The sequence below is a fragment of the Rhyacophila brunnea genome, unplaced genomic scaffold, assembly GCF_057557595.1.
Source record: "Rhyacophila brunnea isolate RB1 unplaced genomic scaffold, BYU_Rbru_1.0 scaffold_4, whole genome shotgun sequence".
Lineage (NCBI taxonomy): Eukaryota > Metazoa > Arthropoda > Insecta > Trichoptera > Rhyacophilidae > Rhyacophila > Rhyacophila brunnea.
The window spans coordinates 7,499,317-7,643,495 of NW_028233068.1; the positions used below are offsets into that span (position 1 = coordinate 7,499,317).

The 144,179-nt window shown below is 34.4% G+C and overlaps 2 protein-coding genes across 2 annotated transcripts; both read right to left on the reverse strand.

Annotated features, from left to right (window-relative positions):
* Positions 1-3,365: 3,365 nt before the first annotated feature.
* On the reverse strand, positions 3,366-83,123 carry LOC147066776 (tyrosine-protein kinase-like otk). The gene is made up of 25 exons (XM_085954147.1): positions 82,868-83,123; positions 50,898-51,047; positions 45,087-45,263; positions 23,932-24,058; positions 23,640-23,738; positions 22,355-22,419; positions 21,840-21,987; positions 20,766-20,902; positions 20,211-20,368; positions 19,584-19,725; positions 19,297-19,451; positions 17,872-18,124; positions 16,758-16,898; positions 16,251-16,363; positions 15,367-15,517; positions 14,990-15,230; positions 12,695-12,831; positions 12,417-12,563; positions 11,353-11,670; positions 7,883-8,109; positions 7,101-7,387; positions 5,561-5,672; positions 5,356-5,451; positions 3,967-4,092; positions 3,366-3,592 (listed from the first exon to the last, which is right to left on the reverse strand). The coding sequence occupies exons 1-25, from the start codon at positions 82,911-82,913 to the stop codon at positions 3,479-3,481; spliced, it is 3,867 nt and encodes a 1,288-aa protein (XP_085810273.1). The 5' UTR covers positions 82,914-83,123; the 3' UTR covers positions 3,366-3,478.
* A 4,521-nt stretch (positions 83,124-87,644) lies between these two features.
* Dhps (Deoxyhypusine synthase) lies at positions 87,645-88,893 on the reverse strand. Its single transcript, XM_085954373.1, has one exon. It carries the CDS (start codon positions 88,779-88,781, stop codon positions 87,660-87,662), a length of 1,122 nt encoding a protein of 373 aa, XP_085810499.1. The 5' UTR covers positions 88,782-88,893; the 3' UTR covers positions 87,645-87,659.
* Between the last annotated feature and the right edge of the window lie 55,286 nt (positions 88,894-144,179).

Genomic DNA, 144,179 nt, shown 5'->3' on the forward strand with positions numbered 1-144,179 from the left:
CAGCAAAGAACTAGGACTGTAAGAGTGGCCCTTAGGTAGGGGAGGCCTCTATTTAGTAGTGAATCGACCTCGGCAGGTGATATAGAAACTATTATTACTGCCTTCGTGCAAGCTTTGACTTTTACCACCGCCTTCCTGCAGCCGATGAGATCTTGACTCCTTCCCCCTTGATACCTAATGAGGACCATTATTGGTATCCATGCCTCTGGGCCTTTTAAGTCTAGAGATTGACCTGTAAGCTAACCTAATCATTAATCTTAGTGTTTCTTTTTTTGCCATCACTTTCGTATGTTTAGGCTTCATTCTTCCAAGATCTTCGGTTTAATACTGATTACAGGCTTACTTGGTGAAAACTGAGAATGCTTCATTGCTACATATCGCACCGTGAGTGTAAAACCAAGGCATCTGCAAAGTTTTCAATTTCAAGATTAAATGCAAAACAACTGCAAAAGTCATGAACTTGATAATGTAAAAGTGAAGTAACTGAAAGAACATGCAATATAATGGTAAGATATAAACCAAATATTATGGTTATTTTTTTAGAAACTCTATTTCTCCTAACAAAACGAAGACTTCAAACCCTAATATATCCAAAATATGTCTTTTGCAGATGCCTTGGTTTTACACTCACGGTGCGATATGGTATACATATTTAAATGCTTGCAGTAGCATAGTATTCGTTCACCGAGTTATTTATGTACAAGAATATTTATTAAAAGTTAAATGTTGCATACACTTCGCAACTACCAGCAACATATCAGTGCCACGAAGCAGTGGCTTAGAACGGACGCTATAATAAATCAACTCTTCAATAATCGAGGAACCGATAAAAAAATCACGCATTTTTATTAAATATTTAATTGATAATTATTTTCCAGGTATAAATGTAATAAATTACAAAACTCCTAAGATATTCAACATACCGCTTTACAACTAGTAATGCTTCATATGTATAATATTATATACCATTGTATGTATTTTATTTTATAATATTACGACATTATCGACTTTACATTCAAGTTTTTTCGCTATCTCAGCCGTCACAATAATGAACCATTTAAAATTAAAGGGCAGTCTGGATATATCATAACAACAATTTATTTTTTGCATAAAAAAATTTCGATACCATATTTCAATAACGAAACAACTCAAAAAACCTTGTTCCAAGATGGCGTTTGAATTTTTTACAGAAATTTTCATTGTAATTTTAAATCCTCGGATTTTGGAAAATGAAAATTTACAGTTTAATAAGGAATTAACCCAGACGTTTCAGTACCTATATAACTGATTTAATGATTAATCTCGAAAAGGGTTATTCGATTTTATGACACTTTGAAGAAATTTTTGACTCTTTTTTGCTGAATTATAAAGAGAAGACATTTTCAACATCGGATGGCATTATTAGCTCAAAACCTTGAAATTTTGAGTTGTTTCCTTATTGAAATGGGATATCGATTTGATATAATCATTTTCTGACTTGTTTATTACTTAAATTTTACGTTGTATTATTATTTACAACCAAACTGACGTTTTATTTAAAAAATTCTTATTGTATAATATAAAAGTATAAAATCATTTTGGACAGAATTAATTCAAGAAAATTAGCCTAACTTAAAGACAGCCACAGTCAAAGTTAAGGCATGCTAAAATTCTCAATGATAATATTAATAAACCATTAGATTAAAAAATATATCATACGGGTACGTTAATATTACTTAAAAGTATGGCAGTATAAAATGAATATTAGACTTATGTATTTCAATATTTTTTTGTATAAAATAGCAGTAAAAATGACTAGAAAATATATTACAAAAGTATTTAAAAAAAACTTACAAGTAAGAAAGCATAGAGTGAATTACATACATAATATAAGCATAATTATATAATATTTACTAAATTAATTATCTTTTGTATAATTGATTATGAACAAAGCTCATTCGATACAATGGACACGTGTCCAAATAATTAGGAAAATTTCATTATTTACAATGGACTCAAATATGACGTATGTAATATTCTACATACTATATTACTAACTATACGTTTAATAATACTTACACAAATATGTCTACATATTCCAGTAACATACTAAAATATAATAAATAGTAAATGAATACTATAATATAAAATTGAGTAAAATTCGTTAAAAGAATAAGTATTGCAGTTTCGATATAACCAAAATAAAAATTCGTAATTCGATTTTTTTTAGAAATTTACAATGTCAATATTGAAATTAAGGCCAACTGAAGAAATATCAGTTTAATAAAATATAAAAGGTTATATTATTTTTAATTGGGTAATATAGCATTACAAATAATTGACAAGAAATCTTCAAATAACCTTACTACAGAATAGTTAATATTTTCTATAGAGGAGACATCGCGTGTCTGGACGAAAATGACTTAATGCATTTTAATGGCGAATAAAACACAAAATAACTATATTTTTATTATTCATTACAATAATATTCAAAAGGATTGTTGAGTATTAATTGACAGTTAAAAATACTCTTCGCTGGCAATAAATAATTACTAATTTGATCATGATTATTTGGCTTTAGGGAATTTACTCGAAAGGAAAAGCGAGATAAGTCGAAAATCACTGCTTTTACAGGAGTCAATAGACAGTTGAGTTTTGGACATTTTTTTAATTGTACTTATATTTCTGCATAGAATTTACTAATTCAGATGCACTGATTAGAGTTGACCCTTTTATCATTGACGCGTAATATATGCAATATGGTTAATTTGGCATATTCAAACACATTTTAAAATTGTCAAGATTTATATCCCGTTTTCTTTCGCACACAAAAATATGTTAATGTTATGTAACTCTCCAAAGCAATATAATTATAGAACATAACTTAATAAAATTAATTATTAATAAAAAAAATAGTTATATCTTAAGCTGCTATTCACAGTCGGTAGAGTTTTTATTAAAATACTATGCTAATTTTTAATAAATGCATACCGGTACACGCCTCATTTCTTAATATACAATATTTAAATGCTAGATTATTTTTAGTCATATTAAATTCGGATCATATCTAACCAACATAGAATCACTTTCTAGTTAATAATTAAGTAGCATATTTTTAGAATATGATAATCGCTCACTGTCAGATACCTAACACGTTCTATGGATATAGATTGACGCAATCAACAATTTAGAAGAAGAAAATAATGTGGGATTCTGGCTGGATTTTAGCTTAATCTTGTTTTAAGTAAATAAGTACAAGTAAACACAGAATACAATCAGAGATCATTGCGTTGAAAAATAGAACCCAACACAGCCTTTCAATATAAATTAATGACATTTCCCGAAAGTGTTTTAAAATTCTTACATCACTAAAAACGTTGTATAGAAAATATAAAATATATATTTATAATATGCACGGTTCCACGACAATAAAAGTCTTTAAAAGATTTTCACAGGGCAACAACGGGGAGAGGGGGAGGGTTGAAGGGAGGCGATGTGGCTAATTAGAGGAGGCAGCGATGGCGGCTTTGGAGTCGGTGAGGATTTTGGCCATCTGCCGAGTCATATCTGTGAAGGACGGCCGCACCTTTGGAGACACGTCCCAACATTTCTCCTGCAAATACACAAAAAAAAGAATTGATGGATTGTGGATTAAGCCCTGCTTGACTTGTCTGCAGTTATTATGGAAAAATTGTCAAATTATCTGATCTGATATCACTCGTTATGAAGATTCCTGGCAGGTGGCACAGGTCAAAACATATTGCGCAGGACAAAAAAATATTATTAAAAATCAATCGCATTAAAATGAATTCGCACTCGTCAGGGTCGCAATAAATGAGGGTTACTTGTAATTAGAATGTGTTGAACGTCAGCATATTTAACTTTATTTAATATTTATTGTACCTACATAAGGCAGTTTTTTTTTATGGAAATAACTGACATTGCAAAGAAGCTTTAAAAAAAAAAGGATTTTTTTCTATGGCATACCAATAAATCAACGAGGTCCTGAGGCATGTCTGGGTGGGTCTTCCACTTGAGTGTGTTATTCTTCAAATGGGACAACACAGTAGAGTCACTCATCTTTATGAATGGCAATTCAGCCTTGTGAAAGATCTGAAACAATAAATTATATTTTTTTTTTTTTACCAATAAATAACAAGTGTGTAAAAAAGGTTAAATTTTTCATTTTCCCTCCTTTCACAGTAACGGATAAAGCAACAATTAATTTATACTAATTCAAAAATCATTAATGTGACACTGGTTACTCTTTAGCTTCTAGACTCTTCAAATTGAAATATAATTAAATAACAGTTGTTTATGTGATTGCACTGGCAGTTAGCCTGGTTGGTAGAGCAGCCACTCTGTAGTCATTGGTTCGATCCGGTGATAGCACAAAAAAAATTATGTAGTTTTTTTGTTCTATGGCAGGACCCAATGGGTTGAATGAATGAATGAATAACCATTTGTCGGAAACATTCTGTTAATATAACTTCCACTCTGCAGAGGTCTATTATTTAGGAGGAAACATAGTGATTTACTTTTTTTTAGATTATGTAATTGAGTCACTTAGTCGCTAAACCCGTTCTGGAGGTTTTTTTGAGTTTCGAGTAAATCATGAAAAACTTTTTTGTGCATTTACGATGATGTTGATGCTAGGTAGTGGTGACGATTGTATAATGATTTAAACGTATGCTAAAAATCATCGTTTAAATCGCGACATCTGATTGGTCGGCTATACTGCCCTTCTAAGGAAGAAGGCAGTATCTGACTCACACACTTTCGAGATAAATGACATGTGTTTTTTCTCAAACTTTAGTACTGTGAATTAATAAAAAACGGTGGTAATTTTTATTAGTAGGATGTTAAAATACATACAAAGTAATAATAAACAAGCAGTAACTGCAATGAATAGGTGCAATAACTGCCTTTTTGCTAAAAAAATGTATTATTTTAGAAGATGTCTATTTTTTTCACTAAGGATTTTAACAGTAAAAGTGATAATACTGATTTTAAAGTGAACAGAATATGTAGCTTTCAAAATTACCGAACAGATGGCATTCATAACTCAATTTCACAAACTTGCCTTCCATTTCACTGCCTTCTTCCTTGGAAGGGCAGTTTATAGAGCGGATTTAGTGAGCTGTTATTTATCCTAGAGTGGATATAGCGACTCAAGTCAATATTCATTTTGATTTTTTGACGAAACAGGGTAAAATTTAAAACTCACACCTCGATAGGCTGGTAGACCTATCGATGTAGCAGCAGATATGTATGTTCAAAAGAAGTCCCAGAATGGGTTTGGCAACTAAGCGACTCAGTTATAGTATGAACTTTTCATACAGATGATTAAACATAACAATATGTAAAAATACTAACCTCCCAGACCGTGCAGGCGTACATGTAGATATCCGACTTGGTTGAATAATCCGAATCATAAACGCACTCCTGTGGAAGCCACCTCAATGGAATCACCTAAGAAAGACATTTATCTCGAATTACAATCCGATAACGATGTGATTTGTATGTTTGTATCGGAGACAGAAATTGATAAGACTTTGACACAATCTAATCCAAATCTCACCTGATTCATATGTTTGCAGTACTCCTTGCTGTAGGTATCCTTGGTGAGTGCGGGAATGGATACTTTCACTTGGAATTTGGACGAAATGAGACAATTCCTCGTAGCCAGATCCCTGAAACACATCAAATATGTATACATATACCCGACACGTACTTTCTTTATTAATTAAAGAAACTGTGTTAACCATAGAAGTAGAAGAAGTTATTGCTAATCAGATATAGAAGTGACTATAAAGACCAAGTAAAAAGCTGAACGATAAACTCTCTTTCGTATGTCAATATTACCAACAGTCTGATGAGTGACAGGTCTTGGTTGAAATTATACAATCATTACAGCAAAATAACTTAAAACGGTCTGAATTAGAATAAAAACGTCAGATAGCGGAGGTAATACTATAAATTCAACATATAAAAATAATGTAATATGACACGTAGAATGAGTATGTGTACCTACCTATTCGACTAACTGTATACCTACCTACTGCAGCCTGCATTAATTGTAAGTTTGTAGATATATTTGGCATTGAAATGTTAAATGAGCTAGAGTGCGGAACAAGGTGTTTTAATGCCCGGGTTACATGTAAGTTGTACGTTGCAGTTCATCGTGGGACACTTATTCGTGCGCCGCAGTACGTGAAACATGAGTTCGTATAACATTTTATCAAATGACGAGTTCTTCGTTGAACATTTCACTGAGGAATACATTTGTACGTATCTTACAAAATGCGGCGATAGTTTGCAAATAGTACTGTTCCAATTAGATTAACCCTAACCTATCCTAACCTAGTAAAGACATCTCATAAAATTCGCCACATGTTGTAGCATATGTACAAATATACTCCACGGTGAAATGTTCAACGAAGAACTCATCATTTGATTAAATGTTACACAAACTCATGTTTCACGTACTGCGGTGCATGAATAAGTGTCCTGCGGTGAACTGTTTACGTACAAATTTCCGGATACGACTTAAAACACACCAATATGAATGTACATAATTAAAAAACACCCCAGATTATCCATAACATATCCATAACAATATCCATAACAAACATATCAGATTATGGCCAGTCTCAAACAAATTTAGCCACCTCCATCCTACCTAATAAATTAATGGTATGCAACTGAAGTACTTTACAAATTTAGCTAATATTAGCGACTGGCATTATTTGTGGTTTAAACCAAGGAACAGTGTAATAGGTACTTATCATAATTGGAATTCATAATTTATTAGATAATTGTGTCGCTAAATTTCAAAACCCGCTGTAACACTTTTTCATTATGTTGAGAAAATCAATAAAAACTTTTTGAACTAAAAAGGTTTTTGAATGTTTCAGTAGTGTTATAGCGAGAATTGATAGTCGCATTGATTTTTTTTCATAATTGACAGTTAATCGTAGTGGATTTTGAAAGAGTCGATTGTAGAGATTTTAATAATGAATCCATTGATATACATATATATTAATTATTTCAAAAAAGTGTTATAGCGGGTTTTGAAATTTAGTGACAAAATTCATGAACAGTTTACAAAAATTACTTACTTGTGGACCATTCGACAATCAGATATACACTCCATGGCCTTAGAGATCTGGTGCGCTAGCCCTAAGCACTGTGGCACAAGCAGCGGTGTGGTTCTCTTTCTTCTTTCTTCTAGCACAGCTTCCTGATGGGCGCCTCCGCCATTCACAATGGCCTCATCGTGCCCATTCACAGGAATCTGATCGGCCATAGAGTCCTTCGTTGGATGATCCTTGTCCTTTTTGTCTTTGGCCGCCGCCAGAATTTCTTCATCAGTCCTCGTGGCCAACAGGAATTGTTTTAGGTCACCCTACAAATTAAAAAAAAATATTCCTTATATTTATCAGTGTTTGGAAGGGGTACAAGTCCAGCAAAAACGTTGAAGTTAGATATGTTGCTATGAAAATAATAAAACTATTTTATAGACAGGATGTCATGTAAAGCAATCCAATGTTAAAAATAAAAAATGCAGTTCTCTCGTAGTCCAGTGAGTAATGTGCTGGCCTTTCATCTGGGGGCTCTGGGTTCAATACCGGTTAGGTCACAATATATTTATGTGATTTTCTCAAAGCTTGGGTGTTTGTCATTGTTTCACTTCTATTGCTAATTACATTACTGCATTGGGCCTCATGGCCTATTGTAGTGATCCATGTGTTTATTTTTAGCCTTCAACGATTCCGCATTGGTCAGGTGTCTAGTGTGGCACAGTAGACCGTTGAGCATATTTAATAGCGTTTGCGGAAGTGTTACAGTCGCAAGTCATCACCTACGTTACAAAACCGAGTTTAAATGATTAATTCCTTACCCAATCTGTATATTCGAATACGAGATAATGAGGTTCCCCATCCGAGCAGAGACCGAGGAGTCTGGCCACGCTATCATGCTTTACTCGTGAAAACAGATCCATCTGGCGCTTGAATTCGGCCAGGTGAAGCTCATCACGTGTCTGCAGCAGAGACTTTAACATCACCTGCTGCACAGAAGATTCCTTTGTCCACTTGGCCAGGATTACATCTCCAAATTCACCGCGACCTACGAATAAGAATTCCAATAAATTTACAATGAAAGAATTAAAATTAATTTAGATATTATGGTATATTTTTACTATCCACTCCGTTATGTCACAATATATTTTAGGTTTAGTGACCTTGCACACGCAAGTTTTGCACGGCCGCAGAATGAGACCATGAAATGCAGCTGCCACCTAAATTTAAAGATAATTTTATCTAACATAACTTTCCTTTGTTTTATATATACAGTCGAACTTGGTTATTACGAGGAAGATGGGACCGACTGAATTTGCTCGTTATAAGCATTACTCGTTGTATCGTTATATAAAATTTTTCGCGCCATGTTCTATTTAAGCATAGAACATAAAACATCTGAAAACCACAGTAAAAATCCCCGAAACAAGCATGGCATTCATAAACTACAAAAGAAGTTGTTTATTGTAATGAAGTACTGAGCCGCCGGTGCTGGTAGGTAGTAATACCGGGAAGAAGGACTCATATGGAAGCTGGTAGGACCCCTCTTCTAGTACTACTTCTGATTCGGGAAGTGGAGACATCGGGACGTATTTGATATTGATAAAACGCATTTTTTTGATTTATAATTCTGCGCAGGATTGCAATTTATTTAGACTAACACATTGGCAAACATTGATAATTTTACAATATAGGTTACAACGGAGATCTTAGATTAGGCACATTATTATTAAGGGTCCATTGTCGTAGAACTATTAATTTATTCGGCGCCGGCTCTGGGGCGAATTGATTTATTTGGGCACATTTTTAATAAGATACCTTGTGGTATTCAGTTTTGATTAAATTTCACGGGCACCTGTTATGTATTACAATATTTATTGATAACGGCGTAAGGCTAGGGGCACGATAATTGTGGCATGATTGATTACGTAAATTTGCTCGTGACCCGAGCCACAGGCCGACGCGGCCTTTTTTGTGTTATACCTCCATCGTAGGTAGGTTTGAACTAACTAAATTTCAAAGGGCATGTTTCAATTTGGCGGGATCTAGTCTGTTGAGGAGAGGATCAAGGGGTGCGGGTTACTCGAGAGATTTTTGAGTCTCTCCACTAGCCAACGAAACAAAAATCTAAGGGCGGTATGAGATGGCGGGACGAGGGGCATAGGGGGCTTAGCTCACTGCAAGCGCCTCTTCACAAAATCCTGTTAGGTACCTCGGTTGCCTTTTGGGTTACCCGTAGGACTCTATACTTGGGGCGTGTAAAGACCGCTTATGAAATGTTATTTGTAATATTTTTGTGTAAGTCAGGGAAGCTAAACTATTAATAATATTTCGATATCTTTTTTGGATTTGTGGTTAGAGTACTGACTTGATATGGAGTTTTGATGCGTGATTTGGGGCATACTTTGGGGGGGGGGAGGATGTATTTGATGACAGTAGGTACCTACTAACTTCACAAAGCTTGGATTTTTTACATACAATTTCAACCATATGCATGGACACTTTTTCAATGTTGTCGGTGAAAACACCAATTAGGTACTTTGACACTTAACTAGTGTCATAAATCTAATCTGATCCCGGCAGCATCGGTCTAATTAACTGCCCGGTCAGATTTTATTGCTTAGGGTCGAAAATGTTGTTTTTAAATGATGGACACATTAACAGTTTTGCTCGGTATCCTCGAGAAGTAGCTCGTTATAAAAGTGAATAGATGTATGGAGAAAATCATTACTAAAATGTCAACGAATGTTTCCTCATTACATCCGATATCTCCCTATTTCCGTGATCGTAATAACCAAATTCGACTGTATATAAATTCTTATGTAACTTTTGTTAATTTGTCATTCTAGTTTATTAGAATTAGCACCGATTATACGTCGATCACAGTTTCACTCTCTCGCAAATGAGTCTATTCGTCAGTTTGGTATTCACTCTTGGACCATGTTCGATGCCGTTAGACTGAATCTCTCCTCCAATAAACACCCATTCTCCGCTATACTGACTTATACAGGACCTTGCATCATTACATTCCCTAAGACCCCAACTTGACAGAATGTCTGGTCCCATACAATCTGTATGGATTCTTACAAAGCGAGTTCACATGCAAACAAAAAATAAACCATGTTTTTCATATTTTTGAGTCATTTAAAATAAAAACAATCATCACTAAGCCGAATAAATTAAATGTTTGAAAGTGTTACTCTCTTCAAGCATATAATCCATTTCATTGAAGAATCTAAACAGACAGAACAGTATGATATATAATATAGCCATAAACCTAACATTAAATCCATGTAAATCAATAAATTAGTATTCGTTATTATGCGTATGTTACGCCGAATGTGCGAAATTGACCATTACATGAAATGGGCAAAATTTTGGCTAATTCATGTAATAGTCAAGCCTGTTGCCTTATTCATGAATTAGGTAAATTATCTGCCGAGTACGTGAATTCGCCAGGGTATGGAATTCTTAAACTGTCAACATGACAGTAGAAAAAGTAAATTTAATACGGATGTTTTATTAGTTATAATTGGACATAATATAATATTATTATTATTAGGTTAGGTTAGGTTTTGTAATTCTGAATTATTCAACTGAATGTCCATTTTGAGGTTAGCTAACAAGTGTCAACAAACTATCACAAACATACAATCGACCATTGCATGATTGATACCCACCCAAGCACGAATCAAATCGCGAAAATACCTTTCAATAAAATTCTTCCGTTATCATATTATAGTTCTAGATTTTTTTTTTGCGCATAGTAAATGGATATGAACGTCATTGTAGTTATTGATTGGTATATTTTTGTATTATAATCAATGACATTTGACACATTTGGTTAGTTTGATTAGTTGCAAAAAACACCACCGGAGCGCGACCATCTATATTGACCATAGATAATATATGTAAATTTTTACCAATGCATGAGCATTTGACACATTTAGTTTAGTTGCAAAAAACACCACCGTAGCGCTACTATCTAATTTGTCCAATGCATGAACTAGGCAGAAAAATTACTGTTGAATTCACGCACTCGGCAGATATTTTGTCTAATTCATGAATAAGGCAACGGGCTTACATTTTTCATGATTTAGGCAAAATTTTGCCCATTTCATGTAATGGTCAATTTCGCACATCCGGCGTAACACATAAAACTAGATAAATCATAAGTTACATAATAGCTATATCATGTTCTTGGAATGGAATTCAACAACTATTATGTAGCAATAATCCTTGGGAATAATTTGGAGGTAGGTTTCAGGAGGTTGATAAATTATTGACATACCCAATGGTACAAAATCATCCAGACAAGCCCTGCTCATCTTCAGCGTGTCGGTGCTCCTGGCGGAGGCTTGCGAGTTGTCGCTTGCGGTGGCGGGATGTGATCGCAGCCCTTTACCCACGCAGCCATTGCTTCGGTTTACCGCTGCACCCCCTCTTCCTGGTGCATTGCCATTCAGACCGTGCTGTCTGTCTTTCTTGGAGTTGAGCGGAAGATTGTCCGATATGATCTCGTTATTGTCATCGTGATTTTCAATAAGTTTGTCTTCTGCATCGTCCTTATCTTTCAGTTCTAGGTCACCATTCTCTAGTTTTTCATTGTCTAAAAATAAAAGTGAATTGAAGTACCTATATAACAATGCATCATGACAGAATTGCACAGGATCGGCCACGTATATAGAATGCTGAAGGAGCTACCTACGATATCGCTGGAGGGTAAAGCATCAATTACATTGAGCTACTTTACGAGCTGTTTGTTGGCGAATTTACAATTTGCCTGTAAAGTCGCCCAGTATAATCATCGAACAAGCTAACAAGCAAATTTTAAACACTCTACCGAGAAAAGTTGAAAGTCGGTCAACTTTACACGCTACACGCCGGCGTGTGGGCCTACTGCCTCTGCGCAGTAGCAAACTCCCGGTAAAAAAACGAACTACGTTCTGTCAAAATAGTCGCTGGCTTGTGGCTTCTCAGCGAATGGAAAGTTTTGTGTGTCATCATCATAATCACAGTAGCTGAATCGCCCGCTATTAAATTCGCCAACAAACAGCTCGTAAAGTAGCTCAATGTAATTGACGCTTAAGATAAGACAAGTGAGATTATGCAACAGATTCGAGTATATTCAACCAAGACTTACTAAGGACTCTTGTGTCAATGATGAGTTTATTAGTCAGTCAACCAACCCATTGGGTCCATACGCTGAATACGGACATACATATTGACAAAATAATGTATTCTAATAAAAAAAAAATTGAATTTGATCCAGCCACGGGATTTGAACCAACAATATAGAACTTCAACAATATAGAATTTTGTAAATTACTCATCTATGAATCATAAGTTAGTTACCTTGATTTTGTTCCCGCTTTCTCCGCCTTCTGATTCTACACCACAGCATCAGCCCGATGACCAGTAGCATGTAAGCGCCGACGACACTCATTGTTATCAGTATCGCTTTTGTTATTACCCCATCTTCGTTTACTTCGCCAATTATAACTAAAACAAAAATAAACAATTATTTTTTACTTTAATGTTAATAAATTTTGTGATTTTACTATACCATAAAGACTCAAAAACCCAAATTTCTTAGAAATAACACTTCTACAACAAATATGGTTAACACTAACCACCAAGGGCGTGGACCACTAAAACGACTTCCTCTCTGCGCAGTCCGGCTGAGTTTCCAGCTGTACAGCCGTAATGATCACTGTCATCCAACCGCACCGATTTGATGAACAACGTTCCGTTCTCCAAAAGACGCAACCTGCAATAATAAAAGTAATGAAGTTTTGAGTCTCCCTATTTTGATAGTTTGTACATATACATATAAACGCCTACTAACTACATATGTTGATAAATTAAGTTTTATTTTATTGAATATAATGGCTTTCCACCAAGGATGTGGAAGAAAGCTTTCTTCACTAGACAGAGCCTAAATATAATATGAAAGTGTAGCTAAAAAATGATTCATAATACTAATGTTTAAATTAGCTGCAATTCATTTCGGATTGCAGACGCATTCGTCGCAAACTTCACTATTTTTGCTTGCATCAGATTTTTACAACGTTTTTCTTAGGTCGTATTCTTATTTGTCCGGTACAAATCTAGCAATCGATTTTTAACTAACTTCCCGACTAGCTAGACAATTGAAACTTTTAAAATATATCAGAACACGATGCCAATGCATTTTACAACGTTTTTCTTAGGTCGTATTCTTATTTGTCCGGTACAAATCTTGCAATCGATTAACTAATTTCCCGACTAGCTAGACATTTGAAACTTTTAGAATATATCAGAACACGATGCCAATGCATTTTTTTTAATACTTTTAGCCATCTTTAAGTAGAATTGAATTCATTTTTAGTTAATTCTGTTTTGTATGAAAAGTTATTTCGATACCATTATTGTTTGCTAGGGGTCCTAGCAACTAAATTATTAATAATATATACATGCGTTACTATGGAAATCAATATGGAATGACATTTCATTATTCAGTATTTCTATCAAGTACAATTTTTTTTGATCGTTTAAGCTAGTCAAGTCAAGTTTATATGATTCAACAGAAAATTTAAAAACGTTGTATATAAAAAGTTCTTTTTATCTTGTAATTATTACAATTTAATTATTATATAATCATATAATATAACAAATTATTATTATTCATGTACCCAATTCATGGTCACCAAATCCATGTAGTTTTAACTTAAAATGGCATAATATCACAACACACGGCTATAAGTGGGAAATGCAACACAGGCTTCCTGAAATAATCTGCTAGGAGACAGATAATAATTGTCAAATGGCTTATGTGAAATTGAATCCAATGAAAAAGATAAAAATTATGATTCATCAAAGTTGATGACAGACTAGTGACAAATTGAAATTACACTGTTTTCATATCTGTTCATACCCCACTTACCGTGGCTGATCACATCGACTGTTGACCAATTTCGTTCCACGCGTGCCCTACATGCGTACCTCATACAAGAACACTGCTCACTGTGTTGCTTAGTGAACACCTGACTTGCAGATGCTACCATTGGTGGGTGTGCTCACATATCGGTGACAGCAACCTGGCTATGTGTCAACACTAGGGAATCCAATCCCGAGCCAAAATTCTGATCCCGGGATTACAATTTGACAATCCCGGGATCCCGGGACTGGTCCCATGATTGGCATTTTTTTCCATTGTTGATATAAAAATTTTATATTTACACATAACATTGATAAAATCGGTCAAAAATAAATCTAGTATAATAATTTATATTATATAATAATTAATTAAGATATTTATTTGTTAATATTGTATATCTACGTTCAATCTTGGAAATACATAAGTTTAATGGAGTAAATAATATTAAATATATATATATATATATATATATATAAATAATAATGTGAATTTAATATGAGATTGCTGTTTCTGATAGTAAAGACAAAATGAATGGATTAGCGAGATTTAATATAGTAAACCAAATAATCATGACGTACTATGGCCTTTCCGCTTCATAAATCTAATTAGTCAGCCAAATATTAAACTGCCGTAAAACGTAAGGTCATGGTGGAATTACTTTGTTAAAACTGCGAAGCATTGTTTTTTTCCAATCTTTCTCATTTTTAATAATTCATGTGAAAAAAATAAAATGAATCGGCAACTTACACATGGGTATAAATCAAACTTCATTCAAACTCCGTTTATTTCTAATGTAGTTATTTTTTATTAAAAGTATTTTTTGTTATATTTTCGCTTTTATTTTATGTTCCATAAAAATTGATAAAAAAATCAATCCCGAAATCCCAGGATTAAGTTTATCAATCCCGGGATTCATAGGTATCGAAAATAGCTCGGAATCCCGGGATTGGAATCCCTAGTGAACACTAAGGATGTGGCCAACACTAAGGATATGTTATATTCAATATACCTATCATTGTCATCCTCCGTTTCCCCGTCTCCATTGTCAAAATTAGTCCCTTTCGAAGTGTCTTCCTCATCCTCATCTTCATGCTTCTCGGTTTGCATGCCCGTGTTGATAGTGTTGAGATTCCTGTCCCACTGGGTTTTGGGAGTGGGGTCACCCTCGGCTATACAGTCCATCCATACAGGGTCACCCTCCATCACTTCGAAAACTTGAGACGGTAATGGGGATACGAACCTGGGACTCACTGTGAAAATAATAACATATATGTGCTGAATTATTACAGTGGAATATCCATTCTAAGCTTATATTAGCTTAGAAGCGTAATGCTAAATAAAAAGTTGCAAAGTGCAATGATCATGAATTGGACTGTTTTAACTTACCCACAACATCCACCAAGACGGTGGCTTTGATGGTGCCTTCAGTGTTGACTGCCACGCATGTGTAATTTCCTTTGTGGCCTCTCATCACTTTGGAGAACTGCAGAGTGCCATTTACAGATTGAGAGTCTTCGGGTAACGGAGAATCGATTAACTGCAATATGAAGAAATCTATTTTAAACAGACAATCAAGAAAGTTCAAATATGCAATTACATAGTCATACAAGTCATTATTAGTAGCCGTAAATTAGGGGGATTTCGTAAATATATTGGACAAATAAATATCAATGGCGATGATTGGCTATTGGACGGAAGTTAACTATTATAACAAGGGAAAAAAAACAATACACATAAATTTGGTCTAGCATATTTGTCTTAATACGAAAACTTCAGAATAAACTGAATATTGATTATTTTAAATGTTTATTATTTTTGTTTAGTATCTTCCGAGTCTTATTACTCCACTGTGTCCGCATTAATTATCTTCATACAGAGATTAGTTATGACTACAAACCATTAATTTCATGAGTTTCTAGCGTCATTCCGTTACTTATAAATATGTATACACTATTAGTGGCGATTGCATTGTACATAATTATGTGCAGCTATTTCTGGTTTTTAAATGATTTTTTATTAGTCATAGTAAAAACTAAACAATTATTCATTACCACTGATTACTGCTCTTTAAATCATTAAATTTATGGGGTTTTTAAACTCTTTGCCTAGTTTGGTTGTGACTGGTTTCGTAAGAGTTGCCTACGATAGACCGGTCGGTCACTTGACACATAAAATAGTGTCAGGCATCGAAGAAGTTCCTAAATTTTAGTGGATCAGAAGAAAGACCAAAACAATCTCCATGTAGTTAAATTTAATTATACGTAGCTCACCTGGTACCAAGTGACTACGGGCGGCGGAGTTCCTTGTGCTCTGCAGTGAACTTTACCGGGAGTGTTCAGCTCTAGCTTCTTACTGACGGGCAACGGAGAGAATTTTAACTTTTCTGAAACGAAATGAATTCAATTCCACTTTAGAAGACATGCACCAATATTAAAATACCCTTGTGTTGTCACTTTGAATTCGAACTGAGCTTAATTACCTCAAGACATTACCCAACATGCACAGATTTGTGGATGTCTTTCATACTGAAGTAAATAAATTAATGAACAATCCTTATACTACATTTGTCTATGGTACAAGAATTTCATAATGTGTCTATCAGAGGTGTGAGAACAGATTAAGTTGTTACGTTTCGCAGCAACCGATATTTTACATTAAAATATAAGATACATAATTAGAGTCATAGTTATATTTTTTTGAACCTTGTTTTGTTTTCAATTACGAATGTATTAAAAAAATAATAAAAATGCAATTGTTATACATATTCATCGAGTTACCTCTAATGCTGAGAAGCGCAGCCTGCGATCTAACAAAACTCCCGGCGGGTGTGCTAACTTCACACCAATACTGACTCTTGTCTGATACCAAAGTCTTTTCAAACCTCAATACTCCTACAATTGGAGATATGCTCACTCGTCCTGAAACAAATAAAAGTCAAAAATATCACCGATAGAAATCAAAATACGACTGTCTTAACAAGAGATGTTAATGGAACCAAAACTGACCCAGAATCCTGAGAATTACACAAATATTTTGGACTCATTACCGGAACTCTCTTTTCCTAATTACTTACGAAAATTCTGAATGCAACCAGTAGTGGTGGGGTCCAACGGTTTTACATGTTCTTAAAAACATATACCTATTAATAACTCCTCTAAACTGAATCCAGATTGAGCATGCTCACGAGTCTTTCATTTTTGGGATTGTACAGGGGGCACATATGAATTAAATATTGCAACATGTAATACCATGTATTAAAATAACTAAAACACTTTATTCATTTAAACTGTTAAAAAGAAGAGACCAATCAAACTCAACTGAAATATGACAATTTTCTATTATCGGGACAGATGGCAATTGTTTGACTATGTGTGACCGACTGTGACTGACCATGTCCGATCCTAATAAGATCATTATGGACCTCCACAGAGTGGGGGTTTGTATCAACATATTTTGTTTTTACGAGAAATGGATGTCAGCCACTTGCTCAACCTATTACGTCCATTCTCTGACTCATACACAAATTGAAAAACAATACGTGTACTTGCCAGACCCAGAATTCATACCTGGGACCCACGATACTATAGGCTGACGCTAAAGCCGCGCCGGCCATCGTGGGTGGCAAATTACTATAAAGTAAAGGTTAGGTTATCATTGCATGGGTCCGTACTCTGGATCCTCATTAAAAAACATGTCAATTTAGCAGATGCAAAATTTGAACCCGTGACTCATGGGTTTAGAGGTGGACAAGCGCCACTATACAACTAAGAGAGATAATGAATTGAATGAATAACAAAAAAAATTGGCTTTTAAATTATTCTTTTCCTCGTATTACAGTATTGAAAATGGAAACATCGAAGAAAATATCACAAGATGGTGGAAAAAGAATACCTTGTTCTTCTTTCACAGTCTTCCCACCACTTTTCTTCCATTTGAAATCATACAAATTCCAATTGAATTCGTTCATCCACTTCTCAATGACCTGTTCCTTTTTCAAAACAGCCCCGCTCTCTGTGTGTTGCCGTTCGGTAGATGTGTCTATTTCCCCACTGCTTAGGGAAAAGTTCCCCATGTGAGATAGGTTTTGGGGGAATTCTCGCTCTCCCGAATGTTTTTTCGAATGCTGAGGTTTCCCGTTTAAAACCTACAAACAAGAAACAATAATCAATAATACAATATAGTACGTAATCATGGTCATATTAAGGGATGGGCTTTAGAAGCTACAGCTCATGGAACTCTGTTTACTGGAAATATAAATAGCATATAAATTACCTGACAATGAATAGAGCTCGAAGAATTTGTTAAATAGGTGATAAAACTAAGAATCTCTATGAAAACCACCCCTTTCTATCCTCATTTTATGATTCCATAGAATTGGGTGTAGTTAAACCCCTGGTGAAAAGCCAATATAATGCAGAGTTGGGCGGGCTACTTTTAAAAAAAATATTGGCAATCCAAAAAATATATTTAAAATTTCTCACCTTCTTCAAATCTATAATGAAGAAATACCAATAGAAGTCAAGTGTCAGAAGATTTAATCAATGTAAGCATGGATTTATGCCAGAAATAATTCTCTACTACAGATCAAACAGTATAAGTTGTCCGCTGAGTGAGGGCGCCATACACTAACTATCATTCAATACTTTTTATACTGTGTTGAGCTTAGTTCGAAATTCGAAGGCATGACGATTTATGATGGTTTATCTACACAAAAATTTTGTTGGGCAATTTGATGAATACAGGCATACGCTTGGAACAGTACAAGCTTCTGATATCTACACCCCTGTAGTAAACAACGGATTAGCTTGTTGTTCATTAATTTCCAATGTTGGAACACTACATTTTAGAGTAGAGGTTTACCCAACTCTACAACCGACGTATTATTGTCTATGTTCATTTGGATACCATAGACAATAATACTAAGCGGAAATGACAGGCAATTAACCAGTGGCAATTTCGGCCTTCAACTGTACAGTCGAAATACATGCGCAACTCCGTGTAATATCAATACAAATAAAATCGTAATGTAAACCTCACGTAACAAATAATAAAATCAATGTGACAGTCCTCTTTAATGCCGTATTCATGGTAAATGTAGTACTGCAATAAAAAACTAATAAAATTCAACGCTGTGTCTTATTTCAACCGTGTCCCGAACAAGTCACACACTCTCAATCAACGCAACCTTCTGCATAATATAATAGATGTTAAATCGTCACAATAAACAACAAGACATCTTGCATCTATAAATATTACTGGAGACTCAGGGACCCAGAGCCCTTACAGTGGGGGCTTGAATATAATATAATAACTTACTTTCAGGTAATTCTGGTTGACAATCTTGTTCCAAAATTTTTTAAGGTCAACTCGAAGACCATCCACTTTCTCCATGGTGTACTCACAGTTAAAGACAGAGAGTTGATTCTCGTCAACTGTAGTTGACACAGGATTTTGTATAATTGCTGGTACAGCTGGAATAAACCGAATACTTAATATGTATCTACATATTTCCCAAGTAAATAATAAATATATATAAAGTTAGTTATTTCAAGATAGGCATACAGTTGAAATAATGGTGAATGATATATAAATTATTAACTCACGATTTACTATCACGAACACGCTGATTTCGTGATCGCCAGCAATGTTTTCGCTCACGCATGTGAAGACTCCTTGATGCGATCGAGAGAGGGAATCGATTATCAAACATCCATCATCTACGCGCACCTGCCCATCGTCTGATATCTTAAAAAGAAAATTTTAAGTAAACGGTCAGTTTTAACTCCTTTGCAGATGACCATTCTTAGAAGTATAGAATTAAAACGAAACGTATTTTATCCAATATAACAACCCAACGGATTGCGTGGATGGTTAACAACCATTCCTCATAATAATGTCTGTAATATCAATAAGGGCGTAAAGAGAATCATTATACAAAATTATGTTGTCAAATAAACGTCCAATTCATGTCCCCTTACTGATGCATTATTATGTTAATTACAGTACAACCTGTTCTTATCGGTTACAAATCGTTTAGTTCCCTCCAAGAGACGGTAGCAACTGATCGCCACAATAGCGCTTCAGGTAAGTCTCTTAAAGGAAAACGGATCCTTATTTTTGACTGTAGCAATATCAGTTGTACTCATTCAGTAATTATCTATTCTGTATAATATGTTATTTGATCCACAAACGGCCAACACAATATGCTACATGGGATAGCGTTTACTTACCAAATGTTGGTCAGTGTTCTTCCACATGATATTAGGAATGGGGTGACTGTCATGGGGGGGCAAGCACGTCAGCCGGAATTCAGACCCCTCTCTGCCATACACCACCCTCATCTCACCGACTTGAGGCTCCAACTCTTGTATAGTCAGCGGTTTTGAATCTAGATGTAAACAATATCAAATAATTGACGGCTCTCGTGGTGCAGTACGCAAGGCGCTGGCCTTCCATCACGGAGTTCTGGGTTCGATTCCCGTGAGGTCAAAATATATTTACATAATCTAATATGTAAATTCCTCAAGCCTGCGAGTTTTATCACTATTATTGGGCTTCACGGCCTGTTGTGATTTTTAATAAAGAAACAAAAAAAAAAAAATACTTCATCCAACTTTGTCCTCGTGAAATGAAATTAAAAAGTTATGACCACTTAAAAAAAATACTAATTTCTATTTATTTTTTTAATTTAGAGATACATATTATCTAATTTAGCATCCTTTTTGCTATCTAGCCTATTTTCTTACCCGATCCGACAAATTTTAATTGTAATTATTATAACTTACATGCAACTTTGAGCCTTGCAGAATACTTCTGCAGGGGAGTTTTTTCTTCATTTCTAAATGCGGCGCATGTGTACGACCCCTCGTCTCTTCGTGTTATATTCTTGATTGAGAGTGAGCCATTCTTATGAATAATAATTCTGAAAAAATCAAAATAGTATTTGCATTCACAGAAACAGCTGAACTCAAAATTAGGTCTTCCATTTTATAGATCAAGCCCTGTTTACATGATTCACTTTTGAAGATCATCGCGGAGGAATCATCCCCAGTGACCCATGTTAACGCACATTCATCAATGAGTCACCGAAAGTGATCATCTGGAATAAAAAGTGAATGAAGTTCAACTGGTTCCACTTTTTGATCACTACGGATGATTCCAAAAATGCTGCGCAGCCGCCACCCATATGCACTGCGCCCCTGAGTACTATCATCATATTCCCCATGATATTACGTCACATTACCCAAGGCTTTATCCACCAATGCTCCTATTCCTCTTTCACTCAATGAAATTTCTGCATTCATATAACAAACATCACAAATTGTTTGAATTCCAACCTGCACCGCAATTTAACTTGACGCCATTTTGGAATGAATTGAGTATTTCACTTTTGGTGACACGTCGCGAGCCTAGTACTACAAGGTTCTAAGTGTCCGTCCTTGAGAAAACCAACCCAACATTGAAGTACTATTCTAAGCTGCCTCATTGTTACTTTTGTTTCGCCAAGGACAAACACTTAGAACCTTGTAGTTCTCCACTCGCGACGTGTAAACAAAAAATGAATGCCTGCATCAATTCACTACTGATGATCATCCGCAGTGACCCATCTAAATGAGCCTTTACTACTTAGGGAAGTACGAATTTTCTTACTGAGATCATCAAGCAAAGACTGGCAAAGTAAAACTCCGTATCTTGGGCCCTCCGACATCTTCAAAATTGTATCAACGTAACTAGATATTTTTTTTAGCATACAAGAAATTAATTTGATATGTATTCCAATAAATTATTATATTGACATTATAAACCTCTTTCCGTATTTTGATAAGAATAAATTAAGCTTTATTATATGGCGCATTTACCTTTCACCATTTTCCAAAGGCACATTCATATCATTCTTGAACCACTCCACAGAGTCAGCCATCTTGTACTGACAATCAAACATCGCAGACGACTTTGGGACAAGGAGCAAATCTTTCGGCTGGACTGTGATTTGTGGTAAAGTATTATCTGCAAAAAGTACAAAAAGAGGTAAATCAATGGGTACATAATAATATGTATGAATTCGTATACCTGAGAAGGGATCAGTTGTCCTTCGAACATGCTAATAAGAACAAGCGTCAATCAAAAATGTAACGTCCACAGGTTTGTTTTTATTTTGGATGAGAGAGTATGTTGTAATCTCGAGCCCCTTTGGATTGTAAATTAGTATACAAATAAATGTGTTTGGTCAGATTCGACTGTAAATAAAATAACTATTTTCAATTACCTATCCCTGAAATCATGTTTCATTCAATACAAGTACCATAAGGCCCCAGTGTGACAATATATTATATATATATATATATATAGGTAATTCGTATAAACAACCTCTTACCTATAATATTAATGATGAAATTTGAAGTACTTTCTTTCATATCAGCTTCCAAGTGAACACTACACCTGCAACATTCAGAGAATTTATTACAGTAAAACCTCAATATAAAAAATTAATTCTGACGAGGGGGGCTGTGCCATTATAATGTCCAACGCAGATTTTCCGAATGCATGTCAAAAAAATTACCAATTACAGTTAGTTTACATATTTTTAGTCATATTTTAAACTAAATTATATACTTAACTAAAATAATTAAAAGATAAAAAGAACTTTTTATATACCACGTTTTTAAATTTTCTGTTGAATCATATAAACTTGACAATTCTATGTATTAATAATTTAGGACAAATAAAACAATTGTCAACAAATCATTTTTTTGCTATTTTGCAACAAACAAACAAATATAGAATACTGAAATGTCATTTTGATTTCCATAGTAACGCACGTATATATTAATAATTTAGTTGCTAGGACCACCCCCTTAGCAACCAATAATAGTGGATTAGATTACGGATTTCTTCTAAAAAAACTTTTCATACAAAACAGAATTAACTGAAAATGAATTCAATTCTACTTAAAGATGGCTAAAAGTATTAAAAGAATGCATTGGCATCGTGTTCTGATATATTCTAAAAGTTTCAAATGTCTAGTTAGTCGGGAAATCAGTTAAAAATTGATTTCAAGATTTGTACTGGATAAATAACCCCCGGACAAACAATAATACAAGCTAAGAAAAACGTGGTAAAATAAACAATGTTCAATCAAAACAAATTTGAATTTTACAAAAACAAAAAAAAATCGGTCATACATTAAAATTTCTGCAGAAAATCACGCCACGTGACAGCATAATGGATTACCGAGCGTAATGCTTTGTTACCACTTGCTAATCATGAGCCGAATATTCGCGAGTCGAGAACTACATGGTTCTAAGTGTTTGTCCTTGGAGAAACAAAAGTAACAACGAGGCAGCTTAGAATACTACTTCATTGTTGGGTTTGCTTTTTCAAGGACAAACACTTAGAACCTTGTAGTATTAGGCTCGCGTATTGTTTAAGAGCGGTGGCTTCTGGATTTATATATGCAGATTATTTAACAAATCACGAGTGGAGAACTACAAGGTTCTAAGTGTATGTCCTTGGAGAAACAAAAGTAACAACAAGGCAGCTTAGAATACTACTTCATTGTTGGGTTTGTTTTTTCAAGGACGAACACTTAGAACTTTGTAGTATTAGGCTCGCGAAATGCTAAATAGATGAGTTCATATTCGGAATTAGTATAAACAAACCTGTAAACGCCATTGGCCATGGCGGAAACTTTCTTTATGTGGAGTCTATTCTTTTTGATTTCAATAATTTCCGGTGACGGCAGTATTCGTTCGGCATTTCTAAAAATAATAAACATAATAAAAAAATAATTATATACATAAGTAGGTACATAACGAGTCATTTGATGCTATTTTCAACGTTAAATGAGGAGTTCTCATTCTTCAGCAGATATACACTCTCATTCTTTTTAAGAATTCTACTAATGTATTGTACAATACATTTAAATAATATCGGATACAATCTATGTCCTACCTGAACCAGTGGAACTGAATATCTCCACTGCCAAGATCTGCTTCACAGATGAGGACAACCTCAATTCCGGAGACGACATCGCTCACATTTTCTGGCTGCTCAAGTTCCACTGAAGGATTCTCAAGCCCTGGCAAATAAAGAAAACATCTTATTATAATAATTTCAATTTATACCTGTTATGTATACACAGTAATAATATGTAGTACCTATTACTAAAGATCTTTAAAACCGGTTCTATGCCTTCAGCGAGTTTTCTCGCTCAATGAGGCTGTGATCAACAGGCGGCACATAAAAAAGTGACACCAAATTACTAGCTACAGTCGATTGATTTGCATAATTTAAAAATTGGGAGCTGACAGGGCTCTAGCCTGGGGGCCCGGCGTGGCAGGTCAACCAGTTAAGTGAAAAAAACTACAAATTTGCACCTATAGTAAAAAAAAAAAAAGTCGCCTGTGGAGCTATTTTCCTTAAGGCGATACTTCAGTGAAACGGCAAATAATTTTCAACTATAGGCGAGACGAAATTTTTGACTCGCTGGCAATCGGAGAGCGAACGTCGAGGTGTGAATACGTCAATTTGTTTCGTGATGGCGACGGGGGTATTAATTCTTAAATCGTGTAAAGATGACTAAAAACGTTAGCGATTTACTTGAAAAAGAAAACATGTCAATGAATATATTATTATTGTTACTAATAGAACAATAAACAGAACATTAAATGGACGCATGTTGGATTTATATGGCAAATTATATTTCGTTCGGCATGCGTCATTTGCAACCGCGACCCGCAATCCGCGCATCGCCTAGCCACGATCTTTTTAGACCATGCCTCAACTGAGGTATAGCCTTAATGATTATTAACATTGAAAAATACGTGGCTGTCCGATGTAATTTGGTGATGATGGCATAATTAAAGGATAATTCACACGTAGAATTTTATTTTATAATTATTTTAACTGTGTTTCAATATAGCGAAGGGTTGCATGTTACTTGGCTACCACAAAAAGAAGTCGCAATCAGTGCATCATAATATGCCAAATGTCTACAACTCAATAAATCAACTGGATTTATTTAAAAATCGCTAAAAATACACGTAATACACTTAACCCTGGGGTTCCGTGGAAACCACTTGGGGAACACTACTGTAGAAAATCACACTGGCATTAACCCTAGCGGTAGGTAGGGGGGCCCGCTTCAGGATGTGGGGGCCATGATACAACTAAGCGATTTTCGCAAAGCCTGGGTGTTTCTGTGATTGTTTCACTGCTACATCTATACTACTGTTTCTCTACTACTACACTATTGTCATTAGGCCTGTGGTAGTGGTAAAATGATGAAGAAGAAGACGAATAAATGTGTATTTTACTCCCAAAAGGAGGAAGGACGACATCACGAGGAAATAAAATAAACACTGGCTCTATTAAATGATTCTGTATGATAAATAAATACAGTACAAATACATATAATAAGTTTTAGAGCACCCAATTCTTCGCAAAGGAAAATTCTGTGAAGGCATCAGTCAGTATACCTACCGACTATTCTCATCTAAATATCGAATTAATACCAGTGTTGCCATCTTTTCAAAGTGGAATTATAGTACAGAGCTTCCAAAATTATAGTATATGGGGAAAAAATATAGTACGCGTTGTCATTTTTTATATTTTTATTGTCAATGTATAGGTTTTTTGTTTCTCAGAAAAAAATATCGGAGAATTTGAGAAACTCCGAGATCCCTTTTTATTTAGGTACCTTTTACAACCAAAAATGCTTACCGAAGAATTCAAGAAATTTCATTTTTCGAGCATTTTTTTTTCCAAGTTCACCAAATCTTCTTTTATTGCGAAATTATAGTACTTTGCAACAATTTATTTAACGGATATTTCGAAATTTTAGTACCTTTTACATATTTTTTTCCGATATTCAAAATTATAGTATATTGGGCGTATTATACCTGTTTTATATAGTACATAGTACGCGGACCAAAATTATAGTACAAATACTATAATTTTGAATATCGGAAAAAAATATGTAAAAGGTACTAAAATTTCGAAATATCCGTTAAATAAATTGTTGCAAAGTACTATAATTTCGCAATAAAAGAAGATTTGGTGAACTTGGAAAAAAAAATGCTGTTGGCAACACTGATTAATACTGATGGTTAGAAACCATTGACAATGCATCCACAAATTATAGGCCAATTAATATTATGATGTTGAATGGCAGCATGGGAATCAGGAAAATAGCCATATATTTTTTAAAAAGCACAAGGTTTTGTTTCTGGCGATTTTTTTTTTGTCCTTTCTTTTATTCGAAAAACCGATAAAACAATGGGACACGGAATCGCGCGCTCGCCAGTCTAGACATGTTTTTTTTTCTCGTTCAATAATCATCATCGAAAAATGCCGTATTTTTTTTGTCACCATCAAAAACGTTCACGTTCCATTTTTGTTTTTTGACGGCTGACATCAGCTGGCTGACGAGGCTGGCAACACTTTTCGAATGACAATGGAACAATATTGCATTGCGATCATTTTGAGACAAATCCATTTTTGTCATTGCAACACAGTACATACAGTTTGTATACAATAAATAATATGTATCAAACGCTACAATTTTAATATATTATATGATATCAGTGGCGTGGGTGGAGGTAGGCTGTTAAGATTCGACATAAATAGTGCATACTAAACTTTGTCAGTCCTACTTATTTGTTTTCATTGACCTTAGAATACAATTTGCAGATGGTGCTTGTCTGGTGATTTTTAAAATTCAATTAAACCCTGCCAACCAAACCATAATAGTTTAGGTACCTATGCTACGGGCGATCCGACAAAAATAGTGCACACAAAGTCAAAGTCACACTTATTTGATTTCGTTGAATAATTAAGAATATTAAATATTACAGATTAAAGAGGACCAAGGGTGGCGCATTCGTAAGAATGCCGAACTTTACGAGTCTTTCAAGCCGAAGATCAGAAATATTCTGAGGGCAAGAAGGCTGAGATGGGCCGGTCACGTAGTAAGGTGCGAATAAAGCAGAGCTCTCTACAGGGTCTACAAGGGAGTCCCAGTGGGTATCCGGCCTCTAGGCCGACCTCGGAAGAGATGGTCGGACGCCGTCAGCAGGGATGCAGCAAAGCTGGGTGTGACCGACTGGAAAAGAGAAGCTCTGGACAGAGACTCCTGGAGGATGGTTGTGCAGTTGGCCATGGACCTAAATGGACCTTAGCGCCAGTTTAATCATTAATCAATCAGATGGTGTTAGTTAAGTCCTGCCAATTCTAAACCATGATCGATAAAAAATCTCCTTTTATCTATAAAATATCTAAATTTATGTATGGCATAATTTTAGATATTTTATAGATAAACGAATATTTTTTGACTATTATCTACTATGACTTGGATTGGGCAGGGTTTAATTGTATTTTAAAAACTAACAGTCTGAAGTTAAGCTTAATATTATTTATAGGTTATTAAATAGTATTTGTGCAGCCCACGATGGCTGCGCGGCTTAAGCGTCAGCCTATGATGTTGTGGGTCCCAGGTTCGAATCCTGGGTTTGGCAAGTAAGTACAAATATTGTTTTTCAATTTGTGTATGGAGTCAGAGTATGGACATGTTGAGTTGGCATCTATTTCTCGTAAAAAATACCAAATCTGTTAACACAAACCTCCACTCTGTTGAGGCCCATAATGATCGTATTAGGATCGGACAAAATATTTGTGCAGACCTACCTAAACAATATATTACGAAACAATCAAAAATATATGTAGGTACTTACACGATTTGCTGCTCGGGCATTCGTATCCGGAAATTTGTACGTAAACAGTCCACCGCAAGACACTTATTCGTTGAACATTTCACCTTGGAGTATATTTGTACGTATGCTACAACATGTGGAGATGTCTTTACTAGGTTAGGTTAGGGTTAATCTAATTGGAACAGTACTATTTGCAAACTATCGCCGAATTTTGTAAGATACGTACAAATGTATTCCACGGTGAAATGTTCAACGAAGAACTCGTCATTTGATAAAATGTTATACGAACTCATGTTTCACGTACTGCGGCGCACGAATAAGTGTCCCACGATGAACTGCATACGTACAACTTACATGTAACCCGGGCATTAAAACACCTTGTTCCGCCCTTGGCCAGCACTAGCTCATTTAACATTTCAATGCCAAATATATCCACAAACTTACAAAAATGCAGGCTGCAGTAGCTACATATACAGTTAGTCGAATAGGTAGGTACACATACTCATTATACGTGTCATGTTACATTATTTTTATATGTTGAATTTATAGTATTACCTCCGCGGTCTGACGTTTTTATTCTAATTCACGAAATGAAAACCCGCGGCGACCCCAAAACGCTATAAAAATAACTCCCGTTGTATTAATAAAAGTAATATTATAATAACGAAAAGAAAACCTAGGTACGCGGGTAGGTGGGTAATAAAAAACATATAAAAAAACAAAACTCCGCATCCATAGGGGCGCAATGGCAACTATGCACGCGATACGTCGTATTTTTGTTAATGTCACATTTGAGGTTTTACAGAGTTGCAAGATTGGCGTTGTTATGAACCTAAAACCCACTGCTGGATGAAGGCCTACCTAGGTCGTCCCCCTCTTTACATTTTCTCTCTAAACTAACAATCAATTCATCGGATTTTAGGGCGGCCTTTCAACCACTTTGGGCAGTGGTCACGTGTACCAATTAGTAAATTATTTTTAAACAGTGGTTCTCAGCGGTGTTTTCTTTGACGCAAACGACGCAACCGGTTCGTTACAAAAATTAAAAAGGGCCTCTGATACTGACAGTGTGAAAAAAATACAGATTCCAGCACATCTATTTTATACACAAGACTGCTTTCAGCCGCTACGGCAGCTATCTAGGGTAGGTTTGTATCGAAGTATTATCACTTACAATTACAATAAGTTAGTTGTAATTATTACAATAAGTGCTATGTTTTAACAGCACCTCTCTTGCCTATGCTAAATTTTAGAGCGAGAGTTTTGACTGTTTAGACGGCCTTACTGTAATTGTTACAATAATGAATACGTGCTAATATTTCGATACAAACCTACCCTAGATAGCTGCCATAGCGGCCGAAAGCAGTCTTGTGTACAGAATAGATTCGCTGATTGGTTAGAAAGACCTTAGAGCCAGAATATAATTTACCCAAAAGTAATTTTAATAATTTTTATTTTACACAATATTAAAAGTGATTTTTGAAATCCAACTTTTTTATAGATTGATGCATTTAGAATCACTAGCATTAACTAAAAAAATGAGAAAATTGAAAAATATGGGTTATGACTCTAGGCAACTCAAATATCATTCAATAATGTTAAAATTAGTGACGTCCCGTGGGGGTATGCAGGTAATGCATTACTCAGAGACAGCAAATTAATACAGAAATTATGAATATTATAATATACTCACATCTTAGATACTGGATTGTGTGGTATGATTTTTTTCCGTCCTCAAAAACATTCAATGCATGTGGCCTCTACGCCACTAAATTCCGACCAAGGCTTGATATGATTTTCAAGCAAATCAAAATTACCGAGGAAATGTCAATATAAATTATAATATTAAACTAAATAATTATAAACAAGTAATTAATAAAAGGAATCCACAAGTCTAAACAACTATAATATATCCTTACCGCTTTATGGTTGCGAGCTCCAAAAATACATAAAAGAATATTTAGTGTTTCATACAATTAAGCCACTGAAAACCTAATGGAAATAAATATTTAGTTCTCCATTTCAGGAACCTTTAGCGGGGCAGGAACTGCATTTCGATGTCTGGAAGACGTAGCATGATTGATCCGCAAAAGATATCTCTCGATGATACTAACACAGCCCTCACGAACCTTTAGCGGGGCAGGAACTGCATTTCGATGTCTGGAAGACGTAGCATGATTGATCCGCAAAAGATATCTCTCGATGATACTAACACAGCCCTCACTTAACGGCATTGGATTATTGGACAATTGATTGACAAAATTAGTGTAGACGAAATTTAAACCGCCAACCTTTAAGGCTATACCTCAGTTGAGGCATTGTCTAAAAAGATCGTGGCTAGGCGATGCGCGGATTGCGGGTCGCGGGTGCAAATGACGCATGCCGAACGACATATAATTTGTCATATAAATCCAGCATGCGTCCATTTAATGTTCTGTTTATTGTTCTATTAGTAACAATAATAATATATTCATTGACATGTTTTCTTTTTACAAGTAAATGGGTAACGTTTTTAGCCTTCTTTACACGATTTAAGAATTAGTACCTCCGTCGCCATCACGAAACAAATTGACGTATTCAAACCTCGACGTTCGCTCTCCGAATGCCAGCGAGTCCAAAATTTCGTCGCGCATATGGTTGAAAATTATTTGCCGTTTCACCTTAAGATGAGATATCCTAAGCTTGCCGGCAACACCGAGTTAAGTCCCGTTTACTTGAGGCTTTCTAGCGATTATAAATGCAGAAATTAGGTATATAATTTGATTTATTATGGCGTATTGAAAATCTGTACTATTAAAAATCTATCAACATAATAGAGATAGGACAATTTCAATATTAAATTTATATTTTTCTTGAAAGGTCATAGTTATATTGTTATTGAGTGTTGTTCTCTTTTGTCACTGTTCTGTTTTGTCATGGAACCGATGCGAATGGAAAATGACGAGACTTTTTCCGACGAGATTTAAGCCGCCAACATTTAATAGACGATGGCACCACAATATGAAGAAAAGGCATTCAAGTAATTATGTTCCAACTGCTGGTATGTCGGTATGCTGTTGTCGACAGACGAAAGCAGTGTCAACAAAACATGAAAACATTTTATTAACCTCGTTCACCCGCCAGACAAAGTTGGCTTCTCGTGATGTGATATCCCGGCGGGGCTTCCTGTAAACTTGATTATAGTAAATATGTAAACAAAATTAGTGTAGCCGTAAAAAATGGGCCGATGATTGAGTAAATAAAGAAGTTAGTTAAAACTTAAAACAAACCGACGGCTACATACAAACTGACAGTGTCAGTGATAAGAAACAATTGGCCCGGTGCAAGTTTTTGAATGATCTACAAATCGACTGTGTTTAGGAAAAAGGGCGTAACCCTCGATTTTTCGAAAAGTGCTTTTATTAGATATTAACAATGTATACAACTAAATACACGTTCTGTAAAAAGGAAGAAAGCCGCAAATGTCGATTTATTATATAAATTCAGGTTTTAATTGAGCTTTAATTAAGTTTTAATTAAAGAAAAAAAGCATTTACGCTGAATTTTAATGATTTTTCTGTAATAACTTCTTTAATTATTAGTAGATCGAAAAAATATTACACCAAATCAGCAATCATCATGCACCCAATGTCTGTGCCATAGATGTATTAAAAGTGCCCATTTTTTTTTTTATTAATATTGAACCAAAATCACTCAAAAAACGTTTTTTGACTCTCCTATAAAAAAAAATCTGTGTGGGTTACGCCCTTTTACCTAAACATGGTCGAAATAATACAATATTTGTGTGAAAGCTTTGAAACGTATTGCCAACACGCACACTGAAATCGGTTACCTACTTTGAATAATTTACAAATTAATAGAGACTAATTTTATTTGATTTAGAATGAATAAAATAAACTTAAAAAAAATGAATCACCCTATAAACTTCATCATTTATGTGAGTCAATGAAAATCAAAAGTGGACATATCCACTATCCATCCGCAATATGTAATGTGAAAGATGTAAAAAATGAAGATTGACCTTTTCAACGAAATGTTTGCTATTTGCGAAACCGAGTGAGATTCTTACCCATTCGCCCAACCCATTGGCCTCTGACACTGGATGAAACACACGTTGAATAAAGAACGATCGAACCCGGCTTCGTAGACTGCCGCTCTACTAAGTCGGCCACCGTGACTGCAGACGAAATTATATTATATTTCTTTCATGGTGTTAACTGTCACTTCGTGGTGGAAATGCATTGAATTATTAATTTAAATAAAACACAATTTTATTGATTTTAATTAAATAGGTAGGTACCTAAATGTGATTGTAATTTGTAATAATATATATATATATTTTAAATTATTAATAACCATGTCCCTGCTTTTTCGTACAAGGCGGTTGTTAGTAATTTTGAACAATCACAAAAACCTAGGCTTTGAGAAAATCACATAAGTAAATATTGTGTCCTCGCCGGGTCGAACCCAGAGATCCCGGATGGAAGGTCAGCGCCTTACACACTGCACCACGAGAACCGCCCGATTGTAATAATACTATCTGATAAGCTAGTTCCTAAATGTATTTTTATTTGAGAATGCTTTTTGTATCTTTTTAAATTAATGACCGACAACAAGATCTCGTCGATAACTGGAAGTCGCTGTAGTCGACTAAACAGAAGGGGCCTGTTAGTTCACAGTAAGTTTTAACACGTGGACAAGAAGTTCTTCTTCGACAGTATATTCTTTACTAGTTTACAATGTACTTCTGACGTGGCCGAAACCGGTCCAGTTAATATTAAATAAAATTGGAATTACTACTATAAAAATGGGTTTTATTAGAATTATTAACGAATTTATATATTATATAAAACGCACCTACTACCTATAGCATAATATAACATTCGATAGTTTTAGGTAGTTACGTATGTGTCTTAGTGGATTAAAACCCATTCGGTCAGAGATTCTTTCTAGAATTTATCTAATAATTATACTTAAGAGGCTTTTCCATGATATTTTCGATGAAGAATGTAAAATCCTTAAATTTCGTCTAGGTAGATATATATTTAGTATCAGTAAGCGACACGGATTCTTGGAGTTGTCGCGTGGTATTCATATGTTCAGAGACTTAGGAAAAAGATATATTCCAGTAGTAGGTACTTTATAAAAATAACTAAATTAATAACAATGTGACATACAATCAATGCGATGTAGACTTAATTTCGCTGACTACTTACAGATAACTATTTACTTAGTTTGCCCATATACCTAATACCGCACAGATCTTAAAATAATGAGCAAAAACTCATCTGCCATTGTATAAAAAAAGTCTACAGTTTAGTCAAGTGTAAGACAAAACAAACTCAAACGGTTTTTAAGCAGCTCGCTGTTAAAATATTAATTAATTCTCGACTGTAGGCAGAGCTCGAGGATCATCGATTTCCAATCCATGAATAATGCATTCGGCGGAAAATCAAAGGACAACCACGAATATATTTCGTATTCCTGTTTACATTAAAATTCAAGCCCAGCGCCTTCCGAAATGTATGTCGAACTGTTATCTACCGACCGTCATCTGTGTATACTGTACAGTGTATAGGATACTAATATCGAATCGTGGGTCTTGGCCTCCACCAGGACACGTCTCCAGTCCGTTCTCTATCTGCTGTAGCATTTATATATGCCCCAGTGATAAACAAGTGTAATCTGACATACGGCGTTATATACAAGGCAACCAATCCATACACAATGGTCAGTGGCGCGTTTCTGTAACGCAAATGACGCAGTCGATTCATCATAAGGTTTAAAAGGGGGAGACTGAATCTAAAATTCCAGCTAATGTATTTCAATGTGCGGCTCGTTCACGGCAAGACTGGAATCTCTCAGTTTTAAAACGTTAGCATCGCTACTAAGCTGCAGAAACGCGACATCCTAGTCTCTCAGTCTCTCGGTTTCCAGTCCCCCATAAACAGTGTGCCAATATCAGTAGATTCGATGAAAAATCATATTTTTTTTTACAAAAATTGGTAGTAGGTACTGAACTGAACAAGCAATACAAGTCAAGACGTCAAAAGTTAAAGATGGGCGAACCGATTTTTAATTTAAAATTTGTGACAGAAGTTCAGAAATACAACTGCCTGTATAATTACAGGCTGCCAGAATATTCCCGTTTATATTTTGTATATATATATTATACTATGTTATATTTTTTGACAGTTTGAAATCTCAAACTAGATTATACTAGAGATTATTATTTCAAGTGGGTTTCAGTAGCACCGTGTGCGAAGCATTAGTCATTGGCCAGTTTATGAGTTCCATCAGCAACCAGTTCGTCGGATTTTAATTTCTCCATGAGCGAAAGGCCTAATACGTACAATTTACTTGTAACTGAATTATATTATAGTTATAAATTTTCGAGATGTTTACTAGATAATTTAATTGGGTAGGTAGGTATGTTATTCTTTTAGATTACTGTGACAATTAAATTGTACAAAAACAAACAAAATGGGGAGAAAACATTCCCGCCGAACAAGTTAACAAGCCGGAATTCCGGGAAAAAAATATAAATCAAAGGAGAATAAACAAATTCCACGAAACAAAAATAGCTCGATCACCTTCCGATTACTCAGAAGCATTTCCCCAGATAAACAAATTCATTATGGCAAACCCCTCCCGGTGAAAATACACTTAAAGCGGGTAGCCAGAGGTGATGGGGGGAGGAAGTTAACTATAACACCACCCGCCCCCTCGAAAAGTAAAGTTGTCTCGACGCGGGCGCTGTGCACTCTCTGTACACTCTCGCGGGAAAGGAGTTTGTCGGGTCGTAAAATTTTACGACGCCGACGGTTGCCATGGCGACGCCGCCGCGACGGCGCACCCTCCCCTCGCCCGCAGGATCGCGACGCGCCCTCTGAGGTGCGATACCTCCTAAGTCAATCCGCAGTCGGATGGAGCAATAGAAAATATTCCTCTAGTCCTAATTCGGTGCTGCGTCATATGGAGGACGGAATAATTCCGATCCCTCCTCCGTAGATTCATCACTTTCAACTCCTGAATCCTCTGTTTCGGCAGAGTTTAAGTACACGGGTACAGAGGACACTTCATGTCATTAAAGATAAATGACGGCAGAGCAAGTCAAGATTCTTTTTATTTTCTAAAACTCTTTTTTTAACCACTAAGGTGCATGGTTGCTACATCAGTCCCGTGCAGCATCGCTTCGGGACAAGGAGGTGTGGCACTAAAATCTATCATTCTGACACGTTTATAGCGTCATGGAAGGCGGCCGTGCACAAACCGCGGCTGCATATACATGGTGAGTGGAGATGGGGGGGAAAGTCCTAATGCGGCCCTGCTTCATACAAGGATTAATAACATTCCAGAAGTAAACACAAAGAGTGTGAATTTATGTAAATTACTCTGTTTACTCCTGAGCATAGAATACGAACATTAACTTACATTAACAAACTTTTTACGGGGAATGGTTGTTAATCCTTCGCCCAATCGAACAAAATATATAAATTATTTTATACTACACACGACACACGCTTTCTGATACGGCCGCTCTACCAACCAGGCCACGGTGGTGAACTATAAGATTGATTTAATATATATATAGGACAGACGGTCATATACAGACCGTGGCACTGAATTGGGTATTACGATGGTAGTGCTAGTTATTGATTATCTTCGAATGCAATGCGGTAACCTGTTCGCGAAAAATAAAGATTTTCGATTGCATATTTCGTTCAAATTATTACAATTTATGGTAGGTACTGTTCGGTTATCACGAATACAGCGAAAAACACATTTTGAAAATACCCGATATACCCGGTGGAGCAATCGCCATTTAAAATTTGGAAAAAAACATATATGTGTGCCGGCCCTTGGTTGATTCATCTCACCGTCGCTGCCAGGTCTTCCACGCCGCGTCAAGCGTCATGAGACGTATTGTCCGCTTCAACAGGTTGAAAAAACTTCGAAAAGGTCTGAGAGATCGAGAAAGAGATCCCTTCATATGGACGGACCATATAAAGAATGCCATGGGTTCTCCACTGACACATGTCCTGCGTATCGCTGAATGCTGAGAAGCATGGCGCCACGCCTCGGAGAAGACAGTCAAGACAGCCAAATCATCCGGGTTATGATTTCCCGACGAAGATACAATAATTATTATGAATAGTATTAATTATTACAAGACGAGAATGAGAAGAGAACAAGTTCATTCGCCAAAAGAATCGCAAAAGTATTTTTGAATTGTCGATTTGTACATACGAGGTATTTCAACATGGACAACGGATACAGTGAGAACAGTGACTTGTTGGCACTTTCCATAGAAGATTTTGTGATTCATCCCTCAGTAGTTTGAGTTGAAACTAGCTGTATATTTTTAAATGGTGTACATACAAACCTGTAGTAATTATAACGGAACGACTGTAATATCTTAATCGTTTTGGTCGAGAGAGAATTCTCGAAATCAAGAGTATTAAATTTGTTTTCTTAAGACGGTACTTCAGTGAAATGGCAAATAATTTTCAACTATAGGTGCGACGAAATTTTGGACTAGCTGGCAATCGGAGAGCGAAAGTCAAGCTGTGAACACGTCAATTTGTTTTGTGATAGCGACGGGGGAATTAATTCTTAAATCGTGTAAAGATGACTAAAAAACGTTACCCATTTACTTGAAAAAGAAAACATGTCAATGAATGTATTATTATTATTAGTAATAAAACAACATTAAATAGACGCATGTTGACTTTTTATGACAAATTATGTTTTGTTCTGCACGCGTAATTTGCACAATCTTCGCGTTGCGTAGTCACGATCGTTTTAGACCGTGCACCAGCTAAAGTATAGCCTTAAGGATTTAAAATTACCTATTTTTGCCGATTTTAAAAAAAAAAAATTTAGATCTTCCGGACAATTTTTAAACGACAAATTTCTCCTTGACAAAAAATTCTTACCTACAGATTTACCAAAGAAAAAATTCAATAGCGAATTTCACAAATTCCGTTCAGTCTCAGTAGACAGAAAATTCGGATACACTATAAATATACAACATGATAAAATGTCTGGAGTGATAATGTCGAATTGGATTTAAATACCTTGGGAATTCTAATCTGGAGGGAAGCGTCTTTGGACAGACCTGAATGGAGGCAGATGCCAGAGGAGACCAAGACCCACATTAAATTTGGATAACTATCAAAGATAAGTTCCTATACACACGAATATTACAATAAACTGAACATATTCAGTTTATATAATAGGTTATAGGTTATATATAACAATAAACACTTAAAGATAAGGAGTGATCAATGTTTTATTTTTATAATATACCTACCTGCATTGATGTGTGCATTGTTATTATTTTAGATTGTAAGAATCGTTAACCTCCGTCCAACATGCATTCTTCGCCAAATGATAGGCCCGTTTCAGACGGGACACCGGTGTCGCGCTCGATATAATATAGGAGGCATTTGTATTATGTTTATGAACGCCCTAGAGCTAATGAGTCAACGCATAATTTCGCGTTATAAATTAGAACATAAAACTGGCTGCGGTAATAAAAACAAGTGTATCGGCGGCTTGAAAATGTAGCGGCCGACGGAAAAGTGTACAGGACACGCGTTGACTCATTAGCTTTGGGGGGTTCATAAACATAATACAAAGGCCCCTTTATTCGAATACAAAGGCCTCCTATATTATGTCGAGTGCGAAACCGGTGTCCCGTCTGAAACGGGCCATAGTGATAACTACATGCATTTATGGGAGGTTGTCATAGTAGCTAGATACCTAACACGTTACGATTCCAGGTTTAATTTCTGGCAGAAAAAAATTAAACGCGATTGCCCCATGGGCTGGAGGTATTGTCAATTTTTGATAATTTAGTCAACCAAGTTCAAAATATGTAACATACGTAGGTAGGTACCTATGTTTATACTCGTATGATTTGAATTAATATTCATACAGCTGTGAAGCTAATTACTCGAGAGCATCCGAAACAATAATAATTGGAATCGAACCTTGTATCTTCAGTTTCCAAGTTTCTTATTGAGGAAACTTTACCCTTCACCGATATAACTTAAGAGGTGGATACGGAGTGTCTTGCTTCAGCGGTTCCCGAATATACCAGACGCGGTAATAAATTTAAAGTACATATACATTGAAATTCTCACACTTTCCGATATTATTATCTACTCTTAATACATAAATACTATACTATCGATATTACTAACTACACTACTGTTTCACTACACTACTATCGTTGGGCCGCATGGCCTGTTGTAGTGCTAAAAAAGGAGAGAAGAAGAAATAATATTGTAGGAATCGAGTTTTAATAAATCTGACATTGCTAAACCAAAAGGGCATCAGTGACATTTAGCCGACCATTAACATGAGAACAATCTGAAAAAAAGAATTTTAATTTGTTTCATTAATTTTACTTATCTTTCACTAATTTACATCACAAGAAGTATTTGTAACTTCGTCATGGAAAACATAGATTGCAATATCTTCCAAATTATGAGGCAATTACAAACTCCAATAGAATGTGTTAAAATGGTTATCATTCATTTCCGACCATGTCCGATCCTGATAGGATCATATGGGCCTCCACCAATAACATTAATATGGACGAAGCATCTGGGGAAAAAAAATGACACTCACTTTTTTGCCGGGTCTGCCGAATGGCATAATCTGTTCTAACGCCCTTACAAGTGTGATATTGCTATAAATTCTCGATGCTTTTTGTCGGATCTGCCGAATGGTTCGAAATGAACATTGAAACTAGAAACACTGCTCTAACGCCATTACAATAAAGGTGATATTGCTATAAATTCCCGATGCGTGATATCGCATAATGGAAATTGCGTGACGTCTACCTATACATGTGCGAATGTAGTATGCGCGAATTTACTTGCTAGCTACTGTATTGAGTGCGTTGTCCATTAATAATGTCATTGGCCTCCACAGAGTAGAGGTTTGTATTAACAGATTTTGTTTTTTACGAGAAATGGATGTCAGCCACTTGCTCAACCTATTAGGTCCATACCCTGACTCACACACAAATTTAAAAAAGAATATGTGTACTTGCCAGACCCAGGATTCGAACCTGGGACCCACGGCGTGATAGTCCAACGCTTAAACCACGCGGCCAAATTAGCGTTTTCTTGCCAGATCGATGTAGTATCTTTCAAAATTCGCATTTGGCGTATGGCGTTAAATCTAGCATTTTTAGACACCTGCAAAGGGAATGGGACGATTTGACACCGCAAACTGGCCTCCGCCGATTGGCCTCCGGTAATTGGCCGCCGGTACAATCGGACGCCGGCCCAATTCGACGCCGACCCAATTGGCCTCCGGGAGGATTGGACGCCGCACAGTTGAATTAAATGCGCAAAGGAATAGACGTACGTTACGATTTGCTGGAGTAAGTAAGCAAGTCAGTTTAATATGCTTCTATCTTCTCAGTAGTTGTACCTTATACATTTCGCGCTTGACACATTTTTAATATAGATTGAGAATAATTATTATGCCTTATGATGTTTATTAAAAGAAAATAAGTCTTCCCTCGCTAAAACTTAAAGATGTGCATAATCAATTAATTTATTGTCTATACACGGGTACTTATTTATATTTACACCAAATATTAAAAATAATGTTAGATGTTAGAATGAAAATTACATTATATTTCAGCGTTTTATCGACTTAATATTATAATAAAGCTTAAACATGTATATTATTATGCATAAATGCGTATTTTAAGATAGTATGAAATTAAAAACAAAATATTAAGTAAGTTATCTGCTAAGTATAAATGTTTCAGTAGTTTGATTGATAAACTACTTAGGTACTGGGTGCTGGACGAAATCCCGAAGGCCGAAATCCCGAATGCTGAAATCCCGAATGGCCGAAATCCCAAAAAATAAAAAAATACAAACATCAATAATTGCGCAATTTTTGCAAGACAGACAAAAACCCATTTTTTGTGGAAATATAAAAAAAAATGTAAAATACACACATCAATAATTGCGCAGTCGTGTGCGCAATTTTTGTAAGAGAGACAAATCCCATTTTTGCGGAAAATGGGTTTTCCGATTGCGCAATTTTTTTTCAGGAGAGACCATTTTATAGAACGAATGGATTTTGTGTCTCTTGCAAAAATTGCGCAATTACTGATGTTTGTATTTTACATTTTTTTTATATTTCCACAAAAAATGGGTTTTTGTGTCTCTTGCAAAAATTGCGCAATTATTGATGTTTGTATTATTTTTATTTTTCGGGATTTCGGCCTTCGGGATTCCGGCCATTCGGGATTTCAGCGTTCGGGATTTCGGTATTCGGGATTTCGGCTTTCGGGATTTCGGCTTTCGGGATTTCAGCCATTCGGGATTTCGGCCTTCAGGATTTCGTCCAGCACCCAGTACCTAAGTAGTTTATCAATCAAAGTACTGAAACATTTATACTTAGCAGATAACTTACTTAATATTTTGTTTTTAATTTCATACTATCTTAAAATACGCATTTATGCATATTAATATACATGTTTAAGCTTTATTATAATACTAAGTCGATAAAACGCTGAAATATAATGTAATTTTCATTCTAACATCTAACATTATTTTTAATATTTGTTGTGAATATAAATAAGTACCCGTGTATAGACAATAAATTAATTGATTATGCACATCTTTAAGTTTTAGCGAGGGAAGACTTATTTTCTTTTAATAAACATCATAAGGCATAATAATTATTCTCAATCTATATTAAAAATGTGTCAAGCGCGAAATGTATAAGGTACAACTACTGAGAAGATAGAAGCATATTAAACTGACTTGCTTACTTACTCCAACAAATCGTAACGTACGTCTATTCCTTTGCGCATTTAATTCAACTGTGCGGCGTCCAATCCTCCCGGAGGCCAATTGGGTCGGCGTCGAATTGGGTCGGCGTCCAATTGGGCCGGCGTCCGATTGTACCGGCGGCCAATTACCGGAGGCCAATCGGCGGAGGCCAGTTCGCGGTGCCAAATCGTCCTAGACCCACCTGCAAACACTTTTCATAATAAAGCTAGAATATTATACCAGATTCGTTTCAAAATCAACATTCTGGTTTTGTACCTTAGCGATAGAACGAGGAAAGTGTCGTGAACTTGTGCTTGCTCTATGTCCCAATGCTGGGTCGTGACAGGGTGGAAGAAGATAATATTATAAATAAAATCAGTGTTACCTACATACAAAACCATGATTAAATTGCTTTCCTGCGTTCATTTTTAATTTTATGATTATTTTATTAGATATACATAACATGAACAATAGAAAAAATCATACATATTTGAAAAAAATACGAAACTAGACGGGTTTGAACCCGTATAACCATTGATGTCGCGCCAATCTGTGCATTAACCAATTATGCTACGAGCCTCCTATATAATTATGACAATTTAAACTAGTAGGCCATACGCGAAATGCTTATTAAATTGCGTTTTTATTGACTATCGGTTTTTGTGTATTACATCAATTATTTTTTTAGTTGTAAGATATGATTCTTTTCTTAAATCTTTATTCTTGTAAAAACAATGTTTATTATCTCACCCTATCTGCGCATCTAACAATGCTACTATCGGCGATTATCGAGGGTAGTTTATCATATTTTTGCATTGAGGTATTATAATTGTTGCAATATGTTGGCCATCTAAATTAAACTGTCTATCTTGCTCAAAAAGTTAACACAGCCGAGGGAGGTGCTGTTAAAACATAGCACTTTTGACAGTTCAGACTTATTAGACACTCAATGTAACAATTAACGGCCTCAATAAATAAATATGATAAACAACCCACGATAGCCGCCGATAATAGCAGCACGAGATTTGTTTAATTATTAATGGAAGACGAAGACATGCTGTCATTTACTAATGTCCATATAACACGTAAGGCTTCGGCCACATAGGTAGGTGCTTCGTTACAGCTGAGCTAGATGCTATGCTTGTCTACTAAAAACACTACTGCCACATTGCACGCCACGTGCTTAGGTACAAGTTCCACAGTGTGGCCATTGCGATAATATAGTGTGCGTCCACTCGCTAGGATATGCCACCTAGCATGTAGCCACCAAGCTATGCGCCTGCCTATGTGGGCTTAGCCTAAAGGCCCACCACATTGAGGTGCATGTCACGGAGCTTGTCGTCTGCTGTCACGGGCTGCCGCTACGTGAAAAAAAGTGTGTAATGTCGTTGTTCCTGATGTTTAAAATCTTATCGGACTAATGCTCCCATCCCGTAGCACATTTTGCACCTTGTCAGTTGGAAAAATCTGCCGTAATCATTAAAACAAGAATGGGCGCACTTCACGTTGGACTTCACTGCATCTGCACCTGCATGGCGTTTTGAACGCTTTTACCTGATTCCACATGCCTGCACTTTTCGAATGTCACGCCAAACTGTCAAACTGACGTTCTTTTTTGTTTTTGGCAGTTGGCACTATGTATTTTCTATGAGAATGTTGTCTATTATCTATGTTCTGTAGGCTGTGATCTATTATCTATGAATGTCATGCCGGATATATTTTAACGTACGCACACGTAGAAACTGTTAAAATTAATTGAAATTAGCATGAATAATTAATAATAATTCAAATTACTAATACATTATAAATAGTAGGCACTCTTCATCAGTGTCATTATTCAGTGAATTTACGAGATGGTGCACGTTCAAAATATTCTGCAAAATGACGAAACCATAGACATCGTGAGTTCACGTGATAGTCCGCGACACATCATCAATGTGGATGGGCCTTTAAGCCGCGTTGACACGGTCCAAGTACGATCCAAGTAGACTTGGATAGGAATAATTAGTATGAAGATGTCTCATCCAAGTGACAGCTTCATACTATTTATTCCTATCCAAGTGTACTCGTATGTGACATATTCGTACTAATTATTCCTATCCAAGCTACTTGGACCGCGTCCTACTCATCCAAGTTAACTTGGATAGGAATAAATAGTATGGAGCTGTCACTTGGATAGGAATAAATAGTATGAAGCAGTCACTTCGATGAGACATCTTCATACTAATTATTCCTATCCAAGTCTACTTGGATCGTACTTGGACCGTGTCAACGCGGCTTTAGAGACAACAATACATTTGATTACAATTATTATACTCGTATATCGAAATTGGTTGATGGAAGAATATCAACGTCATTGTGTACGACTTGGCACGAACGAAATAGATTGTTTTCATAAGGAACAAGAGTATACGTACAATGCGTGTAATGTGTCAGAATATAGGTTGAATAACTCCGAGAAAGCATGCTAAAGACGGCTAAGTGCCTAAATAATGACAGGTCGGGTTGAGAAGCGCCGGAAGACACGAGCCCGAGAAGGTGGGACGTGATCGGCATCGGAAATGAAATCCTCAAGCCTCCGCAAGAACAAAGGGACATCAATATTATTAAAATATTATTACCGGCGCTGTCAACAGACGGGACAGTTGCTTCTCCTACACGAGTGCGGCCATTTTTTTTTCGTTTATATGGAAATATTATAACTAGGTATTATGTACTATTTCTTAACATACATACCAACGGGATTTCCGACACGTAAAAGGCGTTTTCACGTACAAAGTATTATCATCAAACTTTATGAATTTTCCTTATTTTTCTTCTTGTGGAAGTTGAGTGCCAGCTATTTTTCTAAATTATCATGTGTGAAATTCTCTCGGAAGAACGATGACCAGCAAAACGACATGTGGTATCGTAGTTTGGCCTGAAATTCTCTCGGAAGAACGATGACCAGCAAAACGACGTGTGGTATCGTAGTTTGGCCTATCTTGCCCAAGTGTAGGATTTTATTCTTTGTCTTCCTCATCTGTCCACACTCTCAATTCAATTCAATTTTTTTAAACATATTGTGGACATTACACAATATAAGTTTAATTATTATAATTAAGTGCAATAGTGTGTATTGCAACCTTCAATACACCAATATTAAACGAGCGTCAATGCATACACCGAGAGCAGTTGTCAGTATTCGACGTATGACGTATTTTTGACAAGTGTTTATGTTTACCCCGTATTCTTCCACACTCGAGATCGATTGCCTGCTTCTCCACAGCCGTTAGGTATTTCAGTTCCCATTATTTCTGAGTTCCCTGGTTTTGATTACGAGGACTTTCCACTAAGTATTAACATTAAATAAACTAAATCAATTACATACCAATAGAATTGGGTATGTCCCGAGAAAATCTCAATCTCGAGATTCGGGATTTCTCGAAATGATGAAATTTTGAATTCTCGAGATTCAGGATTTCCAGAAAATAATTCTCGAAAAATCGGGAAAATTAAAAAAAAAACCTGTAAAAATCCTAAAAACAGACAAATTCAAAAAAATATGATTTTTTTTCATTTATGTAAGAAGACAAACAAAATAGAAGTAGGAAAACAAAAATAATCGAAAAATTACTTATTAAAATAGAATTTTAAAAAAACACAGACCGTCAATCGCTGCGTCTGACAATCGCGTACGCTTTTGAGACACGAAATTCCCTGATGTTGCAAAAATTGCGCTCATTTTGAGTCGACGTTGGCTTAATTGTGTTAAATACGAGTACCCCGTTCAGTCCTTGAACGTTTTGTGTTTTCTGTCCACTTTTTTCATATATTAAATCGATTTTTTTTTCAAATAATATTTGATAATAAAGAAATCCCGAATCCGGGATTTTTCGAAATGTTAAAAATTTCAATTCTCGAGATTCTGGATGGAAAATCTCGAAAATTTCTCGAGAAATCCCGAAACCCAACATACCAACAGATAATAATTATTATTAGATCTCTCTATTAATAGATTGTAAGGGTTCAAGAGTCACAGAATAATGTCAAGTGATGACGGTTGACACGATAGAAAAAGGTGATCAAACGTACTGACGTACGTGGAAAAAGGAGGTATTTATCCAGTATTCCTTTGTGATAGTGAAAATTGAGTAATATCGCGCGGAAAAATCACACATTATTAAGAGCGCACATAAGTGAAACGGAAAATAATTTTCAACTGTATGTGGAACGAAATTTCGGCCGCGTTCCGATTCGGAGAGCGTTAGTCGAGGTGTCCGCACGTCGATTGCGTCATGATTGTCATGGCGTCGGATGAAAATATTCTTAAATCGTGTAAAGATGACTAAAAAACTTTACGTATGTACTTAAAAAAGAAAACATGCCAATGAATATACTATTATTATTACGAATATATTAATAAACATAACATAAAAAGGACGCATGTTGAATTTTTATGACAAATTCTATTTCGTTCGCCTCGCGTTATTTGCACAATCCGCGCATCGCCTAGTCACGATCTTTTTAGACCATGCCTCAGCTGAGGTATAGCCTTAAGTAAATATCTAGAAAAATTAATACTATGTATATCACTCACATGCGATGTTCAACGCTAGCGGTCGACTCCTGAAGACATCTGGGGACGATAGAGATGTGGCCTCACACACAATGTCTCCGGAGTCCTTCGCTCGGTCTACCCTCGTGATGACCAGCTCTGACGTGGTGAACGACGCCGAGGAGTAGTGACGCCGTGTCGTATTGCTCATGCGTACTCCTGTTATAAAAGTAAGTATTAGATTCCTATCACATTTAAGAAATCTTGTGCTATAATAAAATCAATAAGATACAGTAGAAAAAGATTGTATCTATTATTATTTAAGCATTTATTGAATGGTAAATAATATACTAAACGATGGGTAGTAAACCTTTTTGTGCTTAAAAACTATTGGCGTCAGGCGTGTCAAGGACCCGATGCAATGAGAGTCGAGTTGTATTTTTAGCTTACCTTCAAAATAGTTTTTATCCACCATGAATCCAAGTCAAAGGCTTTTTTTGAGCTCATCATTCTAAAAATATTCTGTCTAAATTGCCACGTTTACCAGGTGCTATTTATACAATTCTTTCCATGGAAACAGAATTTCCCCGTATGTCCCAAATATATAAACGTAGATTCTCCAAAAGTATATAGGTAGTCAATCGCAAACTCTAATAAAAAAAAATACCAAATATATTTTACTTGATAATGTTTAGTCATCATTATGTTACGTTAAATGTTTTTTCACCATGCCCGATCCTAAGAAGATTATAATTATGGGTCTTTTTTGGGGAACAGATTTTTGTTGTTGTAAATGCATGTTAGACACTTGCTCAACCTTTTAGGTCCAAACACCAGTGGCGAAGACTCCATACTAGGCGATTATTTAAAGCGTACCCTCTTTAGAATAATAGTTTTTATTTTCATGTTAACGTATTTATATAATCACAAATAATAATATATTCAATATGCCTCAAAGACATGTATCGTACAATTGTCATAATTTTATGATCTTTTCCCATATTTCAATAAGCACCATCTATGGCATCTCTTGAAAGTTTAAAAAAATAAAACACGTCGCGTTTCGCTTCACATATTGTATAGGATTATTTTTGCGTGAGTCGACGGGTTTTTCAATATGAAGTTTTTTTCTCATAATTTCAAAATGTCTGGCGTCCCGCATACAAATCTACAGGCTGTTTCGTTAGCGCTTACGTCGCTAGAGCACATCTATTCAAAATAATTAATAAGAAGATAATTTAAAAAATAATTTCTATGGGATTCAATCATATAAATATGTATTGATTGTTGTTAAAAATATAACATAATTTATCTCGTGATTTTTATTTAAGTATCTATTAGTTCACTCATTAGACGATTTATATATCTGATATTGTACCTACCTAAGTCTGTGTTTTAAATATAGAAGTAATCTAAAATGTCTAGTTTTACGGGTTAAATTATAAATTGTTATGGAACATAATATATACACAACAACGGATATTTTCAATGATAGGTAATATATTTTGAGCGTATGTTACGTTTATAAATGTTTAGGAAAATACATAAGTAATTCAAACCAGTTGCTTATTTTTATAAACTAATTATTACAAACCAATTAAGCTTTTGTAATTTCATCGATTTAGTACCTATTCATCAGTAATATTGGGTTATCTTCTTATTTCCCGTAAATATACCTGACAAGCATGGTTACTCATACAGCCTACCTCTTTGAAAGTCACCCTTCGCCACTGCCAAACACACATTGAAAAAAATATGAATTTGCCAGACCCGACATTCCAACCAGGGACCCATAGACATTGCCCCCACAAGGGGGATCTAACAGGGCTCTAGCCTAGGGGCCCGGGCTCAGGAGGGGCCCGGCGAGGCGAGTCCAACAGATAAGTGAGATAAACACACAAACAAATTTGCTTTAATAGTAAAAAAAGGTCGCCTGCTTTCTTCAATGTTATTATTTAAAATTATGTGGTTGTATGATATTTTTTAAATTGTGTATCGATACTCGACAACTCCATGATTCAAATGGATGTATTAAAATATGCAAAAAAACACTAAAAAATATAAACATTAATTTTACCGCGTACACCATTTGAAAAACGCTACGTAGAGCGTCACACTGTCTTTGTCCTTAGTGATAGGTAGGGGGCCCGCCAAAGATCCTAGCCTGGGGGCCCGGTTCAGGATATGGGGTCCATGCCCATAACATTATAGGTTGACGTGGTAATCGCTCGGCCATCGTAAATCATTCAACGTATAGTAGGTATTAATAAATGTATAGTAGGTGAAAATAAAAAGGGGATGGTTTCCATTCCTGGCGTCTTAAAGAATTTAAATTTATATGCACCTGTCAATTACCTACGTGGTCGAAGCCATGACCTGTTCTGGGTCAGAACTGTTCAAACGAGTCAAGCCTATCAGGCACCATTAGCGAGTAGTGCAAGACTAGTAAATGCGCTCCCTAAAGACAAACATTTTCAATGATGTACCCCTACTTGCATTTTGTTTTTGAAACTTTATTTTGTTGATTAATATTGTTTATGTTTTATTATTATGATTTTCTTCTTCTCTCTTGTGAGAGTAATATTGGTTATAATGTAAATCACATGTTGTGAACGTCCTGAATTTTGATTTTTATGTCCACAATGTTTTGTTTTCTTAATTAATGAATGCAAAAGAAAAAGAATATTGATGCCTTCGAAATGTGGTGTTTTCGCCGAATGTTTCGCGTTTCTTGGACAGGGCAGAAGACCTATCATCGAGGGACTCCAGATAAAGAAACGGTTCTAGGCAATATTATGTCTGAGAGGCATTCTGTAGTTTTTTTGGTCTATTATTCGGCGCGGATCGGGTAACCTGGAGAGACTGGTGGTTTTAGGTACCCAAATCAGAGAAAGCGAAGCAGAGGATGAGTGCCAGTGCGCTGGAGCGACCAAGTGAGAGAATCAGAGGACCGAGAGGGGTGGAGAACCTTGATCGCTCAGATGACTGAATTTCAGGGTGGCCACAATCCACACCATAAGGCAGTGGTTTCCAAACTTTATGTTACTACCATTGGCGGCTTAATCCGGAAAAACCTAGCAGGTCAATTTTGAATATATTATTTTAATTTGCCTTTTCGTTGTATACTGAAAAGACGTATTGCAAATTGACTTTTTATACATTATAGAATAAGTGCTAGAAATTGTTATAGGTCGGTACCTACTAACCCTTCAAAAAATGTCCGTTTTTCATAACGCCAACCCATCGTTAACCGAAATTGCACACAACGCGTTATAATTTTTTGTAAATCAGGTCCACTTTTCTTTCTTTGCTTTTTGAAAAATCATCAATCACACGATTATAAAAATTGTCTATTTTTCCCACATATTTTTTTTCAATACTGAGCATTGCAAGAGCGGTCAGTCTATCCTGGCCCTATTGCGTAGAAAGGTTTTTATTCTTTTGAGAGTGGAAAAACATCTTTCACTTTCAACTGTTGTCATTGGTATGACGCAAATAAATTGGAGAACTTTGATCGACTCGGAAAATGTTTCGTTGAAATTATTGCTGAGTAAAAAATGTAGAAGAGAAACTGCACTAATAGCGCCATGCAAATCATCTCGTTGATAAAACACCAATAATTCATTTTTTAACTTGATTATGTTTATTTCTTCTAACAGTTTTACCAAATTTACTTGACGTGTGGGAAAATTATTTTTAAAATCAGTGTAATTTTCTTTATTGAACAAATCGGATATAATGAGATGATCGTTGGATGCAAATCGTGCTTCCATTTCCATTATAATTGTATCACAGACTTCAATTGCTACTGCGTGCGTACTAACTGCTTCACAAAAATGTTATAAATCACCAAAAACTCCTTATATATTATTAAAATAACCAAAGGCATTCGTCAAAACCTGTCAACGAATCCGAACCGCATACACAGTTGCGTCTTGAGACCAATTATCTAGTCAGTGTTATCATTCTGTTTCATTTAATTAGGTGAAAAAATCTTTTGTCTCACACTCGGGCATTGCCGATATTACAGTAATTCACGCACCGTTACAAGCTTCGATCTCGTATTTTGTGTTATATCGATCTCTGTCTTATGTATGAGAAACGAGAGAGAAAATTTTATAAAAATATTCAATTTGGGTCAATTTTCAGACTGCCGGCGAACACAATATTTTTGTTCGGGGAATTATCGCCCAAACAAAAAAAGCCCAATAGACTGGGTTGACACAATATCGCGCGCCCTATAATTTCAAATCCACCGATTATTATTAATATTATTATATTTGACATTGCACATATTATTAATATTATTATGTCGATTGTAATGCCGGGTCCACACCGAAAACAAGTCGCGCGACAACTCGTTAAATTTTACGATAAGCATGATAATTATCGTAAAATTTAACGAGTTGTCGCGCGACTTGTTGCCGGTGTGGCCGCACTTTTAGGTATTTATTTTGGCAGGTCAATGACCGAATGACCTATAGAGGGAGCCGACAGTGGTTACTACACCTCCCTTTAAAAAAATCTAATCTGGGCGCCTCCCCCCCTTTATTTCATTAAATAATACAGACACCTTTTTAAATAGTCAACAATGTAGTAATACGAAAATGAAAAAAAAATTAACAAGGTTTTACTACTTAATATATTACATTCATTTTTAAATTCATTTGTTTTTCATGCGATGAATGTGCTTGTTTATTAGCACAATCAATTTCAATAGTAGTAAATCTAAAATCATCATCGTTCATTGACAAATGGATTCTATCATGGGCCCCACATCCTGAAGCGGACCCCAGGCCTGGATATTTGGCGGGCCCATCTACCTATCGCTGAGGTTAAGAGCAGTATGGTGCTCTAATGTAGTGTTTTCTAAATAATACACGGGAGTTCTCCTTTAAGTACCTATATCAATCATCATATAGGCATCACATCAAATTACAATACACAACCACATATGTATTTAAAATATTTAACAGCCCTGAAACAAAGCAGCGCAGCAGGCGACTTTTTTATTATTAATAAAATAATGTGAAAAGTGTATTAGCAAACTAACCAAGAACCCATTAAATAGATTTTTATTTGCTTCAATATATCTAGCGCAGAATCATTTAATAGTGGAAACAAGGCGAACTTATTTTTTTGTATTTTTGATTTCCAAAATTCCAATTTTTTATGAATGCCTCCACTTTGTCTTTTTAAATAATCAGTGAATGCATTAGTGGTCCTTTCATTGATTTATTTCAACCAAATAGACGAGTTTAACAACAAAATTATGACAGCGAGTCGCAGTCAAAGCCGCGGTAAAATTACAAAAAAAAATATCGTTCCTGAAGAAATTTGCCTCAAATTTCAACATTATGATTTGACTCTTTTATTTCATTTTTTCACGAGATAGCCAGCGCGCTTCACAATTAATAGTAAGTATACAAGTGAGGTATTATAAAATTGGTCTCCATATTTTTCAGGTTATAAGATAAGACAGGTTTGCAAATAACCTTTTATAGGATTTTTTTTTATTTAGTTTATGTTTATAACTAGCGGCCATTTTATAAACAATGCATTTTCAAACTGCACACCTGTGGCTACATTAATAGTGTTAAACTTTTCTCGCCTCCCTTTGCAAGACTCCGCGCCTCCCAGTTGGGAAATCGCTGCCATAAGGGAACGACCAAGAAGAAGATTTATAAAAAAATAGTTTGAAAAAGTGCTATAATCACGAATCGAAATTATATGACAAAGACGTTTACTTAAAATTAAAATATGTTTGCGGAATGTTCAAGCGTACACTAACTACGCCAAATTTTTATTTTTTGAATCTATTTAGGGCAAATCCCCCGTTAATGTTTTACTTACCACCGATCGTCCAGTGTATGACGGCCGCGGCATTCGTGGAGCAGGAAATGGTCAGGGGCCGACCCTGCACCGGGTGGACAGCCCCCGTGATTGCTGGATGCGACCTGAACCCGGGCGCCTCATCGCATCGAGAATGGTCAGTAAGAAGAACTGCAACAAAAACACAAAGTTACCAAACTAGTCAATAGGGAATAGGGATGCATTCAGCAAATTCCCAATTATCATTCAAACCCAACCGTGTTGGCAATATCTATCGATATCGGAATATCAAACTAGGAATCTTGGTAACTCCCAACTAAAGTCTTGAGAATTTCTTCTTAGAACAACCCCTCTACAGTTTTCAAAGGCTCTTTTTTACGCCATATTAATCTTGCGTGCTTCCAATGATCCATTAGTTTATTTTTGGATCACTGTGCGTATGCCCAACACGTATCTTTCCATACCACGTTACACTACTCTTCACTCTTGAGACTTGGACTTCAACAATTGAACTCTACTTCTTCATAGTAGTGGCGAGGGTTGGAGGTAGGCTGCCAAGATTCTACATAAATAGTGCACACTAAACTTTGTCAATCATACTTAGGTATTTGTTTTCATTGAGCTACTAAGAATACATATTATTCTTACAGATGGTGTTGCTTTTTTATATCATTAAGCCCTGACCCTGTGTAATCAAACCATAATCGATAAAAAATATTCTTCTATCTATAAAATACATAAAATCTGGGTAAATGACATAATTATAAATATTTAGTAGATAAACGAATATATTTTGATTATTAGTTTTTACTATGGGTTGGATTAGACAGGGTTAAATTGAATTTTTAAAACTAACAATCACTATAGTCCGACAACAAGAATTGGTAATAACAAGAAGTCGCTGTAGTCGCATATAGAAGACTTCTCAGTGACGTACCTGTCATGGTGGCAACGTGCGAATGGCAGGCGTGTTTAAATAATTTCAGCTCTCTTTTTAGATGCGAATCCTTTTCTTCTTCGCAATAAACCAAAAATGTACTACTAATAATAGTTCTAACATCACTCCTCATCGTTTTAGACATATTTTTATTATAAAAAGTTTCAAATTACGTAAATTGATAGATCCATACACTACATGAGCGTAAAATGAAATTATAAATTTGGGGGCGTTCCTAATTTATAAACGGATGTGCGATTAGCTCCACTGAAGGGGATTGTTAGTTTTAAATGTAGACAAGAAGTTTTTGTTCGACAATATCTGCACACTGTAGCATGTGTGCAATGAAAACAAATACGTTTGACCGACTGAGTTTAGTGTGAACTATTTGCGTCGAATCTTCACAGCCTACCTCCACCCTTCGCCACTGCTTCATAGTTTATTAAAAAAAGTGATTCACACCAAATAAACAGAATGTGGAGGTCTTAGGGGAACGTTGTTTCAAAATGACCGCGAGAAAACCCACGCAAAGGCCCTTAAGTATGTAGGAACTTATTCACGACTTTATCTTCCGATATTTCCATCAAATAAGGGCACAAAGTTATAGGCAGTAAAAAAAGAAGGAAACTCATAATAAACCGGCTGTACAAAGTATTTTTTTACAGCAAAAACATAACAAAGCATCATTTCGGGGACATTATCAGAACAGTTACTAAAGGTATAAAATATTTTACGGCTTTGGCAAAGGAAAAAAGAAAACTCTTTATCTACCGCCTGCATACAAAGTTCCGCAACACAACACGGATGTATAACATAAGATTATATATAATATGTAGGTACTATTACTTTCTACTTATTTCTATTAGGTACTAGCTGAAGTATCCAGCTTCGCACGAGGTCGCTTCATTGATCAATATACATTTTAACAAAACAATATTTATGTTCTGCAATATTAAAATATCTGTATGTCAAAATGAAAAACAAAAGAACATCAAATTAGAATCGAATACTTTATCGTACAGACCAATAAACTTATCTATAGAATGGATGGGGGAGCCACTGTCGAAAACTACCCAATCAAGACTCGCAACTGGACAGAATCTGACATTCGAATGACGTTTTCAACATGGCGTCCATATGGTAGTTAGTAGTTCCATGTTTGACCGTTCTATAGGTAAGTTTGTTGATCTGTAATCTGTCGTAGTACATAATATAATTTCAAAATACCTCAGAAAGAAAAAAATCTTTAAATACGATGACTTGAACCCGTTAGTTACCACAGGATTCGCGCCCATGTGCTTTACCAAGTAAGTTACGGGCATACTATCTAGAACTAGTAGTTGTTCCATGAAATGCTTATAAAATTGTATTAATTTTGGCTATCGGTCTTTGTGTTTTATATCAAGGTATCAATGTCAAGTGTTCAAATTACAAACCCGCATCCGAATCCAACATCTTTGATAATATTTGTTTATAAACTGTTCTGTTTATCCAACGAATAATTCGCAAGATTTGAGAATGTAACATTCTTTTTATAAATATTTATTTTCTTTATATACTATAATATATATACTTATATCTGAAGTATACTAATGATACTTACCTAGCAACATTGCAAAACACACTTTACAATAATCTTTGATAAAAGATAATGTCGTTGTATTATTTTTATAAAAGATCTTTTATGAAAGACATATGAATTTTATAAAGTATGGACCATAACAATGTAAAAGATTTTATAAGATATTCTTTCTTTATTTGCCTGAAATACCGGCCTTATATGCACTGCGATGCATGTTTAATTCACCGGTCCCATGCCGCTGCGTCTCGCGACTAAGAAGTGGGCTACAAATATCTTTTTTGATTCAGACACGTTTATAACGTGTGAATTACGGTCGTGCGCAAACCGCGGGTCCAGATACAAGGCGGATGGAGATAGGGTAACCTCCTCAAGACTGCGTTAGGAGAGGAATCCTACCTCCTACCACCGCCATCTTCAGGAGAAGGCAGTAACTTCTAACGAAATATTTTTATGACAGACGCAGGCGATCATTTCGGGGATATCAAAAAAGAACAGTAGCGCACGATAAAACACTTTACGACCGCATCACCACAGGGAGAGAGATTCCTTGCTTCAAGGTTGCCATACCACAGAATAATATATTTTCCCCCATTTGCAAAGAATCAAGCAATCCGTGTTCAGACATGGTGTGTACTTATTTTCATTATTATTAGAACCATGCATACAGCCTTTACGACTTACTTACGTAATAACTAGGGCCCGGATTTATGTGCTAGTGCATGTTTTGTTAGGGTGTATGCACAGCTATGAGAGTTTTATTGTATTGCATATAAATGCATATTTGAGAAGTTAGAGCATATTTGAGACACTGGTGCATATTTCATAAATAAATGCATTTGTTAGAGCTTTTGAATTTATAATTTTAGTTTTTTTAAATTATTTTATCGAAATATAACTGAGTTAGGAAGGTAGATAGTTTAGATGCACTTGCATTTTTAATGCCATCTCTGAGCTGTGGATTTAACTTAAAAAAATTAAGTCAATTTGGGCACTTTTATTTAAAGTTTTCCTAATCACCTCTGTGGACGTTGAGAGTTCGTTTTCTGAATATAAACAAAATACTGACCGATACCTATGCGGAAAAATTTAATGCCAGAGCATAATATTGAAAAAAATATTGTATTTTCTTTTCAGGCAAAAAACAGAAAATAGTATTTAGGAATACTTAAGTGTGTCGTTTTTGCTTTTTAAGTTATGTTTGGTTTACATTGCATTTATTATTCATTTATTTGTACTTCTGAAAAAACTATTTTGAAAATTGTAATTGATTAATTATTCGTTGTTTGTGTTTTTTTGTTCTGCTATCGTATTATGTTGAAAAAATATTAACTAGTTATTCGATTTTTTGTCAGTAATATTGGGTAAAGTGGGTATTTACAAGTTTTTCCCACAAAAAATGACAATTTTGAACAGCATATTTCTTCGGTTTTAGTGCATATTTTATTGATTTTAAGTGCATACGTGCATGCATATAATCATGTTTTTGTTGCATATAAATCCGCTCCCTAGTAATAACATACTCAATTAGTACTTGTTAATAATTAAGTAGTATTAGACAAACAAAAAAATTAAGAATGTTAGAATCTTTATCCTCACGAAGAGGTTTCTCAACAGATTTTTGTTTTACAAAAATGCATGTTAGCCACTTGCTCAACTTAATATGATGTCAATGTTCTGGGTCCAAACACACATTGAAACAAATTGACAGACCCGGGATTAGAGCTTGAGAGTTGAGGCCCACAACTTTATAAGCCGACACCATTAACTACATGAACTGTAAAAATTCTAGGAAAAAAGTTGGACCGAATGGGACTCGAACTCACTCACATCTTTCACTTTCCGGGTTAGTGCTCTCAGTGGACTCAGAAAGCAAAAAAACGTCGATTGACTGGTTTGAAATATTGCAGTGTTGTCGAGTTATTTGGCTCAGAACACTGATCGAACCAATCAGCCATCTAAATACTCGATTTATATTGTACCTACACTGTTCATACTTTTTCCGTTGTATGTCAATTAAAAAATATTTTAATAATTTAAGAAGTGTAATTTTTAAAATAATTACAACATTTCTAATCGCGAGAAGCGACGTTGTCATTTTAGTTTGGTAAGTTACTTACCGTTATGCTGATCTGTCATTCTGTTCGTCAGTCAACTATTTCATCTCAGCACAGTGATCTTAACCAGCGTATCTATTTTATCCACAATGCTGTTATCGGCTGCTATCGGCGGTTATCGAGAGTAGTTTATCATATTTATGTATTGAGAAATTATAATTGTTGCAATAAGTTAGCCGTCTAAGCTGTCAAAAGTGTCTATCTCGCTCTAAAAGTTACAGCCAAGAGATGTGCTGTTTAAACATAGCATTTATTACATAAATATGATAATCTATCCTCGATAACCGCCGATAGCAGCATTGTGTATAGAATAGCTTCGCAGTTCGTTTTAGATTCTAATCGTTTTACGTTATGCACTATTTCTTTTGAGCATTTTTTGCAACTCTGGTTTCGCCTTTCGGCATCTTCAGGTAATATGCGCAATCACCAATAGAAAATGCACACTGACACATAATACAGTGAATTGAAAATAAACTAATACATTAAAAAACGTGAAACCTAGTACTTAGGTACTAAGTAAAAAAGGAAATATATCATGTACTAAGTATTACCTAAGCATTGCTTTAGTACATGAGATAGACACTGCTAATCCATTCGTTTAACTTTAACATAACATCGACAGTCTATGCATCAAGCCCTAAGGTACCAAGTTCTCTGGTACAATCCTACAAACTTATCTAAAGAACGATCAAAAATGGAACTACAAACTACCAAATGGACGCCATTTTGAAAACGTCATTCGAATGTCAGATTCCGTCCAGTTGCGAGTCTTGATTGGGTAGTTTTCGACTGTGGCTCCCCCATCCATTCTTAAGATAAGTTTATAGATCTGTAAGGCTATGTCTAGAAACAGAGCGGCATTTTTAAATTCCTTAGTATTTACTAACCAAAGCTTAATGTAAGTACGTATGCAATATCTGCCAACTGTGGTAGCATAATATAGCGAGGTGCCTGCGATGACAGTAAAAAAATGATATCTGAATCAAATCGATAATACGAGATAGCAAAGACAGGGAGAGATGTTAATACGGAACGAAGCTCAGCGGCGGAGTGGCGTGCGGCGTTCAGTTTTAGTACCGGGGGGTTCTCGTTTTACGTCCTTTTTATGGCTTTTCCTTCGAGCAGACTAAATATTTTAGATGGGGGTCGGGGGTTGTTCAACCCTGCAGTTAAATACGCTCCGTCGACTATCTAAATAAGGTCTGCATAATGATGCGGAAATAAAATAATTAAATTCTGCGCGTAAAAGTTTTTCATTTTCTTACTTCAATCTAAAAAATAGATAATATAACACTCCAACGTCAAACACACCGCACATTAAATTATGTCCTAACCAGGTCCATTATTGATCTTTTATGGTACCACCTTTGGAAAGTGACGTTCTATATCTGATCATGATTTTCTTTTTAAAATTATCAATGGTTTTGTTGACTCGCTAAACCTACTCGAAAGGGTGGGTTTTCATTGCCCATCAAGATTTACGCGAAACCAAACTTTGTACCTACCATGTCAGTCGTAGCGACTCTAATTATGCACAAAACTCTTTTATTCGGCGCTCTTGTTTAAATCCCAATTTGTATTTCTCCACCGTTGATCCTTTTAATAATTAACATGTTTCATTTAAACGCGCTATCTCCAAAATTGTGTATCAATAGATATATTGTATAAGTATAGTTACACATATATTTTTTAAATGTTACTTTTTGTGTATAATTTAATTATTCATTATTCTTCCTCATTTTCCTCATGTAATTTCTTTATATTTATGTTATTCTTACTCTCTATCTTGTTAGTCTTAACTATATTATAATTTATGCATGGAAACTTTGCTGGTTGCAATAACTATTCATCATTTAATTTAAAAAAAAATGTAATCAATAGTACGTAACTGTTTGTTTCTTTAATAAATAAAATTAAAAAAAAAAAATAAGTAACGTGGGGCCCTATCAAAAAAAATGAAAGAAAACTGGACATCAGTTGTTAGGAATTTGTGAAAGTAGATGAATTCACATAATATATTTATAGATATAGGTAATCACGGATTACCCCTCATAACGACATCAGTGCAGCTATTCTTAATAGTTAGCACTTTAGCACGTTTCCGTTATTTTCATTGGTCCAAAATAACACGGAAGGCATTCCATACACAAGGCGGTATCTACAATAATTGGTAAATGAGTAATACGGCGAAAATTTAGGTTGGCAGACATGTCAGTCAAATTCGGGCATATTCGTACTGGCGGATACGCCCGAACCCAAGAATTTTGTATTGAAACGTCAAACATATCAACATAACCTACAATTTTAATAGTCATGCCATTGCGATTGCAACACAAATGTAATTACAGTAAAACAAATATTGTGTTACTCCTAGCTGCTAATAGCCACTCGATATTTGACAACTCGTGGGGAACTATAAACTAAGGTTGCGGCCGTGACGTTATTATATTTCCAAACAGTCGTATCTTGCTTCTCAATTTTTGTATGTATCATTGACGTACTCCATCTCGCTCTAAAAATTAACACAGCCAAGAGAGAGGCTGTGATAAATGTGGTATATTTATCACATGTAGTTTTTTTTATGTTAAGTGATATAGACTCACAGCCAAGAAGTTGTAGAAGAATAATTACGTTAGCAAACAAATCTTAGCACGGTTTACAATGTTTGTATAACAGATTAAAATTCTTCTCAATAAAAACTAAAATAAAGCTATACAAATAATTCCATTATTCCCATAATATATATATTATGTGTCGGAATGCAAGGTCTTATAACAAATTGGACATCTTTGAAAGGAAGACACTGGTAAAGATTATCGGGGCCTTATGCGAGGAAGATGGCACGTGATGAGGAATGCACACATATGAATACCTACGTCCCGAACGCGAAAGAACGACTTCATTGGTAAGGCCACGTTTCAAGAATGGAAGACACCCAACAAACAGAGGCTCCATATCATTGAATCGAACTTGCACAAATCATCCACGAAGCTGCTTCAAATGCTCAATAGACACAAAAACACCATTAGCTTATACCCATGTCAATATTCACCAATGATTCACGACGTTGATTCACGTTGTGATATTACACTTTTTTGCCTGTAATAAATTAAGATTTTTAATGTAGCTCACACTTTACACACAGTTATCAGTGTTATCACACTTAGCTCTCTTCCAAATTACTCTTTTCCGAACTATTAACATACGTAACACGTATCTAACATGGAAAACCCTCAATACACTGAGAACTGTGATAGAACCCACCAAGACAACATGGTGAAATATGGAGATATTTGATGACCAAGCCTGCAAGTGCGGTGAAATGTAAATCATCGAACACAATATTAATTATGCAAGATATGCTTACTAAAATGCAATTTTGACGAGATCCTACAAGCAGGTGCAAATTGTGTTGCCTTTACTAACTTCTGAAGCGACACCCTATATGCCTATATCAATTTATGAAGAAGAATATGAATAATATAACGTTGTGTGTATGGAAGGGTGACTGATATTATTTTGAAAGGCAATTTTCAAATCTTGCCCCGTTCAATATTGTATTGAAAAGTTTTAATGCTAAAACTTCGTACAAATTGTCGCCCATCGTGAATTTGAATTCTTCACAATCGCATTCGGAATATAGAGGTAAATCTGAACACTGAAACGTACTACGTTGTTCATGCGAGAGTTTTCACAAAATTTCCCCAATGCACTCGCTTATACAGACCACTCACGGGAAAATCCCCTTCAACGTTGTACAAAATAAACCAACCAGACATTTTATGTGCATAATTGGAAACTGTACAAATAAATACGTCCAAAATGCCGACGACCGCGACAGGTAAAATATGGGAGTGATTTCCAATATCAATTTAGTACGCTGTACGCCATTAATTCAATTCAATTATAGTATTATATATTATAGTATTTTCAGACTTCTATATCGTACATAGTACGCGGGTCAAAATTATAGTACAAATACTATAATTATAGTACGGTTGGCAACACTGGCACCACTACCTTAGCTTCGAGGATACTGGAGTGCTTATCTGTCTTCATAGTCCGGTAGAGAAATACATAGGTACATATTTAAATTTAGTACCTAACACAGTGTTTCCCAACACGCCCCACCGGTGGGCAATTTGAATGTTTTGGGGGGTAATGTGCAAATCATTAATATTTGGTACATTTTTTTGAATATAAAAAACGCATTTTCGAAAATATTTTTTTTTATATTGCAACCATGACTTTTTGACATAATTACTGTTGCCATTCCCATCATAATATTAATTAGTTGATTGCGGCGCTTTAGCGCTGTAAATCATTTATTACTGAACAAAAAAAATAAATCATTTTGATATCACAAACTGTGCCGATTTAAGATTAAAATTGACCAAATTAGTAGGTACTTCACATAAAAACTCTTTGCAGCTCACATCAAGCACAAGGATCGCACCTATTTTCCTTCGGAGTCGTACATCTAATATAATATACACAGGTACTTCATTACGAAAGGTAAATTAAATAATTACAAGATTTAACGGTACTGTTCGGTTATACCGGAGGCAGCGGAAAACGCATTTTGAAAATAGCCGATAAACTGGATTATTTGTTAGGTTAACCTGACCAAACCTAACCTAACCTAACCTAACCTAACCTAACCCAACCTAACCGAACCTAAACTAACCCAAACTAACAAATAATCCAGTTTATCGACTATTTTCAAAATGCGTTTTCCGCTGCCTCCGGTATAACCGAACAGTACCGATTTAACTTATTTACTTTCACTTATTTACTATCAGAACTTTTTATATACCACGTTTTTAAATTTTCCGTTGAATCATATAAACTTGACAATTCTGTATTAATAATTTAGGACAAATGAGGCAATTGTCAACAAATCATTTTTTTGCTATTTTGCAACAAACAAAAAAATATAGAATACTGAAATGTCATTTTGATTTCCATAGTAACGCACGTATATATTAATAATTTAGTTGCTAGGACCATCCCCTTAGCAACCAATTATAGTGGATTGGATTACGGATTTCTTCCGAAATAACTTTTCATACAATACAGAATTAACTGAAAATGAATTCAATTCTACTTAAATATGGCTAAAAGTATTAAAAAAAATGCATTGGCATCGTGTTCTGATATATTCTAAAAGTTTCAAATGTCTAGCTAGCCGGGAAGTTAGTTAAAAATCGATTGCAAGATTTGTACTGGATAAACAACCACCGGACAAACAAGAATACGAGCTAAGAACAACGTGGTAAAATAGTATTGCCCCTGTACATTTTTTATTTGAAGCAATTCATTTTTTTTTCAGAATTTGTTAGTTAACTATGAAATTTTGATAGGGGGCATTGAGATTTTTGATGCGTTGAAGTAGAGCATGGCACAAATAAGGTTGGGAAACACTGCAGTAACATATATGTATCCCTAACCTGCTTGTTTCTTTAATATATTATATATTTACACTATGCTATTATGACAAGGCTTCTCGTTAAGTTCACGCAAAATAATCTGGTAAAAGAAAAACTTTATTTAATTTGTGAAGTTAATAAGTTAGGGCGATAAATTTCTTTATTATTACGTTAGCGGATATTAGAAAAACGATGAGTAACCTTGAGTTGTGTGGCTCGAGTAACCCCCCTATTCTACGACGGCGGCAAGAAAGGAAAGTAAACTTTTCGTGGAATTTAGTTGCAAACTTACTTTTCGTAAAGTGGCGGACTGGCGGTGGCCAATTATTTCATTGCATTTCGATCGAGGAGACATTTTTCCCAATTCGTCACGCGATCGTGCCAAATTTTGGGAAAGCGATTTTCTTTCAATACAATTTCAAGGCAATTTTATATAACGGAAACATTAATAGAAAAAAGGATACCAACAAAAGTAATGTGAATTTTAAGGGGGGACGTGCGCCGCGTAGGTCAAAATGGAGATTGTATGCTGTTTTCAAAGCATGATCCTGGACATTCCTTAAACGTTGTAGATAATCTATTTATATAATTTTAAAGCCTTATTATCCTTTATATTTATTTTAAACATTTGATGACTGCATAAAGTATTTTTATTACATAAAATACTATTCTTTTAAACCTCTCGCTCTAATGTTTTAGAATATAGTCATATTTCGGTACATCCATGTGCAGTGGTGTTAATATTTTTAGGTGTTTCACGTGCGTGTTTGAACATGTACCTAACCGATTTTTTTTTTAAACGGTAGGTACATGTTCAAACCTAATTGTATTTAAATGTATTTACCTAATTGTTACAAAAATGTCAGTTGAGCCGATCATCGATTGCGGGTGGTTTTTACGAGGGATAATTGTTTAGCGTTTAGCTCCTAGTCAATTTACGGCGAAGGATCTAGATTCTAGAGTCTCTAGACTAGACCTAGATCAGTGTGCAACAACAAGATCTCGTTGATAACAAGAAGTCGCTGTAGTCGCATATAGAAGACTTCTCAGTGACGTATCTGTCATGGCGGCAACGCGTCTTTAAATAATGTATCGGTTCTCCTTTTAGATGTGACTCCTTTTTTTCTTCGCAATAAACAAAAATTTTACTAATAGTAATTCTAACAACACTCCTGATCGTTCAGACATATTTTTGTTATCAAATGCATCAAATTAGATAGATCCGTACACCACGGAAACGTAAAATGAAATGATAAATTTGGGAGCGTTTTGCTCATTTGAAAACGGAATTGCGATTAATTGCAGGAGGGGCTTGCTAGTTCACAGTTTTAACACGTGGGAAAGAAGTTCTTGTTCGACAATAAGCGAAGTGGTGACAATATAAGTCAAACTTAGAAATATATACATTCTAGTGTGCGCCATTAACCACATGGAAAAATCTTTCTGGAACACAACTTTGGCGAGCACCTAGCAAGTCCAAGAATTTCAGCGATTGGATAACAAGCAATATCTGTTAAAAAGCTTCAGGTGTGCCATATATAGATCATGTTACAAGTGGGATTCTTAAAATATGGTATACTTGGCTCATTACGTTTACTTCCATGTACTTTTGTGTGTGTGTGTTTTTTTTATTGAAATACTCTTCAAATAATTATGCTGTTATTTTGTACAAATATTGTGGAATATTGTTAAGTACCTACTTATATTACCTTGTTTTTTTACCATGCCATATTGCGAATGTCTTGAATTTATAATTTGTAAAATTCTATATAAAATGTAAATTTTTTTAAATGTATTTTGTCAAAATGTAAATTGTATTTGTCAATGTCTCATGTGTCAGTGGAATAAATCCTGGGTTATACTGCCCACCCATTAACGTCGTCTTGTGGTTGTATTGTCACTCTATAACGCGCCGGTTGGCGTCTACATTTTCTACGGGGAAGGGTCGGCAGGCGAGCGTGTGGTCGTTCGGAGGTCCGTATTTGCGGAGACGACAAGTGGTGGGGTATTCAAATGGCATGTAGACAGTAAATACTCCTAAAAGGTAAGGATTGCTTAGATCGATGGAACGGTTTAGAATTGTATAATGAACAAACACACCAACAGAATTTCGGCTCATTTATCAAACAGGGACTTAGAATTCTATAATATTTAGTTAATTGGAAATGTTATAATTAACTGATTTTCAGTGTTGTTTGTTGATCCCAATTCCATCTGATCCGAATTTTATCCAAAATACAATATATTTTTCTAATGGTTTATATTGTCTTTGTGATTCTGAAATTTGTCTGGATAATGGAGTCGAAGTAAAACTATATGAAAAATGACCTATTCTGAATACGTTGCTATGAGTCTCTAATCATTCAACAGTGACACCAAGGGCGATTTGCAGAAGTATTTGCATTATATGCTACAATGTATATTTCTATGCTAGAAAACAAAACCAATCTAACTCTGCAAATGGCTTTTGCCGAACCGACGGTGCCACTGCAGAATGATTTCAGTCTGCACAATAAAACGACATCTCCATATCTGTACCTTAGAGCTCAAGTGCGGAAGTCACATTTTTATCATTTTTTAGTTAAGTATGCAGTATGTATGTATGTATTCACGTTCTCTTAATGCTGAAAATTTATTTGGGAGTCCAATGTCACATACTTTTCAAAATATTTACTTCTAAAACGACGGTAATCCAATTATTATACTTTAGAGCTGAAAGAGCGGATGTCAAATTTAAGTCCTTTTTTCTTTAAACTGTAGCAAAAAGATAAATCGTCTATTCAATTCTAAACTATCCATTATCCACTATCAATTATAAACACCAAAACCATAAAATGTGCAGGAAAGTGAAATTTAGAAATTACGAACCTATACTTACTTAATTCGATTTAGTTCTGTAATATCGAAATATAAAAAAAAAACATTTTGTGTGTTTCAATTTATAATTAATTTTGGGAATTTTTTTCCAATTTCAAATTTATGAAAAATTCAATACATTGGCAAATAATGTCACTTAGGATACCTATTTAAGAAGTGGCATGAAAATGATTGTTTCTTAAATTCAATATGCATTTAGGTTTAATCCTATGCATTTAGGTTTAAATACAGAAATGTTGGAAACTTCATAAAGATCGATTGATGTAAAAAAACTTATTTAGAAAAATTGGTGTTTAGGATAATTTAGCATTGAATAGACGAAATTGCATAAGTGCGGAAGTCCAACAAACGGAGTTTTAATTCGAACGCGAATGAGTATTTTAACTAGATTAACTATGTTTAAACTGCTCTCCTGCAAAATATTGAATAATAATAATATGTGACTTCCAGACTTTTAGCTCTAAGGTACAGATATTATAATAATAAAAGAAAATTTAATATAGTCGGTAACAGCTGTTTTCATTTTATGAAAGGAGAGCCGAGAATATGTTTACAAGGACGTTTGTAAACACGTCACTGTTCAGTGCACCGTCTTCTTTCATCTGTCACTCGGAGTAAAGTAAAATGTGCAGGCGGCGATGCGCGAAGAGGGCGTCGAAAGGGTTGATTCGCCGACATCCGCCCGTAATCGCTACACATATTATTATAATATTAACCTGTGCGAGCCGGCAGACATTTACACCAAAATTATTCTTCCCGACTACCCACGATAAAGGTTATTAAAGTATGATTCATGTTAGAATACTTCATGACATTTTTTTTATAATTGTCATTAAAATTTCGCTTTCCCATATTAAACAAATACGTGCGTGCTTAAAACGTATTACGTAGTAGAACAACCAACTAGAATATTAAATAAATTAATACTATCAACTGAGGGTACTTAATGGAATTTTGAATATAAATTCCAATTGATTTACGTTTTGTACTATTCCATCTGAGTCATCTTTTGCGACCCGGATTACGCCAATCTTCGTCAACGTTATTTTATTGTATTAATTTGTTACGTGTCCGGAAACTTGGACGTATGCAGTTCGCCGTATCACACTTCACCGTGAAATGTTGTATCGGAAATATATGGCCGTGCATACATTAAATACCGTCCAACCTCTTTGGGTCGTATAGTACTGCATAAAATTCATGTCTAAATAAAACCCGGTTCTTGTCGCTTTGCACTTTACAGGAAGCCAGCAGCAAATGAATTTTGAAAATAGCCGATATACTAAATTATTTGTTAGGTTAGGTTAGGTTTTTTATTCTTGAATTCATGAATTTTGCCAAAATCATCTATGAAAATTGAATTAATGTTCATATTGAATCTAATAAAATTAGAGACCGTATAGTATCTATCTATACGGCCATCTCTTTCCGATAGAAAGCTCACGGCGAACTGTGCCACGGTGAAATGTTTAGCGTACAATTTACATGTAACCAATTTGTTGTACACTTAAACGAGAATTGACTACGTCAGGGTGTATTTGCCATTGGTGAGCACGCATAGTGCGTGAAGATGCCGAAAGGTGAAACCTGGGTCGCAAAAAAATACTCAAATGAAATAGTAAAAAACCTCGTAGCTTAAAAAACACATCACTTAAATCGTTTTTAATTACCTATGTGACAAAGATTTATATTTCGTATGTACAAGTTCCCACTAAATTACAGTTGTGAGTTAATTAAAATAAGCCCCGAAACCTATATGCAAGTGTATTTACCAACTCATTCGATTAGAGAAAACCATGGTTAATTTATCGGCAGAGGTATAAAAAAGGACAATAATTTTTGTAGATACTAACTAACCGCCCTTCGTCTCCAGACGAATATGGAAAGAATCGCAGGAGAAAGGGTGGAATGTTTTTGGTGGGGAGGTTGCTTCAGGATGAACACTGTTTTGGCGAACTGATTTATCGACACAGTAGAAATAACAAAAATGGCATACAATATTGTGTTTGTACAAAATGCATATTATTTAGAACACGTCGCCATGGAGGTCCGTACAGTTCAAAGTTCGCGGCGTCGCGCGTCGGAACAATCAAATTAAATGTATACATATTATTAGTATTTCTCTTAATACAACAACGCAGCGTGTAACGTAGAGGAGTATGGTCAAAAGTTTGTCCTGAAAACACTTTGAAGTGAGGTGGAATTAACTTTGTGAATCCCGAATAACGTCAACCAAATGCATGGCGAATTGGTTTTTACGGCCGCGCGCACGCGGGGGGTGTCCATATGTGTAGCGTTATAAAAAGGGGGTGTTGGTACAAATAACTTACTGGATACGAGTATTTTATTTATACATTTTTTAATGAGTAGGTATGTATTAATAATTCCTTTTTATTTATATAAACAGTTTTTATTTATTCAAAATGCTTCATTATATATATATATATATATATATATATGACTTATATTTTATTTGTAGTCCCTGCAAAAACAATATTTACTATTTCTTTTGAAACCGGTCGAACTATATTTTTAAGTTTCAAGCAGTAACGAAGAAAAAATGATATACATACTTATTATACAAATGTAGTGTCGTTGATTCGACCATAACATTATTTTCTTTTGTACCGGTGCACCTGGTGCCACTGTAAATGCTAAAGGTTATTCTATTCCAAGGATAGGGGTAGACAATCCAGTCTTAAACTCATGTCATGTCTACTTAAGTGCTTTTCCCTGTATTCTATACTTAACATATTTTAACAGGCGCTCGCGAGCTGAGTACAGAATGAGTTCACATCTGTGACTAAGTATGGAACGAATTAGTAAGTCCCTATGATAATTATTGTGGTCTCAGAAGAAGTTTAGGATCTTTACTTGCCGGCGCCAAAAGGGTTTCGAAGAAGTTGTTTCAGTCAGATGTCATCACGAAGAGTGACCTATGTACTGATTAATAATAATTAATAAAAATGACAAATAAATATGTCTAGCCAAGCATCATGCCGACAACGAGAAGTGAATTCGGCAATAATTAATAATGAATTAAATTTACTGCCAGTTGAGGTTATTTATACATATTTTTTTAAATTCAATAAAAATTCAAAATCTACTGTAAATAAAATACGAAAAACTTATACCAATTTATAAGTTCTAATGGATTTTAGTTTTTTACTATTCCATTTGAGTCATTTTTTGCGACCCGGGTTTCGCCTTTCGGCATCTTCAGGCACTGTGTACACTTTTATTGTAACCCTTGACTTAATAGGTAGGTGATAAGTTTTTACCTACTTTATTGTATTGGTTTGTTATATAAGTTAGAGTTAATAGCATTCGGTGTCAGTGTTTATTTGCCTTTTGGTGAGTGTACACAGTGCCTGAAGATGCCGAAAGGCGAAACGCGGGTCGCAAAAAACGACTCAAATGGAATAGTACAAAACTTAAACACATTAGAATTTAAATTCAAATTCCATCAAGTACCTTCGGTTGATAGTATCTATTAATATAAGTATTCATTAATCAATTTGTCGAACGGTGAATACACAGCCGCCATCAAAAGTAGAATAGCGATGTACAAAGAAGTAGGATTGAAACTGGAACTGGTTTTAAGGAGCAAAAAAATACCAAATCGAAGGACGATGTAGGGAGCAGACCCTACGCCAGGCCATACAACTTGCAATATGTATAAGTATGTCTCCGAAATATGGACGGTAATCGTGCAATTTTCTATGCGATCCTGACGACAATAAAATAAGAAAATATTGTATTTACTTCCTGAAACTAATGTGTAGTAAATAAATTGAGACATTATAAATTTGACAATTGCATATAAAATTTGTGGCTGTATTTTTGATGTGTCATGTCTGAATTCGTAAATTTACCTATCTGATTACAGCCCACATGAAATATTTATCAAATATTTGTGAAAATGGTTTTGAGGTTAGAAAGTTGTTTGTTTTTTATGGTTTTACAATACGTATTAGTAATACAAAACACTTATTAGTAAGAATATTAAAAAAAAACTATTTAAAACTTATCTATTCATATAAAAAGAATTCCTGCCAATGAGCTTTCAATCAGTCGATATACCTACGTTGTGATCATTATCAAATTATGTGAATTAGGGTATAGTTATATTGTGTTTAATTTTAATTGATAAATATTCAATTATACAGATTATACTGTATTCAAAGGTAGTCAAACTTTTTGTTCACGACGTCTTTGGTGCATCAGATTTTTTTATTAATCTGCTGTCTCTTAGCGACGCATGATCTGCCTACTTCTACGGGGCGTCACTAATTTAAACATTATCGAATGATAGTTCCAAATCTAAACCGGTATTACTTGCATAAAAAAAAACTAAATTTATAAACATATTCTTCAGATTTTGGTATAATGGAATAGTACCATGACTGGATCGGAGGCCCGCTTTTAAATTATCTGTCGAATATGTCGCTTCATTTGCATCATAAGAAAATTGCTGCTGCCCAAACCTACCCCAATATTTATTCCGAAAAAATTAATACCTACCCTAAGTTTAGTATCCTTCCCGCTCATTCGGAGTGAGTCGACCTTTAATTTAATTAGAAGAGCACATGAACTGCGTTCACTAACACCTCAGCACTTCGAAATAAACAGAAAGCTTCTTTTGATTCATAAAGCCAAGATAATATTTAGTATGCACTTACTTAAATTGCTTATTTCTTCAAACTGAGTACACTGTAGGTAACTCTCACAGACATAATTTATAATCCAAGTCCAATCTATCTCGTCTTCAGTTTTAGCATGATAATATTTTAATGTCATTACGAACCAAGCAAGCAACAGCATTACTTGTATCATTTGCAGGATAAAAAAATAACATATATTGGCTTTATTTGGAAATTTTTGAATTGGAATTTTTGATTTTGGAAATCTTTCTGAACAAATGTAAATTTCCCTTTAAAAATACAAGATTAGAATCAAAATCGAGACATGTTTTATTTATTTATAGGTATCTTATATATCCTTATATATCTTGTATCCCCCAGCTTTACAATTTATTTTCAAAATAAAGAACAAAACAATAGAAAAGGAAGGTACCATAATGACCTAACTTTTTTTTTCTAATATGTAGGTACTTCCTACTAGTATGATGTGTTTTCAGGTGTATTTTAAAATTACGCATTTTGAATAAGAATTACTTACAAGTTTTTAATTCTGGACCTTGGTAAAAGAAATGCCCAAGTACCTATGTCAAAATTTGTTCATACTGAGTGAAAAGTACTCGAAAATGTTTACTTTATTTCAAAGGGATTTTTCTCTATACTCATTTCATTGCTCGTATATCTACAGATTGTGCTGGAATTAAAATATACAATAATATATATTAATTTTTAAGTTTTTTAGCCTTTTTCAAATAATTTACTTGTTTTAAAAACAGAAAAAAACTACTTATAGTGCATATTATTAAAATTAACAATTAAGGCTAAGCCTTTACTGAGCCTTTTTTATAGAGACACCTAGCGGAAAAATACGAAGCTTGCAATTGCTTGAAATCCTTTTTATTTAAGTATATCAAATCAAGCTTCAATATTGGGACCAAACATAAATAAAATTTGATATAAATAAAAAGGATTTCAAGTTATACACATTTAAGTATATTTTTTATAAAAATCGATGTTTTTTAAAATAGATATAAAAAATATTAAAACTATGAACTAGTCAAAAATCTCTTGGGTGATGCTTAGAAAACTTAATAAACTAAATTTTAATAATAAATATGACCATAAAATATATGTAATAATAGGGTGCGGTCCGATTCAACAAATTCACATTTTATTACATTTTTTACAATTGTAAGTTTATCTTTGACTTAAAATAAAAAATATTTTTCTTTTTAATGTTTTCAGATACATATTTATTAATTAATACAGTTGAAATTGTAAATTATCAAAAAAAATCTCAAATTGCAAGCTTCGTATTTTTCCGCTAGGTGCCTCTTTAAAAACGGCTCAGTAAAGGCTTCACCTTAACAAGACGTTTCAAAGGCATTAAACAATCGCTTGTACTGGAAAACATGTCATATCGACATAGGCAAATTATTTTGTTTAATTCAATGAATAATATTATACAACATTTAAATTATATCCAAATGAACTAGGTATATAGGTACTTATTTTCAATACTATTTATGAGAACATTCCCACAGCGCGTGTACGAAAAAATGCACCCATCACGCATCACGGGAAGCCTCGTAATAAAAACGAAAGATAAAATAAAATATAAAATTATAAGCTGTGACCATGTTCGGAGCGCGCCTCATTAGGGAGGAATTTTTATTGGAGCAATCCAATCTCAAAAATGTCAATAAATTCTTTCTTACCAACTTAATTTCAAAGGCAACCAACTAACTACTTAAGTTAATTACGTATTTTAATCTTGATGCAACGGTCAGCGAATTTTTTCATTTTATATTATTTTTACCCACGCGCACGCTGCGTAGAGATTTGTAGAGTGCGCTTCTGATCGGTTACATGTAAAGTGTTCGTAAAACATTTCACCGTGGCACAGTTCACCATGAACTTTCTATCAGAAAGAGATGACCGTATACTATACGCCGCAGGGTTTCCGAACCTTTTGACGTACGCGTGTCAAAATTTCCCAAATACTATTTTTCGACTGTCTAACGTGCCGAGTAGTTTTTCATGGGGGGAAAATAGTTTGTAAAATGTCTATCAAAAAAATGGTGATGTACAAGATACCACTCAAAGAACATAGCACACCTACAGGTTTATCACTTTTTCAATTATGCCATACATTTCGGTCCACTAGTTTTGAAACCGTCTGCTAGAATTACTACTACTAGCTTCATCGAGTTTTTGTTTCTAATTTGGTGCAGTCATTTTTTTGTGGGTAGAATAAGATTGCTTGTTAATGTATTCATCAGTTTGCTTCTTTACGCACAAATTGACACCAGAATTGGTCAGATCACATGAGGCATTCTCTCACTACAGTGGTCTCAAGCATTGTAAATCGATCAAAATTAGAGGTTCGCGGTGCAGCTTCCCCCGTCGCCTGATGAGGTAAGTGCGATAATATCATATGTAGCCCATAATGCCTAAGAAACGTCCTATGTAATTATATATTTACATTAAACGTAATGCTTATTCTTGAAGAGTATTTGCCTGCTATTTTTTTATACAATGCAATCTGTCATTTATTATTATTAGATATTTTTTTCTCTTCAAACGCGTGCCATGCAAAATCAACCCACATGCCACTGGTGGCACGCGTGTCATAGGTTCGACACTACTGTTATACGGTCTCATTTTATTAGATTCAATATAAACATCTATTTAATTTTCATAGCTGATTTTGGCAAAATTCATGAATTATGAATGAAAACCTAACCTAACCTAAAAATAATCCAGTATATCGTCTATTTTCAAAATTTGCTTGCTGCTGGCCTCCTGTAAAGTGTGAACCGACAAGAACCGTGTTTTATTTAGACAAAAATTTTATGTCAGTACTATACGACCAAAGAGGTTGGACCGTCTTTAATAGACGGCCATATATTTCCGATACAACATTTCACGGTGATACGGCGAGCTGCACACGCACAAGTTTCCGGACACGCTTCCAATCTCACCTGCTGGGTAAAATTTACATGGTATTTCGATCACTGCATATTTCAAATTCTAATTGATAAACAAATGTGTTGTACAGGAAGGACAGATTCATCTGGCATTGCGACCGCGACGAAATCACTTTGGAACGGTGTTAGTGTCATTTTAAAGTAACGATACTTTGGAGGTATGATGAGGTGGTGGTAGATAGAAGGTCGATGTTGCTTGGTTGTTGAACTGAGAGTTTATTGGTTGATACAAGAATACATACAATACTATGTAATGATGACGACGTGAGATTATAATCGCGAGGTAATGATGTACTGTTGAGATCGATATGATCGAGAGATTAATTTATAAGAATGCACTGAGAGACTTGATTCGAGTGAAATAACGAATGCCATGTCGAGTGAAGAACACGTGACGATAGGAGAACGACTAGTGACGGACTCGATGAGTTGAATGTGTGTTCATAGATTGTTCTTCTTATTTATATTAATGCAGTACATATATTATTACCATAGCTGATATTGTCGTAATTCTCAATAAAAGCAAACACTACTGGTCTAATTATGATTGAGGATGAACCTACATATTAAAGTGTGTCATTAATCTAATGCAGAGAGAGAGGCGGCTCTCGTGGTGCAGTGGGTAAGGCGCTGGCTTTCCACCCGAGACTTCTGGGTTCGATTCCCGGTCATGACAAAACATTTGTGTTTTTCTCAAAGCCTGGGTGTTTGTGATTGCTCAAAATTTACTAACAACCACCTTGTACGAAAAAGCAAGGACATGGTTATTAATAATTCTAAAAAATAAAAAAATCTAATGCAGAGTAGCATGATCGCTACAATACCAACAATTGAATGATTCGCCTGCAATATCACAAGAATCTGACACTATTCTAGTACTAAGTATGTATCGGTTTTAGCGAACTGGGTGAACTGCATTTCGGTATCATCAGGCGCTACGTTTTTATACTAATTTTATAGGTGTGTATAAACAACTGACACACATCTGTGGCGAAACCGGGTTCGTTCATTTATGGAATAATACGAAACTTTCAGCAATTAAATAATAGTTTAAATTCAAATTTAAGCATGTAGGTAGTAGGTATGTACCCTCAGTAGATATTATCAATTACTGTAATAAAAATAATTAAGGTGCTCCGAACTATAGATATTTGTAATGTTTCCCTTGTCTGTGACGAGATAACTAACGGCCATACGGGGAACTAAGCTCCCTCCCGTTTTTGTGTAGGTACCTACATCCAATGACATTAATAATGTCATTGCCTACATCTCTATTCCCGATCCTCGTTTCCGTCCTTTCACACTAGAGAGCACTATGGCGTCACAGTCACAATATAAAGTCACACTGTAATATCAATAACAACCGATCCTCGTACAAGTTTGATGAGATACCTACCTACACAGACTGGAGTTTCATAATAAATAGTATGTCTGAGGTGAAACAATGAATCTTATTTATAGAGATTTTTATTTGCTAATAGGACCTTCGTGGCATACTGATTTGTGAATTAGAAGTTCCAATCTCTCGAACATATTGCTTGACTCTTCACTCCATTGTATTTATGGATCTCCGGAAACTGGCCGACCAACCCTTACGTTTACAACCATAGTTTTACAAAGGTATTGTATTTGATATAGGTACAGATATTTAATTAACGGACAAAAATATACTTACACTAAATAAATTAACAACTTTTGTAATTCAGTCATACTCATAACAATAAATGATAAGATCAGTAACGGCTAACATGTTTGTTTGACAAGTGTACATATTAATATAACGGCCGATTCCTAAAACAAACAGTTAATTCAGAAAACCAAAATATAAAAATATCGATTTAAGTAAGAGGCGAAACGAAGTTTTGTAAAGGGTTTTCGGGGGAAAATACTATTAAAATCAGAGTGTTTTCCTCTAAGGAATATAATATGTTATTTCCTCATCTCCAATCTTCAAAGGGATAGTTACTACAAAAAACATATCAGGATAGATATCGAAAGCTTTTTAAAAGTGAAATAACGTACTTACTACATTTCATATTTACGTATAGGTAAACGCATGACTAAGTACGCAGATCAGAAAAAGAGTCCATATTTTTTTTGAATGAATTCAAATACCAAGGAATACAAAATTAATGGGAACTGGCTTACTCTACCGGGTATGGTATGACAGGGTACGCATCTAGAGCGTGGATAAATATGAGATCAACTTAAACACGTGTTAAAGAATGTAATTTTCAGTAGCTATATCTGTATCATAATGATATAATACATAGGTACATGCATTAAAGTTTGAAAAAACGCATATTCAAAATTTAAGGACAATCGGCGAGCTTTGTGTGATTCCTGTTTCAAAACTTTGGTCCATGGAGACTTGCTTTCACATTTTTATCTTATTAATCTGCTCTATGCCAAACAACATTGCCCAGGTGACATAAGTCCGCCATCCGATGGGTAGTTACTTGGTACCTACGATGCGAACGGCATCTTCAGTAAGTATACCTGCAAGTTTATTTGTGTACATTTTTATGTTTACAGCTACAGAATAAGACCACATAGTTTTAACGCCAAACGTTGTGTTCCGGCTTGTATGCGAAAGATGGTTATCCCTCCAACCCCTCCCCACCCCCTTCCAACACTTACTTATATTATGTAATAATATGTATTGACTAAAAATATAATATTATACATACACGCTTCTTTTAAACGGCGTGACATCACTTCTAACCAGAGATGGAAATGGAACTGGAACCAAACCCCGGTACCTCGTTTCTGATTTTGATAACCTCGAAGCGTAAACCCTTAATGGGTTTCAGATGTCTAATAGTTTCCTAATATCTAAATATGTAATATTTTTTTACCATTACTGTTGACCATTCTATACCGATGCTAAAACCATTTATTTCAAAAAATATTAGGTAATTAGTATATGTCATACATAATACATAATTTTTACGTATTTTTTTACTAATTTGGTCGAATTGTGGTGTTTATAATTTAAAATATCTATAATATTCTATATATCTATATATATATCTATATATATATCTATATATATATCTATAACAATTGGGAGTTCCAACAGCTCTGCTAGCTTCTAAACCAGAAAAAAAATCACCTGGCATCTATCTATCACCCATGTATTCTGCACTTTCAATTTTAAATTTGATTCTCCTAATCAAATGTCTCACAATATAAATCTCATTGACACGTACATTAAAAAAAACTGTTGAAAAATCAAGAGCGATTTTATTGTCTATACGTGTTGCATATTTCAGTCAATGGCGTAGGTAACTAAATTTAAAAAATATATATATAAAAAACCCTCACTTTGACCCCTCAGAATTTATTAGTGTTACAAGCGAAAAGTCAGTAATCAGCATCGGGTTTGTTGGATGGACACTTTTATCATGAGGAATCATCAGCCACCCATTGATAAGAGCGACATGCCCTCGCGGTTAATTATTGCGCGGCGGCTTTCGGGAGTGAAACCAGTTCCGCCGCTCGCCAGCCACCGGCCGTAGGAATTCGCGTTTTTACAATATGACGTCTCCGCGAGTTTTTTGGACCGCCCGAAATGCCTGATGAAGCTTCAGAATATTTTTGATTCCGTCGAATCCTGCCTCATTTAATTGCAGGCTTGTAATGTTCGCCCGCATCGTTCTAGATTTCAAGATTACAATGCATACTGGAGATACAAAGACTTTTATAGCTGAGTACCTAGGTCGTAGATCAGCGGTCGCAAACTATCGATCGACTAAGTTTTTCGATCTTATAAAAAAAAATTACAATAATTGCAGATATTAACCGGTCATAAAAGTTATACAAATGAAATGTGCATATTATTGATGTACACACACAGGATTTTCGTCGATTACACCATAGGCCCCATATAAATTGTGGAGTCGTGTACATTCAGTTGTAATAGGTATTCTATGGTGGCATAATGGCCGAGCGACTACGCGTCGGGCTTATAATGTCGTGGGTCCCGGGTTCGTATCCTGGGTCTGGAAAAAATTCACATGATATTTTTCAACGTGTGTTTGGACCTAATAGTTCTCGTAAAACAAAAATGTGTTAACAAACCTCTTCGTGAGGCGTCCCAGATTTACATAAGATTGTAGAGCCAATAATAATAATATGATTTCATTGAGGTTTGGAATGGAAAGAATTAACCATTCCTATTTTATTCCCTTAACCACCTTACGAGAAAGCCCACGTGCCCTCGTCGTATCATTTGATTTGTACTTATCGTATCACTCACGGCCTGCCACAGGAGTGAGAGAAAGAAAATATGTAAACCCCCGCGCTTTAAACTTGGGTATAGTTTTCCTTTAACGTCGCGCAATAGTCTCTTTGCACAGTAGGAGTATATATTGACGATGAGTGAATGTGACATTGAGTAAGTACATAATAAGTTTAATTTGTAACGCATACTAACTCATCCATATTATGCCCATATAATAAAATACGGTCGGTCAAGTTGAATGACAATGAGAGAGTGTGATAGGTCACTGTTAGTTTTGATAATGGATAGTAAAGCATAGCCTACTTGACATTGGACATGCCTGGTGCATATCATTCCAGTGACAGTTTCTTGGACAGTGAAGTGTTGTTAAAAGATGCCAAGACAAAAAAGTGAAACAGTTGTGCAGTACCTAGTAGAAGTGAGACGATCACATAAACATCGGAAATGTGAAAAAAAAACACATAATATATTGTAACTTGTAACTTGTAACCTCACCGGGCATCGAGCCCGGAGACCCGAGTAAGAACCCGGTGCTTTACACACTAGATCAGGAGAGCAGCCACCACTACAAAACCATACTGACTACGGTCCTCAGTAATGAAGCGGTGATGACAATCATTCTTCGTTGAAAGTTTTCACCAGGAGAGGATCATTTTTGATCATGTTTAGATTAAATTATAAAAAATTAATCAACCATTCATTTAATAGACAATCAGCAGCGACATCTTTATCTACTTATTTATATATTGTCAGTGCTTAGATTATAGTGGTGATTTCAAAATACTAAGCAAAAAATATTTTTTTAAATTTTATTTTCGTCTGTTTGTTTGGTCCGTTACTGTTATGGAAGGCGGGATCAACTTCATATAAACATAAACACTAATTTATATTTAAACTGGCTTTATTAGAATTTGATATATTATAAAAAATAGAAAATAACTACTAATAGAGTGCAGTCGATGATTCCTTCTTTAGGACTGAGTTGATACTGATTTGAAAAGCTGGTATGATTCTATAGAAAACAAACTTTATTAATGTTGAGGTTAAGCACATTATCAGACGTTTAGTTTGATAATAAAAATGGATATTAAACATACTATAAGAAAGAAGGCTTGAATCAATGGGTGATAAAGCACACCTTATCAAATGCATTACCAGACATCTATTATGCTGCTCATTAATATTTTGATAAGAATGCAAAGATAGGCGTAAAATTGCGGGGCTATAACATAACAACTGAAAAACTATTGAATTAATATTTATGAAACTTCCATACTTAGCTTATTTACTTATAGACTTACATAGCTGGTATCATTTAAAGAAAATGTTTCATCTAGATTATCTTAGAAGGTTCCGGAGCTACTTATAAGATAAAACTTCTCTAAAATAACGCACTTATAGAAATTCATCACGAATATGTAGTGGTCAGATGGCGGCGGCGTAGTGAGGTTAGTTGCAGGTAGAGGGCGCGCTATAGACCATGGTTTCCCAAACTATGGGTCGCGACCCACCAGTGGGCCCTCGTCACTGTATACATGAATTAAAAAAAATAGGAAGTGATAAATTTGATATTTCATTCAGCTATTTATAATTCCTAAAAATTTAAATAAACTTAAGTTACGGAAAATATTGTGATAAAATAATAATAATTTGAATTGCCAATGTACTACAGATGGCAGCACAGTCCCCATTAAAAGTCCCCAGAAACCCATTTCAAGACGACTTACCAACTAGTATGTTAACTAAAGCAAGTGAACAACTCATTGATTTATCAGAAGATCCGTCACTGAAAAATAGTTTCAATCGGAAATTCTGGCTCTCAGTTGCTGATAATTATCCTTGCCTGTTCGATGAAGCTATGAAAGTCCTCCTCCTCTTTACTACCTCATATCTATGTGAGGTCGGATTTTCGGCTATGGTTAACATTAAAACTAAATACCGAAATAAATTGGATACCTATATCAAACTCACTGCGATTAAAAGTAACAAAAGTTGAAGTTGATGCTACAACTGTAATGAAGAAAAATAAGAAACAAATACATCCTTCCCATTGAAATAACTTGGTAAAAAAAACCTTGCAGGTGTAGGTATTTAAGTAATATTTTTTTTTATTTTTACGTAGTGTTTCTTATTTCAACAGTCTTTCATTCATATTGGTAACACTTATAAAAAATATTTTTTTTATGTCAATTAGAACAAATAAAACAGCATTAAGTAGTTCCACGACTCGCCACTAGGGAATCTGAGCATTACCAATATTTATGCTCTCTTTTCTCTAAGACAGCTAAGAGATTGGTGGGTCCCAAGATTGGAAATTATTGTTAGATGGGTCGGAGCCCAGTCAACTTTGGGAACCACTGCTATAGACTACTAAATTTGTTAAAGTAAGTACTTTTTTACTTTTTATTTCACGTGGACGAAATCGTGTAGTTGAACATAAAGTAATAAGTAGGTACTTAATCAGTATTTAACTACATAACATTGAGATGCATTAAGAACATGCGCAAGTACGAATAACGCAACAGTACAGCATTTTGTCTAGACAGGGGGAGTAATTTAATTATTAAAATTAACTACAATGTAAAATATTCATCATAAAAAATAATGGTTTATTTTCTTTCTACGCGAATTATTTGGTTGTCAGTGCTCTGTTCCATGATATCCAGAGTTGGAAAGAGTAACGAAGAAGGAAGACTGTTACATGCAAACAAACCCTTCAGTAAGAATAATAAATGAAATAAATGATACGATTAAAAGTATTTCAGTGCAATGAAAGAAATAAAACGAAAGCACAGCTGGAAGCATCTTCAGTCTTTCGTAAAAGTAAAAATTTCTAAATTAAACATAACGCCGAGCTGACTTCAAAGAGCATTATTTGTTTTTTAAAAGCAAATACAGAGAAAGATAAACAAAAAATATACACGCTCGATGCACCTCTTTCATGTTTTATAAACTCACACACAGGGACGCAATAAGATTACAATGAGCCCATAAGACGCTTATGGTTAAGTATGTACCAACCCGCCTATTTATTTTTGCAATTTAAGTACGCAGTTTGGTAAATATTGAAACATATCTAGCGTTACAAATTATACCGTCAAAACATTCACAACATGACAAATTAACAATGTACTAAGTAGAATAAATACAAAAATTATAAAACAAGCCACACGGAAGTAGGTACATCGAGAGTGATAAGTATTAATCTATACTTTAAGAATTCATAACCCAGCATTCATCGAAACTCACCTCACGTAGAGCTTAATATGATTTCTCGAGATTCGAGAATTTTCAAAATGCAGAATATTTGTTTTCTCGAGAAATTTATAAAATACCGTTCATAATCAAAGTCGAGAGTTTTTTTAGCTCTCTCGGCTAATATACTCGAGATATCAAATTTAAAATTTGATAATTGAAAGTCGAACCGTTTCTTATTAATTCATTATTAAAATATTGAAATAAATAATACTATAAATTCAGTTACAATAATATGTAATATTATAAAATGAATGTATTTCCTTATATTATCTAAGTACATTATAAGAATTATTTCATAAATATTTTTTCGATGAATAAATTCATCTTTTCAAGATATTCTTAGATAACGCATACATACGGTCACAGAGCAGATAATAAATAGAATTCCGATAGGCTATATTCAATACGCTACATTTTGATACGAAAATGAAACACGCATTATGCACGTGCAATAGTGTGTGTAATACACTAATATTAAATAAGCGTCAATGCATAAACCGAGAGCATTTGTCAGTATTCGATGTATGACGTATTCTTATCCTGGATTATTCCTTACTCGAGATCGGTTACCAGCTACTCCTTACCCGTTAGGTATTTCAGTTCCCATTATTTACGAGTTCCCTGGGTAGGTATTTTTCATTTCGTGATTTGAAATTAAATCTATTTGAAAGAGTTACATCGGGGATTTTTTACTTTCATCCAATCCCGAGAAATGCAGCAACTAAAAAGTAAACAAATGATTACAAAGTCCTGGAATTAAAATAAATGCCTAGGTATCTCGTATGCTGTCAATTTTTATAATATTGAAGAAAATACAAAACTTGAAGCGATACCTATTCGCTAAGTTTTGATCTATCAAACCTCAACTATTACGACTACATAAATAGGTATTTGGAAATTTTCTTCTATTGGTGTTTTTCTCTTCTATCGAAGGTTGGAGACCAACTTACAGTGCTCCCTTCCACCACTCCCTTTAACAATGTCATTGGTTCTGGGCCAGTCATTTGCATTACCGTACAGCCATAAATCAAACCTTCCAAGAACGTCGATTCGGTGTTGCATAATATGAAGACCGCGTACATCTACAGTTGCACGTAACCTTCGAAACGTATAGATATTTGGATGCGGCGATCGGCGAGCCGATATAGGAATGACCAATTCGTAGGTGTTCGTATGCGTTCTGGCGTCTTCGACTCGCAGTCCGAGAAGCGTACAACTTATCTCGTTTAACAGTAGATGTTTTTTTTTCAAAATAAAAAGTCGCATTCGACCAATCGCACGTTGCAGGTGAGGCCGGCTTATGATTTGGAATCATTGGTGTATAAGGAGTACATCGTTATCTACTTTTCATTGCGGAAAATATGGTCTAAGTATGCAGCATTTACAGGTATTACCAAACTATATTAGGTATACTTAAGTAGGTACCTACTAGGTATTACTTCTAAACCATTATTATCAACATTTATACGCACAGGATTCATCAAGTTACCTACACACTGTCTACGAGGAGTGGTTGTTATTGGTTCTCGCAAAACAATGGGTCGAGGCCCCGGGGAACAAGCACAAATCATTTTTTTTAAATCAACCTAATTAAATCCACCTGCAGGATTTGAACCTGCGACTCGCCGATCAGGAGCCAAGTGTGTTAACCACTGCATCATAGTAGGCGTATCCGCACGAATATGTCATTACTAAATTATTTAGTAGGTACCTAGGTAGTAGGTACATACAGCGGCGACAACCGATACGCCAGAAAAATTAAAAGGGGGCCTCCAAACAGATTAAACCAGTCATAAAATTATATCAAAATCTTTAAAAGATGTGTATTTCTCACAAGCTAATAATTTTATTTTTATAATAATATCGATTTCGGTTTCACAGAACAAACATTCAACAATCATTATTTTTTAACAATCTTAAAATCAGTGACATCTCGTGAGAGTAGAGAGATCACGAGACAGCAAATTAAGGCAAAAATTGCAAATATTATATAAGTACCTACATCCTTCATTATACAAAGTGTTGCTTTTTTATCGTAGGTTGGCTCAAAATCAGTCGGTCCTCTGCGGTCACTAAACGCGCTACTATCTACCTACACAAGAACTAATCAGATAATATATTTCATCATACAAGATAATATTGAAGTGAGATACTTTTCAAGAATTTATTGATGGAAAATTGGGAATTATTTGTCAGATGCTTATCCTATACTGAAAAATCTATCTATAGCACTTCCGGTGTTAATCAGCAAAATAAATATGATACACACAGTGCTCGAAATGGACCGGAGCGCACCGGAGCGCCGTTCCGGTTCGTGAAATCTATAAAGTTATAGCTCCGTCTCGTGGACAAAATAATTTGACCGTCTGAGCTAGATATGTCATATAACAAAAAATCTATCACACTTATGTTTGTAAAATACTCATAAAATTTGATAAACATGTTATTATCCTCAGAAAATTTCGAGCGCTCCGGTTCGTAAACTTTTCCATTTCGAGCGCTGGATACACATGAATAATATTGAGTATTGATGAAGCCATCCAGATAATAGATTAATAGTAAGCTCATTTTTTTTAATTGATAGGTATACAAGTAACATAATGTTATTGTTATTATCGGCATTTTAACCGACTTATACCTATTCAATATTAATAATGGGTGATTTTAATTTTTCACTACAAGACATAAATAGAGGAATTCAGTCTGAAAAATTCTGATGGTCTAGTTATTGAATAAAATAATATAAAAATCTTTATATTTCACTCGATTCTAATCGTACCATAGGTATTATATGAATAATGATGGTAAAAAAAATATAAATTACCAATAGTGGATTGCCGGTAAACGTCGAAACCATTGACAATAAAGTAGTGGATAGCGATAAGCAAAAGGAAACCAACTAACGTTTTTAGGTATTTTGAGTTATCAATGGGAACATGTTCAAAAAATCCAAATGTCAATTAAAGAGATCCAAGTTCAATTCGGTCTAGCTTCCATTTTATTTACATTATTTTCTTTTTGCTTAACGAACAAAATGTTCTAAGCCTCAAATTTTCTGTTATGAAAAAAGAACCAACTGCTAAGTATCTGTCATAGTCAGTATCAAAGTGTCAGAAAACTGAAGAGGCAAGAGGTCAAGGTTTCTTTGATGGTATGGAGTACTCTATATTTACCTTACGTTATCTTGCTTAGGTTATTAGAGATATACCTACAAATATTTATTTGCAATTTGATATTTTATGATAAATAAATAGTTAACGATTTTGCAAGTATTATGGAATAATAAAAATGAGAATCAGCAATTGGTTCCTTTGTGTAAAATAGTTTCTAGTGATTGTTTGTCGGGAAAATGTCATAAAATGAAAAGGAAACAACTGTACATATTCTTTTACTGGTAATAGAGATATAATAATAATAGTCAAAGTATTTAATAGTTTTTATTTTCACAGCATTTAGATAAAATATATAAAAACATGTACAGACTTTGAAGCTCAATATCTCCATTTAGCAATTTTGCAGTTGGTTCTCTTATGTTTATCTCAATCCAAGTAGAATAATAGATAGGTATTGAAGTTTGTTTAAGTTTTTTTGCAATAACGAAACATTGGTGATCTAATACAATCCCGTGTAACTCCAAATAATTAACCCTATCCATTATGTACTTGTACTACGTGTGTATAGAATAGTTTAATTAAAATACAATGCAAACTCGGTGCGGTGCGGCTCTGTTCAAAAATATAATAATAACCGTCCAGACGAGTTTTTATGTTTAAAAACTACTCGTCTGTTGATAATATGCATACATGAAAGGAAATATGTTTATAAATAGTCGACCCTATACTAATTAAAACAAAAGAACTCCGCCGGCAGTGCACAAAAGAGACGGCATGCATTTAAGTGCATTTTTATGCTACTTACATATAAAAAAAATCAGCAAAGATGTTGAGCTTTTCGCGATGAACATTTTCACACTAATTGACACTTTAAACGTTCTATTTGTATGAAATCACGACTGAAACATCACATAAATAATACTTGGTCACTTGCACTGTTTAGTTTTCTACATTGCTGTGGTTTTAGCAGTCAACTGTCAGATGTAGAGACCGAAAGCAAATCGAACGCGTCTGTCGACCACTGTAAACAAGTATGCCGGCAGGATTGGTCGGCTTTTGTCGTGAAGCTTCGCGACGAAAGCTTTCGGAAATGTCATAAACAAAAATGGTGTTTCTATAAGTGAAAAATAAAAATTCCCGATTTTATTACCAGATATAAAAATTTCTCTGCCAGATAATGGCCGTCATTCTATATTTTTTTGCAAACAAATTGTTTTTATTATTATCTCTGATAATATGAGAATACTACTTTTGATTAACTATACAAAACAAAACAAAAATTACAGCATTTTCTAAAATACAAAATAACACACAACTAATGAAACAAACATTATTGTAATTATATTTAGGTACCTAGATATTTATTTTCATAATATTATTGTTATGCAAAGAAGGCCTTTACATAAATAAATTATTATTAATTGCATTCAATATATGGATAATAAAATCATTTAATAATAATAATGTTGAGAACAGAGCTCGAAATGACCGGAGCGCCGTTCCGGTTCATAGAATCACCAAAATTACCACTCCGTCTCATGGAAAAAAATATTTGACCTACCTACTGAGTTAGATAAGCCATAAAACAAAAAAATCTTACACGCTTATTTTTATAAAATACACATAAAATTGGATAATTACAATGTTAATATTTTCATAAATTTATCAAGTGCTCCAGGCAAGGCCTGAACAAAAACGATGCATAAGTGCGAGTGAGAAAGTATTCGGCACCCTTATAATCTTTGCGACACGCGCTAGAGTAAGATAAAAGGTTTACAGATGTGGGAGATGGTTTGCTACGGTGTAGCCGCCAAATCTTACTTTATTGCTTAACTAAGCGTCGATAACCGTGTTGCTAAAATTGCTATTTTTGAGTTAAACATAAAGTCAGTGGTAAATATTTTTAGTTAATTAAGTAGAAAAGATTGTTCTGTGTGTTGTATTAAAATGTGGTAGCCGTACTGATAAGCAAGAAGATGGATGGAGATTTATTTGTACTTATTATTATATATTTTAATATCAAGTGACCGTGTTTCTTTAAAATAACTTAAATTATAAAATATTTTTACCTAATGGTTGCATTTTGACTGCTTAAAAATACTATATAACGTAAAAAAATAGAGTGTCTAGTGCGAGCACTAGCGAAATGGTCTATGGTCTCGAACATTTGAATACGAATGCGTTCGCTCGCCCAAAAACCAAACGCACGGCACGCAGCTTCATTTAGAAATGCAATGGGTGGCGTCTAGATGTATCTATAGTCTAAGGCTCCAGGTCATAAAATTTTCCATTTCAAGCACTGGTTACGCACTACTTGTGCACCTGCAACAAATGAACGACTCCCAAATCCCAAAAAAATGCTTTATGAATGCTCAGGAGGGAGACCTATGTGAATCTTTGCTAAAGAAGAACGCCAAGTAGTTCCTGCTGGTGAACCGAGTATCGTAGAGGCAGAAAATTGAGAGACTCTAAATCAGAGGGGGGCAAACTTTTTGGATGGAGGGCCAAATTCAAAAATTCAAAATGAGCGGCGGGCCGCAAGTATAGCATATACACTATTTATTATCACGAAAACTAAACATTACAAAAAAATTAATGAGAAGAATGAAACTGTTGTACATTTTTTTTTAATCCAGGTGTTAATTTTGTAGTTGATATTCTCAAAACTACTTCTAAATGGGCATCGGAGATATTTGATCGTAAAGAATTTTTATTGAGGTTCATGATCGAAAATGTTTGTTCACATATATAGATTGATCCAAAAATAATGAAGATTTTTCTTTCATAATCTTTAAGTTGGTCGAATTTGTCTGAATTAAGGGCATTGTAAAATTTGGAGATTTCTTCACGACGATGCAATTCTCTTAAATCAGTGTCACACTGCAGATCAATAATCTCAAGTTGTAGCTCTGTCGGTACACTATCAATATCTATTGAAAATGGATCGCGTACTATTGCTAAACTTGTTTCAATTTTTCGGAAGTCACCAAATCTTTGTGAAAAATCGTCATTCAGAGCTTTAATAAATTTACCGTATTCTTCAAATTTATATTCTGGTATATTCAGCAATTTCAACGTTGGAAAGTGGTCCACGTTGTTATTTGATATTTGTCGAAGGAATAACTTGAGTTTTAATTGTAATCCATTCAAACTTTTTACCATACCATGGGCATATATTTTTTTTCCTTGCAACGCGGAGTTAAAAGTATTTAAATCTATCACGATGTTCAACGTAGAAAATAGAGGTTACATAGTGTGAGACGAGACGCAAGGAAGACGTACCTACTGAGATAATACATTTACGAAACAACGAATTCTTCAAATTTTAATCTATTGTCAATATTTTTTAAAAAAATATATAAAAAAGTTATTCGTAATCAGAAGTACAATTAATGATGGCGGGCCGCAAAAAAATACTCGGCGGGCCACATGCGGCCCGCGGGCCGCAGTTTGCCCCCCCCTGCTCTAAATGAAAAGAGTTAAAGAAAAAGAATAAAACCATGATTCATGATTTATTTTCATACAATATTACTGTGTATGACTGTTTTGTAAAGAATAATCTATGTTTTTCTGTGAATGAATAATATGCAAATAAATTCCGAATATAAGTAGACAGAATATTTCGAGTACATTGAGCTTCGTGAATCAGCAAATTACCTATTTGGTGTATAAATTGTATATGTTACACCGAATGTGCGAAATTGACTATTACATGAAATGGGCAAAATTTTGGCTAATTCATGTAATAGTCAAGCCTGTTGCCTTATTCATGAATTAGGTAATTTTTCTGCTGAGTAAATGAATTCGCCACGGTATGGAATTCTTGAACTGTCAACATGACAGAAGAAAAAGTAAATTTAATATGGATAGTTTTATTAGTTATAATTGGACATAATATAATATTATTATTATTAGGTTAGGTTTTGTAATTCTGAATTAAATTATTCAACTGAATGTCCATTTTGAGGTTAGCTATCAAGTGTCAACAAACTATCACAAACATTCAATCGACCATTGCACAATTGATACCCAAGCACGAATCAAATCGCGAAAATACTTTTCAATAAAATTCTTCCGTTATCATATTATAGTTCTAGAATTTTTTTGCGCATAGTAAATGTATATGAACGTTATTCAAATCAATGACATTTGACACATTTGTTTAGTTGCAAAAAACACCACGGAGCGCGATCATCTATTTTGACTATAGATAATATAAATGTACATTTTGACCAATCCATGAGCATTTGATACATTTAGTTTAGTTGCAAAAAATACCACCGTAGCGCTACTATCTAATTTGTACAAGACATGAAGTAGGCAGAAAAATTACTGCCGATTTCACGCACTCTCCAGATATTTTGTCTAATTCATGAATAAGGCAACGGGCTTGCATTTTTCATGATTTAGGCAAAATTTTGCCCATTTCATGTAATATTCAATTTCGCACATTCGGCGTAACATATACATACACTTGAATTTCGATACTACTAAAAAATGATCATCTTAAAATTTATAAAATAATATATCACTTGGTATTCACAATACAGGCGGCCCTCGACTTTCGCACGTGATTGGTTCCTGAAAAGGTGTTGGAATGTTCGAAAGTAGAGGGGTGTAAAGAAAACATCAAAAAGTGTACTTTAAAATATTTATTTATCAATGGGTATAATAAAGTTAAGGCGATACTTCAGAGAAGCGGCAAATAATTTTCAACTATAGGCGCGATGAAATTTTGGACTCGCTGGCAGTCTGAGAGCGAACGTTGAGGTGTCAATACGTCATTTTGTTTCGTGATGGCGACGGGGGAATTAATTCTTAAATCGTGTAAAGGTGACTAAAAACTTTACCCATTTACTTTAAAAGGAAAACATGTCAATGAATGTAATATTATTGTTTCTAATAGAACAATAAACAGAAAATTAAATGAACGCATGTTGGATTTATATTACAAATTATATTTCCGTCGGGATGCGTCATTTGCACCCGCGACCCGCAATCCGCGCATCACCTAGCCACGATCTTTTTAGACCATGCCTCAACTGAGGTATAGCCTTAACAAGGCGTATTAGCAATAGGGTGTTTTCTTTATACTTTATACACAAGAGATAGTTGAATACCACCCTTTTACGTATTTGAGAAGGTGACGTCGAGCGGAGGAGAGAAGAGCAACCGCATGGTAGCGTACAGTTTTTGCATTATCAACAAAAATCAAAATTTTAATAAATGTATGTAATAACGAAAGAACGTTCGAAAGTCGAGGGCCGCCTGTTTATAGTAAATGTTTTGTCTTTTGCTCACATAACCTTTAATTATATGTAATAAAGATAAAGCTTACTATATTAGAGAAACACATGTTATAAAACAATGCCCACATGCACTTCATGGACTGGTTGAGAGACATCCTTCTTCTGCTTCTTAGACAAGCTGAAAGTAATACAATCTACCATACAGGTGCCAATTTATAATATGTTTAATCAGCCAACATACATTTTAAAAAAGAGGTCACCTATCATTTCAGAGACGAACACTATGTTACTCCTTGTAAGTTGCAAAGTGTAATTGTAAATGAAAATACAAGATTAAATTGAAAACTTTTATTTTATTATAACTTCAGTATTTTTTACAAAATGGTGTCTAGCAAAAGTTTCGCCTACTAATAATGGAAAAACTAAGCTGGCTTCAGCATAGATCTTCACTGGTGTAGCATCCTTCTTAATCTTTCCCCAAGAGACAGCTTCGTCAGGTCTTGCGCCTGAATCGCTCCCATCAAACTCGGATGCGGTATTGAGAAAAACAGAAAACTCCGCACCGTTCCTCATTAAATTTGCATTACATATATGATGTTTGATAACGCCACCGCCCAAGATAATCATTCCAGTATTGTTTGCCTTAACCGCCATCGTATTGATCCTCCGTAAGTCGCTTACAATATCCACGACTAGTCCGGGATTTTTGTAAGAATGGAAATACATCATGTCTCCCAGGCTTCCGTCAGTTAAAGCAGGACTGAATACAGGTATTTTATTCTTCCAAGCCCAGTAATGTATTGATTGTTCATTATTTATTCGTTCCCCTAATCTGGCAATAACTTTTGAAGGTGTCCATAGAACTCCGTGTTTATTTTGATCAACTAACATTTCATCCAATAACGGCATCACCCAGTCTTCAAACTTGCAGTAGTTGTCATTTGGCACAAGTAAATTACCTATTCTGTTTATTCCACTTTCCCGTAAAGTACTTCCATTTAAATGAAAATCCCCGATGTAAGTCGAAGCTAAACATTTGATAAAATCCTCCTCAACACCTCCCGCCGTTGTTACAATACAATCAACCATTTTATGCTGTACTAGAAATCGTATAGTCTCACGTAATCCTGACGATACCATGTTAGATGTGAATCCTAGGAATATTGTACAGTTGCTTTTACGCTTGATAAATTCATCATCTTCGTGCAAGTCTAACTTGTCATCAGTCAATGGGATCTGTCTGCAATCGATCATTTTGTTAATTTCTTGCACAGCCAGGCCGAAATTGGTAGCTTGAAACCCGGTGTTCAGGTAAGTTCCCAAGAGCTTGTGATAATCGATACCTTGATTCCAGTCGTATCCTACGACGGTGGGGGTGTTTATGGGTAGATCTTTACTTTTTTGTAGCACCGCCGAGGTTGCCACGTCTGGGACTTGGTGTTCTTGCCCATTTGATTTAATAACATTCATTTTTATTTAAGATTAATTTTCACGAGAGAGGTTAAGTTCGTTTATTGACGTGAAAATATTGAAAGCATGACAAAAACTGTCAAATGTATCAAAACGAAAACAACAGACCATAGACTATACTATCAACGGACAAACAATGTTGCCAGTAAAATATTATTTTTATAATGGTTAGGAATATATCCGTCTTTTGCGGCTGACAAAATATTTACTTGTCAAAGATATTATGACTATCCAATTCAACAAAAAATTTAATTCCTAACAAGTCGTTATACATCATTAAAAGTATAACATATTCTTGCCTATAATCATAATTAAAAATCTTAAATAATAATAGCAGAATGTTTTTCTCATTTTGTATAATATTTTAGACTAGACCACAATCCATTTTTTTAATAATTGAAAACTGCTACTTAATCATAGATGTCACTACAACAGAAAACGTTTTATTCAAATTTGACATTTATCTTTAAAATTAAATTTAAATTTAAAAGAAAATTTTGAAAATAAAAAAACAAAGGTACATAGTTAGTATTATAGTACATATAGCTTGGAAACTCCAACACATTGTTCATTTTTGTATAATGATGAATTTTAGCATGATATTTTTTAAAGATAGGTATCAAATCGATTTAAAATTTACCCAAAAGCTCCTAAATTATAAAATTGCGGAGAAATTTTTAACTGTCGATAAAATAACCGTCTAAATAGGTTGACTTTCAGTTTTAATTAAATATGTAGGTATTTTATGGTAAAACACCAAGAGTTTCTATCATTACTTACCGTCGGCTTTGATGTATTTTTCATGACGTATACCTATATTATAATATACCTATACATATACATAAGCCGCTGGATTAACAAACTGGTAAAGTTCGGCGGAAATACGTGGCAGCGAATGACACAGGACCGAGAGAGTTGGAAGAAACTTGGGGAGGCCTTCATCCAGCAGTGGATTGACCCCGGCTGATGTTGATGATGATGATACATAAGCCTAAAACTACAAAGATAGCGGCCACAAATCTCATTTTTCTGATTTGATCCACTTTGAATCGTAGATTCAGAGACCCATTTTCCTCGATCATAACAAAAAAGAGGATGATTTGATTTAATAAATTAAACGCCTCAATAATAATGGTTTGAAGATGTTATAATTTTAGCGCGCAGTGGCTCTAAATGCTTTGAAAACGAGTTAGGTATTTTAAATTAGAAAGATGTAGGTACCTAGACCTACCTGCCTACCTATTTTACAACGTTTTTATTACGTCGTATTCTTATTTGTCCGGCGGTTGTTTGTCCGGTACAAATCTTACAATCGATTTTTAATTAACTTCCCAACTAGCTAGACATTTGAAACTTTTAGAATATATCAGAACACGATGTCAATGCATTTTTTTTAATACTTTTAGCCATTTTTAAGTAGAATTGAATTCATTTTTAGTTAATTCTGTTTTGTATGAAAAGTTATTTCGGAAGAAATCCGTAATCCAATCCACTATTATTGGTTGCTAAGGGGGTGGTCCTAGCAACTAAATTATTAATATATACGTGCGTTACTATGGAAATCAATATTAGTGTCAAAATTACATTTTAGTATTATCTCTATCAAATATATATATTTTTTTATCGTTTAAGCTAGTCAAGTCAAGTTTATATGATTCAACAGAAAATTTAAAAACGTTGTATATATAAATTTATTTTTATCTTGTAATTACATATAAAATATTGAACATACATAATTAAGACACCCTGACCACACATTGATCTGAGACACATTGACCACAGTGCTAAAGGAGTAGTCGTTAAAAATATTTCGCGAACCACCCTATATGCCATAGACCCCATAGGTTAAAAGCCTCTATACAAGGGGTGGCGAATCATTTTATGATTACTTACCAATTAAAAAAAAAAATGCACCTAACGATAGGTGGTAGGTATAAAAAGGTTGTTTTTGAAGAGAGGGTGGGTCTGTTTCCCTCGCGAATCGGTTTCAATTTGTTTTTACGTGTTTTCGCCAAGCTATTTTTTTTTCTCAAAACTCAACCGCAAAAGTGAAACTACATTCGCATAAACTCAAAATACATTTTACTTCTGGCTATTCAAAAAAAAAAAATGTGACATTCTACTTGTCAGTGTCGAAGGCTTTTACATGATTACAATAAAATTCTTTCATAATATGACAACAGAATTCCTTCGCTACCACAGCCATATCATACTAAATTGTGTAAAATCTAATCCAATATAGAATAATTATTGCATTGTCAAAACTAAAATGATAACAATCATTGTGACAGAGCAGTGGCGCACCCAGGATTTAATATTGGGGGGGGGGGGGGCAAGGAGGAGAATGTAAATTAGTCCCATAGGCTCTTTTTCTTCTTCATATACTTATTTTTACATATTTTCACAATACATGGCGATATATTTGTACAGTTTCTCCTAGTTTTTAATAAATTGGAGGCATAGTGGCGGTAACCGTTGAGCGTGTCATCAGCGGCTGGAGGATTGGAAGTGACTTACAGCGACCATGCTGGACATGTGCACCTAGTATGCTAAAACATTACTCAAATAATATCGGCTGTGCTACCCGCTTGGTCTAGAGCAGTATTTCCCAAAGTGTAGTACGCGTACCCCCTGGGGTACGGGAAGAGTTTGATGGTGGTACGCGCTGCATCAGGCTATGGCTGCACCTGGTGCAACATCCATTCTAGAAAGTTTATCGCATGCGGAAGAAGAGCAATTGTTAGAATTATTAGCTTCAGACGGATTCTTGCAAAATAAATATAAGGAGTGTACTTAAACATCATTTAGGTTGCAAATGTAACATGTGTATCCAGTTTTAACAGAGAAATTCCTGAAATACATCTTGCCTTTTCCAACTTCATATCTATGTGAAGTTTTTAAAGCTTTTTCAGTATTTGTAGACATTAAGTAAAAAAAAAGGAACAGCCTTTTGGGTGTGGAACCGCATCTCAGATTAAAATTAATAACCAGGAAACCAAATTACGATGATCTGTCGTTTCAACATAAACAATTTCATCCTTGTCATTGATTATAATGAATGTTCTTTTTCGTTTATTATTATTTTGTTTATGTACTACAAAAGGAAAATGTAAATATATTTTGATTGTTATTAAAGTACTTATATGCATTTTTCTTTGACGTGGGGTACTCAGTGTAACGAAAATTATAGAAGGGGTACACAGATGTCGAAAGTTTGGGGAACACTGGTCTAAAGAGCTACAATATTTATGCCGAATTCCACCGAAAAAAATTCTTTTGATTTACACCACCACCGAATGTTTATCGTAGATTTTTGGTTTTTTAATATTGAGGTTCCAAAAAATATTAATTGAAAATGGACAAAAAAAGTATTATTGCATTTAACTTATACACAACCTACTTAACACAACACAACCTAATATCTCGTTTATCGGTCTTTTGTCTATTGCACTCGGTGTACGTACACCATGGCCCCCACATCCTGAAACGGGCCCTCAGGCTAGGGTATTTGACGGGCCCCCTATCCACCGCTTAGATTAAAGGCAGTATGAAACACTACATAAACGTTTTTCAAATTGTGTTTTAGTTCAAATTGAGGGTACTTATACAGTAGATTATTGGCGATTTTCATTAAATCTACTTTAATAATGGAGCTGTCGAGTATCGACACATAATAATCATAAAATATATTGGACAATTATATAATTTAAAATGTTTATAGTCATGAAGAATAACAGCGCCGCAGGCGACTTTTTTACTATTACAGCTAATTTATGATGTGTGTTTATCTCACTTATCTGGTCAACCCGACACGTCGGCCCCCCACAGCCCGGGCCCCCAGGCTAGAGCCCTGTCAGCCCTCCCCAGCCATGACCTACACCACTCTGGAATTCGGGTGGACACCGAGAATTTTTTGACAGTTCATTAGGGAACGGGTTTCTAAAAAAACCCGACATTAAAGTTTCGAAATTTTTGTGTTAGAAATTAAAATCTAAGAAATTTTTCTAAAATGGTGCTGGAGAATTACAAATCATTTTTTTGCCGTGTTATTTATCTAAGCCCAAGGTATAGTTTATTGGCTTTCAATTTCAATGTGTAAAATCATTCTGATGATTTTCATATTTTGGGGGGTGCCAGGGCCCCCTACCCCCCCCCCTGGGTGCGCCACTATGACAGAGAACATATATACACTCAAATAGGCACCAGCGCTCGAAATGGACAATTTTATGAACCGACGCGCTCGATAAGTTTCCGAAAATAGTGACATTTTTTTTGTTAAATAGCTACAAGTAGGTACTTTGAATGGATGAATGTAACTAAAGATCTTTAAACCTCTGACATGCGGATCTACTAAGTTTGTAATCACCAGTGACGTCAGTAGCCTATATATTAGCCTATATAGTAGACCAATAACACCGTCTCCTTTCATTTTTAATCTCAAATTGTATTCAAAGATGGTATAAATAGGTATACCTACCTACCTATTTTATAATATTTAACAAATGCAACCGAAAATTTGGAAAAAATACATGCAGAACTTTTCTACGAAATCTACTCTTCAACTCTGATGATTTTAAATACACGGGCGTCTGCGGCACTGAAAAGTTTGGAGGCCCCCTTGTGATTTAAAAAAAATAAGTTGTCGGTACTTTCTACCGAAGTCTACCACTACTTTCAAAAGTTGTAATGATCGTATTCGTTCCATAATTTGCTGCTCCTAAGCAACGCATGCCTTGTCCACACCCACGGCACATCACCGGTCATCGCTATAAGCTGACAAAATCAAATCGTCTTATAAAATGTTCGTAACACAAAATCTTATTAGATTGGTTGTAGTAATAGGAGTTTACGACATACCTAACTTTATGTATTATTAAATTTTATCATGCGTCAGACAAGATTCCCATAATATATTATTGTATTAGTACCTCAATGAATTAAATTATTATCCTAATAATTTATGAAGCGGAAGGCAATTTTTAATTTTTCCACGAGACGGAGCGAGACTGCGCTTCGGTCCACTCCGGTCAATTTCGAGCACTGGTACGTGTAGGTACACACTTAATTAATTATTGCATTATCAAAAAAGTTTGCACTGTCTATTAAGGTATTTAAAAAAAGAAAGGATGTTAAGTAAGGGGAAGCAAGTCAAACTGGTTGTTATATATTATTTTAAAATTCGTTCGACCGTTTCTAACACTCAAAATCAACACTATATTAAATTTATATTGTAAAAAAAACATTAGACTCAGCGTGGGGTCGAGGTCTCCTGTCAAAACAACTTGATAATAAGAATATTATCCAAACCGCGAAGAAAGTGATAGTAAAAATATTCTTCAAGAGCAAGCCGGGTATAATAAATAACTTCGCATACTCATTTATACGTAGTTAAATTGGCCATAAAATTGAACAATAATAATGTATTCAAAAATTCGATAACACTTACCTATGATAATAATGGCATTATGTATTGTTTTTATTAAATTGCTTGCGGCTACCGACTCATTCGCGCTACGTCCCAAGGGTTTCAGAATAGATACCTAATTAAATATAATATAATTTTAACATCTATTTAAATAACAAATAGTGTTATTTCACTGAAGTTTATCAGAATACCTAATTACTGTTATCTTAATTTTTAAATTTAGGTGAACCAATTTGGAGAAACCTAATTAAGAGTTTGATAAAAAAGTCATCAATTATTATTATTAATGTCACAATATTACTTACACAAAACATAATTATGTAAACGATGTATAATGATTACGCCCTGTGGGTCTATTCTATGCTAACTAGGGTAGGTTTGTATCAAGGTATTAGCACTTATTGTAACAATTACAATAAGTCGGTTGTAATTGTTGCAATAAGTGCTATATTTTAACCGGCTGTGATAAAATTTAGACCGAGATAGACAGTTTTGACTGTTTAGACGGCTAACTTATTGTAACAATTATAATACCTCAATACAATACTATCACTTTATCACTTTAGCGGTCGATAGTCGCATTGTGTATAGAATAGACCCGCTGGGATACCTAATAAATTTAATTACAAAATTAGATTTTTTAAAAAAAACACCATTGTAGTTTCATATTACCACATAGGGATAAAAAGCGAAGACCGTTTTTTACTCAGCATCCAAATCGAGATTGCTTAATTCTGGAGGGATGATCTAAAAAGTTTTCAGATATTATGTATTTACAAGCTAGATTTTTTTGACCATGTCCGATCCTAATAGCATCATCATTATATGGGTCTCCACAGAGTGGAGGTTTGTATTAAAAGAATTTTATTTTTACGAGAAACGGATGTTAGCCACTTGCTCAACCTATTAGGCGCATACTCTGACTTCAAACACAAATTATAGATATAAAAAGAACAATCCTAATATCTTTCCGAAATGGATCCCCCCATACCATTTTACGTGTGCGCATCCAGCATCGATTATTATTATTAATGAACGACTCTCACATTGCAAAGGAGATGGATCTCCAGGAGGAAAGATGCCATTGAAAAGGAAGTCGGTTATGGGGAAGCCAGGTGGGAACCGCGCTAATTGTCATAGCCGATTTTGACAAAATTCATGAATTACAATAATTACAAGATTGAAAACAGAACCTAACCTAACCTAAACTAACCCAATTTAACAAATAATCCAGTATATCGGCTATTTTCAAAAATGTGTTTGCCGCTGGCTTCTCCATAACCGACTTGTACCGATTTAACTTCTTCTTCGCCATATCCGCCCCTTCTTCTACGACCATGTCCGATCCTAATAGGATCATATGGGCCTCTACAGAGTAGAGGTTTGTATTAACAGATTTTGTTTTTTTACGAGAAATGGATGTTAGCCACTTGCTCAACCTATTAGGTCCATACCCTGACAGACACAAATTGAAAAACAATATGTGTACTTGCCAGACCCAGGATTCGAACCTGGGACCCACGGCGTTATAGTCCAACCCTTAAGCCGCGCGGCCACCGTGGGTCCGCCCCTTAGATGGAGCATATGGACACCACGCGGCGCCTCCAAGAATCCCTGTCACTCGCCAGTCTTCTTGCATCGTTCCAGCATACACTCTATAGATAGTATTTAGCGGCCTTACATGATGCCGGAGTCCAGTTGGCTTGAAGAACAGGCAAGCCAGGTTGAAGTTCTCTTCTGGCATCCGCAGCAAGTGGCCGAGTCAGGTCCAACGTCGCTTTTTCACTCTCAACGTGATGAGAGGCTGCTTGGTGCATTCTCTTATCTCTTCGTTACTCCTCGTGTCCAGAAACTTGTACGTATGCAGTTCATCGTATCACACTTCACCGTAAAATGTTGTATCGGAAATATGTGGTCGTATATTAAAGACCGTCGAACCTCTTTGGGTCGTATAGTACTGACATAAAATTCATGTCTAAATAAAACACGGTTATTGTCGGTTTACACTTTTCAGGAAGCCAGCACAAACAAATTTTGAAAATTGCCGATATACTGGATTATTTGTTAGGTTAGGTTTACATTCTTGAATTCATCTTCTTCTTATTATTGTGCCATCCCCTAGCGGAGGTCGGCCACCATCAAGGCAATCTTATCTTTGTCGTCTGCTACCCGGAACGGTTCAGTGGAGCTGCACTCGTACCAATCACGGAGGTTCTTAAGCCACGAAATGCGGCGCCGTCCTCTGCTACGCTTCCCATTGATCTTTCCTTGAATGACAAGTTGTGGAATGCTGTATTTTTGTCCTCTCATAATGTGGCCGAGGTACTGTAGTTTCCTGGTTTTGATAATACGTAGAACTTCTCGGTCCTTCCCCATTCGACTGAGAACTTCAATATTTGTCACCCGGTCAGTCCAAGAAATTTGAGGATGCCTCTATACAGCCACATCTCGAAAGCTTCAAGTCTCCGTGACATGTCTTGGTTTAGTGTCCTTGAATTCATAAATTTTGCCAAAATCAACTATGAAAATTGAATTAATGTTGATATTGAATCTAATAAAATTGGAGACCGTATAGTCTACGGTCATCTCTTTCCGATAAGAAAGCTCACGGCAAACTGTGCCACGGTGAAATGTTTTACATACAATTTACATGTAACCGTTACTTCTAAAGTCATCCACCGCACAGCCAGTATATATATTATATACGTCGCAAACATTTGTTCTCGAAGCTCAGTATACCTACGGTTGGATAGAGCCTGGGATTTAACTGGGGGTACAATATATGGGAAAGGACACTGACGCTTGGGATCTGTTTCTGGTATTGCATGTCGTTAAGTCTCAAGAGTGAGGAAACCAAGGCTTGATTTGGCTATAGCACCATCATATAAAAATAATGCATGCTTAATTTACAAACAACGTGTTCGCATAATTGCCGTTATTCTTGTTCGAATGCAATCTTCGACGAATGTATATCTACATAAGCGGTACAATTATATTATTATGAATAATTCTTTTCGAATAAAAGGAAATTAATGCAGTTCAATCACCTTTCAAAAATAATTAATACATTTTTAATAACGCCAATGAAATGTACGTTCATTATTATTGGTGAGAAAAATACACACGTAGGTAGAATAGGTATCTACTGGCCGTTATATCTCAAGTGAGAGTGAAAAAATAATATGTACCATAAATAAAAAGAAAAAAAAACCGGCGCACGCGAATTCATTGTGCAGGTGTGTAGAGAAAAAAATGTAAGTAATATTATAATACCTAGTACCTATTGCCAGCCGAAATTTAGAAGTGCGCGCAATTAATATTCAATAAAGTAAACATGACACATTCGTATATAGGTACTACATTGTTTTTTTGTCCCATACTTACCTGATCGATGATAAGCCTTGTGATAATATCGGGGGCTTAGGATAACAAGGGTATATCTACGATAACGCAGTTTTGAAATAAACGCAAATAAGGATTTTGCTACTATGAAATTGATTAAATAAAGTACACTTTATTCAATTATATCTTGTAAACAGGTATGTTTACGACATAATATAATATTATTATAGAGCTTAGTGTCACCAATAAATGTGTCGCTTCATTTCAAAATCAGCTAAGTCCACATTTAGGTATTTTTTACTTTTTTGTGAATTGCTGAAGAACTAGTGCTTTCTAACATTTCTGCATTATCAAAATGTGGCATTTATTAATTTTAAATATTCTATACTCGAAATAATATAAACTTTCACCCTTGTGACTGTGTATTTGAGAAAACAAAAAGCTGTTTTTCTCCTATTCATCTAGTATGGACTTGGCTGATTTTGAAATCTTGCGACACAAATATTTTTTTTCGACCATGTCAGATTCTAATAAAATCATTTATGGGCCTCCACAGAGTGGAGGTTTGTATAAAGGCTATACTTCAGCTGATGCATGGTCTAAAAAGATCGTGACTAGGTGATGCGCGGATTGTGAAAATGACGCGTGCCGAACGAAATATAATTTGTCATAAAAATCCAACATGCGTCCATTTAATGTTATGTTTATTGTTATATTACTAATAATAATAGTATATTCATTGACATGTTTTCTTTTTTAAGTACATACGTAAAGCTTTATAGTCATCTTTACACGATTTAAGAATATTTTCATCCGACGCCATGACAAAACAAATCGACGTGCAGACACCTCAACTGTCGGTCTCCGATTGGCGACTAGTGAGAAATTTCGTCTCACCTACTGTTGAAAATTATTTGCCGTTTCAGATTTTGTTTTTACGAGAAATGGATGTCAGCCACTTGCTCAACCTATTAGGTCCATACTGATACAGAAATTGAAAAACAATATGTGTACTAGTCTTATAATATTATGCCTACAATATGATGTATGCCGTATTTATTAAATTTAAGTCTTAATGTACAAGTAAACTTTGACTGGTACCGCTATCAGTTCTTCCGTGACTTCAATTATTTGTGCCGATGTAGATTTGAATCTGGAGAAGGCAACGGAATTAATTAGTAAATTTGTTATCAGCGTACTTTTGTCTAAAATCTAAATACTTTTACTCTGTGTCTTTTCCTGATTTAATAATTTAATCAAGAATTTAATTATTATTATACTTACATAAATACAATAAAAATATAACTGCTATAATAATATAATAATTTCCGCTCCTAACCAATCTTAACATATCGACTGTGTTTAGGAAAAAGGGCGTAACCCTCGATTTTTCGAAAAGTGCTTTTATTAGATATTAACAATGTATACAACTCAATACACGTTCTATAAAAAGGAAGTAAGCCGCAAATGCCGAATTATTATCTAAATTCAGGTTTTAATTGAGATTAATTAATTTTTAATTTATGGAAAAAAGCATTTACCCGCAATTTTAATGATTTTTCTGTAATAACTTCTTTAATTATTATTAGATCGAAAATATATTACACCAAATCATCAATCTTCATGCACCCAATGTCTATGGCTATTTAAAAAAAATATTAAACTGAAAACTCTCAAAAAACGTTTTTTACCTCTCCTGTAAAATTTGTTCAGTGAGGGTTTCGTCCTTTTTCCTAAACACGGTCGATATATTTTTCGAGATAGTAATTGGTAATGTAACTATTCGTCAAACCATTGACAGTCAATATATAAAGATAATAGATAAATAGATAAAATTATACTACTTAACTGACTATGGTCCACATCCAAATATCATCCATCCATATCATCCGTGGGAACAGGCATATCATACGTTGAATACGTGTATTAATTAAGGCGCTAAGTACCAAAAACAAAAAAACTAACATTTTCATAGAAAAGTGTTCTACATACTAACGCCAATAACTTAAACTATGGTCTAAGTACCTGAAGCAAGTCAAAAAAATACAGCAACATATTTAAACCTGTCGACGTTGTAAGTCCGTTGGCTTGTTTTATTTATAATGGTGCAAATAGCACTACAGTGGTCAACCTCATTCAATATAGAATGGCTGACGATGGTGTGTTGACACTTGCGAGTTCTTAATACCTAAAATTATAGAAGCTGCTGTGATTGCTTCACACTGTAAAACCACATTTTTCAAAAGGTCTGCTTCATGAAATTTTACTGCAATGACTCGGTATTTTGTAACTACAGGCAATACTACTTTTTGGTACTTAAAGCCTTAATTAATACACGTATTACTTTGTTTAAAATTGGCACACCCTAAAGGGCGGTAAATTAAAGGCTCGATGACATTGAGCTACTTTACAAGCTGCTTGTTGGCAAATTTATAATCGGCTTGTAAACTCACCCAGTGTCAACATCTAACAAGCTAACAAGCAGACTGTAAACAATCTACCGAGAAAAGTTGAAAGCCGGGCTACTGTACACGCTACTCGATGGCGTGTGGGCCAATCTGAAATCTTAGATCATTCTGTAGTCGACCACTATGTATTAAGGGCGCCAATACAAACGTAGCAAGGTCTAGCAGGGTAACTGGTGTTTTTCAATACCTAGTGAGTTTCTTTTGTTTCTTGAGCTGAAACCCTTTGTGAGTTTTGGCCTCCTACAGCATTCGCCTCTATTCCACTTCGCACTCGGCTTGGACCCCAAAGATATTCAAATACGATACAAACACCGATCCCTCCATCCTTTAGGTGGTCGAATAGGTCTTTATTTGTCTTCTAATTTCCCGAATGTCATGCGTGACTCGTTCATCAGTTTATGGACTTCGATATGTGGATTCTAGTACAGCCACTGCTCGAAATATAACAATTTACAAACTGTATATTGTGTGCTCCATTCCAAATTGTCAAGCTCCCTCTACATGTTTTGAACAATGCACTGGTTTCCCGAGCCAAACAGGGCAACTGAACTTATCAATGTTTTGTACATGATGCATTCCATGTGTCACTTGAATATTTTGGAACATAGCTCCTCGGTTTTGTTATGTAATGTAAACCAATAGGTAGACAGTTTTATGCATAAGATTTAAATATTTTTTTTGTTATGCATATATCGTTTGATGTGTAACAATATGTCGGTACATATCCAAGAAACGTATACAATATCATATTATTATTATCAAGATGGACCGTAAGGCAAATTAAAATGTCTAGCTGATTGTTCTCCAAAAGAAATAAAAAAAAAATATTACTCACAATAGAACAAGTGACAAGACAAAAAGATTTTCTGTCATAGTTTCAAATCAAAAACGTCTTTTATTCAAACAGAGTTTCTAAACCGATGCATTAAAAAATAATATAAAAACATACACGGTATAAATAAATCAACGAGATTAATAATTTTGTTACGTGTACCTATTATAAAATGTATGCACAGGTCTTCAATGCAGTTCCAATTTTAAAACATTATTCTGACGCCGACAGATTAATAAAACAAATGAATATAGCTTTTATGTCATTCGCATTTCACAAGCTTTTCAATCGCAATCGACTGGTCAATCGCACCATATTATGCTCGTAGGACAAATTTAATTTAATTTAACTGTGACAATGTAAAAAGCGTGTACATTCAATTGTAATATAAATTACCTACTTACGTGAAAGTAGTTTTCAAATTAACCATGAAGCATTCCGCATGACATCATCGTATTATTAATTGATTCGTATTTTATCACTCACGGTCTGCCGCAGGAGTTAAAGAAAGAAAAGATGTGATTCCCCGCATTTTAAATGAAAGCATAATTTACCCTTACTGTTTAGCAGTAAAATGTTTTGGCGATGAATGCAATGAGTGCCCAAATGTTGGTTTTCTTTTTGTGATGGTCAAATGGAAGTATTGTTGTTTAATTTGTTATTGTGGTAAATTATTGCCCTGTTTTGATACTTGAAGTTGGAAAAACCTGCCCTCTCCCATTTTTTTTTCATGTCCGGAAATTCTTACGTATGGATTTCGCCGTATCACAATTTAGCGTTAAATGTTGTATCGGAAATATATTGGTATTTGTAGAGTCTTCTTTGACGAGGAATGAGCTTAAGTTAATACTGAGGCTAAGAACAGGGCAATGGACAATGGACAAAAGATTTGATGTCCTCATGGGAAAAAGCGAATCGCAACTCTGCGATGAATGTCATATTTTAGAGGACATTGTACATATATCATTACAATGCCCTAAATATGAACTTCACAGAGTACAGCTGTGAATTGTGGATATCTATGAGAATGTCGACGAATTGAAGGGTGTCCTGGCGGTGGTAAGACGGAAGATCTAGGCAAAATTGTTAAGTTATTTAACAGAATAGGAGTGAGGACCTGATCGACGGATCTCCTTCTAGAAGAGAAGAGGCGATATGACAGCGAGTCACAGTCAAAGCCTCGGTAAAATCACAAAAAAATATATATATTATATTGGTTGTATACTAAAGACTATACAGCCTCTAGGTACTTACTGATATAAAATTCATGTCTCAATATAACACAGTTCTTGTCGGTTTGCAGGAAGCCAGCGGCAAACAAATTTTGAAAATAAGCGATATTATACTGGATTATTTGTTAAGTTAGGTTAGGTTTTCATTCTTGAATTCATGGATTTTGCCAAAATCGACGATGAAAATTGGCGTGGTTCCCGCCTGGCTTTCTGAGAAAATAAGTTATAAAATACTTTATAAAAACTACTGAAATACAAGGCAAAGATAGTAGAAAATAGGCATGTAATTAAATTAGAAATACAGAACAACGCATAGTTTTTAACCGTATACTATACGGTCATCTCTTTTCGAGAAGAAAGCTCACGGCGAACTGTGCTATGGTGAAAAAATGTATTATGTACAATATAATATAATGTATAATAACTGTTTTTATACTGGATAGTAGATCACATTCTACTTGAAGTTGAACAAACCTGCTATCTCCCATTTTTTCTACGTCCCTCGATTTTCTCTCCCTGGTTTATTACACTACGAAGGAGATCTCACATTTCTCAAAATATTATGCCCAATATCATCTTTTATTTTACAATACTCGAGTGCTCTTTTTATATCAGATCTTAATACATCAACATAATAAATTCCGCAAAAAACTGTCTAGTCAAAATATTTCTATAACAAAACTGTTACTTGTGCGCAATGAATCGAAATGACGACATTTCCTATTGTATTTTTTTTTTATCTCACGGAGAAATTAAAACAAGTCTGGCATGTACTTATCTGTGAGTTATTAATGAGGATTGTAATTTTTGTTTCTCTCTCTTGGGATTTTTTTTTAAAACATAGCATTGTTTTTAGAAATTTTCGTTAAAACTATCAGTCTATCACCGAGGAACATCCAAAGCTTCGGATCCCACATTTTTGTGTGATACTTACAATGTTATAAAGATGTGTTTACTTGAGGCAAGTAAAACATTTAACTATTAATTTAAATCGTTCTCAACAATGTAATCTATTCATTTGAAAATAACTTCCTGTTAATCATTAAGTTCTGGATTCTTCAAGCCTATCGAATTTCAGTATCCTAGAAGGAGACGGGTGCTGATGAGGATGATGTCGAGATTATTAGATGCGGTATGTAGTATCTATATCAGGGTTGGCGAACCTTTTTACGTAGGCGTGCCAAAATTTCCCAAACATTATTTTTCGGCTGTCTGACGTGCCAAGCAGTTTTTCATAGGGAAAAAAATGAGAAAAATGGTTTTTAAGAATCCTATTAAAAAAGCTATAAAATACAATCAAGTTCTATCTTTCACAGTGTTTCAGTGAAGGCATAGGTGGGTGTCTTTTATTTTTGCTGATTAATCCTTGTTTAAAAATTTTCAAAGAGATTGTGGGAGCATTTTAACTACGCTTATATGTCATGCTTACCCTGCCGCCTGATGACCTCAGTGCGATAATATTATGTGTGACGCATAAAACGTAAGGACGGACCTGTGCAATTATAAAGTTCGTATCATTGAACCTGAATTGAACGAATCAAATGGGACCGTTTGATTTATTTGATTTGGAACCGTTTGGTAGAATGTCCACGAAAACGTTTTTCTGACAACTAATTAGTGTTGCCAGTACTTAAAATTAATTCATAACATATCAGTCTCTAAAACAGAAACATATTTATTGAAACGTCAACTTGTTATGAAATTCTAACCTCCTATCGTGGTCTACAATAATACAAATTTAACAAATTGTGGTATTAATTCATTTTAAGTGTACAAAATATAAAGAATGCCTCATGAATAGGTAGCCATTTAGTTAATTTAAAAGATTTATAGGTATGACGAGTTTTTAAAAATTACTTTTGATTAAAGCTTTTCATAATAATTGACCACTTTTGTTCATGTCGACAGTATGATATTGTGACTTAGACGACAATCGAATATAATAAATTGATAAAATTCGTTAGGTAATATAAATATCATTCCGGGTTGATTTAACACAGTTTGCAAAATGAAAATAAATTCTTGGTCTGACATAATAATTATAGTAATGATATTAAATCGAACTCTTTGCATAGAAAATATGTGCTGGATTTTGAGATACAAGTTCGTATCATTGAACCTGAACTGAACGAATCAAATGGCACCGTTGGATTTATTTGATTTGGAACCGTTTGGTAGAATGTCCACGGAAACGCTTTTCTGACAACTAATTAGTGTTGCCAGTACTTAAATTAATTCATAATATATTAGTCTCTAAAACAGAAACATATTTGAAACGTCAACTTGTTATGAAATTCTAACCTCCTATCATGGTCTACAATAATACAAATTTAACAAACTGTCGTATTCATTCATTTTAAATATACAAAATATAAAGAATGCTTCATAAATAGGTAGCCATTTAGTTAATTTATAAGATTTATAGGTATGACGAGTTTTTAAAAATAAATTACTTTTGATTAGAGCTTTTCATAATTATTGACCACTTGTTCATGTCGACAGTATGATATTGTGACTTAGACGACAATCGAACATATTAAATTCGTTAGGTAATATAAAGATCATTCCGGGTTGATTTAACACAGTTTGTAGTTTAGAATCTCCGTTACAAAATATAAATAAAATGAAAATAAATTATTTGTCTGACATAATAATTATAGTAATGATATTAAATCGAACTTGCATAGAAAATAGTACTGGATTTTGAGATAATAACACCAAAAGCGGCGTCTTGTTCGCGTATGGTTACTTATGAATAATAGGTATTGATTATTAATCTATAATACATATAATTCAAGTGAACTCCTATGGTGTAAATATCTAAAATATTAATATGAACACCTCACGATATATAAATGCCGAATAATGCTTATCAACACTTTGACACATTGCCATTAGTCTATGGATCGTCCGAATTGGTTTGACGTTTCATGTCAAACCATTTCTGATGGTCCGAGAACGGTTTGATTTTCAATGATACACTGAACCAAACGTCAAATCTCAAACCATTTCCGGTCAACTACAATTTGTATGTATATTGTCTATGGTTTAATTTGATTTGTTTCGTTCATGTTGAAAGAATCGAACCTACAAGACCAAAAGCGGCGTCATGTTTGCGTATGGTTGGTACTTATGAATAATATGTATTGATTATTAATCTATAATTTACATAATTCAAGTGGACTCCTATGGTGTAAATGTCTAACATATTAATATAAACACCTCACGATATATAAATGCCGAATAATGCTTATCAACACTTTGACAGATTGCCATTAGTCTATGGATCGTCCGAATTGGTTTGACGTTTCATGCCAAACCATTTCTGATGGTCCGAGAACGGTTTGATTTTCAATGATACATTGAACCAAACGTCAAATTTCAAACCATTTCCGGTCAATTTTCTACTCACACAATTTGTATGTATATTATCTATGGTTTAATTTGATTTGTTTCGTTCAGGTCGAAAGAAACGAACCTTATAATATATCTACATTTAAAGTAATGCTTATTCTTGAACAGTATATTTGCCTGCTATTTTGTATACAATGCGATCTGTCATTTGTGCATGAATTTCGTAGTTTCCGTTTGCGCATTGATTGATGAATAATACTTATTAAAAACCTAATAAAATATGCATGGCCGCGTCATCATTATTTTTTAATATTATATGTACTTACATATATAATATTTATTTGTAAAAAAAATACATTAAGTATGTATTATTTTTCTCTTTAAAATAAAACATTTACGTGCCAGGCAAAATCATCTCGCATGCCACTAGTGACACACGTGCCATAGGTTCGCCATCACTGATAAATATTATACTCTGGTTGAAAAACGAACATAAATAAACAAAGCAGAAGAAACATGGAATTAACTTATTTATGATAATACAATTATCAAGTATTTGAGTTAAGTTTGATTTCAAGTTCCCAAGAATTTGTAAAATAATGTTCATACTAAGTCACCTCACGCAAGTGGAATATATCAATGTCTTAAACTATTTGGTTGTACACCAACTGACATTACCAGCAACAGGCTAATTCTGCACCTTGAGAGAATAAACAACTGATGTTCCCAATGTATAATATAGTTATCAGGGATACACCGATCAATACTAGAAAGTAATTACATATACATACAAATTACTGTGATCAGTTCTTATGCGGACCAAAATCACTAAAATGTACTTATAATAATTATCATTTGTAAGATTTTTAATGAGTAGAAAACTCGTTATACATCAGTGGCGTGCGGTCGATAGATGCTATAGATTCGAAGCTTCATGTACAGTTACATATAAGGTAAATATTGAACATACATAATTTTGACAAACACTTTCTGAGAAAATATATTATAACCAATAGAAAAAAATCTTTTTGAAAAAACTAAGCCACCCCGGCAGGGAATCGAACCCTGCATTTCCTGGGTTTGCCCCGTCCGCCGCATTTAACTCTATGCTACAAGGCGACGTACTGATTGCGACAAACTTTAACTTTTAGCCTTTTTAATACCTACTCATCAGCGTCCTTCTAAATCAAGCTACTTTGGCAATCGGTTTTTGTTTTATTAAATCAAAGTAGATACCTATTACTTCAATTACTAACCGACGTCGTGGATTTCTCCAATATTTGTTATGATGTAACTTACTTGAACTTGCTAATAATTTATAATTAACTATTTATTTTATTCAACGAATAATTCACAAGATTTAAGAATGTACCATTCTGATTATTGAACATACATAATTTAAAAAAACACTTTCTGAAAAAATATATTATAACCAATAGAAAAAATATTTTTGAAAAAAGTAAGTCACCCCCACCCCGGCTTAATTAAAATTATTGTGTTTTTCTAATTTGATCATAATGTACCAAATACTAGGTATTTATATTTTTTCAACAGTATCCCTACAAACAAAAGTTACCATACGCTTATATCACACATCTATTTAACACGTTCAAAAATTAAAGTAATGTAGTTAGTACAAGTAAGTATGTAGAAAAAGGACAGATTATTCTGGCGTTGTGACCACGGCGAAATCAACGGTGTTAGTGTAATTTTGATAGTAACAACACCAACACTTTAATGAGTCGCCTGCATTGCCAGAAGAATCTGCCACCATTCTAACTATGAATGTGGCCTGGGTATTTTACAACGTTTTTATTGCCATGTTTTTATTAGCTCGTATTCTTGTTTGTCCGGTGGTTGTTTGTCCAGTACAAATCTTGCAATCGATTTTTAACTAACTTCCCGACTAGCTAGACATTTGAAACTTTTAGAATATATATCAGAACACGATGCTAATGCATTCTTTTAATACTTTTAGCCATCTTTAAGCAGAATTGAATCCATTTTCAGTTAATTCTGTTTTGTATGGAAAGTTATTTCAGAAAAATCCGTAAAAAGTAAAAGACTATTATTGGTTGCTAAGGGGGTGGTCCTAGCAACTAAATTATTAATATATACGTGCCTTACTATAGAAATCAAAATGAAATGTCAAAATGACATTTCGGTATTCTATATTTGTTTGGTTGTTTGTTTTTTTATTTACTTCATATCAAGTACAAGTTTGAGCATATTGAGCATAATAATTCAACAGAAAATTTAAAAACGTTGTAGGTATACAAAAGGTTCTTTTTATCTTGTAATTATTTAAGTTTGCTTTTATCAAAAAAAAAGGGTTTTCTGATTTTTGTGTAGAGTAGATAGTGATAGACTCGGATAGACTTGTCAAATTAAGTGTGCTATGAGCTCTCCACGAACACAGACCCTACAATACCGAGATAGGTGGAGCTGAGTAGTGGAAAAGATTAGTCGCCTTAAAATTATTCTGACCACGATTTTCAGTCATGAAATTCGAACGGAGAACCAGAAAAATTTAATATTACTGTATTTTTATTTAATTAAAATAATATTAATAATTGGGTGGTTTAGTTGTCTTATTTTCTAATGTATTTATTGTATGTTGGTCCTCTTTTGCATAAGGCTAGACAATTTTATTATATCATCTCGTCAATAATTGTAATTGAAAAAATAAATACATTTGCAAAACGTCAAAATGGCCATTAATTATTATTCGGCGTGATCGTATCAACTAAACAGCCTCCGGGCATTGTAAATAATGTAAGTACTATTCGTTTATCTATTTGACAGATGATCTTGTTTCAACATTAAATTTGTATCATTGACAGAGCAGAATCGGTATATTGATGATTCATGATTTAGTTTTTTTAAAAATAGAACATAATGTCAATTATAATTATTGATTTGTACCTACATATTAGGGATACCAATCCCGGGATCCCGAACTATTTTCGATACCTATGAATCCCGGGATTGGTAAACATAAACCCGAAACTTTCGGGATTGATTTTTTTAATCAATTTTTATGGAAAATAAAATAAAAACGAAAATATAACAGAAAAATACTTTTAATGACATATAACTACATTATAAATAAACTGAGCTTGAATAAAGTTTGATTTATTACTTATGTGTTACCAATTCATTTTATTTATTGACATAAATTAATAAAAATAAGAAAGATTGGAAAAAAACAATGCTTCGCATTTTTAACAAAGTGATTCCACCATGACCTCATATGTTTTACGATTTTTTCATATTTGGCTATTATTGATTATTATATTAGATTTATGAAGCGTAAAGGCATAATTTACTATATAACATATAACATAAACTATATAACATAAACTATATAACATAAACCATGATTTACTTTACTATTTTTAATCTCGCTAACCCATTCATTAAGTCTTTACTATCAGAAACAGCAATCTCATACTAAACACAATATTGATTCTACGAAATTTTATAAATGAAAATCGTTTAGAGTTGTAAAGTTTTACAGACATTAAAAATTCCACATAATATGTACCTACGATTCTGGTAACATCTGTGATCTGAATTTGAGAAATAGAATAAATAAATCAAGAAACATTTAGTTAGAGGTTTCTATCAGAAAATAATATTCTGGAGACCCTCTGGTCACAGGAGGGATCACCGTATAACCATTTTCGCTGCCTAACGCAATCTTAACAACAACAGAAAAAACCTAAAAAACTAACATTTCATGCTTTGGTATTGGGCTAGATTAACTTTTACAGATTTTATCAATGTTTTTTGTGTATATAAAAATTTAATATTATCTATCAAAAAAATGCCAATCCCGGGATCGTCAAATTGTAATCCCGAAATCCCGGGATCGAAAATTTGGCTCGGGATTGAATTCCTTAGTGGTGACTGAGGAACTGCTCTCCCATCCGACGATAGACTCGATGATCGATGTTTGGGATCCAAAAGATATTTCTTTATTTTCTATGAATTAAGTACTTCATATAATATGAGGCTTTTTAAATTTTTTTATGTCGGTACATTCATAAATCGTACTTGCATAAAAAAATATGTGCAAGTCGTCGCCTGACAACTGTAGTGGGATATCTAAAAAAACGTCTTTTTTATCTGTTTATAAAATTCATTATTTTTCATAGTCTTACCAATAAAATTTCTTTATATGAGAAATATACCACTATAACATTGAATAAAAAATCCCACTATTTTAAATGTTAAGCTGGGATAACATACATGTCTATAGCACTCTTTCACAATTTAATAAAAATATGTTACTGACGAAATATATTATGGTCATATGCCTTTGGATTTTCTTTAAATATTTCCTTTATAAAAATATAAGATGATTATCGAGTTTTAATTTTTACTAAGAATATGAAATAATGAACTTTAAACATCAATATTGCAGCAGGGTGGGGCAGGGTTGGTTACAGTTATTGAATCGTTGATGCTGTGCCACAAGGGTGTGGATTATCGCACTGTCAATCAATATTTAAGCGATATTTTTAATTTTCAGCATGATACAGCTCCATAGACAGCCTTACCTTAAAGTTATGTAAACTCAGTAATGCAAACTCGAGTGCGTAGTTGACCCCAGTCTTGGGTAATTGCTAATATTTCATACCTAAACGTAGGGTCCCGTGATACGCCCGATTAAAACCGTGTATGGTTTGGTGGCGACATTAACTTCAGTGTTTAAAATAGTTATTTTTTCTACTATATTATATCCGTGTTGGAAAGACATAATAATGAGATAAATTTGTTTATTAATTCACCTTTTTATTATACTAATTCACTCCTGAATATGTTATATTGTATATTATTATTATTGATAGAAAAAAGTACATATCAGCAGGAAGCAAATTTGCTTTGTAGTGTATTACGAAGCATATAAGCAAGCATGACTGCGAATAATTTATTGTAAGCTATTCACTTTTACCACTGGTCTAGTTGTGCGCAAGTACTTATGGAAAGAAAGGGAAATTAATAACCAATAAACAAATCCATCATCGTCAAATGTTTGGGAAGCGATTAAAACGAAGTCACGGCTAGCTTACTCATATCATATAAAATGTTATAATTTTTTTATAATATGGTCACTGAATAATGCATTCTAGCTTGCATCGAAGTAAGACTCGATCATATTTTATGCAAAATACAACAGAAAATATTTTCCAAATTAGAATTTATTGCATTTTTGACGTTTGATTTTTGTTCTTGTGTTTTCAATAATCTGTTCTGAATTCAAATTTGGATGGCCCATGCAGTTTTTATCAACATCCTGCTGTCCAATTTTAAACTCAAAAGTCCACATTTTAATCATTTCACAGGACGGAACAGACCAACAATGTTTCTGATATCTCATAAAACGTTTGTTTTGGTGTATAGTGTTGATAATAAGTTTTTTTTTAAGTTTTCGACCATGTCCGATCCTAATAAGATCACATGGGCCTCCACGTTGTGGAGGTTTGTATTAAGAGATTTTGTTTTTACGAGAAATGGATGTCAGCTACTTTCTCAACCTATTAGGTCTATACTATACTCTGACTCATACACAAATTGAAAAACAATACATGTACTTGTCAGACCCAGTAATCGAACCTGGGACACATGACGCTATAAGCCGACTCTTAAGCCGCGCGGCTGTCGGTGATATGTATGTAATTAATCACGAAGCGTACCTGAAGAAAAACAATTTTCGCAAAAATGTCAAACACTAAATTCTAGTTATCTTCGTTGTTGTCAGATGTTTTCAGTAGACAACTTCTTCTTATTTATTTGACTGCGTCCATGTCATAGTCAGAGCATGAGCATGGTAATGGAGCCTCCAACAATCCCTATTGCTCACCAGTCTTTTTGCATTTGCAGTTATGCAAACATTCCAACTCTGTGGATGATATTTAGAAACCTTACAACATGCCGGAAGCCGGTTGGTTTGATAAACAGGCAAGCCAGGTTAAAACTTTCTTGAGTAGTAAAAGTAGGTATACAATATTTTACATTACGATACTATTTTCGTTTACATTTACATAAACTACATATATTATTATTATGTGTATCTACCGTGGAATATTGGCAGAGCGTTTGCCAATGAATGTGTGTCTGTTTTAGAGTAAGGAACCGAAAATCATGCAAACTTCCTTGTTTATCCAGTGTGGGCATTCCAGATGTATAAGTGGGACTTAAAAGAGTCCCCAATTTGCGAGTGTGGTGATATTCAGACCACGGAGCACATCGTGGAGTAATTTAACATCAAAAGTTTTAGCTCTAAACCAAAACCGAAAGCTATTGCTTGGATTTATGATTAATTAATACCTTCGCGGTTCTACTGTGACCTGTTATAATATGGTTACATTTAAATTGTACGTAAAACATTTTCACCGTGAGCTTTCTTATCCTACACGGTCTCAAATTTTATTAGATTCAATATGAACATTAATTCAATTTTCATAGAGTATTTTAGCAAAACTCATGAATTTAAGATTGAGAACTTGACCTGACCTAACCTAACCTAAAAAATAATCCAGTATACCGGATATTTTCAAAATTTGTTTGCTGCTGGCTTCCTGTAAATCGTGAACCGACAAGAACCGTGTTTTATTTAGACAACAATTTTTATGTCAGTACTATAAGACGCAAAGAGGTGTCCATGGTCTTTAATATACGGCCCTATATTTCCGATACAACATTTCACGGTGAAGTGTGATACGGCGAACTGCATACGTACACGTTTTCGGACACGGTTATAAAATATCTAGTTCTGTGATTTTGTATTCTAATCTTAGACTATAGATACATATATGAAACGGAATACCATCTTCTTGCTTATCAGTACGGGAACCATCTTTTCTACTTAATTAATTAAAAATATTTACCACTGACTTTATGTTTAACACAAAAAATAGCAATTTTAGCAACACGGTTATCGACGCTTAGTTAAGCAATTAAGTAAGATTTGGCGGCGACACCATAGCAAACCATCTCCCACATCTGTAAACCTTTTATCTTACTCTAGCGCGTGTCGCAGAGATTATAAGGGTGCCGAATACTTTCTCACTCGCACTTATGCATCGTTTTTGTTCAGGCCTTGATTCTAATGTATTTTTAAACACGTTTTACTTATTTAATTTTTTACTATCGCCATATTATGATTATAAATAAATAATAATTTCTCGTAAAAATATAATTAGTTAACGTCACTCTGAGCGCTCATATTGTCTTCTTTGTAGTATAAACGGTAATTAATATTTAAATAATATACTAATAGGTTTTGTTAATAGTAAAGAATGTACATAAGTTCACGAATGTCTGGTTGAACCCTCCAGGTGTCTGTTTGCTTGCGACTGAAATGCCTGAGGGCATTTGCAAAAGAAAGTCGACTTAACTTGGCCGCAACTTGCTACAAATAAATACTTTGGTATAAAACGATTATTTTTTGGTTTACAAATGACGCGCGAAGGCTGAACTCTGAATCAACTATTAAATAACTATTTCACTTAGCTACCTTCTTCTTCGACCATGTACGATCCTAATATGATCATATGGGCCTCCACAGAGAAGAGGTTTGTATTAACAGATTTTGTTTTTGCGAGAAATGGATGTCAGCCACTTGCTCAACCTATTAGGTCCATGCTCTGACTAATACACAAATTGAAAAACAATATGTGTACTTGCCAGACCCAGGATTCGAACCTGAGACCCACGGCGTTATAGTCCAACGCTTATGCCGCGCGGCCACCGTGGGTAACTACCTGCTTTAAAAGCTTCACAACATAATATAAAATAAAATAATCATATAGGTACATAATATGTGCAACTGCAGTATTCAAATTTAAAATTTATTTATTTTTACATTACAAATTATTAATTTAAGACGTTCACAACATGATATTTAGAAACAAAGAAATATTATTAAAACAGTATTATAATAAAAAAATATATCAGTATTAAGTTATTCAACAGTAGAAAAATGTAAATACAAAATATATATCTATAATATAGTAATTAGATACAAGGAAGTACACCGAATGAACTAAGCAGACCTATTTTAGGAATTTATAAAACAAAGCCCACGTATACTCATCCTCATGTAGGTGGAATATAACAACATCCGAAGCAATTTGGTTGAACAGAGTTATTGCCCTCCCAATTGGCATCACCAAAGGCAGGTTACTTCTGCTCTTTGGGCATATTATGCATTCGTTTAATTATAATAAGACAATAACATGTATCAATTAATACAAAATTGCATTGTTAAGGTTTTACAGTTCTTTGTGGAATGCAGAAAGTCTCCACATCTAAACTCGTCTCGACTGCAACACGCCGAATATGTTTATGTGATTATGTTGGTAGGTATTCACAAAATATATGTGATTTACTGTACCTACACAGCTCGAATGTGACATTTTAGTTTTAAAAAAAACAGCTGGTGTCGCAAGCATGAGGCGTTTAATACCAAATTGTTGCACCGGGTAATTTGCAGGCGCTGCTTTTTCCTTTTTTGGCTAGCCGTGTGACGTCACTGTCCCGACATGGCCTCACCTATGTTCACGGAAGAAAGTTGCAACCAAGACCTAAACAAAAACGATCCATACGTGCGAGTGAGATAGCATTCGGCACGCTTATATCTCCGCAATATGCGTTAGAGTAAGATAGAATTTCTTCGGCTGAATTAAATATTTTTTTGTAAATGTCACCGGTAAATATTGATTTGAATGACAACATTCGTCTAAAAACTGCGAGCACATGTTGCTGAAATTTATTGTTTTTGTGATACATATAAAGTTAGTAGTCATTGTTTTTTTAGTAGAAAATATGGTTAATTTGGTAGCCCTACTGAGAAACAACGTGATGGTAGGTATAACGGTTCATAGTTAAGTTAATAATAATAAAATTAAGGTTCTACTGTGCGTTATACGTAAGAAACGCGGCTTCAATTTGCCGAACAATAGCCCTTCTCTTTATATTATTACTCTGAGGTTGAAACACTACGCCCAGTTTTGATTTATGACCATATCCCAGTCGAGACGATTTTTAATGTGCGACTGGGTTTATAGACAAATGGGAGTGATTGCCAACGTAAATACGTAGCCGGGTGAGGAAGATACTGGGTCTTTAGAATTGTGTACGGGATACTTGTATCTCAACCACATATTTGGCGAACTTAGAAGTGCTGTTATCAGTGACGTCCCGTGGGGGTAGGCAGATTGAGCGTCGCTTGGGGGCGGCAGTTACTTGAAGGGCGGCAAATCGAGGAGAATCATTTGGAATATACTTATAGAAATAGCTAAAATTATTTTGTTAATATAGTAAAAATGATAAATCTAATAATCTGTGTATTGCCAAATGGTACAAACCAAATGTGTCTGGTGATTTGGGTGTCTAACATAATTACCTACCTATTATTATATTATATTTATTCGCTTTTTATATCTAAATTTAATTTTATAGATTTTAGTAGTATTTATTTTGTTAGTAATGTATTCATACAACATATTTCTTAGATATTGGAGTCGTGAAAGGATGATAAAAAAATACTGTTTTAAAAAAAATGGGGCGGCATTAATGCGCTGGCTAGGGGCGGCATTTTGTCTAGGGACGTCACTGGTTGTTATGCAGAGGCGGGCTTAGGCATATAATAGAGGTCTGACGCATTTACCGATTTTGATGTGTTCCACGATTAAAAATAAAATAAAAACCACCAAAAAAGGATTAACATACCCACACGATTATTGGCATATGAAAATTGAAAAACCTTATTTGCGAAAAAATATTCTTGAATAAACTTAAAAGTAAATGCGGTGAGTAGCTAGTTTAGGTTAGGTTAGCGGTTAGGTGTTATACCTATTGCAGTTATACTGTTAAGCATTGGGCATTGAATTTTAAGATTATAGTATAATATTAATTAACTATTTCTTTTATTCAACGAATAATTTACAAGATTTAAGAATGCACAATTCTAATTATTGAACATACATAATTCTGAAAACACTCATGATAAAATATAACTAATAGAAAACATCTTTTTATAAAAAAGTTAGACACCCAGCAGGATCGAAACTGCGTCTCTTGGGTATCGAACCCTCTGCATTAGCACTATGGTACGACTGCCATGCTTAATTGCGACAAATTTTAACTATTAAAATTTATTTTAACTTTTAACAGGTTCGATTCTTGCCCGGGTGTATTTTCTATTTGCTATATTTTCCCATGAGTGTTTTCAAAATTATGTGTGTTTTATACAGGGAACTTATTATCTGTTCTGTGGTTTTATAGTATAATAATTTATCAATTTTATAACCGGTATTGTTTTGAGACTCCTTTTTAAATCTTCTGACGAATCGGGTGCGTTATCTGCGTCAAAGAAAATCACCCGCTGGCAGCAGAGCCATCGATATGTCAATGTTCAATGATGCGAATTCAATTTCAAATATAAATTATTACTATTAAGGGGGGACATGCTCGTCGAAGGTCAAAATTGAGTTTTTATTGTATTTTCAAACCATGATCCTGGACACTCCTTAACCGTTGTAGATAATCTATTTATATAATTTTGAAGCCTTATTATCCTTTATAGTTATTTTAATTATTCGATGACTGCATAAAGTATTTTTGTTACATAAAATAGTATTCTTTTAAACCTCTCGCTCTAATGTTTTAGAATATAGTCATATTTCGGTACATAACTGTGCAGTGGTGTTAAGATTTTTTACATTTATTAATTTTTAAACGCCTTTATAAAACCATTAGTATAATTTATTACGAAATAATTTTTGTAAAATATTCACGATAAAAAATTATATTGATAATCTCTGTGATCCCAAATTTGACAAGAAATAGGCATTTTATTATTCAAAAAATCGGCAAGATTAACACATTTGAAGATGATTCTAAAGATAATTATTATAAGCCATGTCTTTAACCATTCAAGTGTGATAAACATCTTATGAATAATGATTGCTTTATAATAATTATTGACCTAAGAATAAGGTAGTGTTTTTTTGAAATACGCCATTTCTTTTGTCATTCCCTAGTGGTTAAGCTACAACATACGGCCGTAGCCATAAATTAACAAACTATAATTAAAGTAGGGAGTAAAATTATGTTAACGCGCGTGTTTGAACATGTACCTAACCGATTTATTTTTTATTTTTTTTAAACGGTATATGTTCAAACACGCGCGTCAATATCATTTTACTCCCTACTTCAATTATAGTTTGTTAATTTATGGCTACGGCCGGATGTTGTAGCTTAACTACTGGGGAATGACAAAAGAAATGGCGTATTTCAAAAAAACACTACTTTATTCTTAGGTCAATAATTATTATAAAGCAATCATTATTCATAAGATGTTTATCACACTTGAATGGTTAAAGACATGGCTTATAATAATTATCTTTAGAATCATCTTCAAATGTGTTAATCTTGCCGATTTTTTGAATAATAAAATGCCTAATTCTTGTCAAATTTGGGATCACAGAGATTATCAATATAATTTTTTATCGTGAATATTTTACAAAAATTATCTCGCAATAAATTATACTAATGGTTTTATAAATGCGTTTAAAAATTAATAAATGTAAAAAATCTTAACACCACTGCACAGTTATGTACCGAAATATGACTATATTCTAAAACATTAGAGCGAGAGGTTTAAAAGAATACTATTTTATGTAACAAAAATACTTTATGCAGTCATCAAATGTTTAAAATAACTTTAAAGGATAATAAGGCTTCAAAATTATATAAATAGATTACCTACAACGTTTAAGGAGTGTCCAGGATCATGGTTTGAAAATACAATAAAAACTCAATTTTGACCTACGACGAGCACGTGGGCCGTTAAGAAACTATTAAAGTATGTATTTGTTTTAGATGTAGAGTTAGTAAATTACAATCTTTTCGAAATTTGTTTTCATCCCACGAGTTATTTAAATGACCAATAATTTGAGTTGGATTAATAGATAAATAAAAACTTTCGCTCAAAAGACACTATTTGAAAATATATTTAAACGAATTTATTGAAATGACACGATGTAAATTGGTTCAAGTCATCATCCGGTCAGCAATTTATTTTGGTTTAGAAATGGTAATGTTTTTAGATCATTTGTGGCACATAACGTGTTAATAATAATTATTATTTTCAACAAGTTTTCTCTGACATTGTGATACATATCTTCCTTAATAAAGCGAATTAATTACAATTAAATAAATTAATAGATAAGAGTGTTATATTATTCCATATGAAACCGGCTTTAGTATTTACGTATGAATGGTAGAGTACGGTATTTAGATATACAATACTGACAAAGATTAATATGTGCTAATATGTATGCACTAAATTAAAACTAAGCGAATACAAAAGAAACTTATAAGGTATTGAAAATAAATAAATAATATAATTTTATACTACTTTTCTGACCCATAAATAATCTTCAATAATGCCGTGAGAATAGATCAGGTCAACAACTAGGTCTATCGTGACAAGAAATGTCTATTGACTACAGGGATCGAAATAAATCGTTGCGCACCCGAGCGTAGTTCCGGATCATGAAATCTCCTGGATTAAATAATATGGCGTTTAGGTTCTTGAATAATTAAATTCACTAACTATAAATATATACCTCAAGTTTACACTTACCTGTTATTCCATTTGAGCATCTATGCTTGAAAGATAACTAACAAATTATTTTTTATATTATATACTGATAGGTATGGGTTTATGTAGGGTGTTGATTTATACTTTTACACTTATTGAAAACACTGATTCAGGGACATTACGTAAGTATATTTCGCTTGACGAGAAACAGTTAATTATTAATAAAATTTGTAATCGTAGGTTTTGGCGCGAAAAAGGTAGCGAATCGTATTTAGAGGCAACGTAAGGGCTCAACAAGGGTAGGTAGCCGACTGGCCGTACCCACTTCCTGACCCTCAGTCCGCCCAGAAACCGATAACGGTAACTTTGTGTTTCTTTGTTTAGCTGTGCGTGCATCTTGGTCTAGCTTCGACTCGTTTACAGTTACAATAACTATGATTATATTCCAAACTCTATCGATTGGAGTATTTTTGATGGGAGATTTAGGCATTATGGTATTTGGTAACAATACATACATATTATTATGTTGATATTTTTGGGAAAATTAACTAACGCTCAGGTTCGTATAATTTTACATTTCGAGCCCTAAATTTGACTACAATCCTGCATGATAAGATTTCTCGCAAAGCCAAATTATTATTATAATTTTACTAATATGTACGATCGGAGGATTCATGGAGTATTATTATGTGTCAAAAGCATGAAGTTTTCAATAAATGTTTGCTACCAGTTTTCACCTATACTATTATAAAATATAAACCCCTTCATGTAAGAGAAATCCAACATCTACAAGTAGCGCAACGTGGTGTGGAAAGGTGCACGTTGAGCATAACGCGGAAAGACCGGAAAAAATCAATGAATAACGAGGTGAACAACAGTACATGATATTGTGATCACCAATGGGTTTGTTGGACATGTCGTTTTTCGTATCCGGAAATTTTTACGTAAACAGTTCACCGCAGGACACTTATTCGTGCGCCGCAGTACGTGAAACATGAGTTCGTGTAACATTTAATCAAATCACGAGTTCTTCGTTGAACATTTCACCGTGGAGTATATTATTGCACGTATGTTACAACATGTGGTGAATTTTATGAGATGTCTTTACTAGGTTAGGTTAGGTTAGGGTTAATCTAATTGGAACAGTACTATTTGCAAACTATCGCCGCATTTTGTAAGATACGTACAAATGTATTACGCGGTGAAATGTTCAACGAAGAACTCGTCATTTGATAAAATGTTATACGAACTCATGTTTCACGTACTGCGGCGCACTAATAAGTGTCCCACGATGAACTGTATACGTACAACTTACATATAACCGTCGTTTTTAGTGCGTGACTACCGCTAGAAAAATGCAATCATGTACATCGCCATAATATAATATAAAATAAGACGTATTTAACCTTTTTGAGGTTAAGAGCCACTTTTTATCCTAATTTTCATGACGATCGACTTCTAATAAGAATTTTTAGTGTTGTTTTTTTTAATTTCTTCAAACTTAAAATACTCATTTTAAAAGGTGAAATGTCGTTAAATATCTGCAAAACAAAATAATTTTCATATTTTCGTATTGTAATAACATGAATACAAAAATCTTCATGCAGTTTTTCATTAATGTGAACATTAATATAGGTATTTAATAAAACACAATTATTTTTTTGTACAGAATCCACTTTTTATATAATATTAAATAATTGTACCGGTTTCATCCGCCTCAGAGGGATTTTCCACATTTTTCAACATGAGAAATTGGTACAATTATTATATAAAAAAGTGGATTCAGTACAAAAAGATGTGTTTTATTAAAATTATTAATACAGTGTGTCCAGAATGCCATTGACAGTTAACACAATTAAAGAAATTAATTCAAATATATTTATTAATATATTATATAATACAATTAGTGAAATATTTGACATTGTGTATACATCATTGGCAATCTTTAAATAATTCGGCTTATAATTACTTGTTGCAAAACGCTGTCATCAAGGAAGAACAAATTTCATATTAAAAATGAGAATTCTCATAAATATGTATGATAAAACTCTAAGATAGATGTCCTTTAAATATGACTATTTTTCTAGACTTTATTTGTGTCAAAGTAACGTCATTTTGTGAGAATTGTAATTCGAAATTCCCCAAATTCATTAGGAAAATCATTGCAGTGGATTGAGTTAGACTTTTGACGTTAGACTATAGATACATCTAGACGCCACCCATTGCATTGCTAAATGAAGCTGCGTGCCGTGCGTTTGGTTTGTGGGCGAGCGAACGCCATAGACCATAGACCATTTCGCTGGTGTTCGCCCAAAGTAAGTGCTCGCACTAGACGCTCAGAATTAAAATATAATTTTCTATTTTTTTACGTTATATAGTATTTTTAAGCGGTCAAAATGCAACCATTAGGGGAAAATATCCATAATTTAAGTTATTTTAAAGAAACACTGGGTCATTTGATATTAAAATATATAATAATATACAAATAAATTATTACGAACATGTATCAACTTATCTATGAAACGTAATACCATCTTCTTGCTTATCAGTATGGCTACCACATTTTAATACCATCTTTTCTACTTAATTAACTAAAAATATTTACCACTGACTTTATGTTTAACACAAAAAATAGCAATTTTAGCAACACGCGCTCGCAGGTTATCGACGCTTAGTTAAGCAACACACTAAGATTTGGCGGCGACACCATAGCAAATCATCTCACACTTCTGTAAACCTTTTATCTTACTCTAGCGCGTGTCGCAGAGATTATAAGGGTGCCGAATACTTTCTCACTGGCACTTATGCATCGTTTTTGTTCAGGCCTTGCTTTTGACACTATTTTCATTCATATTTAAAGGTAATATCAATATGAAACTGCAAATTTTATGAAGCTCATTAAAATCAGTAAAGCTCTTATTAAGTACCTAATGTAATAATTCTTCTAATATGGTGATAAAATCTTTGTAATTATAGTGAAACAAAATAAAACGTATTTCTAAAATCAGTCGTTAAAATAATATAGTTTATCATTGGAACACGTATTCTAGGTTAGAAAATTTTAAATTTATGGAAATCATTATTATCTAATCGGCGTCAATTTGGTACCACTGTTACAGGATGCAGTACATGGAGAAAATAAAATATTTTAAATAATATTTAGATTTTTTTAAAAGTTGAAATTACTTAATTATATGTGTAGCTATCATTTAATGGTATTATTTTACTATACATAATCCGATATATTTTTAAAGAATTCAGACCAGTTTGGTAGGTATGAGGTGTCTGAGGGAGTAACAACATATAATGGCCCTCGATCTTCTAAATATCTTGAAGAATATTATATTTAGCTCCATCCGACCATGTCCAATTCTAATAAGATCATATATAAGCTTCCACAGAGTGGAGGTTTGTATTAACAGATTTTGTTTTTACGAGAAATGGATGTCAGCCACTTGTTCAACCTATTAGGTCCATACTCTGACTCATACACAAATTGAAAACCAATATGTGTACTTGCCAGACCCAGGATTGGAACCTGGGACCCACGACGCGATAGGCCGACGTTTAAGCCGCGCGGCCATCGTGGGTGTTTAGCTCCAGTTTTAGAATATTTTTCTTTTATCATTTACTTATATCATAAACTTTTTACCTTTGTGATTTTGTATAAAAATGATTAAAAAAAACACAAAAACTTAGGGATATTTTACACGTTCTTAATATATAAATAAATAACAGAAGAATTCAATACCTAGAAATATTTTAAAGAATTGTTTGAATTAAATGAATAATAAATGAGTTACTTATGTCAATTTTATTAATCAGTATTTTAAGTAATCCTCAAAAATTCACCCTGTCTCCAATGGGTTATTTAACAAATTCACAATCGTATTTGGGATTGACAAAATTTTGCTTCGCGATCACCCGGTTGGGAACCCTTGTAAAATTAATAAATTATACCTACACACAATGTGCAAAAAAAAATACATAGACAATTTTAAGTTTCTTCTGTTGTCCGTGAAACGGAATTCAATGTCGATTTCTTTATACGCAATTATCGATAAAATTATATAGCCGCAGTTTGAATGATTATATCGGAATAATACGGCCTTGACCTTACCACATGTTGGTACTGGTACAGTATCGTGATGGAGTATTTATGTTTGCGTCCAAGGCCTTTGAAAATGGCTTACATAAAACAATATCAATTTTAGATTATTATAGAGCGAGTAAAACACACATTTTGCCTGGTCAGGCAGAAGCAGGGGTCCAGCATCGATGGCAAAATCGAGAACGTATTTACAGTTCGGTGTTTTTTGATGATCAATTAATAGTGGTGAACAGTAGCGTCCTTAGACAAAGCGCCGCCCTAAGGCAGACTTAGAATGCCGCCCCCTTTCATTTTCATTAATCTGAAAACCGTAAACTTCATTATGTTTATTTCTTATCAGTATAATTAAGTTTTACCACGCGTATACCAGTTTAATCGAAATATAATTTCAATATGGAGATTATGAATGGCCCCCACAAGGGGGGGGGGGGCGGCTGACAGGGCTCAGGAAGGGCCTGGCGTGACGAGTCGACCGATAAGTGAGATAAACACAATGACATTATTAATGGACGACGCACTCAATACAGTAGCTAGCAAGTAAATTCGCGCATTCGCATGTATAGGTAGACGTCACGCAATTTCCATTATGCGATATCACGCATCGGGAATTTATAGCAATATGACCTTTATTGTAATGGCGTTAGAGCAGTGTTTCTAATGTCAATGTTCATTTGAGCAAACCCGTTCGAACCGAACCATTCGGCAGACCCAACAAAAAGCATCAGGAATTTATAGCAATATCACCTTTATTGTAATGGCGTTAGAACAGATTATGCCATTCGGCAGACCCGACAATAAAGTGAGTGTCATTTTCTTTTCCAGATGATTTATCCATATTAATGTCATTGGATAAATACAGACCACACATTTGCTCTAATAGTAAAAAAAAGTTAAAGGCGCTATTTTAGTTCGATAATTATTAATAATTAAAATATTTGATTGTACGATGAAATTTTTAACTGTGTGCCGATACTTGATAACTCTATAATCCAAAGAATGTAAAAAATACAAAAAATCGCTAAAAATACACCTTAATTTTACCGCGTACACCACGGAAAACGCTACTGTAGCACGTCACACTGCCTTAACCCTCAGCGATATGTAGCGGGGCCCGCCAACCATCCTAGCCTGGGGGCCTGCTTCAGGATGTGAGAGCCATGAGGATATGTCAGATATATAGAAGGATTTGCCGTTTATTGTTCTTCGTAAATAATACCTTACTTTACCGGACCGATAATTTACCATTTATAATAATTTAAACTGTTTTATTTTATGACAAAGACAAGGATGTAGTTGTTCAACACTTTGGTAAGTGATATGGATGGGCGATGGAGGAGTTAAGAACTGAAGTCTGAGGATGATGTAGATTGCGTTTTTATTTGCGAGTTTTGTACAGTGATACAGGAATACAATGATGTTCTCGATTGGAGTGAGTATGCGAAGTGAGACGTTTGTTCGATTGTTCTAGCCTTTTTATTTAACCCATAACCGTTAAACCGACAAGTGCAACAAAAATCTGTTAAAAAATATATATACTTACACATCATCTACTGTTGATTAGAGTACTCAAACAGCTGTGTTTTAGATATTTGAGAGATCTGAGATACTAACAGGTTTGGAGGCCTCCTTGCAAAAAATTTTCTCTGGCATTCTTTTAACTAAGATGTCAGCATTTTCTAACGAAGCTATAATTACAATGTCAAACCGTCATGTTTGACTCTGTCATATTTCACACACACTTTCCCCGCAAGAAGTGTGGGAGCCAGCTCCCGGGGGACGCCTCTGCTCGCCCAAAACTCAATGTCTTGTGGTTATGTCAGCGGGGAATGGGACGACTGGACTCCGGACAATTGGACGCCGTACTGTCGTAGACACGTATACAGAACGTAGACGAGGTATTTTAATCAGTTTCTATCTACCACTTAGTAGTTTTAATTCATTTTACTCTTAACATAATGTATTCTTTATTGCGGATTGAGAATTACCATGCCTAAGGCTTTATATAAAATAAAAAACTCTTTTTTCGTTGTAACTTAAACATATTATGCACGATTAAATCATTATTTACGCCTGCATATTTATATTCTCACCAACTATTTAATCATAATAAATATAAATAATAATATTACATATATTTTTTTAAACTACCTATAAGTACCTAACGTCTATTTATTTTCGAATTCCGTGGCGTCCAGTTGTCCGGTGCCAAATCGTCCTAGACCCTGTCGGCGCGCTATTTTTGGCGGATTCGGAATTATCAAACATTGACCGATCTTGGCTTCTAAATATCGTTAATAGCTTATCATTCAGGTCATTATCGAGTATTTTAATAGATTTTGTGTGTTAGATAATTATGTATATATTTTGGTGTCATTTGAAACATTGAGGGTTTTATTAAACTGTGCGGCGTAATCAGGCCTGGGTACGGACCCTCCCCCCTTGTGTGCACGCCTGATATGAAGTCAAACTGAAATCGAATAATAATATTGTATTTCAGTAGAATTATTCTTATATTTTGTACGTACGTATTCCATAAAAATTAAAAATACGGCACCCGAATAAAAGTTTTGTGACAGCTGATATCAAAGTTACTCGGCGAAATAGTCGCTGTGATTCGTTCAAGTAAAAGCCCTTTTAGAAAGGCAGCCAAAGTTAATCTCACTCGACATTTTCGTAAAACTACAAATTCAATACTTACAATAATTTAAAATGATACGAAAGGTACAGTGTACGTACTCTTGTGCCCGGCCATATAATCTTGACAATGCAATAAATAATTCGGATCGGGACTTGCGAAGTGATTGTACTCGTTTGATTGCAGGGCTGGCCACTTTAACTTAATTGTATGTGTGTATACGACATGCAATAAATTTACCTCAGATCGGGAATTTGACCGGAATTGGCTTCGGGTTGTCTCATAAATATGAATAGCCACATATTACTCGTAAATATGATAATATTAGGTTTTATTTTGTGTCTCTGTAAGATTGTAACAAACATTTTACATAGGTACCAAATTTCAAGAAAGCCATGTTACATTTTCCGGTGGGACCGGTGATAGGTGTCATTCTTGGTTCATTCAGATTCGGCCTGTTGCCAGGAACAATCGGAGTTTATCGCTTGCAAATTTAAATATTGTTTGAATATTGCAAACTCATTACACTGAACTGTAATTTTTCTAATAAAAATCGCTCTCCGTTACTTTAATTATTAGCTCCGCCCTACACTGTAAATAATGGTGAACCGTTATTATTAAGTAGTTATTATCACTGCTGGGTGAGAGCCACGCTAAGTTAATTCTATTCCCTTCGGTCCTATGCATTATGCACTTCCACAGAACCTTTACTGTTAATCTTTCCTTTAGTGCTGTCGCTCAATGGTAGAAAGAAAACCGTGATAGATTTACACGGTCACTATAACGCAAAATACATTCAAATGTAGTGACACCCAGAAGTTGTCCGGAATCCAGTTGGCATCAATTAATTGGCCCTCATAGTCAGTATCTCCGCATTCCTACTCGAGTTAATGATTTGATTGAATAATATTTTTATATATCTGGCTTATTACAACGTTTTTCTTAGCTCGTATTCTTATTTGTCCGGTGGTTCTTGTCCTGTGGTTCTTTGTCCGGTACAACTCTTGAAATCGATTTTTAACTAACTTCCCGACTAGCTAGACATTTGAAACTTTTAGAATATATCAGAACACGAGGCCAATGCATTTTTTAATACTTTTAGCCATCTTTAAGTAGAATTGAATTCATTTTCAGTTAATTCTGTTTTGTATGAAAAGTTATTTCGACACCATTATTGGTTGCTAAGCGGATGATCCTAGCAACTAAATTATTAATATATACGTGCGTTACACAGAACAGATAATAAATAGAATTCCAATAGGCTATATTCAATACGCCGCACGGTGAAGCAGGCTTTTGACTGTGTGAGTATCCTACGAAAATGAAGCACGCATTATGCACGTGCAATAGTGTGTGTAATACACCAGCATTAAATGAGCGTAAATTCATAAACCGAGGGAAGTTTTCAGTATTCGACGTAAAGTATTCTAGACACGAGTGTAAGTTTAACCCGGATTCTTCCGTACTCGAGTCGGTTACCTGCTATCGCCTTACCCGTTGTGTATTTCAGTTCCCATTATTTATGAGTTCTCTGGTGCGTTACTGTGGCAATCAAAATGACATTTCAGTATTATTTTTATCAAGTACAATTTTTTTGATCGTTTAAGCTAGCAATTCAAGTTTATATGATTCAACAGAAAATTTAATAACGTGTTTTCAAAGTTATTTTTATCTTGTAATTATTTTTTAAATAAAATCCATCGTAATTATACTACCTATTATCGTTTAGTGTCTGTATGATAACCCTTTTCAGTATTGCAAATATTTAAGTACACTTATTTTAATATCCAAAGTCCTTTCACTTAGTAATGACTTTCGATCTTCACAGTGTATATAATATGTACTTATATTGATCTACCTCTCCGTTGTTTATGATCTGTGTAACTAATTCTTATGAATATGTTGATTACACATAAAAAAGAATTTCTTTTTCACACATTATGATAATTTTAATAGCAACCATCCATCCTATTTTGTCATTATTATATCTACCATAATATTGTAATAATATTTTTTAATGTGATAATGTGCAAAAATAGCTAGGTATATATTATTTTCATCTCATAGACAGGCTGCCATTTTTATTTACAATGAATTCAGTGTTACCAATGCAAAGAATGTTCATTTTTATAAAATGCAAATTAACAATAATGGAATGGCTTTAGAGTGTCTTAAGTTATGATCAAATTGTGCATGTCGCTTACATATCGCCTCTGTCACGCTGTCGCGGAGACAAATTTAGTATATAGTTTAAATTGTAAATTCACTAAAGAATGACACTGACGAAGAGTGCTAACTATAATGTATTATTAATTTGAATTATTATTAATTATTCATTCTAATTTCAATTCATTTTAACAGTTTCTACATGTGCGTATATTAAAATTACTTGCGACATGACATCCATAGATAATATTTTGAATAGAACCTAACCTGCAGACCATATATAATAGATAACATTATTATAGAAAATACATAGTGTCAACCGCTAAAAATAAAAAAAAAACGTGATTTTGACATGACAGTTCATCATGCAGGTGTCGATGCAGCGCAGTTCAACGTGTTCAACTGACAATGTTAGTTTAAAGGTTAAAAATGTTCCACGGGATGGGAGCACCAGTCTGATAACATTTTAAACACCAAGATAAACGACATTAGACACTTTTTCCCCCATAGCGGCAGTTTACTGTACCGTCACGTGATAGTCCGCGACATGGATCATAATATAATACGCGCTTTATTCAAACACTTCGTTCATGTATCCGCTTCAAAATTGGTAGATAATTGAAAATATTGTGATTGGTTATCGAATATTTAAGAAAAAAGTTGTACATTTTGAAGATAATTCTTACTAAACTTGGCATATTATACCATGTCCACACCCATTGTTAATGTTTGGAAAGGGGAGCCACCTTAAATTTATCCCCTCCCCAATAAAATGGTGGCTAATTTTCCATCCGTCTAATGGTGGCACTCTGCCTGATTATGTCACTGGACTCATGATAATGATGGTGATATTAAACGTCACTAATTTCTAGAGTCACACTTTTAATAATAATAAAAAAAGTATATTGCAATATTCGCACCTAAGTGGAGTATGATATGATCCTCTACGTCTACATATTGGTTAAACTTTGATGATGAATTATTATTAGTCAGGTGGCTTGACGACCTTCTAAGAGACTTGTGAAGGCTATGGATAATCGACTGAGGAAGGATTGAAACGGCAGTAGTACCTACAAGAGAAGAAGAAGACAGTTGTTAGCCATTCAGAAAAAACATCATGTACTTCTGCAAGCCGCAGCTACAAATTCATTTTTTTTCGACCATGTCCGATCCTAATAGGATCATTTATGGGCCCTCCATAAAGTAGAGGTTTGTATTAAAAGATTTTGTTTTTTACGAGAAATTGATGTCAGCCACTTGCTCAACCTATTAGGTCCATACCCTGACTCACACACAAATTGAAAAACGATATGTGTACTTGCCAGACCCAGGATTCGAATGTAGGACCCACGGCGTTATAGTCCAACACAACTAGGCAAACTTTGGTTGCTTTCTCTCTTCCTGATGGTTGAGGATCGTGATCACTCCGGAATTGGTACTGTGACATTTTGGACCAGCTTCTTCAGTTTTCCCTATTCTCTGCAAATGTGGATGCTAATTTGTCCTCATTTTTCAGGGAAATTGCCCGAAACAATCAACATTTAGAGGAAGGTATAGTGCGGCCTTTAAGCAGGCGTAAACAAGACTTAAACAACCATCCCTATTAATATTTACTAACACTTTTCTGCAAATTTATTAACGGCTCACATGCCCAACGTAGGTCAAAATGGAGATGTATGGTATTTTCAAAGCATTAGCCTAAACATTCCTTAATCTTGTAGATAATCTATTCATATACTTTTGAAGCCTAATTATCATTTATATTTATTTTAAACATTTGATGACTGCATAAAGTATTTTTATTACATAAAATAGTATTCTTTTATACCTCTCGATCTAATGTTTTAGAATATAGTCATATTTCAGTACATCCATATGCAGTGGTGTTAAGATTTTTTGGATTTATTAATTTTTAAACGCATTTATAAAACCATTAGTAAAATTTATGTTGACATTATTATAGTGAAATGTTTACGATAAAAAAATATATTTACAATCTCTGTGATCCCAAATTTGGCAAGAATTAAACATTTTATTATTCAAAAAATGGGCAAGATTACCACGTTTGAATATAATTCTAAAGATACTGATTATAAGCTATGTCTTTGACCAGTCAAATGTGATAAAACATCTTACGAATATTGATTGTTTTATAATTTATAATAATTATTGACCTAAGAATAAGAAAGTATTTTTTTAAAATACGCCATTTCTATTGGCATTTCCCAGTAGTTAGCTACAACATATGGCCGTAGCCATAAGTTGACAAACAAGTAGGGAGTAAGGTCATGTTAACGCGCGTGTTTGAACATGTACCGAACCGGAAAAAAAATCGTTTTTTTCTGTAATAATAAATTATCTGTAATTCGCCGCCCTTTATAATGTGCCGCCCCTATAGAACGCATGACCTGACTACCATAATTCACATCCTCTGGGAACGACTCAAATGAAATTGTACAAAACATAAATCCGTTAGAATTTTAATTCAAATTCCATCAAGTACTTACCTACCTTCGGTCGATAGCATTAATAAAATAATTTATTAATGTCAAGTTTTCACCACTGATACTTAACCTCTTTTAAAACATTGTAGGCAAGTAATATTGAGTTGTAATAAAGAAATTTTTAGTGTACGATGACATTGTCGATAAAAGAAATAAGTAAGCGTTTCTGAAAATAATGCACCAATAAAAAAACACCTGGAACAATTTCAATGGAAATTGTGAATAGGTATATTTAAGTGCCTACTATTCGAGATTGAAAGCGACGATTACAGATCTGAGCTGGATTGGTTTCCATTGTTTCACATTTTCGTCCAAGTGTCGATTCTTTTTTAATACCGTTTCTGCCAAAGTGACTATTAACTGCACCACTACTACTTATCCCTTTCTATTTTGAACGTAAAGCATTTAATGACACAGGTTATTATTATACCAGTATATTATAAGACTGAAACCTAGTCTAGAGTCTAAACTCTATGCCAAATATATTATATCCATGCGCACCTGTGGCGTGTGGGGTTACATGTAAGTTGTACGCGTGCAGTTCATCGTGGGATACTTATGCGTGCGCCGCAGTACGTGAAACATGAGTTCGTATAACATTTTATCAAATGACGAGTTCTTCGTTGAACATTTCACAGTGGAATACATTTGTACGTATCTTACAAAATGTGGTGAATTTTATGAGATGTCTTTACTAGGTTAGGTTAGGTTAGGGTTAATCTAATTGGAACAGTACTATTTGCAAACTATCGCCGCATTTTGTAAATCTTACAAAATGCGGTGATAGTTTGCAAATAGTACTGTTCCAATTAGATTAACCCTAACCTAACCTAACCTAACCTAGCCTAGTTAAAGACATCTCATAAAATTCGCCACATGTTGTAGCATACGTACAAACATACTCCACGGTGAAATGTTCAACGAAGAACTCGTCATTTGATTAAATGTTACACGAACTGTTTACGTACAAATTTCCGGATACGGGCGTGCGGTCCATAGATGCTGCGGATGCAGCGCATACCCTAATAATTATTACAAGATAACATTCATACTATATTATAAGTACCTCTCCATAAAACCAATAACTAAATAAATTGATCGATATACTAATTGTACGGTACTGCTACCTATAGGTTCAAATGTGGTCTGGCGTGGGCAGTGGCGAGGGGTGGAGGTAAACTGTTATGATCCGACATAAATAGTGCACACTAAACTTTTATTTGTTTTCATTGAACTAAGAATACAATTTGCAGATGGTGCTGGTTAGTTTTTTAAATTCAATTAAACCCTGCTTAGACCAAATCATAATAGTTTAGGTATGCTAGTGCACACTTTTTCAGTCATACTTATTTGATTTCGTTGAATTAAGAATACATATTATATTACAGGTGGTGTTGGTTAGTTTTTTTTAAATTAATTAAGCCCTACCTAAGCCACACCATAATAGGTAAAAAATATTCTTCTATACATAAAATAACTTAACTTATATTCTTATGTATGATTTAATGGTATATTTTAGATATTTTATAGACAGATGAATATTTTTTTACTATTATGACAACTAGTAGTATTCGTTCAATGAAATCAAATATGTATGACTGGGAAAATTTTGTGTGCACTAGTTATGCCGAATCTTAATAGCCTACCTCCACCGTTTGGCACTGGGTGTGAGGATAACTAATGACAGGAACACGTCATTATTTTTTTTTTGGAAATATTCGTTGATTATATGGAAATATTGTATTTTAAAATTTGAAAATCTAGCACGACAAAATATATTATAAGTACCTAAGTATCTCAAAATATCCCTTGTGATTTCAACCTTCTTATATGCCTTTGAAGAGCATGCCCCGTACGCTATTGATGTGCAGATGATAATTATTACATGATTCAAAAATCTAATGAAGATAATTATATCCTGTTGTGTCATTTTTGTGACACACCTAACGATGAAATTATTATCTAAGAAAAAGATAAAATTCTTTAAAGTACAATACTCGCCAGTCGATCGTTATCGCAAACCGCACGGCACGGGCAGAACCGTGGTTCGAATCCCATTGTCTCCAGTTTACCATATCAAAATCTGCTTACGTACTTCACACTTTCTTGGGTCGGAACAATCGATGGAAGTACTACCACTTCGTGTAAATGGGGAAAGATTTTATTGAATTTAATTAAAGTATTTGGATCATCCGTTATTCAAAGATGCAATTGAATTAATTTAGATATTATTTTTAATTTAATCTAATCTAATCGACAGTATCTTATTTGCAGTGGCGAAGGGTGGAGGTAGGCTGTTAAGATTTGACATAACTAGTTCACACTAAACTTAGTCAGTCATACGTATTCGTTTTCATCGAACTAAGGCGTAAAGCCCATTGACGCAGCGAGTGCGGCGCTCGCGCAAAATTTCTACAAGTGGCGCGTAAATCATCAAAAATACAACGTAATCAAATACGCCAGCGCCCACTGGACTTAACGATGCCTTGCGCCCCGCCTGCCGCATGAGTCACCGTTTTTCGCTTCTCGGCGATACGATTTAATGAAAATACAAAGAAGTCCATTCATTGAACACGGCTACCAAAATTACGCTGCTCGAGGCTTCGTCGATCGACGGGCGAAAAGCAATTATTTAATTACAGAGAAGTCATTGTTCCGTGTCCTATATTTCGCTGGTTGAATAATGTCGTCGTAAATATTAATGACAAGCCCCGAAATAATATAATATTTTTATTGCTTTGTTATGAGAGACACTGTAAAAATAATTATTTTGTGCTGCTTGGGCCGCTTATTACATAGGTGAAGGGTAATGTGCGGGAAGAGACGTGTGATTATGGTTATGAATAAACACTGCATTCGCCGACTTCGCCCGCTCGACGCGTTCTATGAGCACTATCGCTAAGACTACAATGCTTAGTTTCTGTAGGAGAGTTAGTTAGTTAATTAAACCCTGTGTAAACCAAGTTGTAATAGATAGTAGTCAAAAGCGATGTATGTATCTATAAAATAGCTAACATTATACCATTAAATCATACACAATTTTGGATATTTCATAGATAGAAGAATATTTATTATGGTTTGGTAGATCCAGAGCTTAATGAATTTAATGAATTTAAATACCATTTGACACCATCTGTAATAGGTATGTATTTATAATTCAACGACAACAAGTATCTAAGTATGACTGAAAAAGTGTGCACGATTTTTGGCAGATCGCCAATAACACACCAAAACTATTACGGTTTGGTTTAGACAGGGTTTAATGGATTTTTAAAAAACTAGCCTACTGTGTCTGCACATTATAGTCTTAGTTCTGCGACAACAAATACGTATAACTGAGAAAGTTTAGTGAGCACTATTTTGTCGGATCTTAACAGCCTACCACCACCCTTCGCCACTGCAAATAAGACAGTGTCGATTAGATTAAAAATAGTATCTTAATTAATTCAATGGAATCTTTTAACTACGGAAGATCCAAATACTTGAATTAAATTCAATACAATCTTGCCCCATTTACACAAAGTGGTAATACTTCCATCGATTGCTCCGACCCAAGAAAGTGTGAAGTACGTTAGCAGATTTTTGACCCTTCGCCACTGCTTATTTCTATTACATAATAATATAACCATTTCTTAGTGAAGTAAAAAATGTTGTTCGGCATTGAGACGTGGACCCTGAATGCAACCCCGCGTTAAACAGGGGTGTTGAGGGCGTACGGCACCAAGGTGGTAAGTATCTATGTGCGTTAAAGTAGTGCGTAAGTAGTAACGATGCCAAATGCCGATAACTCAATAATTCAATTGGATTTGTTTAAGAATACAAAAAATCAGTAAACGTACACAGAGTACTCTTAATTTTACCTTGCAAAACCATTGTATTCCGCAAATACCATTTGAGAAACGTTGTTTTAGACTTTAGACTTTAGGCTTTAGAGCATCACACTGCCCTTAACCTTATCGATACGTGGAAGGGCGCGCTTCAGGATATGAGGGCCATGCCCTAAAGCCTACATTGGTGGCCGAACCGTGGCGCATTGGATGATTGAGTTGCGCATTACATTTTTGTGCCTTCTTATTCTTTTGAGGCGCCATAACTGAATCCATCTTCATATTTTCAACATCTGAGTGCTCTCAGTTCAAGTCATACAGTCTTTTTATATCCACGGCTGTACATACATGATGGATGGTGGAGGGAAAACAAAACCTTCTTACTCATCAGTTCGTCCCACTTTTTTGACAGTTTACGATTGTATGATGTGAACAGTGTGTGTATGTGTATTAGAGAGAAACAAAGTCGCGAATAACTGATTCAAATTTGAAGAATTCTCTGCTGCTCTCAGTAACAAATTTAACACCAAACATCGAAAGACTAGCGAAATCCAAACGATCAAAACCTCTCAGTGCTCCATCCCGCTCAGAGCTCTCTCTCTTATCACATCCAATAACTGTGGTCCAGAGTTATCTTCACTAAACAAGACTCTCCGGCAGCTGTAGCACCATCAGCGGGGTCCACGAGAGCGATCATCCTCTCGTCCAAGAGATCATTTCTGACTATTGTAGATTGCTGCTACAATAAACGAGTGTTTTTTGTACTGGCATAAATTAATTAATTTAATTGCGTGATTGAGTTATTCCCTTTCCTCTCCTAAGCGAAGCAGATACTACCCCTATCCCTATTTTCCAACCCCAACCGCGAACATAAGAAGGTAGAAAAGGTGCTTGAGTTGTATGGCGCATCTGAACTCGTCTGTGAAAATAATTGGCGCATGGTATGCAAAAGGTTGGCCACCCCTACACTCTTCCTTTTGGTCAGGATTTCTTTCTTATATTTCAACACTACATGCATTGATATAATACTGCATTATAAATAATTATCTCAGCGGATGGCTGTTAAAAATGGTCTTCTTTTTTTATAGCAAATATATTATCCAAAATAAGTTGCATAAAATAATTAGATCTGGTTATATGGCGCCACAACGGAAATTTGATAGATTTGCATATCATTTTAATTACGACAATTAATCACAACGATACATTTTACTATTTATTTTATGATACCATTCGAAGTGGTCTTATTATGAAGAAATAATGCATGGTCTTTTGATTTATTGAAACAAGATATATTAAACATAAATCAGTACTAATTAACACCACCTCCTGAATTACATATTTAAAAATTTGTCTATTTTCTCTCAGAATAATCACAGTCATTTGGCATCGTATAATAATATGATTTATTAATAATGAGTATAATAAAAAAAAATCAAACATTATTTTATTTTATTACACAATAATATGTAAATATTAATTATAACTTTCAATATTATATTGAAAGTATCGAAATCATGTTATGGAGTAATTCGAATTTGAAAGTTTGACATACCCTCTAAAATCGGGCATAATACTCCGTTTACACATGCATGGTTTACTGCTGACAGTACATATCATCGCGGCCATAGCAAAAAAAGGCACGCGTAAACACGTATTATCGTGCTCATTGCAAGATTGGATGCATGAATCAAAAATCGGTGTGTGTGTATACTTATGTACGCGCGTTAGAAGTTATACTTCTTTGGCGTAACAAAAAAAAAAAATTATTGTATTGGACCAAAACTCATCTTTGCCATATAGCGGTTATAATCGATTCAGAAGTGCCCATGATGAATTAATATAAAATCAAATTTTGTTGGCGTGTTATTATGATTATATTCATGTAGGTCTCAAGGGTTTATCGATATAGGTACCGTCATGCGAATAAATAATATTATTGCTTTGGAAAAAAAAAATCTCAAAAACTGTATTCGAAAAATTTTGCAAACCGCTGTTTCGACCATCTTTGCTTAAACTGATGACTGTACAACTATTTTCGTTAGGTAACAATAATAATTTATTACAAATCAAAAGTAAAACATGGCCTATCTAATGGTTTAACTGAAACGTGATATTGGCTTTTGTGATGAAACATAATAATTATTATTCTCTTTAATTATTATAAACCACTAATAAATAAATTGACATGGGATATACGACACATTATCTTAAACTGTAAAAATGTGTATTTTTGTGTATGAAGTATCTAAATATTGTAATAATTTACAACATGAATTTACAGTTTGAATTATTTAGCAACTCAACATTCACAAAATGTATTTATTTATTGATATATAATTTTACTCATAAATAATACTTACATAAATAAAATGTCAAATCTTGATACACAATCTTTACAATGAAAAATAAATATACACTACAATATAAATAAAGTTTTATGAATTTAAATCAACAGTGTAGAATGTTATAATAGTTATAAGAATGAATAATTATAATAATAAATTTTGTTGCAACTTCCGTCACACGTTAAACGCATTACATTGGTGTCACACGCCGAATGTGTTACATCGGCGAGCGCAACTTTGCCACACGCCAAAAATACACTCTGATCTGATTTCCCAAACGCGCCAAAACAAGTATAACTTCAAAAACTGCACGCATAAACACGTATTATTGTGCAAATTGCAAGATTGGATGCATGAATCATAAAAGTTCAGAAGCCTCTGAATTTTCACGCGATAATTGGACCGTGCCATAATATCTACGCCTGCGCAGTAGAACGATAGTAGCGAACCTGCCGGTAAAAAAAAACTACACCATGCAGGAACTCATTTTGAGGTTAACCGATTTTCACAACCAGTCAAATAGTATTATATAATGACAACATCGCGTCTCGCTTACTCTTGAAGAATGAGATTGGCGAGACAGTCAGCTCTATTACATGTAAACAGTTATTATTGCGATAGTTTAAAATACACACTATTGGTGCAAGTAAATCCATGCACGTGTACAGGCGCTATTAGCTCATTTATGTGTGCCTTATATCGGATCACAATGATTTTTTATTCTGGCATACATATTTATAATATATAGGCACAAATCCGTTGTTAACCTTAAATACTTAATTTATCGACTTACCAACTTTTGGCAGCAACATCTCGATATGAATTAAGTACCTAGCAAAATTATCTAAATTACCTAAAATAATAATTGACTATATTGCATAACATCATAAAATATCAAATAAGTATACATTTTAGAGTTTTAGGTTTCTCGGTATCTATAGTAAATGGGTACCTACTGCGTCCCTCGTAGTTCAGTGCGTAAGACATTGGCTTTCTCATACGTATATTCCCAATGCCCATTATTATATTCAAGCCGCGGCATGAAACTGAATTTCGATCGTAGTGATATCGATATTGTAAATTGATTGTATACAATGATGATTTGAAACAATCAATTAATATGAACATGACTATGAGTACGTGTCGAGATTATTTTTTTTGCTCTCATTATCAACTGTGTGAGATCACAATTAGGGAATCCAATCCCGAGCCAAAATTCTGATCCCGGGATTTCAGGATTACAATTTGACAATCCCGGGATCCCGGGACAGGTCCCGGGATGGGCACTTTTTCCATTGTTAAATACATAAGTTTAATGGAGTAAATACTATTGTAATATAAATAATAATGTGAATTTAATATGAGATTGCTGTTTCTGATAGTAAAGACTTAATGAATGGGTTAGCGAGATTTAAAATAGTATAGCAAATCATGGTGGCCTTTCCACTTCATAAATCTATATCTATATGAAACTGCCGTAAAACGTATGAGGTCATGGTGGAATTACTTTGTTAATAGTGCGAAGCATTGTTTTTTTCTAATTTTTCTCATTTTTCTCATTTTTATTAATTTATGTGATAAAATAAAATGAATCGGCAACTTACACATGGGTATAAATCAAACTTCATTTATACTCAGTTTATTTCTAATGTAGTTATTTGTTATTAAAAGTATTTTTTCTGCTATATTTTCGTTTTTATTTTATTTTCCATAAAAATTGATAAAAAAATCAATCCCGGGATTCATAGGTATCAAAAATAGCTCGGGATCCCGGGATTGGAATCCCTAATCACAATATAATTATGACTGTTTTTAGTGATAACAGAGACAAAAATGCAGATGTTCCTTGCGTTTTCCTTTGTAACGTTATTGGATATAAGGCGAAGCAAAACTTGAAGTTCTGTAATTACACTGAATTACTCTGATATCCAACAGGTGTTTTTATTTCCTGACGAGCTTCGCATTGCGATGGGTCAGTCCACAATAAATACTGCCTATTATCGAATGACGTCACTCGAGCATACGATTTTCTATTTAATAAAATATAATTCGTATCAGGCAAATCCGGAAATCGTAACTAACTTAGAACGAAAAGAAATTTTAAATAGCGACTTGGTAAATCGGAAATACGGATAAAATATTCCCCATACTGGCAGGTACCTACACGCAATATTACTATTTTGACTACATCCGGTTTGCAGTAGGTATATACTCTATGTTTTTTCTATTACCGTAATATTATGCAAATTTTAAATACTTATCTATGAAACATTTTGATTACCTATTCATTTTAAAATTCGAACGGAATATTTTTATGAACGTTTGTAAGATAAAGTTTCACAACATTTATGTCAATTAATTTTTATCTTTGGCGTATGCTAGGACACTTTCTCATACGCACAATCTCAATTTTAAAATGAAAAATTTCGCGGAATAGTGAGACATAATTATGTTATTAATAATAATAATCCATGGGATTTTGAATGACGAAATTAATTTGCTACCTAAAATATTATTATTCCTTATGTAGGTACTCTAAAATCATTCCACCGCATCAATTCTATACACAAGACTGCTATCGGCAGCTATCGAAGGTAGTTTTTCATATGTTTGTATCGAAGTATTATAATTGTTACAATAAGTTAGCCGTCTAAACAGTAAAAACTGTCTATCACGCTCTAAAATTCAGCACACCCAAGAGGTGTGCTGTTAAAACATAGCACGTATTGTAACAATTATAACTAACTTATTGTAATTGTTACAATAAGTGCTAATACTTTAATACAAACATATGAAAAACTACCCTCGATTGCTGCCGATAGCGGCAGATACAGTCTTGTGTATAGAATAGATGCGCATTTCAGGGTTTACTTGAAATCGTGGTAGGTTACCTGTGTGACGTCGTAAATATAAGATGACGGTTACCTCAGACGTTGATAAGAAATATCAATCATAGCTCCTTTCACAATAATAATTGTTTTATGACAATTTTGTTACGATAAAAAAATGAGCATTGAAGTTAACTCACCAAACCACACCCGGTCTTAATCGGACATATCACTGACCCTATGTTTGAATGTAAAGCATCAGTATTTTTTTATGCCTCGGAATGTCTCAGGAGCAGTTACCCAAGACTTAGGTCGCTATGAACTCAAGTGTGGTTTGACTGAATTTACATGACTTTAAGTTAAAAGTGCCCATTGCAGAAAGTAGGCAAAATTAAAAAAAAAATATGGTAAATAATACAAAACAAACACTAAACACTACAAAACTGCCAAAAATCGAAGAAAAGAGATCTTCACGTTGATGGCATGACTCGGGAATTTTTTTAATACAACAAATTTGGTCGGTGTGGCAACCAGGTCATAAGATCTGATAGCCCAACAGCTGGTTGATCCGACTTGAGCAGTTTTTCCCTTTCCTTAGACATTTTAGGACATTCCCAGGTAGAGTTACTTACTTCATAACTTTGCACTCCGGCTCTAGGATGAAAATGATGTAATATATTCTTAAAACATTTTTTTTACATATATTATCTATTTATTTAATTATTACCACATAGATATATTAATACAATGAATATCACTTGATCTAATTCTATGCGAGGTAGTCAGGCAAAGAGGCGTGCAAAGTTATAAAACGTAATATACTCTATACAAGTTGAACGGGTCACAAGACAAGGTTCATATAACCTGGCAGCCAAGCCAGCATAGCATGTCCAGTCAAAAATTGACTTGTCTGGTGTAATGGTTCGGAGTCAAAGCGGTTATCTCCAATCGCCATTTTGATATTTGAAAAAAATATATACGTGTGTCCCTGCCTTTAGTGGAGGCATCACATTTTTTCTGCCAGGTCTTCAACGCTGCATCCAGTGTCATTAGACAAATAGTCCGCTTCTTTATGAATATTCTTTCCAAAAATGAAGAATAAAGCCATATTATGTATTATTTCATGATATCTTTTAGATGTTAAAAAGTAATTGCAGCCAATATATTTATTAATCTAGTCGCCATCGTTGAGAGTACTTAAATTGCACCTACTGTAACGCCTAGTCTCACCCGGCGCCCCTGCTAACATTTATTTTCTTGTTTCTTGTATAGACTTTCGAACGTTACTATTTTATTATAATACATTGTTGTACATTTATCCAATGTTCCTCCATAATGAACAATTCAATAATTGCTACAATCGCGATATTGCGAACTATTATATTTCCAAGAATTATAATAGGTATTATTTTGTAGATACTGGCAACATTTAGAAGGATTTTTTCTGCAAGCTAGATTTCTATTGAGTGTTTAATAAACATGCAGTTGTGCAATGGGTGTTTAAATAAATTAGATACACAGGTACATAATAATTATTTAAAAAGCGAATGCATTCGTTCCCCCGTTACGAGCTTCACGAGAACAGGAAATGGCGTCATTTTTATTATCTTTCTTAAACTTTTTACCCGTTTTGTTGGTAAGATGATATTACTCATAGTTCTAAGTAATCTGAAAGGTGTGGCGATCTAGTTGCTAGAGTGAGATGTGAGATGGGACATTGTCTGATGAGTGAAACGAGAGGAGAATAAAGAGAAGCTTACAGGTGCCTGTATGCAATTTGTTTAAATAATATTGTATGTGACCACATTTCAATATTACAATGAGTACTAATTGTTTCTTTTGGACCAGAACACGTGGTGATAAGGGTGGTTACATGTCAATTTTACGCAGGGGACTCGGAAATAATGAGAACTGAAATACCTAACGGGTGTGGAGTAACAGGCAACCAATCTCGAGTGTGGAATAATATAGGATAAACTTAAACACGTGTTAAGAATACGTTTGTCCTTCGTTCTGATAACTGCTCTCGGTTTACGCACTGAAGCTCATTTTATATTGGTATATTTGAAGGTCGCAACACACACTATTGCACGTCCATAATGTGTGGTTTATTTTCGCAAGACACTTACACATTCAAAGCCCTGCATCAAATGTAGTGTATTACAACTTATCGGAATTACATTTATTAGTCTGTTATACGGCGTTGTGGATACGTATTACATTTCGCCGTATCAAAGTTCACCGTGAGCTTTGAGCTTTTATACAGGTAAGAGAGAGATCAAACAATACACATTATTCGTGAAACTTTGTAGACAGCAATATTCCTAGTTTATTATATTCAATAAGAACAATACTTTGATATTGATTGGAATCAATTATCTGATAATAGCGCTGTCAGTATTACTTAGGTACGATTTGATACCTATGAGTTCCCACTTGCTGACCTACTTTTGAGTCATTCATAATGTAACGACATAATAGGTACCTATATAAAAATAAGGGTCACGATTTAAAACTTGCGTCAGGTCATTAATGCCTATAGTTATATATAGTTAGTTGTCCACCAAAGTATTATATCGTTTAAAGAAAGGCCCACTTAAGTCATGCCGTGATACGAAAGTTTAAAGTCGATATTAGTGCTAGTTATAAGTCATACTTCGAGTGCAATAATATGGTACTCGTAAACTGTTTGTATAAAATAATAATTGATCCATATTGAAAAAATGGTAATACGTTAATTGATTTTAACGAAATATATAATCGAAAATCATTATTTACTGTGAATATGTAATTTCATTCGAAATTCAATGCCCCGGCCCGTCTATAGTTTGGCTTTGGGTTTGCAGTTAAAAATAAACTCTAAATACTTTGAAATAAGGGTGATTAATGATTATTATAGAATTTAATCAAATGCCTTGATCTATTGCAAAAAGCGTACATTTAAATATTAAGATTTTGTATAAGAAAGTATAATCTGCATATCAATCATGGTTATACATGGAACCACCCAAGAAGATCGACTAGAATATACGTCATACTAGAGATAGAGTCGTCAGACTTTAATTGGGGTTGTAAAGTGGTTCTATTATATAGAAAGAGGAACAGCATCTCAGGGAATGAGAGTTTGCGGCAGGCAGAGGGATTTGACACATTTCTTAGAGGCGACTAAGCCTCCCACATCTAAACTCGTCTCTTCTGCCGCACAACTATAAATCAAACCTTCTAGGAACGTCGCTTCGATGTCGCACATGAAGAACGCACACATAGGCACCTAGCGACAGTCGCGCGTAACCTCTCGAAACGGTGTAGGAATGAAAACATTGTAGGTGTGTATATGAATTCTGCCGTTTCGACTCGCATGCAATTTGTTGCTAGCAGCACTAGATATTTTTTTATTCAAACAAAATAGTCGCATTCCACCAATGCGCGGAGCTCCATTTGGCAACGCGTGTTTTGTGAATAACGATAATGTCACATCGGCGTATTTTACACGTTGCATACGAGACGAGTTTTGATGTGCGAGCCGTCTTATACCTACATTGGATTGTGATATCGATGATAATAATCATTTCCACATAACACCATATTACCTGTATGTGGTTACCCTATGCATTATAGAATGCAATTCTCAGAGCTTTATTGTAGATATTATGGTGAGAGATAAACGAAAGACCAAGAGAGAGAGAGAGAGCTAAATGAGATGATATCACGCGAAAGAGAGAGACACGGTTAAGATTAAGGAGTGTTTTAATCCGTGTTCACCTTTCTTTTGGTTCATGTACATGGTGTAGTTTCGTTGTTAAATTTATTAGTCACACACTTTTTATTTCATGAAAACACGCCGTATATCTGTCAAAGTATGCATGTAATTCTAATTTATTGCCAGTCAAACATATTATTGAATTAACATTTAAAAATGCCAATATTTAAACACCGATCGTTAGTAGCGACTCGATCGTAAATAATTAATTGCATAATATACATCTATACATAATATACATCTGATAAATATCTATTTATTCGAAGAAAAACAATTGTTACACTTAGTTTGTTTATTTCAATCTCTGACCGGAGCGGACGTGGAACAGAAGATAGGACTTGCGTCTAGGATCGTTTTTACGTTTTCAGCAGGTCTATTCTAAACGGTTATTACTTTAGCACGTTTCCGTTATTTTCATTGATCAAAATTAACACGGAAGGCATTCATAGACAAAACAGTTATCGGCGGCTATCTCTAATTCATAATACGGCAAAAATTTATGTTGGTAGACATGTCGGTCAAATTCGTATATATTCGTGCTGCCGAACCCAAGCGGATAAAGCCGAAACAGCGCCATCTAGTCAGCAATGAGCCAAATACAAGAATTTTGTATTGACACGTCAGACATAGTGTTCGAAATGGAAAATCTTAAGGCTATACTTCAGCTGGGCTACGGTCTAAAACGATCGTGTCTACGCGACGCGAAGATTGTGCAAACGACGCGTGCAGAACAAAACATAATTTGTCATAAAAATTCAACATGCGTCCATTTAATGTTCTATTTATTGTTCTATTAGTAACAATAATAATGTATTCATTGACATGTTTTCTTTTTCAAGTAAATTGGTAACGATTTTAGTCTCTTTACACGATTTAAGAATTAATACCCCCGTCGCCATCACGAAACAAATTGACGTATTCACAGCTCGACTTTCGCTCTCCGATTGCCAGCGAGTCCAAAATTTCGTCGCACCTATAGTTGAAAACTATTTGCTGTTTCTCTGAAGTATGCTCTTATGAACCAGAGCGCTTGATAATTTTACGAAAATATCAACATGGTTAAGTATCTAATTTTATATGTATTTTATAAAAATATGTTTGTTAGATTTTTTTGTTATATGGTCTATCTAACTCAGGCGGTTAAATTATTTTTTCCACGATAATTTTGTGGATTCTATGAACCGTCGAACGTCGTTCCGGTGCGCTCCGGTCCATTTCGAGCCCTGGCAGACATATCAACATAACCTACAATCATTTTGTTAGTCATGTCATTGCGCACAACAGTCGAATCTTGCATCTCAATTATCAATATGTAAAATTGACGTACTCTGTCTTGTTCACAAAGTTAGCACATTAAAGAGTGGGACTGTTAAAAGTTATCATCTTTTGACAATTCAGACGGTTAACTTTTTTACATAAATACCTGCCAGAATACCTACGTAAAGTGATAAATTTTATATATTTATAACAATTAGCTCTTTTTAGATGTTAAGTGATATGTTAAAATAGTCCTGCATGGAACATAAACTGTCTCCCCTAGAAAAAAACAACTTATTAAAACGGAATTTAAAACAATGTTCAAATGTTAATAGAATTCGTTTACTTTTCTTTTTTGTTCTCAGATTTTTATCATTTCAGACACTTATTTTTATATAACATTAAAGCAAGTTACACCTAATCGTATTTTCATTAATCACTACAAAACTGAAACTGTAACACCTTATACATTTTTTTCACAAAATGGAAAATGACATTAGACCTTGGCAATTTTTTTAAAATATATGGGAGCCCTGCAAAGCTATTCTATACACAAAATGGGTATTGACGGCTATCAACGGTAGTTTATCATATTTATGTAAAAGTGATATGTTTTAACAGCCCCTCTCTTGGCTGTGTTAACTTTTAGAGCAAAATAGACAGCTTAGACGGCTAACTTATTGTAACAAT

What these genes read in the sequence shown, in the direction of transcription:
- LOC147066776 (XM_085954147.1), bottom strand. Translation starts at nt 82,913, where the DNA reads ATGTTCATCGCGAAAAGCTCAACATCTTTGCTGATTTTTTTTATAT. An exon ending in TTTGCTGATTTTTTTTATAT is followed by an intron (nt 51,048 to 82,867) that starts GTAAGTAGCATA and finishes TTTTTGTTGCAG; the next exon opens with TTCTTCTTACTGACCATTCT. An exon ending in AGGACCTCGTTGATTTATTG is followed by an intron (nt 3,593 to 3,966) that starts GTATGCCATAGA and finishes GTGTATTTGCAG; the next exon opens with GAGAAATGTTGGGACGTGTC.
- Dhps (XM_085954373.1), bottom strand. Translation starts at nt 88,781, where the DNA reads ATGAATGTTATTAAATCAAATGGGCAAGAACACCAAGTCCCAGACGTG.